Raw genomic sequence first — 140,231 nt, forward strand, 5'->3', positions numbered from 1 at the left:
CCACTGCCTCTATTTCAGAGTACTGTGATGTTGTATCGCAGGGATTACACCTCACAGTGCTGCCTCTCTAAGCCTCCGACAAAAACATTAGTCCAAACATGATCGAAGGAAAGCTCTCCTCATTTAAATATAGTTAATAGAATACCATTCTAACTTCCCTCATGCAAAACACTAGCATTTTTACATTGGATGCACTTGTGGCCTTCAGAAACAGGTACAGATCTTTCTGTTTTCACTCACGCTATGTCTCTGTCAATTCTAAGGCTGATAGAAGCAGAAATAAATGTTGTGGGGTGAAACAGATCCAGTTTCCACTGCTCACAGCATGATCAATGCTAATCACTAAGAACAGCAGCTACCGTCTGCTCTTGGAACAGTAGGAGACAATTATGAGGCAAAACTTCATAGATTAGCAGGAATATATAAGATACTGCAGGACAGAGAGAAAGACAGGTTATAAAACCTTAAAGACAATCGGGATCTCTGCATCAGTCTTTTGCTTACCAGCAAATGTATATGGAAGCTCTGATTTGGCTGCTTCCATTTTTGGATCCAGTTCCTCCACATTCTGTGATTCATTTTCATTTGCCTTGTGTTTCTTTTGTTCTTTATTCCCTGCAGCTTCTTCATCACTCTCAAGGTCAGACTCAAGGTCTGAGTGGTTATCTGATGCAACATCCTCCTCCTCTTCATTAGCAGATTCTTCCTCACCTTCTTCATTCTCGTTATCTTCCTTCTCACCTTCCTCTTCTTCCTGTTCTTCATCCTCCTCTTCCTGTTCCTCATCCTCCTCTTCCTTGTCCTCCTCCTCCACATCTTCAATGTTCATCTTTCCATCCTGCCAGTAAAGAAGGTAAGCCAGTTAAAACACTGATAAAGTAACAGCAATTACCCAGAATCACCATAGAAATGTATCATTACAGGCTATTGTGACCAAGCAGTAAATGACAGCGGTGTCAGCCACGAAGGAATTTTAAGAAGAGAGAATGTATACAGATATTTGATAATAAGTGTATTTGTAAGGAGCTGTAAGAGATGGGAAGAGCAGGATGCAGCATGTAAGGACTACATAATAACAGTGGGAAAGTAAGGACTATTTATGTAAAATTTCAACATCACTTATAGAAGCAATCTTGGTTAAGAAGATATTTTAACTGCTTCTAAGTATTTACATTGTCTTGATTTTCTTAATCAACAATTTAAATTCACATTCACAACTTGCATTCTCTGCTGAGAAGAGCACTCCCTTGCTACTTCCATATAAGAAGATGAGAGGATCAGTATGCACACACATGCACCACACAGTCAGGGTGGATCATTACATCAGCTTTAAGGTTTTACTCAGTCTGCCACCTTAATCAAAGCTTCTTCAACAAATGGAAGGACTACAAAGGGAAACAACTACTCTCCTCTCCTCAGCACTTTCAAAACCAGATAGAATATGGAAACTAAATACAAGAAATGTATCTACAAACAGCTGCAAGTTCAAGACAAAGTCACCAAGATCATTGGGAGTCACAGAACCTGTGCAGGGAGGAGAGGCTGTGAAACCCATGTTTTTTTCAGCCTGGAAGCAAACAACAGCCTTCCAGTGCCTATAAGGGAAGTCACTGAGAAGGCAGTGCAGAACTGTACCATAGTCCACGGTGGGAAAAAGAGAAGCAACAGATTTAAGTTTAAGTAAGAGAGGTTTGGGCTGATAAACTTTTTTACAGTAGGAAAATCAGTGGAATGGGATGCCCAGATAGACTGCATAGCCTCTATTGGAGACTCTTCAAGATTGGACAAAGTGCTGAACAACCTGCTGATTCCATGGCTGACCCTGCTTTGAGCACAGATTTGGACTAAAGGTCTCCAGATCACTTCCAAATGTTTCCTATTTCCACTTCAGAACCTTGAAAATGCAGAGATTTCCTATCTTACCTTGTAAGACAATAAACGTCTGTCATCTTTATCCAGGATAAAGCCATCAGCCAGATCATCAGCTGACACATGGCTGGGTTTCTTTTTATTCTCTTGTTCATCTATTCCACGCATTCGACGTAGTCGATCTGCCTGTGTTTTAAGAGAATTAACATACACAGATGAATCACGTATTTACACAAGAATGAAAGATCCCTCAAACACTGCACATAAGAAAAATCAAAAGGAAAAAGAAAGTTAACTGGAATTATTCAAGTAGTAGGTGAAAATTAAAAACTGTGACTTGACAAATGATGAGCAAAAACTAACAATACTTTGTTCTTGTTAAGCAGTATGATTTGGCAGCCTAATGCAACTGCATGTGTGCTAATTCATTTGGAAGGCTTAAAACTGAGCTTCCAAGTGCATTATGTTCTCTTATTTTATCTGTTTGGTTTACCAGAAAATGCAGCTTCTACTGGTGTTTTATGATTCTGCCGTGTTTATCTGTTTCTTGTAAATGTAATAAGTTTGCAGAAAACACAATCTTAAGATTTTAACATTACGCTGAATTTAAAAACAGACTCCATGGACAATATGTGAAACAATCATTTTCAGAACTGCTTTCACTTTTGCAGCCATCTAGATCATCCATCAAACAATAAGAATAGAAAATTAAAAACAATTCTTTCCCTTTCGCTGTAACGCAGAGATACCACCTCCTCTCCCTACCACCTTAAATGCGTCCCTAATGTCCCAAAAGGAAAAGGAAAGAAACATTTGCCAAGTAATTCATTCTTTCTACAGGACTCAGAGCTCCATATAGAAGAAACAACATGAAACATTTCCCAAGAGAACCCTATTCCTACATGAAGCAAAGCTACGTATGTGCTACTGCTAGATTTACAACACCAGAAAGAAGCATTACATGACTTGGCAGCATATTAGCTCAACTTCTTTGCAACAGAATATCCCCCCCTTACTGAATTGCATCTAAACATTGAATAATTTAAAACATTTAAAGGCAAATCAAAGTGATATTCTTTTTTTTTTTTTTATTGAAGAAATATTCACTCATTTCACAAACCTCACTAAGTCATGTACTAAGTCCATGTTTTCTTTATTATATTAGATTCCAAACAAAACACAAACAGATTTCCTGCATCTGCCCTCTGATGAACAGCAGTTTAGTACAGCCACTTTCAATCAAAGGTCAGGCAATGAGTATATGTGGTCACTCCCAAAAGGCAGATTAGAAAACAATCTAAAACCAAAGATGGTGTACCTCTAGCTTCTGGAGTCGCGCCTCCTCCTCTTTTGCCAGTTCTTCTTCTGTCTTCATCCTTTCTGAAGGTTTTGCTTTCATCTCGAATCCAAGTTCTCGAACAATCATATCATATTCATCAGGCTAAAGAAATATTTATACAGTTGTTTATTATCTTAGTTTTATTATTCAGCTTTGCATCCACCCTTCTACCAGACATAACAACTGGAAAATAAGACCTTTAAGAAATAAGGCAAAGACTGCCCAGAGAAAGCTGCTTTCAATTCAGTATTAACATAAGGAATGGATTGAATGATTGCATAGAAATTTTCCCTGAACTCCCTTCTATTTAAATTACTCACAGTTGAAGAACTTACAAATATTATCTTAAATGAAAACTGCTTTACTTATTAATTGAAAAACTTTAATGTAATATTTAGTACACAGTCTGATCCCTGCACCCCTGATAACTCTCAAGTGGAGATTTACATGAAGCAAGGGAAGCTAATTCTTCTTTTCAGCAAAGCATGGAGACAGAATTTTTGTCTAGGATATCACATTATTAATACAGTGGAATAGTCAGTGTATCACGAAGCATCTTAAAATAAGAAGCAATATGCCAAAATATGACTTTCTGATTCAGGATTTTCTGTTCTTTATTTGAGATCAGTTTTAACATGAGATCAGTTCATTATTTCAGCCTTTTGAAAACGGAATTCTACTGCCAAGTAATAAATACCAAATAATACAAAATATCTACAAGAAAAAAAATATAGCACAAGATATTGCAGTGCTTATTCTTAAATTAAGAAGCATGAAAAACAACAAAGGGGAAAAGCTTTGAGGCTGTAAAAATTTATTCATAAGCTTAGTATCTTAATTCCCTTTTTGTAGGGACAGTACTCAGGTTACAACAAGGAAAGATCTGTTGTCATATAGAAGTTGTTTCACCCAAAAAACATAGCAAAGGCATTCAAACTAAGACAACGTTATCAACTATTTTTATTCTTCAAGCAAAAACATATCTTAGAAATAACCACCAGTCAATAGTGTTGCTCAACACGCCACCTCTCTCGATTGCTTTGCAAAATAAAATCACTTTCCCTCATACTTCAGTCACTACAACAGTCAAAACCACAAATTATTAGAATAAAAGAAAGTAATGTAGCCAAAATTTACCTTGGATTTTTCTGCCTCTTTGTCCATTCTTTCCGACTTTGGGGGTTTGCGGGCCATAAGGGCTTGGATTTCTTTCCAATCACTGTCAAGCTTTTCAGTAAGTTCTAAGGCACTTTCTCTCCGACTTTGCCTTTCTTGCTAGAAAAACAAAACACAAATGCAGCAGTTACACCCAGCTGGATAAGACAAAGCACTTATAAAACACTTATAGCATGAAACAAAAATGATGTCTTCAGCAAATAACTTATTTCAAATACTTAACATCTTAAAGGTATAAACATTCACTGTGGTAGAAGCAATTCAGTTATACTGAATGCCACGTGGGCTGCATACAGAAAGCAAATTATATGAGTCAAGAAAATGAGAGATCTGAAGATATAAAAGAATGGTAGATGTTCGCTTTATTTCCTGAAGCATCTACAAGGGCAGATGGACATTCAAGGACTTTACGACTCTTCCTGGACAGTTATCTATATCATTTTCTGTGCTACTGCTACTTTACTCTGCAAAGGCAAATTGTGATGTCCTCTACATCATTAATTAATTTATTCTTTAGAGCTAAAAACTCACCTTTTCTTGTTTAGATTTGACTATCAATTCTTCTATGAGTTCCTTCCTGGATTTAGGTTTTTCCTCCTCTTTATCTTCCTGCTCACTTGATGCCTTTTTACGAAGAAGGCCTCCACCGCCTCCAAAGTGAGCAGCAGTTAACTCAGCTAGAAGCAAAAGTAAATTGTGAATTCTTTTCAAACTGATATGTAAGGGCTGAGGCTGCTAGGACAGTATCTCCCTAATATTTGAGAAAGGGAGCAGTTAAAACTATTTCATCAGCCATGCACTACTCCCATTCATACCTCAAAAGGATGCTGGACAACTTATACTGACAAATATATTGCGTGCAATAGGAATATTTTTTCTATATTCCAACTACTATTTAGGTGTAGAGGTACAAGAAAACCATTAAAACTTCCGATGCTGCCCAATGCACTTGAAATGTAGGTACACATTAATTCTGAAAAAACCCCAGATTGAAGAAACTTGCCAGTTGGGTACCTCTAACTTTGCTTCTACTAAATCCTGACAGATGTTCCACACATATTTAAGTAGTAATCTGGCTTCAACAGCCCACCCATTCACACATTCTTCTTCAGTGAAAGAAACAAATGATGCAAATGTACCAGCAACAAAACCAACATTGAAGAAAAACACAGAGCAGTGAGATATTAGCTGATATGTCCTACCTGACAGTGCTCCTCTTTCGTCTGTGTCACTATCACTATCAACAATATCATTCAGTTTTTCAATTTCTGCCAAAGATTGGCCAAAATGAGTTAATTCTTCATCTTCATTAAGATTATAGATATTTTTCTTTCCATAATTTTGCTAAAAAGAACAACAAAAATGCCCACAATTAAATAACAAAATTTTCTAGTTTCGAGGCAACAAATTAATAGAGCCAGCATTTTTAATGCTGGTTGAGAATATTCTCATTTCAGTTCTTTTCTGCTTTAAGAACATCACCAGGTTAATCTTTTTATTCAAAATACACAAAGCTTTACATGAAAAAGTATGATGCCTCTATTATTCTTATGGTAATGTAGAAATGAAGCAACTCAGAAAACTTAACAAAGCTTAAGTTTTATCTGTATATAATTAACAACAATTCTTCATTATTCCATTTCTGGCCTGAAGAAATTGACCTTAGCTTACATAAATTGACAACAGGCTCCAATATTACACTATTCAGCTCTAGAGATTGAGTATGATAAAAGTGAAAGAATGGTGCTACACAAAAAGTTCACATTACAGAGTGACAGCATGATACAGAGTTCCTCTAGTCAGCAAATGGAATGGCTGTTCTCCAACAGCTGTACTGGAATCTCAAATTGTACTTGCTGGTGATTGCCTTTTTCTAATCCAATTTCCAAATCACAACAAGTCTAGAACAGCCAAAGAAAAACAATAACTCTGCTTAGAACTGGCTTTCTTGCACATCAGAGCTCAAACGCGCTCAAAGAATTTTCTTCTTCAGAAAAACAGCTGCCTTGCAATACCAGGAAGTTTTCATGGAAAATTCTGGATTCTCATAAACAGATGTTTTGTTCATAGAAATTCAAAACATACAAACAAAACAAGCAAAAAACCTCTTACCCTCTATTAACCTCTATTAAGGGTAACCCTGCCAACCCTGTTTTTCTTTTTAATTCCCATTCATACACTTTACCTGTCTTTCCAAAGTGAATCGTTTTATCATCTTTTCCTCTGGACTTATTTTGGTGTTATATTCACCAAAACGTTTATCTTTAAACACATTTGTCTTTTCTTTTTCTTTATATTCTTTCAATAACGTTTGAGTTCGCTAGAAGAAAGAAAAGGAGATCAAGTTAAAAACATTAACAGAAGAAATGCTTTCAAAGCAAAGGCAAAAAAAGCTTCATGGTATCCTGACAATATAGAATCATCCAATCTATCATAACACAAAACTGAAAGGGTATGGAAAGCCTATGCAGTACACAGCACAGAGTAATTAACTACACTTATAAGCTGCCCAGAAGAAGACAAAATTCGATACACTGTATCTTGTCCTTGTTTTGTCATACATGAAAACTAACCAATGCTTCCAAAGAATTCTGATTTCAGTCTGAGGCTTAGTAGAGCAGAACACATTAAAGAAAACAAAGTATCAGCTGTATCTCTTTTGGTCTTGTTCTCCAAGGCATAAATAAACCCAAGTGGGTACATACAAGCAGTTTTCTGCTTTAGTACCGAGCACAGAGAGGTCACGATCAGAGCAGTAAGGCGCGTATGAGGCAGCATGTGCTGCACTTATGGCACATAGAAGAAGACAGGTTTATTTATAAGTGCTAATGACGTAATGCATGACGTTTTATTTACCTTGCTAGTTAAAAGAAGGCCTTAAAACATGAAACTGAATGATATCAGATTTTCTAAAATGCTTAAGTTTAATTGAATAGTTTCTTTAGGAAGAAGATGCCGGCCATGTTTGGATTTTAAAAATCTGCTCTAATGTAAAACATGTCAACTAAATCTCATGGACAGGTTTGTACTCCAACGCTGTTTGTACTGCAATGAACTCTCAAACTTGTGTGCTGAAGGAGAAGGCAGGTTTCCCACAACAGGCCTCTGCAGCCCCACTGAGCATCCACTACTTGCAGCCACCACCGCTACTGACTGCAAAAGCCTGGTTTCATCTACTATTCTCACTTCACTTTACTTCTTGAATAGGCTATGTAAGCAAACGTGCAGTTTAAATGCTGCATCAGAATGCTAACGTACCTTACGAACTTGGATATGGGAAAGCACTTCTGTTCATCAATTATTTCATGCCCTCTCTCATCGACTACTTCTATTCACAGAATTTTAACGTATAACCTTTCACAGGGTATTCAAAATGTCAAACTATCCATTTCCTTCCACTGCATTAGTTTTTAAAATGACTTACTTTTCAGTGAGTACTTTTGTAGCAGAAATTATAAGTCATGACCTGAACTACTGACTGAGAACCTGATGGGAATGCAGGGGCAATACAGGGGAGCTCAGCTGAATGCAGTGCACCTGAGTGACCAGAAGGGGTGGAGCCGTGATCCAGCCCATCCCAGACCTCATTTAAAGGATGGCAGTGGAAGTAAAGGCATCTCTCTGGAGATCCCTGCATACCTGAGGGTTCCCAAAGGTAAGCTTTCCTTTATCCCTGTGCCTATGGCTGCTGTGTTTAATCAATCAAATCCTTGCTTCAGCCTAGCATCTAGCTGCTCTGCTTTCTGTTGCATTACAACTATAAATTCTGTTTTACATGCACACATCCAGATTCAATGTACATGTAGCTATCCAGATTTGATCACAGAATCATTAAGGTTGGAAGAAACCTTTAAGATCATCTAGTCCAACTGTCAACCCATCCCCACCATGACCATCAAACATGACTCAGTGCCACATATCTCATGTCTGGAACATCTTTAGGGACAGTGATTCTACCACCTCCCTGGGCAGCGTATTCCAATGTCTCACCACTCTAAGAAGAAATTCTTCCTAGTGTCCAATTTAAACTTCTTCTGGCACAGCTTAAGGTCACTATATCTCATCTATCACTAGTAGGGGAATAGGCCTTTCCCACCTCACTACAACCTCTTTTCAGGTAGCTGTAGAGAAATCACATCCATCATTAGTGTCCACATCGCTGAGAACCTCAGTGCAAACTGTTACATTAAAAGTTTTTAGTTTTAACAGCACCTACAGAACTTTTTATTTCTTTCCTGTTTTCTTTACAGGGATAGGTCAGAAAAAGAAATCTAGTGCTTCACTCCAGGAAAGGATAAATGCTGGAATGTATGTGAAGTAACAGGTTCCCTTGTGCAGTATGGACTTTTAGTCAGGCAACTAGTGCTGTCAATAGAAGGAGGGGAAAAAAAGAGGGGGAGGGGAGACAGTTTTAAAAGGGTCAAGGGTGGGAGATTTAATTCTCTGAAGCTCTATGGACATTATTATCAATGAGGACATACCACTACTTTGCATCTTAACATTCTTTCACAATGTAACTATCTAACTATTGCATGAAAGGCAATCCAGTCTTCCAAGTTGGTGGTAGTTTTGTATCTACGCAGTTCCCACTGCAATGAGAACCTACTCCTCTTTCAGGCTTTCCCTGTTACAATGATGTTGTACCATTATCAAAAAGCTCAACATCCTGCAGGGTCTCAATCTAGATAATGAACACTTATAACCAACCAGCTGTGCTTCCTGCTGTACTCTGCTCCACAGTAACAACAGAATCATTCTCACAACATGATAAGACATTGAGACCAGCACTGTTTGACTGCCCAGGTGGGAGACATCTGGGTATACCCTTCATGAGGTAAACAGCTGCTTCTATCACGTGGGATGAGCCAGCCTCTTACCTCACCTGTGGAGGCTCCAGGCTCGTGGCCTCTCCACCACTTCTGCATCCACAGCTGCCCTCCTCCCTCCCCATTTCTGATGTCCTCTTACCTTCTTGATAGCCTTGGACCGTGACACACCAGGCAGCCCCACGTCATTCTTGGTCTTCCTCCCCAGGATGTTAAACTTCTGCCTGTTGACCTTCACCTCAAAGGGGTTGCTCTTCACCATGGCTATGGTTGGCTCTGCTGAGCGCTTGGCTTTTGAAGACGTGGAGGCCTTTTTCTTGCGCTTTGTTGCCTTTCCCATTGCTGGCTGCTTGTGTAGGCGAGGAGGGGCTCAACACGCACTCGGCACCCACTCGCTAGACCTAGAGAAGCCAACAGAGCGGCCAAAATGGCGTCCACGGCCAGACCGTCCCTCAGGCCTGACTGTGGTCTCCCAGGTCGCACGAGACTTGCCTCAGAAATCCCGCGAGATCGGGCGGGTCGATCGGCACGGTGTGAACGGCGCAGCGCGGGGCCGGCACTCCCGCCACCAGCGCGCACGAGCTCCGCCACGCACCGACAGTAGGACACTCTCGCGAGGCTTTCGCCCAAATATCGCGAGACTCGCCGCCTTTCTCCCCCGCCGCCTTGGGAACGGCCGGACGAGGCCGAACGAGGTCACTCACTACAAATCCCGGCGTGCAGAGCGCGGCGCGCGCCTGGGAGAGCGCGAGATCTGTCGCGCGATGTCTGCTGGGAGTTGTAGTTCCAAGGGAGCGGGGCGGGGACGGCGGCGGGGCGGAGCCGGTTGAGGCGGGCGCTCGAGCGATGGTCGGGGCGGGCGGGCGCTGCCTGCTCCTTGCCTCCGCCCTCGGGGAGGGGGGAGGCCGGTGCCGGAGCGAGCAGCGGGTGATGGGGAAGAGGCGAGCGCGGCGCTGAGGTCCCGCGGGGCCGGATGAGCGGCGGCTTGGCGTCGCGGCGGTGGCGGGGCTGGAGGAGGGGGCGAAGGAGGCAGCAGGGCCGGCCTCCGCTCCGGCTGCCCTGAGGGGAAGGAGCCCCCGATCATGGAAATCGAGAACATCGTGGCCAACACGGTGCTGCTGAAAGCCCGGGAGGGTGAGCGAGAGCGGAGGAGGGGGGAGGAGGAGGCGGAGGGCGAGGCGAGGGCTGCGGCGGGACGTCCGGGGAGAGGAAGAGGGGCTGAGGTGAGGGGAAGAGGGGCCGGCGGGGAGAGGAAGTGATGGAGGAGGAGAGAGAGGGTGGGGAAAGGGGGGATGGGGGGGAGGCTGCGGGCGGCGGAGACCCCCGTGGGGTGGGGCGGGAGTCGGCCTCGCGCCGCGCTGCCCTCGGGCACCTGCACCGGGCTGCCGGGGCCGAGCGGCGGCCCTGGAACGAACCCTTCCCTGAAACAAACCCTTCCCTGAAACAAACCCTTCCCTGAAACAAACCCTTCCCTGAAACAAGCCCTTCCCTCTTCCCTTCGGGCTCCGGCTTCGGAGGAAGGTTTCGCCGGATGTGTTCGGACCGTTCGTCTGTAGCTCTCGGTTTACTTATCGATGTGTATGTGCGTAAAAGTGGGCTGGGGCTTCCCTGGAAGAGCCTCGTACTTTACCTTGTGGAAGTTCTTCTCTGCGGTGAATGCTGCCTGTGTTTTGCATTAATGTAACGTTAGGTGTGTTGTTTTCCGTTGGATTAATGCTGACAGGCGCTTCCCCGCAGCACCCTGGCTTGAAGGCTTCTCTCTCTACTCATAAGCGCTTCTAGTCGATACAGGATTTCATTTAGCGCTTGGTTGTAGAAAAGAAAAAGCCCCCAAGCACGATCGTGCCTCAGCTTTTTCGCATAAATAACTGTCCATTAAATGGTCACTCAGAAGCCTTTCCAGATTACTTCTGTGCTCAGTGTGGAGTCTGTTTTCCAGCTATGAAATGTGCATATTCTTTTTGGATTGGATCCTACTTTGCTTAATTGCATTGCAAAGCCCCATTAGTTCAGTTGAGCTGTTTAAAAGTGAGTAAGAACAACAGTATCTTCCCCCCGTATGTTTTGCAAGCTCCTCCAACTCTAAATGGGTTTGGCACTTACGCCATGTGTGTATCCAGTTAAATTTGCCTTAAGCAGCAGGAGAGGAAAATCAACTCTTAGGCTTTGAAGTGTGGTTTAAAAACCAGAACAGCGATTGCAGTTTTTTGGGCTATTTCCCAACCTTTGCTGAAAAGACCACCTCAGACTCGAGGACATGTTTTGGCTGGTTCCACCGACAGTACATGTCTGTGGTGGTGCTGCCTGGCTTTGGAGTTTGCATTGAAAGGGATCTGAGAAATGAAGGGAAAGTGGAATCTGGCTCTAAGCTTTACTGTGCCCAAAGCCTCACCACAAAGAGCGGGGTGGTAATCTGGAACAGCTTTTAAGTGGCTGCTTAATGTCAGGTTGCCACTTTAGTTAAGGTTTCACTATGTTTAAAGTAAATTACAGTGGTAGAACTGACCAAACAAGATATTTCAATGAAGTAAATGAAACTCTGACAGCAGCTGATGTGAGGATCAGTTCTACCTGACGTGAAACTTATAAAAGTAATGGTAGCAAACTGTTACTCTTGTGTGCCTCCAATTGGCCTTTTGTGTAAGCGCTCACGAGAATGTTATTTCCGGCTTTGAAGCTCTAAAACTCCATTGACTGATTGGTTGAAGCTGTCTTACATTTCCAGGTCTGTGTCCATGTGTTTGGGGCACTTTGTATATCACATTTTTTTTTCCCCCTGAAATGAAAAAAGCAGACTTTGAATTGTCTTCCTTACAGTGAGATGTTATGGAGGTGGTGAAGTGTATGGAGAGGTGTGAGAGAGTAGGAAAGTACAGACTTACTGTTTCTCATTGAAGTAGCTAAAATAACAACTTTACTGATTTCCACGTATAGGCTTGAGGCACACCAGTAAATCCTCCTCCTGATTCTTCAGCCATGTGGAAGACCTGATAAGAGTATTTAGCTGTCTTTCAATTGTATAAGCAAAAGTAATAAGATAGAAAGCACTGTGCTCTTATTTTATAGTTGCTGGGGCATGCTGAAAGAATTAATGTATGCTTTATGGTCTAACTTAATATTCCTTCATAATGAAGTAAGTAGGGAAAACTCTACCCTTGAAAGCATCTTATTGAGTTTTTCAGCCCCATAGGTATGTTCTCTTCATTTTGCAAATAAGGAAACTGAATTAAATATGTTTAGCACTTATTATCTGTTGAGGGTATGGCAGAGGCTTAATGACAATTCAGAAGTGCTTGGTAAATAGTACCACATCTAAACCAAGCCCGTAAACCAGACCTGACGTTCCCTATTGTGGTCCCAAATCTGTTGTCTACTTTAGGCACTTCCCAATGTGAATGTTTGCTTGTTGGATTCTCTAAGAGAATTCAGATGCTTTTTTAAATCACTTGTTTTAATAGAAGCCTGTAATTTTCCAATAATGACTTACAATGTATCAGTAGCAATACAGTACTTCTTTATGTGAAGAAGGAAAGCTGTGAGGATTACTTACCTTAATGACTTGCTAAATAATCAAATGCTAGCTGTGCACACAGGTGTTCAAAGTGGCTCATAGTGACTTCTGTACATCTCTACTACTAGACTTGGTGATAACACCAAGAGCCCTGTGGTGCTTTATGGATGAAAGATTGAGGAGTCAGGAGCCATAGCGGGAGTTCTCTTTTCCCTCCTCCTTCCAGCTGACCTGCTTGTGCTGAGAGCTGGCCTGCCTGCAGCACTATTTGCCTCCAGGTTGGAAGCTGAGTGCGAGGTGTTCTGGGATTCCCTGTCCCACTTTCTTGGGATAAGAGACCTTCTGTGCTAATCCAGCTCCCGGTCCTCTTGTGCGTATCTTATTTTTTGTGGGAAGCCTATATGAGAAAAAGAAGAAGAGAGCAGTATGAGTTGTGAGATAATGAAACTGTAAAGGTGTTTCTCTGTCTCCTTTGTTGGTTTCTTTTTGGACACAGATTTTTGTGTCTTAACTAAATGATGCATAGCAATATACATTTTAATTCTGTGTTAGAGCAGAGGAACCCAAGCATTCCTTTTATCCTAGCAGAAATGGTTTTGAAATTCATTCATTTGAAAAGACACTAAAGAATTTATCCCAGAAATGTGGCCAAATAATAAATAGACACCAGGTTATTCTGAAAGAAACGTTCAGTGAAAACAAAAAAGCAAAAAAAACAAAAAAGCATTTTTCTTATTTTATATTCACTTTTCTCTTTTATATTGGTAGTTTTTATTTTCACAACCATTTCAGGCACTCCCAGTAAATCCTCTGAGTAGATCTTTAGCCGCACACCCACTTCAGCATCCCTCATGTAATGTTTGGAAAGAGATCCGTATTTTAAGCAGTTTAGGAGCCTTCCTTTTTCATTGCCTGAAGTGCTCATCTCCAAAAAGATACCCCCAGAGGGTAGATCCGTCCTTCCTTTGAAGTCAGTGGCAATTTACTCCAAGTGGGTATCCATGCCAGGAGTACATTTCAGAGGTACCTGATCTATTTGCATCCACTTGAAAATGCATTTCTAGCGGCCTGGTCAGGGCGGTATGTAAACGTGAGTTGAACCTGCTTTTGGGTATATAAGATGCTATATGTCGTGTTTAGTTAAAGTGGATTAAGATTGTACCTGTCAGAAGTGGCGTTGCCCCCAGGCTCTTGGTTGTATTGGTTCAAGCCTGTGATGGCAGAATGGGTCAAGAGGCTTGTAGATCAGCTGAAAGCTAATCTAGGGTGCAGAGATTCTTATGGTGGATTTGTTTTATTGTTTTCTTCTTCAAAAGGAGTTTTCCAAGCATTAGCTGCTCATTGATAATCATTGGGTGCAGCTCCAAGGTGGTGGTAGCAGGAGCTCACCTTGAACGATTCTCGTTTCAGAACTGAAGTGTATTGATTTAGCTCTGCAGAAAAAGTAAGCAGCCCACTCAAATTGTGTGTTTGATCTGTCTAGGTTTAAAACAAACAAACAAAATCCCTGAAATAATTTTGCAAGTAAAATAATTCTTACTTCTGGTTGCTGTAAAAGATATTAGTTCATATAGTATTGATGATACGCAGGCAGATGGTCCTGTACTGTAGATACTTGGAATAAAATTGTAAGATTACTTTGTTCACTGCAGCTTGTCTATCCAAAAGCTACGGTTATCCAAGGAGTATGGGCAAGTGGGGAACAAAGACACGCTCATACCCAGGATTTCACTCTTGGAAGTCCATTCACCAGTAGCAAATGCAGATCTTAATGTGAGTGCTGCAGGTTTTTGCAGTCGCTGTTATTCTTGTCTGTTCTTCCCTTATTTGCCTCTTACGTTCTATTGCACTCCCTTATTGCATTGTGTTTTAAATTGCTGTAAACTCATTGTGGCAGGAAACATGTCTTCCTGTGTTTGTACGGAATTATGCACAATGTCTGCCTTTTAGTCCTTTATTAAACGAACTGTGTGAAGAATGCATGTGGGCATATTGGAATCTAAATAATTACGCTTACTAAATAAACATAACATGAGAGGTCTCTTGATATACACTGCTGCTTGGGTTGTTTCACATGTGGCAATTGTAACTACAGGATTCACCATCTGCTAAAGGAGTTTTGATTCTTTTCCTTTTAATGCAGTCCTGAGATGAGTGAGTACCATTGTGTTAAAGAGCCCTTGTTCATCGAGAGTGCTCTGTAAAACTGGAGTTTTCTTACTGTCGTTATTGTTTGTTTTTTCCCTAGTAAACTGTTCGTTGAATTACCAGATGATCTTAAAGGCCCCTTCCAACCCAAACCATCCTGTGGTAATTGCAATAGATGTGTTATAATATTGTTTGAATGCAGGGTTAAATGAATAAATCCCAGCTCAGCTTAGTTGCATTTACTTGAGTTGGTACAAGACTTCAATAGATCCTTGCTGAAGAAAGGTAGAAGCAGTTCAACATGTATGCATTGGCATTCTGTAACATGCATGTGATTGCTGGAATTGTACATAGGGCTTATGAGAAGAACCAGTTCAAGTGGTTCCAGCATTGGGAGCACCAAATGATGTTACATACAAACAAGCTGCAAAAATATGCATCTAGATATGTGTGATTGTAGCTGCTTGCAGCGTTGCTGCTCTGGCAATCAGTTGTGCAAGAGGACAGGAAGCTTACCTCTCTTACCTCTCTGGAGTCTTACCCAAGGCATTTGAATACAGATGGGTGAAGAATAGTTTAAAAATGTAACAATCTGTAGGTATCTTTGAGGTGTTTATGTACCGATCTACTTTATGGGCTTTTTTTCCTCCTATTGGTGGTTAGAAGTGCCTTGGCCTTCATAATGCTAAAGAGCTAGGTGCCTCCCTGAAACCTGAGTTTTCAGCTGGGCAATTCAAGTACACTTGCTGAGATAAAAGCCAGCCAGGTACATGTATTGTATTTATGCAGAAAACCTTATTTATTTATTTATTCCTTTCTTAAGCTTAGTAGATGCTGCTCTGATAAACCTGGTTGTTAAGCGGTGGAATGACTTGTATTTGCTGAGATGTCAGTTCCTTAGCAAAGGTCCTACTCCAGTAGGAAGTACTGTGAAGTGATGCTGTGTGTGTACTTGCCTCCTAGCCTGAGTCAGCAGCAGTCTTTTATGCTTTTAGTGTTTACCATTCTGATCTGAGGACCTGAGGTGTTAGTTCTATGGTGTTCAGTGCCTTCAAGGTGAATTTTGCACAGCAAAGGCATGCCTTCCAGTGGATTAATTAGCATGCAGTGTCTACAAACAACTTGGTAGCAGAAGGCCCTCATTGAGCTTGAGTATTTTGATTCTTTAGTGAAAGGCTTCAATCTTTTGCATAAAGTGTTTGGAGGAAGATGCAGCTGTGAGTAGGAGGGGATCTGAGTTCACAGCAGTTTAAAGTCTTGTAGGAAACTTGCCTGCAACTTGCTGTGGGTCAGGCTTATTACAAGGACCGGTATGTACCTGTGTTATTCTCACGCATCTTGCTGTAGCTGATGTAGAGCTTCCACATCGTTTTTTTTTTGTTTGTTTTGTTTTTTTTTTGTCATTTTCTATTGAACTGCTTAAATGATTTATAGCGCTGAGGGCTCGCTGCAGTCCTTAGTGTAGTTATGTGCTCTCGGAGTTCATCTGGGTGTGACCCAGCAGGAATTTCTTAGCCAGTATCTGACAATCTGGTTTGTGGAATGAGTTTTGCAAGAATGGTGTTGTAGCAATCACACCCCTGGTGCCGCATAGCTGTGTGCTTCTCAACCACAGAGATGCTTTGCTTGTCCTTTGCAGGCTGGGAAGATGAAGCTGGGCGGCAGCTGAGCAGCTCAGTGGTAGAATATCAGTGGCAATGAGCTCGCCGCTGAATCTTACCACATACAGTCTGTGTACTTTGATTAGCCAAAGATAGGACAGTTCTTCTCGTAATCTTTGTTCTGTAGGACAGAATCCAAGTTTTCTATCTCTGTCTCAAGGAAGGCTGGCTGTTCAGTGAGCACTGTGCACAGTCAAATGGAAGCCTCAGTGCAAATCTTGTCTGTAAGGAAGATCACTGTGGCAAGTCTACCCAGTGACCTGAAGAATGTTCTTAATTGTCTAAATGTATTTCCACACCAGATTGCTTTGTTTTGCTGCAGCAGGTTCTTTTATTTTTTGCAGTCCTCTTTTGTTTATAAATAATAAGCCAACCACCTTGTGTGTTCTTCAACTGTTGCTTTGAAGATTAAAAAAAGTTAAAAAATGAAAGCAAATTAATTTTCATATAACTATCTGAATTTATAACGCATTTCTTTTTTTGAGAGGCAAAAACACGTGAAGAGGTAAATGCTGAAATTCTAGCCCTAACAAGTAAGTAGTGTAGGAGAAAACAAGTTACTACTTCTGTACATGAAAATGCAAATGTAATGTTTCCTCATTGTGCTGCTGTGTTGCTGCATCCACCCTTCTTTTTATAAAAGATGAGTCGCTATAATTGATGGCCAGAAGGATGTGCAACTTGCATCTGAAAGAGAAAGAGTGGTAATTCATCTGAAAGGCTGGGTCAGCCATAAAGCAGGCTGATCTAATGGCTTTCTTGCTGCTGTGCTGGGAAGCAAGCAGTTGGTCTTTCTTCGAGAATGAGGTCCCAAATAGAAGCTCTGAAATCAGTGTGAAGACACTCTTAAAAAACACAACTGTTATTGATTTGACACTTGTTTTAAACTGCCTCAGAAATGGGAAAATGGTTTTGCTTTTTTTTTTTTTCTTGCTTTATTTCTTTATTTTTGTTACTTACTCCATAGCATTTACCAGAAGTGGTTATCTTATCTGTAGGGGATGCAGTGCATGCATCTATGCATTTTTTTTTTAATGTTACTGAGTCATAAAGACTTTACCTTCTTTTCCCCTTTAGATCTTAAGAATAATCAGTTCAGAGCAAAGAGAAAGTATGTTTGTTTATTTGGTACTGATAAGCATTCGATTCTGATGTATCATTAATGAAATATTATACTGAATCACAGAATGGTTTGGGTTGGAAGAGACCTTTAAGATCATCTAGTTCCAACCCCCTGCTATGGGCAGGGACACCTCCCTCTAGAGCAGGTTGCTCATAGCCCCATCCAGCCTGGTCTTGAATTCTCCCAAGGAGGGGACATCCACAGCCCCTCTGGACCACCTGTCGCAGTGTCTCACCACCCTCACAGTAAATAATTTCATTCTTATATCTAGTCTAAATCTGTCCTCTTCCAATTTAAAGCCATTTCCCCTCACACTGTTCCTACATGCCCTTACAAAAAGTCCCTACCCATTGAATTCTAGAAGATGATAAAAACTGCATTAGAGTGTATGGTCTCTTGCAGAACAAGGTTTATAAAGGTCACATAGTGACCAGCTTGCCAAATATTTGTGGTGAAATGCAGCAATTCTTGTGTTGGATTTGAAGTGTAATGCACAAATTTGACTTTTAGAACTATTTTTCATTAGTTGTCCTTCAATAAATGACATACACGTATATCTCAGTTTGGTTTTGACTAAGCATGCATCACAGTTTGGTTTTACTTTTCTGAGTGGTATGAATTTAGGTCAGTTTATCTTTCTAGCTTCTATACTCATCATACTGTGTCATGCACAAATGAGACTTTCTTAGCACAGTTTGGGCATTAAAGTAATTCGGGCATGGTTAGTGGTGTAGTTAGAAGTTGGGTTGATGCTTTTGAGCAATGATTTTTCACGATCCTACATTGATCCATACCTTATCGTATCCTATTCAATGTATGTGTACAGGCTGTCAGTGTTTAGTGTTCTTTGATTTCTGCCTGTGTTCAGTTCCATTAGAAGTGCACTTTGTGCTTTGAGTTGTTTTTTCCCAAGCATATATTAAACTTTTTTTCTTGACCATAAAAAATACTTTGTTAAAATGATAGATGTTTGTTTTAATGATGCTGGTAATGTCACAACCTCATCTTTCGTTCTTGTACTGTATATTTATGCACATAAACATCTGTGTTCTAAAGTGTTTCAGGAGGTGAATGACTTGCAAAGCAACATTAGGAAATGACAGTGCGGAAATATTAGGAAATGAGAGGTTCTTAGGCACTAAGTATCAGTTCAAAGAATCTCTACAAACCAGCTTTTAAGCTTTTGTGTTTCTAATTTCTTTTGATTTTGGAATTGAGGGTGTTTTGTTGCAGCAGTAACAAAATGGTCAGTGGTCTCAACAAAGATCAGCTATGTTTGCTGTGAGCTGAGGGTACAGTAAACTGCAAACTTCTGAGCTGCTCTGACAGCACTGGTGGAACTCGGATGTAAATTAGAGGACTCTCTTATATCTGTTTAATTGTTCTGAAGGTATTAATTCCTTTCTCTCTAACGACTTAATTCTGAAGGGCTTACCGGTACTGTTTGCTGCTTGGTTTCTATTCAGGTTACATAGGGTAACTCCCTTCCTCTCTCTCCCATTGTGGTTAACAGTATGTATTGCTTTGGTGCAGTTAGAAAGTAAGTCTTGGTGCTTTTGCTGCTATTCTGTCATGTGGAAACGCATCTGGCCATATCGTTTAACAAAATCTCTTATAATATCCTGCAGTGCAAAAATTAGTCTTCCGTTGAAATGTTTTGCAATGAGAAATTTTTCTGTTCCTGTATGCGTGTTTGTCTCTGCTCTTTTGAGAAGCGTGCTCATCTTCTGCAAATGCATTTGGCCTTCTCAGGTCAAAGTGATGTGTAAGATTCCAATTTGAATGTAGAAAATGGTTCTCTAAAATACATTAGCTCCTTCATGTGAAAAATATGATGTGTGTGTGTGTGTGTATATGTATATAAAATTTTTAAGTTAGTTTAATACTGGTGCTGAAACCTGAAGCATTGAAAAGGCCTGGATACTACAACAGTGACGTTTTGTCTGCTGTCATGTCTTCAATCATTTGTCACTGATGATTTATTATTGTTACCATCGCTCTTGTTAGAAAATGTAGTGCAGCTTGTTTATCTAAAAATGTATTTTAAGGCATATTTATTTTATCCCATGCCTGTAAGGGTTTCTGTTCTTCACAAGGCTGAGACGTAACTCCCACTGTTTTTTCTTGCTTCTGACTTTACTGATGTTTGTAATTCTCAACATTTGTTGTTACTCCCTTTTGTTTGGGGAGTTTCTTTCTATGCACAGTTAGAATGCAAAATCTTTCTGTTGGAAAAAAAAAAAACACTGCATTTTTAGTGTTCAGATAAAAGTTTCTCTATGTCAAGTTTGTTACTGGTTTGGATATTCTTGTAGGTGAGTTTCTTTTTAGACATGAAATATGTCAGACAGACGGGAGCAGAAGTGACCTGATTTAATGCTATCTAGAATCAAAACATACTCCGGTGTTTTGTTTTACATTGCTTGTACATTTTTTTTCCTTCTAGGCAAACGGAGTGGACGTAGCAAAAAATGGAGGGAGATGCTGAAGTTGCCACCTGTTAGTCAGTGTGAAGGTATTAGATGCTCAATTGGTGAGTGTCCTGTGGAGCAGCATGAGAGAAAAGAAGAGTAGGAGTGCACTGCTGTTAAATGGAAGGCTTCTGTCTTGCTCTGAACGTAGATTAGAAAAGAAACAATGCCAAAACAAACAAAAAAAACCCACCACAGTTGTAAATAAGTATTTATGAGAAGATAAAAGCTGTATCATAGCTCTGCATTTCTTAAAGGAAATTCATCATGGAAGACAAATCCACAAAACTGTGAACTAAACAAGAAATTTGATTGTAATCTGTATGACATGGGAATAGATTTTTATTTTATCTTAGTCTTGTAGTAATGTTCTAATCTGTTCTGGTTTTATTCTATATTCCGTCTTTGCAATGGTCTTGTTTGCTTTGGCATTGCTGTTTCATAGCATTTTCTATTTCTAACCTTGTCCTGAATGAAACTTCAATGAAGCATTCAATTTTTGTTATTTATAAATCTGAATAGTCTGTAATAGACAAATGTGCCTGGAAGAATGTTTAAATATTTGGGGGATAATTGCAACTCTTTTGGTTGCTGTTATTGTTATGGGAGTCAGATCTTGCTGTGGGAAAAGATAAACATTTATTTCCCAACTCTTTCTTAGAAAAAGACTATAACCAGCTTTGTGACAAACAGCCGATAGGAAGACTTCTCTTCAGGCAGTTTTGCGATTCCAGACCAGACTTGAAACGATGCATTGAATTTCTGGATGCAGTGGTAAGCAGTGAGAAACTTAAACGTGTATATAAATAAAAAAAGTTTGGTTATTAGTTTTTTTGTTTTTTTTTTTGTATGTAAATCAATTCCAGCTCAGCCAAAATTCATACAAAAATTCAAACTTTATTTTTGTAGTAGCTTTACATCCTATGTTTTGGATTTGTGATCAAAACACTGTTTGAAAGGCACACATCAGTATTATCTATGTGATGCTTATGCAGCATCACAGTCTTCTTTTGTCAGTCTGCGCCGCCAGAAAGTAGTCTGGTGATGCTCAAGATGGGAGAGACAGCTGAGAAAAGCCACCCAGCAGAAAGGAAATTGTTTGCTCTAAAATCTCTGCAGTTTTGACATGGTAAGAAGTATAGGCATGATGGGACCATGCTGATGTCTACTTGAACCTAAAAGGATGTGTTTATAATAAGTGTAACTTACATTATGCAAACTCGAAAATGTTGCTACTGCCATGGAAGCCCAAGGCTGGTCAGACATTGCTGACTGTAGAAATATATGGAGGTGGGTATCTTGGGAACTGTGGAAGGAGGGAAATAAAATTCTAGAGAGCAAGGAAAAGGAAGTGTTTTGGCTTGATACGTCTGCGTCGTGGTGTCGAACTTTAAAGAATGAGGGGAAAGAGGAAGTGTGTCCACAACCATGTTTGGTTAAAAAACAAAAGAACAAACCTCAAACTACATCACATGGGGAAGGAGAAAGCAATGAGAAGAGTATGCAGGTATGCAACTGTCCTTAGGAGAAGAGCGTATAATCAGTGCTTTTAGTCTGTTCTCCTTCATAGTTTAATCCAAGGCCTGTGAAATACAATATGAAATTGAGTTTGTTGTCAAAATAACTTCTCATTCCCCTTTTTTCCAAATTTTTGTTCAGGGACCGATTATCTGAAGTAGATAGAAGTAGGGTAGCACTGCTGCTTACTTACATAACAATTCACACTCTTAAAATGTGAGATGATCCTGAAAGATGCAGGGTGTGAGGAAGCACATGAAATTATTGCTGTGCCTCCATATCTACCTTTCTGTTTGCACGGCAGTGTAAGCTGAGACACTTGTTCCGCATAAAGAACCTTTTGGTGTGAAATGAGAAGTAGAACTGCCCTCTATTTGTGGTCATTTGGTATCCATTTTCATTTTTGGTATCTCAAACAATACTTTTTACTTTATTGGATTAAATATCTTATTTTCATTCTGCATGATGTTTAACAGTAGCAACTGTTTTCCTCTGGTCAATGAATCTTTGTGCAATTAGGCTTACATTACGGGTACATTTCACCATAAGATTGTGACTCTCAGCAGCAGTTTCTAGCACCAAATTCCAGAGACCAATTTGTCAGTGGTGTACATAGGATGAATTAAATGGAAGTCCAGAACAGTGGAGCTAAATATTGTTAAATGTACATAAACAGGAGCCTTTGATGGGCAGCACACAGTAGGGAGAGCACTGACAAATGTGGATGTAGTATTATTGTTACAACACCTGTACATGCTTTTCATCCCTAGAAGTTGCTTATATAAGGCATAGTAGAATCTTAAGCAGTATTAAAAGGGAAGAAAACTGTGATGTCTGTAAGGCATGATTGTCTTCGCTTAGCATATGCCATTTTTTCCAGGTTAAATTGTTTCAAAGAAGTAACTGTGCTTTACACTAATTTAATACTCTGAGTAGTTTTAATGTGCCTGTGGATTGTAATGCTCTTGTGAATTTAACAAAGTCTGACATGGCTGAGATAATCTGATGTAAGGGACGACTTTGTGATTTGCTTTTCCTTTTTCAAACTTCCATTTGACAAATCATAGTGAAGAAAAAACACAACTTGGGAATCATTGAAAAGAGAAGTCTTGGAAGATCTAAGATAATGTCTAATCTGAGTCTCATGATCTGAAAACTAGCCTGCTCTCTTAGTCAAGAGAGTGAGATGTAGTGCCTGCTGTCTCTTCTGGATGATCCCTGAAATATTGATAAAATCCTTGATTTTATTTTCTGGACTTTTAACTTCCATTTGTTCGTTTGTTTTGTTTTTTCAAAGGGGAACATTGCAGCTGTGGAGATTTATCTCAGGTTGTGCCACTTGTTGTGGGGATTTTTTGTTTTTGCGAGTCATTTTTGTTATACTTTTTTGCTTTTTTAAAAATGTTAGACTTAATCTTTCTGAGAACAAAATTTCTGACTTAGAAGTGAATAGGCAGTTTTGAGTCTGGCACATTAATTGGAAGAATTTTCTAATTCTCTCGTATGAAGCCAAATGATTTCAGATGCATGTTTATGTTAGGAGGGCAAAATGACAGAATCAAAGTGGTACTTTGTCTACATGCTTTGGGTACTAAGATTGGCTAGCTTTGACTCTTAGGAAGGTGTGACCTTGAAGTCTGGAGTAAGCTTGTGGCTTCACAGAAAGAAGGGTTGTGAAATCGTTGAATAAAACTAACAAATTCAAAGGGAGAATGAGTTATCCAATCATCTAGTGACTCATTTCACTAGCTGGGGACAGGGTTACTCAAGTATGAATAAGAATGGAATAGCAACTCAGACTTCCCTCTCAAGCTGTGTGAGTAACAGAGGTTAGCTGACAAGTCTCTCAAACTTCCTTTTAAATCGCAATATATGGTTGAAACAGAATTTCAATGGTATTGTTGGCGTAACTGAAAATGTTAAAAGTGCTGTGGTTGAGTAGCAGGTCAGAAAAGTTAAGCTTGTTTGGTAGTTAAGGAAGAATTCCTTACTGTTAGACTGAATGTTGTGAAATTCAAGTAGCAAAACCATTGGCTTGCAGTTGTTTTGGATTCAAATGTTGTATTGAATTAGCTGGTACCATAGTGTCTCATCAGAAGGTGATGCTGATGGCTTTATAGTGATATAAACAACGTGGGTTAGCTGATTGATTGCAGAAAAGGAGTTGAAGGACACTCTTATTTCCAGTATGATTTTTTTTTTTCTTTTTTTGTTCTTGAACTGTCATCTTTACTTTATGGATGCTTTAAAAAGTATATAACTTCTTTCTCACTGATTAGCTCAATCACTTGAAACTCTGAGGCTTTTAATGATTGTTGATTTTTAATGAGTGTCCTAACAAGCTGTGGTTATGTGTGATGCAGTCCTCCATTCTGGATGCCTGCTGTATTTTATTTGCTCTTATGTGCATGCTTTCACATTTAGAGATCTGAAATAAGCTTTGAGTTGGCTCAGCCTACCAAGATAACGCAGGTTGCTGTTTGAGATTGTTATGTTCCAATTAATCTTTCCCAGCATTCTGTGTTATCTTTAAGTGTTGTAACTTCTGATGTCTGCATCTAGATTACTCCTTAAAATTATTAATAGTAGACAGTCCTTGTACATTTTCAGTACTCGTATTAGGATATTTTCTTTCCAAAATTAGTTATCTATGGAATAAATTGAATGGGATCCTTTATTTCCCATTATACTGGTAGCTTTTCTTATTCGTTATAAAATATACCTAGCATAATGTAAAAGGCACTGAACATAATGTTATTCTATTCCCATAGGCAGAATATGAGGTATCTTCAGATGAAAAGCGTATAGACTGCGGCCTGAAAGTCTTAGAGACCTACTTCACTAATGGGGTAAGTATATTGTGGAATACTGCATCAGATACATTGTGAATGTATCTGACAATGTGTTCTGACAGACAAGACACCCGAGTAATTGCTTTGTTTGCTTGTAAATTGACTTTTAATTTTCATTAATCCAATTTTTGGCTTTCTGAAATTGTGGAACTTTCCTGCTTGAGTTGAAACCTTGACCAGTCCCTGCTTTTACAATTATTGCCATTATGGATTACTCCCATATTTTCAAATTAAGATACTGCTGTTAAATAAGTATGTATTTTTTTAAACATACAACAACCTCATTCAACATCTGAAAAAGGCTTAACAACCCAGCTAGAGGTTTTCTTTAGTCTAGGCCCTGAGAGTTAGGAATTCTTGAAATTCAATATTTTTAGCATATATTAAATCAGATTTTTTTTTTTTTTTTTTTTTTTAATGGTCTGTTCTCTGATGTATGATGGAGGCTTTTCTGTTGATATGTAATTGTACATTTGCTTTCTCTGTTAGCTTCTTCTGCTTCTCTTACTTTGGCCCTCTTGAAAAGGCCTTGCCTGACACTGATACCTTTTTTGCTGCTTTAAAAGTAGACTCCAAGTTTACCACATCCCCTCAAAAAGTTTCTTTATGACTACCATAGTTCACATGCTGTTTTGGTGAAAAACATTTTGGGCTGGTTTGAAATCATATCCCAGATTAGGTGTTTCTCTCCTTTCCATCCTTCCAAAGCAAATAGATAACTAACTTTGGTGGTGGTAGACCTATCAAAAGAAAAAGAAAGTTGTTGCATTATAGTCAAACTTGTTTCTCAGGTTATTGAAACAGAAATGCATTGAATGTTATTGCAGTTCTTAAATGGCGAACAAAAAAAAAGTTGACTTTCTTAGTTTCCTTGTTAGCCAAAATAATCCTTTTCCCTTTACTCATTCCATTAGTTGCAATATTGCTTTTTTTGATGCTTTTTCTTGTTTATTGTTTTTTGTTTTTTTTTTAAATTATGTTAAGTCTGCAGCACACTTGCCAGAAATACCTCAAGAAACAGTAAATGAATGTAAAGCAAGACTGGAAGAGAACCCTTCTAAAGATCTTTTTGTGGATTGTACAAGGTAGGTTAAAAATGTATAGTACTGTGTTTTAGTATCACAAGGTAAATTTGTGTTCCTGAGACAGCTGAAAAGTGAAATTATAACTCCCTGAATTGTGTCTCTGACATGAGTGTAGGTGAGAAATTTGAAACAGATTCATTAAAAGGACTGAGTTTCCTCCGTAAATTATTCACTTTCTTTGAAGAGCTATTTTCTTAATGCTATTTTTATTTAAGTCTCATGAAGATCTAATGCTATTTTATCTGTTAACAAGTAAGTATTCTTTAAGTTAAAATGGTATTTCATCATTATATCTTTTACTTTTGAGTGTGCTCTCTCCCATGATGAAAACACTTTTAAAGAATAAAGTTGTAAGTTGGCACACGGAAGGTCTGTGAACAGCATTACACAGTTCATGGTTCTGGAAAACAGGTTAATTATTCTTCCATTAACATGGCTGATCAGGGGACTGAGTATGATAATTATCACACACAGGCTTTGTTCTGAAATCATGCATCAACATTTCACACAGCTGAAGTAGCGAAGGCTTTTCTTGGAGGAACGATACCTGTTTACCAGTGTTGCATGTCTTCTGAAAGCCTTCATGTTTCTAATATTACTGGTTTTTCAAGGCATGCTTGATCATGTCTGAAGGCTTACAACATGATTTGTCACTGCTTGGGTCATCACCGTGGCAACAAAAATAAGTGTACTTTATAACCACATGAGATTAGAAGATTGAAGGGGATGTGTCAGAACACCTACTAAAACATGTCTTTCCCTTTCTACTGTCCAGTAAATGTCTCCATATGGTTTGAATGACTTGTGTTCCTAATTACCGTGGTGTGCTTAGTTTAAGAGGGGGAGCAATAAAGATGCATAGCATTCAGTTTTGCATGTGTTGTTTAGTATTTCAGTTTCAAACCATAGAGTGAAACTTATCCAGTTCCAAAGGATGTATAAAATCTTGTAGATCCTTTCCTGTAAATACCTTTCAGAGGTCATATTTGTGGGGACATAATTGCATTGCATAGCTACTAGTTGGCTGATGTGTAGGCGGGCTTGAAGACAGTGAATGTGAATACAATGGTTAAACTTCCTGATTATTGTATATAACAGCTATTTTGGCATTTACTAGTGTTCTGGTAAGGAATAGTTTTCTGATTGCAGCTCACTTTGAGACATCTAGGTTAAAACCATTAGTAAGTGCAGTGACAGTCTTTTTGCCTACTGCTACACTGATCATCAGGTTTTCAGTTTGTCTGGCTTTATTTTCCTCTTGCTAGAATTGTCCATGAGTACCTAAGCAGGAGACCTTTTGAAGCTTACCAAGAAAGTGTATATTTTTCCCGGTTCTTACAGTGGAAATGGCTGGAGAAGTAAGTGTATTTTTAAATAGTTTTTACATTATAATTCTGTTTGGTTTTCCAAACTGTTCTGCTTGTTACACAATTTTTGTTAGAAAAATCATGATCTGAAGGACTTCAGGGGTGACTCTGAGGGGACAGTGGAAGAGTCAGTGCTCTAGCTGAAGTATCTGTTCAAGAGTCTTTATGCAGTTGTTTTGGAAAAAGTAAATGCAAATTTGTTGTCAAATGTGTAGTGGGATACCAATATTGGGAACTTCTGTGAGCAGTTAGCTCCATATTTGGTTTAATTAGTATTTACTTACAGAAGGGAATCCATGTTTCCAGTCAGAACACCCCTCTCACTTTGAATTTAATTTCATGCTATCTTCATGAAGTCAAGGCAACTGTTATTCAGCCAGATGTTAAAGAACAGGACAAACAAATTGAAGACAGATGTTGGGGTGGAAAGGGGTTTGCAAATTCTTAAAATTCTTGTTGCATTAATTGTTTCTTTCTTATCAGGCAGCCAGTAACCAAACACACGTTTAGGCATTACCGAGTACTTGGCAAAGGTGGATTTGGAGAGGTTAGTACAGAGGTATTTTTCTGTGAGGCCATCCTTAAACGTTAATACAGAGGAAAAGCAGGTTTCTTAACTCTTGTCTCTAACAATCTAAATTTTGACATCAATTGGTGAACTGTCATTGATCCAAAACACTTTGTTTTAATGTGCTAGTTTCAATATTGTAGGTCATGCACAATGCTGGAGGAAACTTCCCTGACTATTGCCAAAATGCCTTTTGTTAAAAATTCTTATTGGTGATGAGAGTTTTGTTCCTACTTAGTAATTATGAGTTATGTTCCTGAACTCAATGTGAAAATCTAGATTTATTTCATTCTGTTTATAGGGTACCATTTTTTTTTCCTAAATGCTACAAATGTATCTCTGTACAGGACGATTACTAAATTAACCTTTCTTATGCTTGAATATGATGTGGATTTTAATCCTCGGTCCTGCAGTTTCCACAGTCAAGAGTTTCATCAACACAAGTTCTGTGGTTTTACTGAACTGTTCAACCTCAGCAAAAAGTGTTGGCTCCTGCATAATCTTCTTTCTTTCCCAATTCTGTTATAGCCTTTATGACCTTCTTAAGTTATTTTGTGGGTGTAATTTACTTTATTGATACTTAAAGACCCTTTATTTTTCTGAGATCGTTTAAAAGCTTGGGGAAAACAAAGGCAGAATAAATTTTGGAGTGTATATATGCAAAGTTAATGTCTCTTATGTGCTTTCCCTCACCTTTCTAGGTGTGTGCTTGTCAAGTACGCGCAACAGGAAAAATGTATGCTTGTAAGAAGCTAGAAAAAAAGAGAATAAAGAAGAGGAAAGGAGAATCAATGGCTCTAAATGAAAAAAGAATTCTGGAAAAAGTGAATAGTAGGTTTGTAGTAAGTATCTACTTCTAATCTTGTTCTTGTACGTTTGTATTGCATTGTTTCCCAGTTTCAGTCTTTTCAGGGGCTTACGGACATGACATTTTGTAACTGATTTTGAGAATGTGTGACTGCAAAGGTCAATGAGTGGTGTAATAACCAGAATGTGTTGTGTGTGATGGTGAACAGTTCTGTGCAGAGTGTTTAATAGGTGGACTGCTCAAGGTGTGACCTTACTGGACAGCAACAGTTCTCTGCTGGTTTATTCCTATTTGTTTTTTTTAAATGACTTCATATTTTGCTTATATTGGAAAAAGGAACTGAGAATTATATCAGAATTAGGGTGAATAATGGTTGTAATCTCCTTCTGTGCTCTTTTTAGGTTAGTTTATCCTATACATACGAAACAAAAGATGCCCTGTGTTTAGTGTTAACCATAATGAATGGAGGGGATTTGAAGTTTCACATATATAACATGGGAAACCCTGGCTTTGATGAAGAAAGGGCTATTTTCTATGCTGCAGAACTGTGCTGTGGTCTGGAGGATTTGCAGAGGGAGAGAATTGTTTACAGGTCAGTACACTCTTCAAGAACTCATACCTTGGCATCACCACGTCTGTTAGCATTGAACGTATAAATTGTTTTGTGTTAAAATGAGCTCGTACTTCAGCTTCATAGTAAAAGAAGGAAGAAATTGTAATAGTGTTTTTGACATGTCCTTCAGAATTACTATTGCTATTTGTCATCTTACTGTTTATTCCAACCCTGATACTTGATATATCCTAATACATTAAAAACAATTGCAAAGTGATAGAAAATTATGATAGGTAAACCAAATTTATTATCGATACAAATAAATAAATACGTTTTCAGAACATACCATTGCATGTCTGCTCTAAAGTAGATGTTTGCAGGAGACTGAAGTCCTTTGCTGCCTTGTTTGTTAAGCATAAGGGTAAAAAAAGTTAGTTACAGTCTTGTGTATTGTTAATGTGCTGAGTCTTTTCTATCCCCAGTATGGAAAATGAACTTACCTACACAGCAGTCAGTCTTATGGAAAGTGGCAGAACCACAGAATAAATCAGGCTTATGCTGGTTATGTATTGTTCCCTAATGAGTTTGGCCAATCTTGTGTTGCTGCGCAGTGTGTTTGGGCAAGAAGGGAAGAGAGGATAAATTTAAGAGTCTCGGTTTTGCTCATTGTTCTCATGTGAATCAGCTACAAGTAGGTATTTCATGTTTCCTAAGTGAAAACAAGTAATTGTTTCAAATCAAAACCCAAACCCGCAACCCTTGTGTTCAACTTGTTAGCAATTTGCATACTAGATCATCAAACGTGCTGAATCCTAGCATCATCTGCAGCTGCTTACTTTGGAGTGGCCTCGGACTCAAGATGCGTCCGGTTTTTGTGCTGTTATGTAACTAATTCCCGATTATTAGAAATCTGTGTGGGCTGCTAAAAATCGAGGAAGCAGAAAAGTAGTTTTGCAAGCAAATCTTGAGTGAAATTGCATCTTAATCAGAAAAGAATTATTTTTTATACAAAACCATGACAAGTCCTTGTCTCGTAATGAAGGACATGCAGACAGGGCAGGTGTTACCAACTGAATAATCTGTGTTCTGAGGGGGAGAAGGGCTTAAATTTAATCATAATACGTGAAGGCATTATGTCATTATTTAAACAATTAGGTATAGAACATACTGAGGGGTTCCTGCCCAAAATGTAAACAGATGAAAGGTGACTCTGATTATACCGTGTCAGCTCAAATGCACTTGAGGACTGAACTTAGAAAATGTTTGGATAATTTTATGCTCTCTGCAGAACTATTTTCACCCTACTCTTACTAATAAAGAATGACCATCTTCATGCAAAGCAGTCTCATTTTTTCTTTATTGCTAAAAGTAGTTTTTTATCCTGATCTAGATGTTTTTTTTGCCTCTTTTTTTTTTTTTTTTTTTTTTTTCTACAATCTATTTGGGAACATTTTGTTAAGTTTTACATTTTCATAATCAAGAAACTGAAGGAGGATGATAGAAATACTCAAGATATCACTAATTGTAGTAATACGTTACATGATTGAAATTCTCTGTAGGCGTTTTAAAGGCAATGCGTTTAGGAATTGGTACTGATGGCATGTGTTGCCATCAGTAGCAAAATGCCTCAGTGTGCAAAAGCCAGACTTATCTTTCTTCTCTTTTAACACTTAGAGTATGGGCCACATGTCAGTACGTAAGCTACTAAATGTCAGCAGTACTATCAGAGCTGCCCTTAGTACCCTGGAGTTGGTTGTAGCATTCTGTGAGTGGAGTTCCCACCGGATTAAAAGAACAGGTGCAGATCTGGAAGGAGGAAGCAAGCACAGGAACAAGCAGTAGTGAAGGTGTTTATCTGTTACACACAATGTTTGGTAACAGGTGGATTGAAATCAGCATTTGCATGAGACAGGGTGGGGAGCAAATGCCTCTATTATAAAGGTATTTGTATGTTGGTGTAAGCTGTAGTAAAAATAGACCCGTGCATGTTTACTTCAATTTAAAAAGTGTATATTTTCCAATCTGTTTTCAAAAGGAACCTTTGTTTTGTGAACGTTGCAGTCATACAGCCTTTGTCTGCTTTATGGGAGGAAAGCTGATGCTTCTGTTCCTAGAATTGTTTCTGGATCTCATTTAGAGCTTATTTTTCAGTTGAAATAGTCTATTGTCCACTACAGGACCAAAATCTATGTATTTCAATAGGAACTTTGGCTTCTCTCATAGTGGAGGAACAGAAGAAGGAGAAAGATGATGCCCCAGAGCATCCCAAAGCTAGAATTGATAGCTAAATTCTTGACAGTTTCAGAGCCTTACTTCTTCCTAACAATTAGGCCTAGAAACTTATAGTGTTACACAACTAGAATTCTAGCTACAGTAAGTTCTAATATCGACTGTTGATGGATCAAAGAACAGAATTGGATTTGATTAAGATGTTTCGCTATGTGTTATGTTTTGGGTTAGGCTTTAATCAGCTTTCTAGGAACTGGATGAAAGTTATTAAAGCTGTTTACTTGAATTCATCTAAATGTGCATTACGTGTTTTGGAGTAGACTTGTTTCTGCCTAAAATTTGAGATGAGTTTGGTGTTTTTTTTTTTCTCTTAACCTCAGTATCTCCTGATTTCCCAGATATTATAAACTTGTGTCTGATGTGAAATGAAGGTCCCATTGTAGGGACTGCTCAGAGTTTTATACCTTTTTTTTACAAAGACTCCTTTGTAAGTTCATTTTATGAAGTAATGAAACTATCACAAATTCATGTACCTCTGAGTGTGAGTTTAGTAATAGCAGGGGAGAAAAAGTAATACAAATTCAAACAAACGTTTGTATGTTTTTCTCATTTTGAACGTAAATGCTCGGATGATTCTTACTAAAACTATTTCTTTTAAGTTATTCACTGTTTCCAGCTTTTTATATTAGTACCTTATCTTGGTGTAGTTGTACATGCTAGGTGTATATGAAGAGCTTCTGTTTCAGCTTCTGTGAAGGTGCAGTTGTAACACTGAGGTAACAAAATAATACCTCTTTAACTCTTTCCTAATTTCTGCTACCATTTAATAGCTGAAGAATGTTTCTAATGAAGCTGCATGTCCAACAGAAGCAAACTGTTTGAGCAGAGCATCAAACTGCAGCAAGTACTAGCTTGTTATAACTTGTGAAGTTGCATGGTGGATATGCTCAGGTCTCTAAATTGTGAGCACAAACTGGGTGTAAGTTGCTTCTTAGCGTAAGGGTTTTAATGTTATCTAGAAAGAGTCTCTTGTCTGTGAAATTGCTGTTTTAGCCTAAATAGGATAAAGATTTAGGGAACTCAAGAGTTCTGTGGTTATACTGTTTGTTTTATAGGTCCTCAGCTTTGCAGCTTTTTTTTCAATGTAGGTGTGAATTGGTAAAATCTCTTTAATCAGAATCATTATCAGAAGTCCTATATTGCCCCAGTTATATTTCATGATAAGTTCTAATCTTGCCCTCTGTGTAATTAACACTTTTATTTGTTTTAATTTATAGAGACCTGAAGCCTGAAAATATTCTCCTTGATGACTGTGGTGAGTAAATAGTTGAAATTAATTATGAAATTACAAAACATACTATTCAATCTCTTTAGTTTCTTGCACAGAGTATTTTCATAATAAGAGGGACTTGAGTGACAAATATTAAGTCTAGTGTATTTTGATTAGTAAATTAAAACTGTCCCTTATTTCTTAGAAAGTGTGGAAAAAATACTGGGGTAAGGAGAGTGAGAAATTACATGTAATGTCAAAGTGGTCCATTTCTGCTCTCAGAATTACCTTTTTTCTTTGGCTGCTCCTTCTCCCTTTTTGTTTGACTTAATATGACTAAAGCTTAGCTAATTTGTTTTTATTTGCCTTTGTTTATCTTTAACTACATAATTTATTAGCTTTGAGGTCAGAGTTACACTTAAAGAGTGAAATATGATGTTAAGCAATAAAGAGGAATGAGATCTGAAGTGTGTTTGTTTCAATACTTTAACAAAAACAGATGTTTTGATGGTTGCAAGCATAGAAGAGGCTTGAGAAAGTCAAGGAAGTCAAATCAATATGAAAAAATTTTTCTTTTTTTTTTTTTTTTCCCCAGAAGCCAAATTAATGCTCTTTAATAACTTCGTATTAACTTATCAAAATCTTTTGAACTCACTGTAGAACATGTGCAGCAATTACCTTCTTCTAAGCTGTGGCTGAATATTACCAGTTTGTTCTTGTAATTGCTGAGTATTTCAGTTACAGAAAAAACTGCTTTTGGAGTCATTAACACAGGATTTATTTCTAGTCTTTAAAGTCAGAGTGTTCTGACTGATCAACTTCTGAAAAAGAAGATGTCTGGGAGAAGTGGCTTTGCAGGAGCTAAAGCTTTAGTACACATCAAATGCATTCTTTACTTCTCTCCAGCAACATCTAGCAAAAGCGGCAGGTTTCTCTGAGGAAAAACGTAGCCGTACAGGACTGCACTAGGATGCTTTTTTCTGGCAGGGATATTTTGATCTTGTTCCAGAGAGCAGAGGAGGCTAATTAGAAAATCGCTTCAGGAGCTCAGATCCTGCACTTGACAAAGGGGTTCATCAGATGTTAGGGAACAGAAGAGCATCTGGATATTTAAAATAGCATTTACTGCTCAAGAGCATTTGATTATTTCTAACCAGCATAAAAAGTGGCACTTAGGATTTTTCTGCTCTCTTTCCCCACCATGATTACCTAGCGTATGTAAAGAAGACATTAATGAGCTAATAACTAACAGTGATGCTGCAGTGCTTTTTGAATGACAAAGAAACTGTGCAAATGAATGTCAGGCATTTCAACAGGCTGCCTAGAGGGGTGTTGCAGTTCTAGGAAGCTTTCTAGACCTGAAATAAAACCAAACGAAAACACAAAATAAACAAACAACAAATCCTTGAACAGAGTGGACCAGCTCTGGCATGTTATAATACCAACAGCTCTGAGTAGGTTCTGGTTAGGAATTTCTGTCCCTACTCCTGTGCAGAAAGAAAACTAGCCTATTTCTTGCACTTAGCATTACTAGGGTACTTCATTAGAGGAAAAGCTAATGCTTTCGTACAGGCTACAGTTTTCTTATTAGAAACAAATAGATTAAAATCTGATGTTTTCTTAGGAAAGATAGGTTTTTTTTTAGAGGGGAATACAGAATGGAAAAATCTGTAGTGTGTACATACAGAAATCCATATAAGCAGACATAAATTTCTTTTTATACTGGCCTTGCAGCCAATGCCAAAGATAGAAATAGAGTACTTAACATTTTTGGTGTGTGTGACCTTTGGGAAATGAATTAGATCTGTACTTCTGTTATGAGTTTAAAAAAAAAAAGGGGTGGGGGGGGGAAAGAGAGGATTTCTTTCTAGTTAAAGAAGCTTAGTTCTATGAGATATATGAATATTTTGATGATTTAGGTGTTTTTTGATGAGGTGTACAAGAGAAATTTCTGGTTATAAAAGTGATGTTTTATTATTTACTGCCTGTCTTTTATCTTAATATGAACAGGACATATTAGAATTTCAGATCTTGGATTAGCTGTGCAGATACCAGAAGGAGAAACAGTCAGAGGACGGGTTGGCACTGTTGGTTACATGGGTAAGTGAAATATCCTTTGCTAGTTAGGTTTTACCAGCAAGTTTTGTTAAACAAATACGTGAATGACTTGTCCAAAGAGCTACACTGGTTCTGTGAAGAAAGGTTGTAGTATGTGGTGGAAGATGTTGGTAGTCAGTTACACGCCTTAATAAATGGGAAAAGTTGACTTTGGGATCTCTAATGTTAGGTAAAACTTGTAAGAGAATGCAATTTCTTCTGGTCATAAGTATTAAAAAACTTATGTGCTTCTGTTGGATACATACAGTCTTCAGTGTCGAAATTAATGTTTCTTCAGCGAATAAAGGGGTTGCTTAAATACGAAAGAGTATTAATTGAATTCTTGTTTTTTTTTTTAATTTGTTTTTGTAGCTCCAGAAGTGCTCAAAAATGAAAAATACACATTCAGCCCAGATTGGTGGGGTCTTGGTTGCTTAATTTATGAAATGATTGAAGGACAGTCGCCATTTAGGAAGCATAAGGAAAGGGTCAAACGGGATGAGATCGACCGGAGAGTAAAGGAGGACCAAGAAACGTATTCGGACAAGTTCTCTGAGGAGGCAAAATCCATTTGCAGGATGGTGGGTGAAGAGACGTAGAGGTTTGAAAATTAAATTTCTGATCTGTTTTTAGAGATGAACTGCTTTATTTCAGTCTTCTGCTGAATTTTTTTCGAAGCTGGAATGAGGTGTGGTGAGAGTACCAGCATCTTTCTTTGGTTCAAGTGGATGTTTCTGAAGATCCATGACTTGATTTGTCAAATTTTGATCATTCAGAACTTTTTTAAACTTAAGGGAGGCAGCATAAATTGGTTTCTCTCTCACGTGATTGAAAAATGCAGCATTTCTTAGACCAAGTTTGATCACAGTGTATAGCTTTGATTCTGTATGTAGAGAAATGGCAGAGTTGTACACAAGCTTCACAGAATCATAGAGTGACCCGGGTTGGAAGGGACCTCAAGGATCAGGAAGCTCCAACCCCCTGCCTGGCAGGGCCACCAAACTTCCATGTTTACTAGATCAGGTTGCCCAGGGCCCCATCCAACCTGGCCTTGAGCACCTCCAGGGACGGGGCATCCACAACGTCCCTGGGCAGCCTGTTCCAGGACCTCACCACTCTCCTAGTAAAGAACTTGGAGAGTGGTGGGAGCTTCCTTCTCTAAAAGAGCCTGTTTAAGACAGCAGGTATTTTTAATCTTCTGTGCTCTTAAACTTATTAAGCAATGCAACTGTACAGCAAGCTTCAAAAATTTCCTTACTAGTTTTTGCAGTATAAATAAATTACTTACATAGATTTACATTTTTTTTTCCTATGGTTTTCCCTGAAAGTACAGTAAAAACTATTAAATGTGGCATTAATTAAAATAATTTCATACGACTTCTGGTTTAGTCTTTACTGCCAGAGAAAGTAACCATCTTTTTTCAGCAATTCTTTTGTCTGCGATGTTGTATTTGAGTTTCCAGTTCATTTTGATACCACAAGTTCATATTCTAAAAGGCCAAGCAAGAAAGATGTAGGGCTGATTTCTCTTCTTAATTGAGAGATCATACCACTAAGACAGCCTTTTTATTCATATCTTTGCAGTTACTTGCAAAAAATCCAGGGGAGCGACTGGGTTGTACGGAAAATGGAGCTGCTATGGTGAAGCAACATCCTATTTTCAAGAATATTAACTTCAAGAGGCTGGAAGCTAACATGTTGGAGCCTCCATTTTTGCCAGATGTAAGTAGGTGAGACAGATTTGATTAGTATCTAAAAAGGCATGAACTGCATAATTTGTGTCAGTTATCATGTGAACTGCAGATAAACCTTTTACAGTTACTCACACTGGCTGAGATTACCATTGTTGATATAAGCTAGTTGTTTTGTGGTGCTTCATCTGAGAATACTGCTTCTGTAAGTAGTTTAATATGTCACTATAGGTCTTTCTAACTGATTTCTGCTAGCCCTGAAAACTCAGCTTTCCTAGATCAGCTGCTAAACATATTAAGTTCAGCTTTGAGGAGTTCAACTCTGGAGCTGAACAGAAGCTGCAGGAGGACAAGTAAACTGTGAGAACCAGTACAAAAATCACAGATGCTGCATGCTCTTCCTGGTTTTGGTGCTCTTGTTCTGTTACCTGCAGGATGGATGGAACTCCCCAAGTGCATTATGACAAGAGTCTGTTAAGTTTTTGCATTTCTTTTGTGTAATATAGCATAATTTAGTCATCAGTAATGTTAAATATGAAATTGCAGATATTTCATACCCCCCTCTGCTCATCAAAAAAAAACCTTAATGAAGTAATCATTATTAAATTATTATATAATTAATATAATAATTATAATATATAATAATTAATTATTATATAATCAAATATTGTACTGCAGCCACGTGCCGTGTATTGTAAAGATGTCTTGGACATAGAGCAGTTCTCTACAGTAAAAGGAGTGAACCTGGATACTACGGATGATGACTTCTATTCCAAATTTGTTACGGGTTGTGTCTCAATCCCTTGGCAAAATGAGGTATATATTTCAGAAATATTTCCTTGAGTGCACTGGTGAGAAGACTTAGTGTGGGATAAATTTACAATACTTTTTTCCCCAAAAAACATTAATGAGTAAAAATTGAAGGACTGCAATGAATGTGTAAAATGAAAGCTGACATCTTATTACAATCAATGAGACTTTATTCATCAGCAACTTCACCACATTTTCCTTGTTTTTCTGCCGTATGTACGAAGTGTCACTCTTCATAGGAAGAAGATAAGTTTTGTTCTATTAAAAAGCTAATAGGCTGCTGTTTTACTGTATTGTGCCCAAGTATCAACAGAGTATCCAAGTGACTTATTAATATGGAACCACAGCTTATGTTTTCTACAGTTTCAAAGCAAACTGTAGTCAAACTTCCTTTTAAGGCTCCTGAATGAGCAGTCTGGGATTCTGCATGGATGATTTCTCATCCAAAGTTTAGTCCATATTTGATATTATATCAAATATCTTAATATTATATTAAGATACTATATTTGTTAGGCTACAGTGTTCTGAAGTGAGCTGAACAGACAAAGAGAAAATAAAGTATTTAATGATACACAAAGCAAATCTGCTTCTGGTTCTAAAAATGTATGCTTATTGCATTATAGGCAGGAGAAATTACAAAAGTGAAGGAGTATCTTAGTGCTTGTCTGTGTGATAGTGCTTTCTTAATGCTCAAGAGAAGTTGCTGTAGACTTTATGCTTTCCTTCAAGCAGGTCTGCAAATGATGTAGTTTCAGTAGCATGAAATGGATATATTTTTGTTAGGGGTAACTAGTCAGAGTAAATGGGTGATGAATGGAGTGTGTTGGAGAGGCTTGTATGGATGCTTAATTTATATTTTATATGTTTCACAGATGATTGAAACAGGATGCTTTGAAGATATTAATGCATGTGAAACTGATGGTACTGTGTCACCAGACAGAGAGAGGTCTCCTAAACCAAAGAGAGGCTTCTTTCACAGACTTTTTAGTGGAGAGGTAAAGGTGTTTCATTTCTTTGATGAGAAAATTAGCAGTAAGACCATAAATCTGTTCAATTTGAGCATTTTTAGAAGTTGATTTGTGATAGAAAGAGCTTTTTTTCCTTGAATGTGACAATCCATATAAAATCCAGTTTTTCCTCTTTCAGCATTCTGCTTTTCTCTAGCTTGCTAGCTGTTGCCTGTGGGGGAGGGAGGGTGGGGAAGTACTGGATGTTGCTAATACTGCATTGTACATCTTTCTTTTCTGGTGACAGTAACTTCAGTTGTGCTCCTTTCCCAGTTTTTGTAGAACTTAGGAGATGATTTGAGAGATAATTGAGGACTCCTTTTGCATAAACTTTATACAGAACTGAATCAAAGTTAGTGTGATTGGGCACTGCAATATAGTACTTCTTCCTTTAGAAAGATGGACTCCAAACAAGTCATTGTGGTGTATTAAACTGTGCAAAGATAACTTGTAAATGAATGAGTGTGAAGAAGTGTTATGGAATAAATGTTAAAGTACTTCAGCAAGAAGCTTTAATTCTTTAACCTAAACAACATATGCTTACATAACTCTTAATAATGCACAGCCTCTCTTTCAGACAAAACTTTATTAAAAAGTAAAAGTAAAAGCATATGAACCGAATACCAAAATACTGTCTGAAAGACATGACAGTATTCTCGCTGTTGAGAAGTAAACTATTTGTAAAGTCTTTCAGTTGAAGATACTGTACATAATTCTGCTTGCTCAGTATGCCTGCACTTTGGAGTGGAATTACCTTGAGAAGCTTAGTACATTGCAGTAGGAGACGCTTCTCTAGGAGCTGCTTTGGCTCCTCGAGCAGAAATAGAATTTTAAATTTGCTAAGTAGCCACAACAGAGCCACATTAAAATTGCATGATGATGATTTTTGTCATCAGCTGGTAATTCACCTCTGTCAAATGGTACAATGCTAATGGAACATGTAAGAGTACTGCTATTTTTAGGTCACCTGAATTCACTTTTTCCACATTTATATTGGAGGAATGGTTAAGTATAGTGATAATCTCACATAACTGAACTTAAAGCTTGTGTCTTCGCATAGTTTTACCAATCTGAATCAAGTTATACTAAGATCTTTCTACTGAGAAGGTTCCTACAAATACTAGCATGGGTTGCAAGCATTCAGCTGGTTTTAAAGTTAAAAAAAAACAAACAAACCTACAGTTATTTGTCATGTGAACTTAATCTTAGGTTCTTTACTTCTCTTAAATGAAACTTTAAAGACTTGAGCTTTTGAGGTTGAGCTGTAGTTTTCTTCTGTACTCCCAGAGTATTAGGGAGGATGGAGTAAAATGTTCTGGAAGAAGTCCCACACCCCTCCTCTCTGCACTACCTTGGTGCCCTGAAAAGTATCCAAACCAACAGTAGTATTATCTTTGCAACTAAATTGTTTTTGTCTTCTCTTGCAGGTCTGCTTTAAATCTGATTGCAGTGATGAGGAGCAGGAGTCCTCTAGACTTTAAATCACTTTACTGTCAGCAGGATTAGCAAACTTTAAATGTTTTATATCTCTGTAGCAAAGTGTATTATATATATTTTTATGAGTTCAAGAATTTTTGTACATTTGTACTTCATTTGTTTTAAGATGTATATTTTTCACTAAAGCTTAATTGTACAAAAAACGAGTGCCATTTGAGTGAGTGTGTTTCTGTATGTATTTGATTTACCTTCTTCTCCCCACCCCTGCAATGGAATGAATCTAGGGATACTAATAGGATTCTAAAGCAGAGAAATAATATCTATGGCATAAACTTAATTTGACTTTTTTTTTCGCTCCTGGTAAAAATCTTGTTCATTAGACCTTTATTAGCTGTTTTCTTAAGAGTAAAATTGCTGTACTGATGAAGTTCATAATTCTCATATTATATGGCTGCATGGCAGTGCTATCATATAATGCATCTCAAGAAAACTGCTAAGGAAATAAAGGAAGGTGCACTGTGGCTAGCTATTATGAAATGCTGTTTGCTGTATAGATCTGAAAATAGTCTTGATCTTTTTTTTATTTTTGGTCTAGAATTCTGCACATTTAGCTTAATCTTGTGACCAACTGTATTACCTCCTACTCCTTTCTTTCTTACTTAGAATTTCTCCATACAGTTCTTCAACGTGGACCATGCAAGTAGCCCTATGCCAAAATTTTATAGCTATGCTTTTATGTACTTTGTTGCCCCTTACTGAAAGGACTTTTTTTTTTTACCTGTGGGAACTAATTTTTATTTTTATTTTTTCATTCATTTTATTATTTTTGTAAATGAAATTGTTTACAGTTCCATGTAGGATGTTAGGGTTTTATAATGGGTAAGAAAACAAATCACAGGCTCGTAATACTATCTACTCTGCTTATCATGTTGTGTTTGCAACACTGTAGGGTTAACAGTGATCACTGCCACTGAGGGAAGGACAAGCTAGTGTTCGTATTAAATTTAACAGTGTAAATAATCTCTCCTTATAACTTTCAAAAGCATAAACATTAAAACCTCCTTGGTTTTAGCAATTATAAGATTGCTTAATGCAGTTATGGAGCTACTGTTGAAGTTTTAGTTATGATTACCTTATGTTCATGAGTAAAAACTGATTCCAGTTTGATGGAAGCTTGTAAAATGTCTGTTCTTCTGGGCTCGGAGTATGCCAGGCTTCATTTTGAAAAGCTCTGTGTAAATTGGCTTATCTGTTTCAGAGAAGAAACTTAAGGAACACATTTCATGAGCCTTTTGTTTTCAGACTTTGTGCTGTCTGTTATGTTCTGTATTCTGCAGATTGTCTCCACAGAACATGCTTTTTTTTCCCCCCCCCCAGCTTCTAATCTCTAGGAACCAAGCAGACTGCATATGTTCTATATGTACCAACTGAATATCTACCTCATTAGGTTTCTGCTTGTGAATCACAGACCCCCTGGGAGAAACTCAGCATGCTCCAAAGATACATCTGATAGCCCTACTGCAGGTGGAAGTTCACAGTATTTTGTTTCGGTGGAGAAATGTTGTAATGGATTAGAATTTGAAATAAGTTGGAAAACTGAAGTTTTACAAGATTCTGCTGGGGTGCGTATTTGAAATTGTTCCTCTTGAATACTATGCCACAGAAATGAGGAATTAGACTCTTTCTGTGTTTTCAGTGTGTGCTCCCTGATGTCAAAAGCGATACAGAGGAGAGCAAAATGTCTAACAAGGAAGAGAGAAATTGGCAGTGGGAGAAATTCCTGCGTGACAATCTGATGCAATAGTGAAGGAAGGGAAGACTTGACAGAAAGAGAAATAGGTCAAGTTAGGGTGTTGGTTAGAACCATTATATGTGAGGCAGTGAGCTGGCACAGTCTTTATTATCTTTTGTCCTCTTTATTATGTACAACAATAAGAGAAGGACTCTATTTCTCCATTCCCACCTTCCTAGAGAGGTAATGAAAGTGCTTTAGAAATGCCTACCTGATTGGGATGTCCATTATTTTTCTCTTACTGAGGGTTTAGTTTTTAATTATCTTAGGTTTACCCTTCTGAGTCAAATAAAGGTGACACTATTAACATTAGATGCGTGGAATGACAGTCTGAATTTAACGCCTGCTTAGGGGAACTTGAGATTTGGGCAAGAATACCATGGACACAAGCTGGGTAACTTTTATGAAGAAGATATAGGAATTGAATTAAAGAAAATGTGAAAGTATATTCATTCCATATTTCATATTTCTCCATTTTAGAGACAGAGAGAGAAGAGTTATAACATAAAATAAATAAAAAATTAACCCCTGTTTTGGAGTGCAGAGGTTTATCGCTTGTCTCCAGGGTTCTGCCAAGAAAAGAAACTAGATAAGCAGGCAAACTGTTCCTAATAACTGTTTCTTTCAATTATTTATACTTCTGCTTCTCAGGACAAGGAACTTTTGACCCTGTGTGGCTTTTTTGCATTTTTTTTTTTCATTTCACAAGTTTTTTCCTTGAGTTATGAATAATACCTCGAAGTATTTTTAGGGGTAACTACATCTTAACAGGGTTAAGACCTAAATTCTGTGTTTTTTTGCCACAAAGGTCAAGACAGCATTTTTCAACTATAAATTTGTTCCTTTTCTCTCCATTCAATGAGTATGACCTTATTCTTTGCACCATTTGCTAACTTCATTATTTATATGAAAAATAAATACATTAAAGCTGTCAAAATCTGCACAAGTATCAAAGTTTTAAATGTAAGCAATTAGAAATGTAAGCGCCTAATAACTAGATATTGTTTAATGTAAATAATCAATTAGGACAAAAAACTGCAGGAATGGATGTAATTCTCTCTATACGGTACATGGAGATGAGGAAGTTGTGCTATGTAATGTCTAAAATGACTAATATTACTGGCTTGGAGGTTCACTTGGAGAAGTGTGCAAAGAGTAAGGAGGTGAAAGCAAAGCACTGTGGTTATGAAATGTAATAGGAATTTTGTTCTTGATCTTTCATAGGATGCTGATGAGAGATGGCAGCAGGTTGTATTTACATGTAGACTTTTATTTCGATGAAGCTATAATTAGAAAAAGAGTTTCCTGTTCCGAATGCCTTCATTTCACCTCTGTGAATTCAGATCTGTTACATGATTTTAATAGCGGTGAGACAATCCAGCAGCCCAACTGCTTTGTTCTGTTGGTGTGAGATGCAGAAAGATCTATCAGTTCTGTGGAGCTGTTTCAATGAGATCAATCCTTCTTCTCTGTGGCTTTTGTGTCCAAACATTTGTTTATGTAAGTCTTAATGTCTGCTTGTGTGTACCTCATGAATCCACGTACAGAGCTCCAAATTCGAACTGTGAATCAATGTATCAGTGTCTTATTGGTTTACTTAATACTTCCCATTAGTGTGATCAGCAGAACAGAATCTCGGTGCCTCAGGGTTGATGTCTTTCTTTAAAAGAAACTGTCAGCTTTTTTCCCTTAGAGCTGTAATGATCATAATAAAGATGTTATTATCTAGAAACAATACCAACCAAGCAGCCTCAGCTGGGGGAGAAATGTCCATGTGTTTTATCATAAGGCCTGCATACGGCACATAGGTAACTTTCCTCTCGTGTTCCACGTACGTCCAAACCACCAGAGTTCCTTCCAGTTCTAGCAATGTTGACTGTTCAATGTGTTAGCTCCAGAATTTCCAAACCACTCCAGTAACTGTTGTATGAGCTGTTTTCCTGGATGTTCTAGCATTGTTATTCTTGAAATAAAAGCAGAACACTGCCACATCTCTCAAACACACGGATTATTGTCTTATGTGGTTTGTTTACCAGGTCTTTCACGGTAACACGTGTAGTAATTTTATGACCGGAGTTGAACTGATACCTAGAACTGCTTCCATCTAGGGGTCTGTAACAATAATATAACTGTTATTGCCATTGTGTGTGTGTGGAACTAGTGGATCAGTAAAGTCTGTTGGATTACTGAGTGGAATCGAGGACTTGCTGAATTGTTTCTGGCAATGCTGGCTTAAGATTGCCTTCAGGAGGGAATATTTATTCTTGGCGTGCTCATTTAACCTGCATTGAGACGTTAAATGAAGAGTTAAATTGTTAAAGCCGTTGGAAACATCTACAGCATTAATGCCTTTTTTTCAAACCAGGTATTTTTCTTTTTGCTTCTGGAAGCAGAGATGAATTTGTCATCTCCTGAATTATAGATGACTTCTTAGTAGTGGCTGTTACTCCATTGAGACTGTGGCTGTTCTGTTCCTTTGTGTTAGCATTGGCTTTACAGACATTCCTGTTCTTCAGCCTTTCCTGCTGTTGCTTGTCCTTCGCCTGTTTGCCACCATTTCATTTTTGGTCAGTACAGCCGTTTGTGGGGGGTGATCTTTGAGAAGCATCAACGACACGATCTGTGTTTTTGTAAGCATCAATGAATTTAAACTGGGAGAGCCTCCTGGTAAAGACAAAGACAGACCTCCAGCCCAAGGTACCTGAAGTGTCTCTCCCCCTGAACCCAGCGTATGGATAATGAGCAGAAGGGCAGGCACTGCCAGCTCAGTCTGGGAAAGGGAGAGCAAGGAGTGCTGGCATGCATTACGTTTCATTTCTACCGGTGAGTCAGCAACCCTGAGGGGGGAATGGTGCACATTTGGATCTAAAGCTTCAAAACAGTTCTGCCAACACCGACTTGGTGGCCTGTTTAATCTTTGATAGAAGCCCATGCTCTCTTTAATGTGCTTAATGTGTTTTGAAGCGTGGTGTGGCGTGTGTGCAGTTCTCACATGGTGCGTGCAGCACTCTGGCTACACGCTCATGTTTTTTTCTTGTGCCATTTGCTAAATAAAACATTCATAATGATCCCTATGTTCTAGAGAAAGCTCTACAAGCCTTATTCTAAAACCAGGACTAATGCAGGACAAATGCTTTACTCTTTACACCTCACCCATGTTTTATTGCACATTTACCACCATTGCTTAGATGTCGTACAGAGGGTTTGGTGGGTAACACTGGTGATGGATGGATGGTTGGGCTGGATGATCTTAAAGGTCTTTCCTAACCTTGCTATGATTCTGTTGTCTCAGCAGCTATAGGTACATCAAAGCAGTGGTTGTACTTGAATTCATTATAGTGTTTTTAGTTTAAAAACAGATCTTAATACTTGAATCCCGCTCTCTCCGAGAGAAGCAGTCTTTAAATAGGTCTGTTTAGTACGTGCTTTAAGAGAGCAAAAACTGTCCTGACCGAGCAGGTCCAGCATCACGAGGCTGATGCTGAGCCGCCAGCGGGGCGCCTGCCAAGCGCTAAGTGCCTGGTTCCTCTAAGTGCTTCCCCTTCTTCCGCAGAGCCTCAAATAACGACGGAGTGCCGGTAGCGCTGGGCAAGCAGCTCAGCACGATACGGGCCCGCTGGCCCTGGGAGCGGCTGTGAGGGTTAAAGGCTGAGGCACCGTTACGGCCGGCACGGTCCCCCCTTCTTCCCATCACGGGCCGCCAGCGGGCGCGCTGCTACCAGCTGTGACAGGCGGAAAGGGGCGGAGCTCTCCTCCCGATTGGTCAGCGTGCCTGTCGCTCTGCCAGTTTCCCCGCCCCTTCTAGGCCCGCGTGCCTGTGTGTACGGCCGTAACGGTCGGCGTGATTCCGGGCGCTGCGCGCATGCGCCCAGCGTTGCCCCGCGCTGAAGACTCGCTCCGTGCTGGGCGGAGCAACCCGGGCAGGGGGCGGAGCCGGAGCGCGGGGGCTGCTGGGCCGACCCCAAGATGGCGGTGGGGCAGCGGGCCGGAGATCGCGGCCCCGTTCGGCGGCTCCCCGGCTCGGCGCGGCTCTGAGGCGCGAAGCGGCCTGCGCGGGCGGCGGCGCCTTGGCGGGCGTGTGAGGGGCGCTGTGCGAGCCGGGCGGGGAGAGGAGGGAGAGGCGGAGAGTCGGGAGCGTGAGGAAGGAGGCGGGCGCTCGCCTGTGAGAGGGCGGGCCGGAGCGGCGGGCCGGTGCCGCCGGCGCGGGCGGAGCGGCGATGGCCACCATGGAGAAGCTGATGAAGGCCTTCGAGTCGCTGCGCTCGTTCCAGCAGCAGCAGGTGCCGTCCTTCATCCCCGAGGAGTCGACGCAGAGACCGTGAGTGAGCGGCGCGGGCCGTGGGGGGCTGCTCAGTGCTTCGGCGTTCCCTTCCCCGGAGGCGCCGAGTCGCAGCCGGAGCCGGGCGGGCCCCGCGCGGGGCTCTGTCAGCAGGCGGCTGCCGGGGACGAGTGTGGAGGTGCTGTCTGTGCTCTGTGGCAGCTCAGGTGGCTGCAGGTTAACGGGCGAAGGTTTGTCAATGTGGCCGCCTAGATAACGGGAGGTACGGGAACGCTGTGTGGGTTTCGTTGAGTGGTTTTGGTTTTGGCTGGATACGCTGCTGAGGATAAAGAGGCAAAAGATCTTAAGTTTAGCTTAAAGTCTAGGGCTTGTCTGTCTTTAAGGAATGGATGTAGATGACTGCTTATGGCAGAGTTCGCTTGAAGTCTTGCGCTGTCACATGTGTTGAGCTCCAAGAGGAAATAGCACAAATGCTTCTGGTATCTCTTTGTGTCCTTCCACCTTAGGGGTGGAGGCACTGTAAAGGTGTTTGTTTCTATCTGTGCGATGCTCTGCTCAGGGAACCTGTAGCTTTGCTGGAGGCCAAGGAGCTGTTCAGTGCCCCAGTGCTGCCTGTCGGTTTTGCTTTCTCTAAAAATAACTTTTACTGAGCAGGTGAAAAGGCAACAAGGATTTTAGTGCACTTGGTAAGTGAGTCACACTGTTGCTGTTTCTCCAGACACCAGGGAGAGAGGAGAAACAGAAGGGCTGAGGAGCAGGTAGCTTCAAAATTGACAGTTTCAGGTGCTTTTGGCAGAGCTGATCCACAATGGAAGCTGGGCTGTTGGCCACCTGCTCCCACGGTATGGTTTGAGACAGATGCCAGCTGGATTTGCCATGGTTCATACTGCTTGGAGACTCTCACCTCAAACACTTCCATTGTGTCATTGACGCTCTGGGGACACAACAGATGAAAAACCTTGTTTTCTTCATAAGCAAATTGTTTTTATATACCTCAGTGTTTACAAGGACTAATTGCTGCTTTATGTTTTGTACTGTGATTTTGCGTGGACGTCGTTTTCCAGTCCTTACTGTGCCTAGCGGGAGAAAATCTAATCAGATATTGCTAGGATAGATCATCTTATTTCAAAAGAAAGGCTTGAAAATAATTTGTGATGCTTGCAGAGGGATGTTATGGTTGATGTGGGGGTTTGCATTTAGGCACACCCGAATCAAAGCACTAAGAAATCAAGCTTGTAATTGTCCTAGTTGACTTTGTTTTTTTTCTGTTTAAAAATAGACTGGATGTTTTCAGAAAGCTGATAGTATTGCATGCCCCCAGGAGCTTTACCAATTCAGAAAGGGCACTGAGCTTCATAAAAGCCTATGAAAGCATATTATGCCAATCTTTGTGGAAGTTTCCAAAGTTGTTAGTGAAATACCAGGTGACGTCTTGAGCTGAACTCCTGGTGTTGTTTGTGCTTTCCATCCAATGGGTTGGAAAAGAGAATTGCCTTCCTGTGTTCTTTGCACTCAGGGATCGATGCTCATCTTAATTGTGATCCTGCACAAATAACCCTTAAATATTTTGCAGTGCTTTATGCTAACTTCCTATCTTTGTATCTGTTTGCAGCTGTGAAAACAGTGTTGTGTTACTTGTCAGTACCGAGAGAATAAAGAAATTGGTGAATTTCATAGCATAGATGCTGCTGGTTTGCTCTTTAATTGTTTAATTAAATATGTTTGGCATTATCCAAACAGATCAAGTTGTCTTGTTGCTTAAATTAGATGACTGAGACACTGTTATTTCTTGAGTTGGAGAGTAATCACACTATTACAGGTGTTGATAGGCTTTTTTCCTGTTGTTGGATGTTATTCTGTAAAGTAAAATCTACCTCTTTCTGATCTTTCTCTCTAGTTTTTAAATAGATGCCTCAAATTGTCACAACACAACATTCAATGTTATGTCTGCGTGAGTGGGGAAAAAAAAAGCAGCCCACAAAAAGCATTCCTATTGGAGTGAATGAAAATGGCCTTAAAATCTTGTTGCAATTCAAAAGCAACAACAAACAACTCTCTCCTGATGTGTAGTATTATAAGATCACAGAGGCTGGAGCTTAGAGATGGTAATTGTTTACACAAATGTATTGAAGGTCATTGTGACAATGAATTTTGAGATCTTGATGAAAATAATATCCTGGTTTTACGTTTATTATTAAAGTATTGATTGAATTCAAACAGTTATTGGTAACGTGAGAGTTCTTTTCTTTCTTCAAGGAAGAATCATCAGCAATCACTTATTGTGGTTTTAGTGTGTGTTACAGACATGTCAGGTTGTGGCCTCCTCTCTCTTTTTGTGGTTGGTTTAGTCTTCTATGAATGCTTCGATTGAGCTCTCTGTCATCATATTGCATCTACAAGCTCCTGCTGAGGCACCTTATTGTTTTCCATCTCTGTCTTTTTGCTTTTTCGGACTCCTGAATTTTGGTTGGAGTTGGGTTTGTTTTGTTTTGGATTACGAAACTCCCACAGAGTTGAAAATTTGGTCAGTATGATGTAAAAATTGACTTTAATGAAACGAAATAACGGGTGGACTGTCATACAGCATCCTGTATCTTATTCATCTTACCTCTTGTCACAGAGCTGACCAGAACGGTGTGCTAATTGCACGTTACTGCTGGAGAAGTAACTAGTTTTGATTTGACCATTCTAAAGGCTGTCTTCTTGTTATTGTTTTTCCCACCATTGGAACTGTTAACTTGTTCTGATAGTTAATTATTATAGTCATTTTAAATTGTGACCTATTTCCAGTTTTAATCATTCATTTATATTTATGTTTGGTTCTAACCCTTACATTTGAAGCCAAGGAACTTTCCAGTAATGGGCATTTTTCATTAGTCACCTTTTTTTTTCCCTAGCTTTTTGTGTGAGTGAATGTGTGATTGTAGATGGGTTTTATCAGCACTGCCTGTTTTATTACACAGTACATTTTCTGTGCTTACCGAAGGCTGTAAGAGCTGCTGACCTGCTTGTTGGTGGTGATTCCAGGATGAGTTTTTGGAGTTACCGTTTCAAGGGCACATACGCCTTTTCTAGTCTCTTGGTCTATCCACTGCTGTCTGTATTACTGTATTGTTCAAATCATTTACTGTACTTCAGCTTTATTAGCTTTATTTTTAACAGGCTGATATTTTTTATTTGTTAGTAGAATCTTGAGTTTTCCCGTTAGTTTTCCCAAGGTTAATGTTGAGCTGTTTGGCCTGATGTTTTTAAATGCTAGATCAGCACTAGTGCTTTAGTCCTTTCACACATCCTTAATTCCAAGGCTTAATAAAAGCAAGGTGGATCTTTTTGTAGCCAGCTCATCTAGGGCTTGGAGTGCAAAATCGTCAGGACTTGCTGATTTTTCTTACATTGTTTGTTAATCTTCTTGGCTTGAGGTGGTCTGTAGAAGCATGCAGAAGGTTCAAATCCCATGCCTGTGGGATGAGGCTTTCCCGTTGATACCTGCTGCTTCAGTATCTCCAGCCTTCTGTTCTTGAAACCTTCTGACTGTACACTGCAGGCTCACTGCCTCAGCTCTCCCCTAAGACACGTGTGATGCTGTTGTGTCCCTGGGTACGCTCACTGTAGTTTACCAGAATTCTTCATGCTACTTCTGAATAAACCTTTCTGTAAAAAATCCCTTGTGTTCTATCTCCAGAGACAAAAAATATCATCGTGTTGTCTTTCTCCGTCTGTAAACATATTAAATCTGTGAGCACGTGATATACATTAAAAGTTTTCTTTCTCTCCTTCAGAAGCTGTTTTTAGGAAGGCAAATACCAAACGGCAAGTGAAGGATTCAGTGAGGCAAAGGCAGTTTGATGCTTTTCCTTCCTTCCCTTTGGATAGTGACTCAATTTCTCTTCTTTTAGTTTAAATGGAACGTGTGTAGTGCAGAAGTTACCATCTCTGTTTTCACTTCAGTTTTTCTCTTTTCAGGCCATTTTTTTTTAAATGTTTTTCAACTACCCATTTCAGAAGCAATAGACTCATGTTAGGGGAGCTCTTTGCTTACGGAAATCTGCCAGAGATCGATGTGTGCTCATCTGTTATTATTGAACATTGCTCCCTGCCTTGCCCTGGGCTATATTAGCTGAAGATGAGATCCTCTCTGAGGAATACTGAAGCTTACATTTGACAATATTTTGTTTAGATCTAATGGAAAAAATGATGTTATTTTGTTTTGCTTTTTCCTCATTATTGTTCTTTAAATTTTTTTGCAAGGGAGAAATAAGCAGATGTTTGGGACAAAAACTGAAAGGTTGGGATGAAGTAAACCCCCATTTCCAATATGACAGAAGGAAAAGGACAGGGGTACTTATTCAAAAAAAATGTGGTAATATTTGAGCTGAAGGTATTACAGTTTAATTCTCCAAAGTCTTTTGTCTTAACAGTGTATTTTCAGTTACTATAATGTGTTCATTGGCTGGTTGCTGTTGGCCTTACAGCTGTGTTGACTGTGATACTGTAGTTCAGGGCTGTTGTGATCATTTTCTGACTTCTACTCTAGAAACGCTTGTTTGCTCTTAGATGGTTTTGCTGTTTTTTCTTGAGACAGAAAACTAAGTGTTAAAAACACAGATCACTGATTTTCACTTGGAAAGCAAAAGTGAAGTCCAGCTCTGTGCATCTGTGCGTTCACTCATCTGCAAGTCAATGAGCAGGTGCTTTTTGCAAGTACACACAGAGGTACCTTGGGCTGCGTTTTTCAGCTCCTGGGTTTCGACTAGTGAATTATTTATAAGTAATTTCCCTTTTCCTAGGGGTGGTTCTCTGTTATTTAAGTTAAAAGTAGGAGACTTTGCATATAGTGAAATGAAATTTCACAGTGGCAGTTGTGAGTCTGTCTCATTCTAGTGTTTTATTCTGTGGTTTCGTTTCCCCTAGTTCATATATTAAAAAGATTGAGGATGGAGTAGGGAAGAAGCTTCTGTTATTTATGAGCTTATAGTATGTCAGAGAGAATACTGAAGTTTTCTAAATGAGAGGCTTTACACACTGGGCTTTGCACCTTTTGTAGATATGCCTTCTGTGACTTCTGTTGCTTATTCCATGCTTGCTGCTAGTTAGCTTGGCCTTAGTGTTACTATAAGGACATGATTGTAGACAGGTATGGACCATGCCTAGAGTTTTGCTATTTGGACAATTTCAGAATCATCTGGGGGATTGTGATGTATGGCAGGATTGCATTTATATCGTTACTGCTCACTTTTAGTCTTAGATTTATTTTAATTGTTTCGTTTTAGAAAGAAGGAACTTCTAACTACTAAGAAAGATCGAGTGAATCATTGCCTGACAATATGTGAAAACATTGTTGCTCAGTCTTTAAGGTAAGACAAAGTCTGTCTTAAACTTGTTGCTTTAGCATAATTTGCTACTTTAATATGAATAGCTCCTTCTGGTTACTAGACACATGTAGGCTTCCTCGTAGTTGCTGATTTTAAGTGCTCAACTTCTGTTTAAACTGAAATGGTATGATGCTTGTTATTGCTTGTTGTTGTTGTTTGTGTTTTGTTTTTTTAACTAAGCCAAAATGTAATAGTTTTCTTTAAACATTGGTAGAGTGGATACTTTCCTATTTCAGACAGAAAAGTCAAGGCAAAGAAATCAAATACTGTACCTGATTATGTAGGGAAAGAGCAGGGAAATGATCTCCTGACTTATTAAACTTCTGCTGGATCATTTCTCCCCTTGTTAAACTGTGTATATTGTGTATGCAGTAGAGTTCTGAAACCCCTTAATGACTGGCATTGATGTTTGCTTTTTGCAATGCACATTGTGATTTTTCTGATATTCCTTTATTTAGAAATTCTTCAGAATTTCAGAAGCTGCTGGGGATTGCTATGGAACTTTTTCTCCTCTGCAGCGAGGATGCAGAATCTGATGTCCGGATGGTTGCTGATGAATGCCTTAATAAAGTTATTAAAGTAAGAACTTTTAGGTATTGTGTTAACATATTCGTCTTCTTCTTGATGCTGTGTTATACATGAAATCACACTTACTTACATTCTTTTAATTACTTATTCTTGATAATCTCTTGTAATGCAAGAATAAGCTTTAGGAAATTCTATATGTCTTCTAAGGAGAGCTTTTTATGCATGGAGTTACATAAATTTTATATTTTTATATCAGATGAAGGCATTTGAACACGTCTGTGGTAATTCATTGCTCAGATATTTTTTGCTCAGTGATTCATTAACTCTGTTCTCTTTAAGTTTGTTAAAGATCATTTTGGGATGGGAGGAATACTCCTTTGTTTTGTAAGCATGAAGTTACGCAGCATGTAGGAAAGCTAAAAATATTACTGGAAAGCAGACTGTAAGATGTTATGACGCTTTCCAGACTAATGGCATACTGTAATTCTGGTAGTACTTTACTGAGACTTGGCAGAGGAGCTTTTAGGCATAATTAGGATGAAAGCAGTGTTCTGGAGTCTGTTTATTACCATGCTGCAATCCAGAAACAAGGACTCAGTGCAGACAGCAGATGGATATTGATAGAAGGTCAGTCAAGGTCAAATTATGGATTCAACATACAAAATGAGCCTTATGTGGAACTGATGTGAGCTGCTGCTTCCAGAACAGATTTGCCTTCACCTGTCCATTCTTCTTTATTTTTTCTTCTTGTGTAATGTGCCTGCATCATTAATCTAGTTGATACAAAATGAGGTGCTTTATGAATTTGAAAGTAAGAGTTTTCTTTAGCTTGAAGGGGATATGGAGAAGCAAACAGAAGAGAAAAAAATCTGTATTTCTGTAGAAATTTAAGTTCTTTCTGTTTACTTGGTATATCCCATAATGGTAGGGAATGAGGTGACACAAATGTTTTTTACTCTTTTCATTTTGTCCTGTTCATGTTTTTCTGCTGCCAGGAGTTTAGTACTGCATGAAATGCATATACCACTGAGTAGCATAACTTACTTAAGCAGATGCTCTGAAACAGTGCTAAAGAATGCAAACTTCTTCCTTCTTTCACGAAATGTTCCAGATCATTTTATGCTAGTTTTTCTTCTAAAGATAAATTTTACATGATGGAATTTTCTGTCAGTCATTAAGCTTGCAGTTTGACCACAGCTTTGAAATGACAGTAGTTGTGTGATATTACAACTGTGTAAAGGTATTGGACCTGTCAATTCTGGACACAGTTTATATTTCAGTGCTTATGCTCTGTGGAAGCAATTCAGTCTCTAGGCAGACCTGTCTGGTATATAAATGTAGAGGGGGAAAAATCTGCAGTTTTCTTTCTTTTGTGCAAGTATCAGTAATGCTTGTGATTAATGAAATGGTCTCCAGTTGAATGCATTGGACAGCTAACCCTTTTGAAGCCAGAGTAGAATATAGACACTAGCAAAGTGTTACTGCTCTCCAAATTTCTAAGATACTTCTTCCCTCACTGACTTCCCTAATTCCTGTCTCATTCTCTGTGGATTGCCAGAAGCTTCTGTGCTTCTTTTGTGTTGATTGATAACAATGCAGAGGCAGTGAACTTCAAGAAAACTTAATTTTTAGGGGATGTAAGTGAGATTTGTCTCTAGGTAGAGTAGTCTGGGCACCCGTAGTTAATAGTGAGAGTGCTTCTAGCAGTATAAAGATACAAGCAAGGTAATATTTTATTACAATGTCTAGTGTAGTGTGGGAGTCATGAAGATGTTGGGGATATGATTTTAGGATAGGGAAGTAGGGAGGAACAATGTGACCTTCACTGACCATGCTTTAGCAGTTATGGCCTCCACATTAGCACTTGCCATGTAAGATTTTATAGTCATGAGTAATCCTCTGAGCGCTTCTTCTCAGTGCTTCTTTTCTTTTCACATACTCTAATCCTTAACTGAACTACAAGTTTAGAGCAGAGTAAAACATCTTCTCTCTCACAATGTGCTTGATCAGATCCTGAAACACGATAGAGCTGTTGCCCAGAAAACAGGCTAATGCATAAAAGAGGGGGTTCTCAAGGGCTATTAAAGGTTGTGGTACAAATGCAGCCTCAGTTTGGGATACACCTACCTGACAGTAGGCTGTTTGAAGATGGGGGTGTATAGCAGGGAAGAACTCCCACTGCTTCCAAACACTATTCTTGTATTTCAATGGTCTGTTCATGAGTATCTATTACTGGCTGTTGCCAGAAGGCATGGTAAGTTGGCTGTACCTGTGGTCTGATGCCATATGGCCTCTTTTGGGCAGATTGAGGTCAAGTAGCTAATACCAACTAATTTAAATACCTATATTATAGTTTAACTTGTGGGATTGTCTATGTTTCTGTTTGTTCTTTGTGTAAAAGGTGAAGGAATGTCTTTTGTGAAACCAGAATGTGTTAAATACAGGATAACAGAGAGAGAATGGCTGATTTGTATTTTTAAAGCTGTTCTATTGCAAGTGCAACTTTGTTCCTTTAAAGTGCCTCCACTCTGATACAGTGTATTGATAATGTATTTCATTGCAGGCTTTGATGGATTCCAATCTACCAAGGTTACAATTAGAACTGTACAAGGAGATCAAAAAGGTGAGGTTTGCCGCCTTTCAGGTCCTTCTGCAGTTTACTGTTTAGTGTTTTAGTATATGAGATTGTAGCATTAGTGTAAATAGCATTTTTGTTTGTTTGTTTTTTAAGGTCAAGGTCAAAACCTCACTTTTGAAAGATCTCTGACCGCTTAAAATTATTCTACTCAGTTCTTCCCTGTTGGCCCTATTTATTTAGATTTTTCCACCTCAAAAGCTTATCTGGCAGAAAATGTGTGAGCATTTGGTGTGAACAGCCTCAGTGACTCTACAGTCAAATGAATAAGCATATTAATGATGTTTGCTTCACTGAGTGAGCTGGAATGCATAACTTCAAGGAAAATAGTTGGTGAAAAGCGGGTGGAGGACACTGAAGTTCTTTATCTGCAAAAGCTTCATACAGGGATGATGTGACCTAGACCTGAAGTGGTCTGATATAAGCTTTAATTAAGTTGCTTTGTGAATATGTTAAATATACTTACCGCTTATGTAAGAAACACAAGTAAAAATACTGAAGCCCCTCTTTGTACCAGAGTGCACAATGTAATACCAATTGTTATGTCAGTTGAAGGTTTTTTGTTTTATTAGTGTATGGATATTAAATCACTAATGCTGTTTTCACTGAACATTTTGTTTCCCTTCTATAAACACATAGCAGCTGGTATAAAAGAGAAAATACAAGTGGTGTTTGTCAGACATTAATGGTATTGATTATTACTATATTTCCCTACAATTGATAAACTTCAGAAAACATAATAAATAGGAAAAAAAAAATTTGAATAGCTTTTCTGTAGATGTAGTGGGGTTTTTTCTTCTGCTTATGCTGGCAATGTTTCCATGAAGCTTTGATACACTAGCAAAAGAAAATAAAAAAAATTCTAAACACCTCAGTTCAGTTTTCAAGAGGTTTTGATTTGAGAAGTATTTGGGTAAAGGGAAATAAAGTATGCACTTTCTCCAAGTAGGGAGGTTATGAATGTGGCAGCTCTCAACTTCCATAGTTCTCCACATTGCCGACAATATTAAAGAGCTCCAGTATATCCTCAGGCTCAGAATGTAATTGTGTTCTGGTGCAAGTCAGTTGCATTATTGAGGTTGATTATATAGATAAATGGATACTAAAATCGGAATCCAAACCATTATGAAATGATATATGGAATTTTTGAGGTTCTCAAGAGCTGAAGGTTATGTACATACATAGCTCCACTGCTGTCAATTTTGTGCTGTATTTGTATCTCTGCAAGTGTTCCAGTGATTTTTAGATTCTCATATCATCAGTTTCTTTGTTGGTTGATGACTGTGTCTGTGATATTTTAAGCTGATTTCAGCAGAATGGAAATCTCAGACATTTCCTTCTCTTTTTTTGGTTTTTATTATTCATTTTGGGTCACTTGGAAAATGAATAATACCAACTGTAAAAATAAAGACATTTGCTTCCTTTTGGCGAGAAGAATTTTAGCACTTGTAGACATCTTTTGTTCTCATCTAGGTGAAATTATGTAAGATTTAAGTAATTATAGATACTTTTAGTAAGGATTGGTCTTGCTTGATGAAATATTACAGTTGTACATTCTCTTTAGAATGGTGCTTCCCGAAGTCTGCGTGCTGCACTGTGGAGATTTGCTGAGCTTGCTCATCTAGTTCGGCCTCAGAAATGCAGGTAAACTCATCCTAGCAAAGAATTTTCCAAAGTTTAACAAAATATAGACATTAGCAAAGTGTTACTGCTCTAAAATACTTCTTCCCTCACTGCCTTCCCTAATTCCTGTCTCATTCTCTGTGGATTAGCTTTATTGGATTAGGTGATATTCTTCTAGCAGAACTTCAGTTCTGTGCTGTTTGTGATTCAGTGGGATAGGAAAGGAAACTTATAAAAACAATGAGTTGTACTTCTTAATGTCCTTTTTGCTTAATATTGTCTACAAATCATTATCATAGCTAATAGATTCATTTTGTATGATTTAGAAATATTAATTGAGGGGTATGGAGACTATGAATTAAAAACGTTTAGGTCGTTACAATTGTTCTTACCTTCAATTTGTTTTTCTCCTTTGTCATTCTTAGACCATACGTAGTGAACCTTTTGCCCTGTTTAACACGAATAAGTAAAAGGCCTGAAGAATCCGTACAAGAAACACTAGCTGCAGCAATACCAAAAATCATGGCAGCATTTGGCAATTTTGCAAACGACAATGAGATTAAGGTACCTTCACCATACTAGTGCTTCCTGATATCTCAAAGCACAGTTAAGCTACTGCTGTTACCAATCAGGTGTTACACTGGATTGTATAATAGCTGCGTGCGTAAGTTAAGGCAAATGTTGTCTTTGCATGATGTGGTCCTTTGGGTGGTTTAAAAAAAAGAAAAAAGATATTTGCTGACTTCTTAACTCCTCTCCTTTTTTCTTTATCATTAAAAGTAAAGTAATGTATCTTGTTTTTAGGTCTTATTGAAGGCTTTTATAGCTAATCTGAAGTCCAGTTCCCCTACTATCCGTCGAACAGCTGCGGGATCAGCAGTAAGCATCTGTCAACATTCACGAAGAACGCAGTATTTTTATGCCTGGTTATTGAATGTACTTTTAGGTAAGATTTGGGAGGGGGGAAATTACATTTGCTTCAGGTATAAGTACATGAAATTGTTTTCTCATGTATGATGCTAAACATGACAGTGGTTTTCAGGCAAAGAAGGGATACTTAGGCTATCAGTTACACTGCTAATGCTTTCTCTATATTGTATTGTTGGGCCTATGCTTTCTCCCTTGCCTACATCATTGTGAGAAGTGTTAAATAATGCATAGTTTCAAGTGTTTCTACATTTAAAAAATATATATTTAGTTGTTGGATGGTGGTGTGGTCTTTTTGTTTTAAAGAAACTATTAAAAAGATCATGTATTGAAATTAACCATTGTCAGTAAGTTTATTCTCTTCTTACCCCCAGGCTTGTTGGTTCCTGTAGAAGATGATCATCCTACGCTTTTAATTCTGGGTGTTTTACTTACGCTAAGGTATCTCATACCTTTATTGCAACAACAAGTAAAGGATACCAGCCTGAAAGGAAGTTTTGGTGTAACAAGGAAAGAAGCAGAGATTTCACCTTCACCAGAACAGCTTGTACAGGTAAAACTTATGAGGAATAAATAACCTGGAAAGTATTCGGAGTGGAGTGGGAGGAAAATGTTTAATGTAGTACGATGAAATGCTAGCTTGGCATTGAACATTTCAGGCTCTTCATGTTGGTAACTGTCTGCTGTTTGGAATTCGTGGTAAATTATTTTGATAACAAGAAATCTGAGAAGAATGCTTGTTATGTGCTCCTGAAGAAGACAGTGAGCTTCATTAACATTAAAACATTACTTGGTGTGGTTCTTCCTTCTCTAACAATAATAAGCAAATATCTTAATGGAGGTTTCTATTGAGGAGGTTAACTGGCTAGATTTAAATAATCTTTTCCCTGAGAAAAGTGTGATGAAGATTAGATACACCCTATCTGTCATTTTTAATGCATTTTAATGCATTTTTAATGAGATTTTAAGTGATATGTGAGAGCAAATATAGTATGTTTTGTCTTTACTGAAACTTAACCCAGTACTTTGTTGTTTTTCAGGTTTACGAGTTGACTCTGCATTACACTCAGCATCAGGACCATAATGTTGTGACTGGAGCTTTAGAATTACTGCAGCAGCTCTTTAGAACACCACCACCTGAACTTCTCCATGCCTTGACTGCTTTAGGTGGCATTGCACAGGTCAGTGTATCCAAAGATGAATCTGCCATCAGGAACCGCAGTGGGAGCATAGTGGAGCTCATAGGTAAGCTGTATTTTCAGTCATTTGAGTTAATCTTGAGATGATGACAGGCTCTTTTCTTCATGTAATCTGAAAGTATGAAGTATAAAATAGAAAGTGTAAAAGCATCCATAGCATTTTTCCAGGTACAGGATAAGATCCCCTGCCATCCTCCCCTTTAAGTGGGTGTCCATCTGTTGAGTAATGAGAAACTCCAAAGTCAATATTTTTGTTGCTGTTTTCTTATTTACACAGAGCCAGTTAACAGCGGTGACGATTTTTTTTCCCCATAACGTTTATGTTTTTTTCACTAAGCACCTGACAATTGTGATTCATAGAAAGCTTATCTGACCAGAATTTATGTATTAACTCTATATACTAACTAAGAGTTTTGTGCTGAATAAGAAAACCAGCATGAAACTAAAGCATGACCTTAGTTTATCCATAACTTTTAAAGTCAATTATTAATGTTCTAGTCTGTGAAGTGCATGTTCTTAAGACTGTCTTTTAACTGCTACTTACCCGTTTCAAAAGAATCAGTCTCTGACTGGATTTCTATAAGAACTTCTTTGGACTATCAGATCATTCTAGTATTGCTGCTCTTAGAAGGTAATTCATTAGCCAGGAACAATCATAGCAGTGAAATTAAGAACGCTTTTTTTTTTAAAAAAGCAAACTTTGCTCAATTTGGATAGAAAATTATAAAGTCAATTGTTGGTGCATAATGCAAAGAAAAACCCCCAAAAAAACAAACAAAAAAAACCCCATACAACAAACTTTATAAGCATCAAGTTTGCTTTTTTTTTCTTGGCTTTGTATTTTTTTTTAACTTCCCATCTGTGGCTGTTAGAATTCCTTCATGATTGCAGCAACTCTCTCTTTGCCCTGATATGTTACTTTCTGTGATTTGCAGCTGGAGGGGGGTCTTCATGCAGCCCTGTTCTTGCAAGAAAGCATAAAGGTGATTATTTCCAAAATCAAATTTTTAATTACATTCTTCTCTGATTTTTATTTCCTCTCCCATTTCATTGTCTTGCTGAGCTCTGGTATTCATTCACAAATGCCTTCCTGTTATCAGCTGACCTCAATCACCATAAATCTTAAAATAATTCTGACGTGATTTCTGATGGTTACAACCAAGACGTTCTAAAATTATTCGAAGCTCATTCTTGTTTTTGCTGTAGTGCACTAGCGAAATTATGATGATACATACTGATGAAATTTTAATTGTTTAAGAGCATGTTTAGGAGTATTCAATGTGGGCATTCTTCCTTTTGTCAGTAATACTTAACCCTTAATGTAACTGACAGAACTGTTAACCTTCCTGTTTTTGGTAGGCATATTTTCTTGTTTCACTAATGCATGTGTATGTTTGCATGCTTTGATATGATACTTTTTGATTAATTTTTTTGACCTGTCATCGAGAACTAGGAGTACTCATTCTGTGTTTTATTGTGTATATTTTCATTTCTTTAGCAAGCAACACATTTAGCAGGACTTGAAAAAATAAATCTTACTCTGAAATATTATTTACTTGGTTTGTGCATAAGCGTACTTCACCTCTGGTTATTAAAAGCTTTGATTAGTAATTCATATCCATAATGGAATCACTCTAGATACAGCTCACAATAGATTTTTCATCTGATCAAGGTATTGCTGTCACTACAGTGAAACTGTGTGAGAGTCAGTACAAGCACAGTATGCAGATAGGTGCTGAATACTATGAAAAGGTGGACTTCAGGGAAAGGTAGTTTGAAACTAAATCGGATTAAACAGTCTCAAAGGACTGTTCTAGTACCTAGCTTACTTTTATTTCTTCAAATATATCCTTCCATCTTTGTGTGTGAGGAATCTCTCTGCGCTTTATTGCTCAAACAGTATACCTGAGTATGAAATACAGGGTGGAGCTGAATGAAGTGGAATATTTATCACTGCATCAATGAGTTGTCCTTTGGAAACAGCAGAGTGAATGAAATGTTGCTTTGAATATAGGTATTGCTGCAGCATTCCAAGGTGAGACAGAATGCAACGAGTCAGAGTAACAATGCATATAACTTTTAAAAAATGGTAGAATCGTAGAATCACTCAGTTTGGAAAAGACCTTAAAGATCATCGAGTCCAGCCATGACCTAACCATCCTACCCTAACTAACAACCCCTCTGCTAAATCATGTCGCTGAGCACCACATCCAAATGATTTTTAAACACATCCAGGGATGATGACTCAACCACCTCCCTGGGGAGTCTATTCATGTGCTTAACAACCTCATCTGTAAAGAAGTGCTTCCTAATATCCAACCTAAACCTACCCTGGTGCAACCTGAGGCTATTTCCCCTTGTACTGTCACCAGTGAGAAGAGACCAGCCCTGCTCTCTCTGTACCTTTCAGATACTGGAAGAGAGCCACAAGGTCTCTCCTCAGACCCCTCTTCCTTAGACTAAACAGCTCCAGTTCCCTCAGTCTCTCCTCAGAGGGTATATTTTCCAAGCCTTTCGCAAGCCCTGTTGCCCTTCTCTCGATCTGCTCCAGCATCTCAATGTCCTTTCTGAACTGAAGTGCACAAAACTGAACACAGTACTCATGGTGAGGCCTCGCCAGTGCTGAGTACAGGGGCAGGATGACTTCCCTTGTCCTGCTCACCACACGATTCCTGATACAAGCCAGGATGCCATTGGCCTTCTCGGCCACCTGGGCACACTGCTGGCTCACATTCAGCCAATTGTCCATCAGCACACCATGGTCCCTTTCCATCAGGCAGCTTTCCAGCCACTCCTCCCAAAGTGTGTGGAGTTGCCTGGGGTTGCTGTGACCAAACTGCAGGACCTGACACTTGGCCCTATTGAAACTTGTACAGTTTGCCTTGGCCCATCCATCCAGTCTATCCAGGTCCCTCTGTAGTGCCTTTCTCCCCTCAGGCAGATCAACGCTCTCTCCCAACTTGATGTTATCTGCAGACTTAGTGAGGGTGCACTCAATCCCCTCATCAAAATCATTAATAAAAATATTAAATATTAAAAATATTAAGTAGCCCCAGTACCAAGCCCTGGGGGACACCGCTTGTGACAGGCCACCATTGACCACAACTCTTTGGGCCTGGCCATCCAGCCAGTGTTTCACCCAGCAGAGCGTACAGCCGTCCAAACTGTGGGCAGCCAGCTTCTTCACGAGGATGTTGTAGGGGAAGAATTGTGACTGATACTTTGAACTGGTAGTCTTCACTGGAGATTTAATAATAATAATAGGGTGAATTCAATTAACTTGTTAAAACAGTAATCTTTCACTCTGCCAGAAAACACTTATGAGCCATTATTTTATCCTCTTAATATCAAGATGCAAATATCGTTTTGTGGTGTAAAAAATGGTGTAAGTGAATTTGAAGTAATCTGTTCAGGATTTTGCATTTTTTACAGGCTTAATCTCAAATTCTGATCTGCTCATTTCCTATTGCTGTTCATTATAGAAAGAAGTGAGCTTATCCTCTTTCATGAAGTAGTTTTGCATTTTAATGATGTATACAGTAGTAAAGTTGAGCTGCTAGCCATGGGTGAAACATCTCTAGCTATAATAATCTTTCATACGTTTAAAGTGAAGCTGAAATCTGTGATGCTCATGTTGGAACTCATCTTTTCCATATATTTTCAGTTATACCACTTCAGAACATCTTTATTTTTGAGCTGCTGGCCTATGCTGGTTTGTTTGTTTCAGCTTCATAAAATTATTTCCAAAGAAGGCTGAAAACTCATTTTTCAATGAAAGAATATGTTCTGTATCTTAACTGGTTCTTATTTATTTGTTTCAGAGGAACATTATCCTGTGGCTTGTTCTATAAACTGATGTAAACATACAAAAATGTAATATGCCCAATTGGTGTTTTTCAATGTCCTTCTTTCACACACTTTTAAAGGTGAACAGCTGTGGAAAACAGAAGAAAACTGGTTTGTTTCAGTGGAATGGATATGAACGTGGGAAAGAATAGAGAATAATGTGTTATCTTTCATGCTTTGGGTTGGGAATTCTTAGCAGAGTTTTACCCGTTCTTGTGGAATTGAGCAGTTCTCAATAATTGCTGTGTTGTTTTGCACAGAACATACACAGAAATTTCATGTTACCTTTCTGCCTTACCTACAGGTTTGAATAGCATAAAATATACTTTTGTAGAGGAAGATAAAAGTTGTGCAGTTGTGACAGAGAAATTAATACAGAAGTCTGTTAATGCATTTTTCCACTGATTACTTGTATGAAATATACAACAGTCCACCTACAATTGTCAGAACATTGATATCTTGGACTGCTGGTGAAGTTTACTCTAAAATGCAAAACAGGCTTATGTCTAACTATTTATCAGGACCTCTGAGCAAGTGGGTTGCACAATGCAGAAGGATGGCCTCAATTGTTCCCTCTTTTCAGTAGAGTTGTATCTCTGTTTTGCTCAGGCGGTGAGCATCTGCAGGTATCTTTCTCTCTCTAGTGCCTCTATTTTAAATATACATTAAACTGTGAGTAAAAGAACTCTTAAGATGATTGTATTAGGCTCTAAGTGGTTCTCATTCTTCCTACGGCAAAAGCCTCTCAAGATTTTTGCCTTAGTAGCTCCTGGATCTTAGTGGATTTTGTCTATGGTTCATCACTCTTTCCTGCTTATGTTGTCTCCTGCTTCTTCTCCTGAGCATTTTCAATTCTTTTATCATTGGAATTTCAGGCTCCAGCCTGAGAGTAGCCTTTGACTGATGATTTTAGTAGCCTTAAAGAAAGAGGCTATTTTGTCTGTGGTGCTTATTGAGGGCAGACACCCAGATGCCTTTGTAATGTGACATACTTGGAGAAATTAGTGGGATTTTAAGCAGTCCACAAAAATAAACAGGAGTAAATAAAGATGTAAGTGGTTTCCTGAGTGGTTAGACCATTCAGTAGAATTACTTAGCTGTGTTTCTTCATTGCTGTTTCTTTCCTGACTAGATAATGAGGGTCTGGATCTTTGCTTTCTTTATTCCTTTCTCATTTCAGTTTGTTGCCTCTCATAGCTTTGAAAAAATATTTAAAAGTTATATAAATATCTTCAACTGTTAATCATTTCATAACTATTTCAGGTTGACTGTAACTCTGAAAAGCTGTAGACCTCTTTCTTCTTTCACTTCTCAGGTAAAATACTTCTTGGTGAAGAAGAAGGTTTGGAAGATGATCCTGAAACTCGATCAGATGTCAGTGCTGCATCATTTGCAGGTAGTTAACATTCCTTCTAGTGTTGCATCAATCCGTGTTACTTTGTTATAAAACATTTCTTTTAGTGTAGGTACATAAAATATAGAAGTGTGTTATGATAACTACGAAGTGGATTGGCACTCAGAGGATGTGATAACCTGAAATGCTCTTATATATATATCTTTAATATATACTTACATAATGAAGTTGACTGCCTATTTTTTTTTAAGTATCATTATGCTACTGGTATAGATGTAGTGGAGTAAAAATGAGGAAGGAGATGCCTTAAAGGTGATTGCTTCTCTACTGTAGTTACAAATTTTCCTTAGCCTAGTTTAGTATAGGACATCATATTTGAGTGTCCACATAAAGTGTAAAACCATTGATTGACTCAGAAATATCTGTTTTGCAGCTTCTGTGAAAGGCGAGATAACCAGTGAACTGGCTTCTTCATCGGGTGTATCAACAGCTGGGTCAGTAGGGAGTTCAGCTGCTGATCCTACCGGACACGATATCATTACTGAACAGCCACGTTCTCAACATACGTTGCAGTCAGACTCTGTAGACCTGTCAAGCTGTGATTTGACAAGTACAGCTACTGAAGGGGAAGATGATGATGTGCTTAGTCGAAGCTCTAGCCAGATCAGTGCTGTCCAATCAGATCCCACTATGGACTTGAATGATGGTACACAGGCTTCCTCACCAATTAGTGATAGCTCTCAGACTACTACTGAAGGTCCAGACTCTGCTGTAACCCCTTCGGACAGTTCTGAAATTGTAAGTGTGCAACGGGCAGAGGGGGGATCCCCTTCTACTGAGGGTCCTGACATATCTCAGAGCTCTTCCCTGGAGGGCCCAGACTTGGATTCCTCTACTTATTCGTCTTCTACTTTTCCATCTTCAACTAATAACAGTGGAAAGGTCAGCAGCTCACACCCCTTTTGGAGAGCTTGACCTCCTTTTAACACTTTCAATTCAGCAATAATTAAAAGTTAAAATATCAGCCATCTGTTCAGTGTGTAGGTCATATGAAGGCAAGCATCAACGGTTTTCCACTCATTGGAAGAATGTGAATATTAAAGGCCTGATATAAATATGTTCTCTTAACCTTCAATTTTTATAGATGCATTAATAATTGTTTTGGTGCAGAAGGACTAACGGAAGTGTTAAAGGGTGAACAGAATTTGGAATGCTAGAGGACCATTTTTGGAACCTAATGCTTCACAGTTTCTTCTGCTTCTGCTTTTTCACTTGACAACATGACGCATTTTTGTTCTTTTTATCCTATCTTAAGAATTTCTCCTATACTAGATGTATGTTGCATGATTTACTAATGCAGCAGTTAAGAACCTAATAAACAGCTGAAGTATGCATAAAATACAGCTATGGTATGAAATTAATCTCTCTGTTAGGCAAGTGCATTATGAGGCTGTAAATAAAAAAACCAAAAATATAACCATTTGGAGCTAGAGAAGAAAATGCATTAGGGGGGTAACTTGAAATTTCTTCCAGGTTGTGAGTTCCCCCCCTCAAGTTTCCAAACCTTTGTCTTAGGTTTACCAGCAGCATCTCTGAAAGTGTAGTGGTCTAATACCTAAAAAAATAGTAAGTTTACAGTTTAGACAAGCAAATATTCCTGCAAATGTGAATGTACAAGACCTAAAAGAGTGATGATAATCGCACTCAGAATGAAATTTAGGCAGTACAGATGTCAAAGTGAGCAGACATCTATTGGCAAGTTAGATTTGTTGATTAGTTGACGACTTGTGCATCTTGCAAATTCTTTCCACTGCTTTGTATGTCACTTTGTGTATGGTTTAATAACCGTAATGACAAATACACACACACACACACGTGTATATATATATATATATATATATTTTTTTTTTTTACCTGACTGACAGACTTAAGTGGCATCCGTTTTACCTACATGTGGGCCTTTTAATTAATGATTTCCTGGTGCTTGTAAGATCAGGAAGTAACTGAAGAAGTATATTGTTTTTTTTCATTTTAACTTCTTTTTACTGTCTTTTGTTATGTTTTTAAATTTTTTGGCTCTTGTGATTACTTTCCCCAAATACCTACTGTCTATAAACTGCACTGGTATAAAGGATTAAAATCCCTTTCAAATGTGTCAGTTTTAGCACTCTGATTTAGAATGAGGGAATAGAAATATATTCAGACTCGCTTGCCTTCCTTTTGTTTAGTTTTCTCTACACGTTGTATCCTCAGTTTGATTTTTGCGTATTCAAGACAAGTGAGGTAATGGAGAGTTTGGCAGCATGGTACAAGGTCAGATGTGACAGTGAAGCTGTTAGTTGTGGTTTATAACTAGTAAATTAGAAGGACAACTGTGTTTAACATAAGGAGGCAGAGAGGGCTGTGGATAAAGTAATTTGCTTACATGTTCAGCCTTCTCAGTGCTAACATCCAAGTTCTTGACTTGACTGGAAGACTATCAAATGTAATGATTCTATTGTAGCTCCCCTCCTCCAACATTTGAGCTGCTCTGGGGCCTGCACGCCAGCTGTACACTAATGTATGAGGCTCACATTTGCTTTCAGATTATTTCTAGATTACTAACACTGCATGTTTAAACATTGTTACTTTGTGTTAAGCTATTATAAGTCCTGTCTTTATATTCTGTAGGTTTTGGATGGTGCTGAAGGACAGTATTCTGGAATGCAAATTGGACAGCTGCAGGATGAGGAAGATGAAGCTGCAAATATTCTCCAGGATGATTCATCAGAGTCTTTCAGAAGTTCTTCTATTGGTATGTTGATAAATAAAGGGGAAAAAAAGAAAAGATAGAGACATCTTTGGAGTAGATGGTACAGGTGAATCTGCTGTTTTTGCATTTACTGAAATGAATGTGAAAAATGAACAACTAGATCTAAATGAACTTCATATACTTCTAACGAATAACTTGTTTTGATCATTGCTAATTTATTTTTCATGTTCTATAATTAAGTTCAATCCATGTGCTTTTAATTTGCATCTAAAATAGTATTTAATGAATTGCCTTTTTTTCTAAAGCTCTTCAGCAGTCTCACCTGTTGAAAACCATGAGCCATAGTAGGCAGCCTTCTGATAGCAGTGTTGACAGATTTCCATCAAAAGAAGATGCAGTGGAACCTATTGATCATGAAAATAAGGTGAGAAAGTGATCTTGTTTAAAATATAAAGCAACTAAGTTTAAAAAAAAAAGTTTGTGATTGTGTAAATCAGCAATGAGCATGGGTAGCTTGTACATGTAGGATGCTTCATTATAAGTCAAAGCAAAAAACATTAAATAATCAATCTGAGTTGTAGTACTTAAGGTAAGGTGAACACACAAGTGTTAATCTTGAATGCAATTGTGAGTAAAACCATAACGGAACTCATGCTTAAGCTGCTGAGAACAGAAACCTCTTTTGTCTGTACATTAACAGTGTACTCCAATTACCTGAAGTCTTTTTATTGTTAGCTGCACACATAACTGATCTCAGAAGTTACTTATACCTTACTGTAGCCTCTCTTTCAGCAGTGATGCTCTTGCAGTTCTAACTGGTGGTTATTTCCTCTTTTGTTTTTTGACGTTAGTGCTGGGACAAAAGGAGCTGGGTTTGTGGCAGGCAGAGCTTAGATTAACTTAGGCTGCTGTCTTAGGGTAAAACTGCAGAATGTTGTCTGTGTTCTTTGAAAACAACTCAAGGATGAATTGCTTCTCATACAAAGTTTCATTCTCATACAAAGATTATTGTATGGTGTCAAAAAGTAGTTTTATCAAACTCCTCCAGATATAAACAACAAGTCTTGAGTAATTTCTATAATTTATAATTTCTATAATTAAAATTAAACTATATTAAACTGTGATTCTTGAGACAAGCTTCTTGAAAGCATTACATTTAAAGAGCTTATTTTGGAATATGTAGTAAATGTATTTCATGTTTTAACCTCTGAAATTTTGTGAGTGTGCAGTACTTCTAAATCATATTGTGCTTAATGTCTTATTTAAATCAAAAAATTGATTTCTATCTCCATAAATCTTGTGATTTGTTTTTGTTAGCCCTCCAGGGTAAAAGGAGACATAGGTCACTACACTGATGGAAATTCTGCGCCCTTAGTACACTGTGTTAGACTTCTGTCAGCCTCTTTTCTGCTTACTGGGGAGAAAGGAGGTAAGTTTCTCTTCAGTCTCATAATGGATTTAGATGTCCATGCTAGAGAGCAGAGAAACCTGGAAACACTTAAACATATGCCACTTTTATAGCATTTCCCATTTTGAATCATTTGACTTACAAAGTGTTGCTGTAATTTGCTTGTCTAATACTTAATTATATCTACCGTTTGTAAACTCTTGAGAGATAAACCTAAGGGGCTATTGCATCTATGAACCTTTCTGTGGGGCCATCAGTTTATAGGTTGTGTGGACCTGGAAAACCAGTCTAATAATCAATATGGGCTTTCAGTTGTTTGTTAGGTGCTCAGTTTTTTGTTTCAAAAAATATTAATACCTAAAATCTAAACAGTCAAAGTTCATTCTACAGAAACTCCTAAGAACAAGTTTAGAAGACCACAGTTCTAATATTTTTACAGTAGTTTGGTTATATTGCCTAATTTGTGATACATAAATCAAGACAAGTAGTATCTTTATTTAGCTTTACCTGTTAGCTGTGTTTTTATTCCAAGTTAGTAATATCATTGTCCCTACCCATGCTTGGGAAATGTACCTCCAGGAATTAAATGATTTCGGTATAAGAAAGCAGATAATTGAGCTAAGGTTTTCAAAGATCTACTGGAACTCTATTTTCAACTTTTTTCTCACTTCTAACATTTTGATGTCTCTGTGTAAGCTAGTGTGGCCTTTTATTTTTTTAATGTATGTGACAATGAAAGGTAAAACCTTTTTTGATAGTAAGCAATTGTTAGAAGCGGCTTGTGTGGGTCAAGAGAGGAATTGTTTACCTTTCTTGAAAATGTTCATGTCCATACAGGCTTTTTTTGGGAAGCCTGTATGATACATGCACTTGTGTTAGTTTTTTCACTGGGAAGTCTGTCTCAGGTACATGTGTTTATGTCATTATGGCTAAAGTGAGCATTTCAGGTCTCCTTGTTCTATTTCTAACCTATTACTTGTTAATTGCTCTGCTAATGTACTATTCCTGGAAAGGCAGCATAGCAGCTGCATTTTCAGCATTGAAGGAAGTGAACTGGAAGTGGGATATTACTGTCATTATTTATTATACTGTCTTCTTCCCCCCACCAAAATAAATAAATAAATAAATGTCTGCTACCACTGATAAGCTGGAAGTACTTGCTCTGGCCTCAATATCTTTTTCTGTTTTATATAGACTATAAGCTATTTGTATTACAGAGAGTTACTAATTAATTTAAAAAACAATTTAGGAAGCTTTTCAATATTTTATTTTCCTTTTATTAGCTTTAGTTCCAGATAGAGATGTGAGAGTCAGTGTAAAAGCCTTGGCAGTAAGTTGTGTTGGAGCAGCTGTTGCCCTTCATCCTGAGTCTTTCTTCAGCAAACTGTATAAAATACCCCTTGAAGCAATGGGAGAAGACTATGGTATGTTGTGGTTCAGATCTTTTTAAATAGTATGTTATAATATACATGGGTTTTCAAAGAAGCAAAGCAGCATCAATACTGAAAACTCTTTAAATCCAGATGTTGCATCAGTTTGTACTAATTCACTGTGCTAGCGGTGTCTGTTGCAGAGTCACTGGAAATAATGTTATTGAAAATAACACACAGTTACCACGTCAGTGCCTAATGTGAGATTATTATTTGTTCTTTTCATGGGAGTGGAAGAACTTCGCTGTTTCAGACTAGTAAAAGTTATTTTAACATAATTGCTACATAAAAGTTGTTTATTTTTTACATGGCTGCTTATAATTTATTTCATTTTTAATTTATAGATGATTTCTATGTCATTAGATTAGTTTTTATGAATTAAAATACAATCTTAAAAATGATACAGTGCGGTCAGTACAGAATTGGAGAATTCAGCTGTTTTGATGCTGATAGTGGTAAAACTGGGATGCAAAACTGACCAAAGCATTTTCTTAGTTTTCCCGGAGCATTTTGGTTTTGATTGCAATACAACATCAGATTTAGATTAGCTATTAGGAGGAATTTTTTACTCACCGGGTGGTAAAGCACTGGCATGGGCTGCACAGAGAAGTTGTGGAAGCCCCATCCTTGGAGGTGTTCAAGACCGGGTTGGACAGGTGGGCCCTGGGTGGCCTGATCAAGTGGGTGGTAACCCTGTCTGGGGCAGTTGGAACTGGATGGGCCTTAAGATTCCACCCAAGCCCATCTATGATTTTCTGATATGATTAATCATTGATTTTTAGATATAGTAGTTGATATGAGTGGTGTGATTAATATGTTTAATATGTTGAAGAGATCTGTGTAAGTTAGACCAAAGAAAGGCTCACTGAGGAAACTTGCTGGTGTTGATGTATGTGGTCAGTACCTCCACTGAAACATTTTTAGGGATCAGTTGAGTCTAAGAGAAGTGTCTTTAAAATAAAGTAGTTGTAACTTGTTTTCATAGAGGAGCAGTATGTATCAGATATTCTGAACTACATTGACCATGGAGATCCCCAGATTAGAGGAGCTACTGCTATTCTCTGTGGAACAATCATCAATTCTATTCTACTCAAATCACGCTTTGATGTGGAGAAATGGCTGGTAAATGTCAGAAGTTCAACAGGTAACAATTTTTTTTTAAAGTGTATCTCTTCTTTTCTGTAGCCAAAACATCCTTTTGTTTCATTATTCTGAATTCTTTTTTGTTAGGAAATCTCTTTTCCTTGGTAGACTGCATACCTCTATTACAGAAAACACTGAAAGATGAGTCCTCTGTTACATGCAAGATGGCTTGTACAGCTGTGAGGGTAAGCAGAAGTAAAGTATCTATTTGCACTACAATGCAGATCACAGGGACATTATTCACTGTCTAGGATCCACTATTCTCAGGTGTTTGCAGGAACAGATAGAAAATAATAACGTTGGTAGATCGTGTAGCAGTATAATCCGAAGACAATATCTTGAGTAATGAAAAATGTACAGGTATGAGTTGTAATGTTAAGTTAATCAACAGCAAGATGAGCGTGTTAAGTATGAAGATTATCTAGGCTTGGCAGGGAAGTATGAATGTCTATCAACTGGATTATTCTCTATTTGGAAATCAAAGAAGAAATGAGAGTAGTGACAAGTGAAATAATGATTGCTTTCTGATATAATTAAAAAATAAAAACTAAAATGAAACAGATCTTAGAAAAATAATTGCTGTAAAATGGGTGAAAGATTCAGGCAATTGTTAAAATGAAAATGATAGCTGAATTTATGAGTTCAAGTTACAGCATGAGAATTTTATTTCTGTAATAAAATCGGTGCAAATTTTCCTGTTAAAAAGCAGAGTCATATTTCCTTGAGGAGTTTTCCAAAAATACTCCAAAAGATAGGAGAGTGAGGACAAAATAAAGACCAAGGGAAATTAATACACCAGTGAAAGGCACAGTGTGTCTGTATTCCAGCTTAGGGGTCAGTGAGACAAAGTGTGGCTTTTAGTGCAGTGTGGTTGTTTGGTGGATGAAATGATTTCACGAGATAAGGGGGTTCTGTGGCGCATCTGAGGGATTTTCCAGCTATGGAATAGTGCTATCCCTTTAACTAACTGCTTCATGAGCTCATTATTTATGTGTAGTGATTTGATTTGTGATTTAGTTTGATTTTAGAAGACCAGTAGGTATTGCTTAGTTCAGACAACTGGTACTAGCAGTCAGTTACGACTTTTTACTCTCAGTACATAGTGTAGTCTGACTACATATCTTTCAGCAGAAATATTGAGAAGCATTTTGAGTGGCTAATCCTCAAGGGAGAAAGTATGCTGTAGTAAAATGAGACTTTTAAAGTTCTGTAACTTTGGGGGAAAAGTCACACGTTGTTCATATTGCTGAGCAGTCATTAAAATAAAGTGTGACTTCTTCAAAATCTAGAAATCAGAACCAGGTGTATAAATATATCCTGGGGAAACTATCTGAGGTTGTTTTTGAACCGATAGTAATATAGTGCACATGTTCATAAGCTCACTTGTTATTTGGATGGTTGTCCTCTGAGGCTTGGATTCTTCTCTGGAGTTTAAATTCAGCAGCAGGTTTTAGAAGTTTTCATAGGCTTAGCCTTCCAAAGTAGCTACCGCTGGTGCTTTTTCTGCTAGCTCTTAAGTGATAACTTTTCAACATATTTTAAATAAAACAGATGTTGGTAGTCAAGCATACTTGGATTTAGAATAACTTTTCTGTAGTATAACTGAAAATTGTTTTTTCTTTTTAGCATTGCATCATGAGCTTGTGTAGTAGCAGTTACAGTGAACTAGGTTTGCAATTAATTGTTGACCTCCTTACTCTGAAGAATAGCTCATACTGGCTAGTGAGGACAGAACTTCTGGAAACACTTGCGGAGGTGGATTTTCGGTAAGTGTTTATATTTTCCATGAGCACTGTAACAGCAAAGATTCTGCACATAGGATACTGGAACTGTAATGGAGAGCTTTTCCTTCTGAAAAACTAGCTCAGACTGATCATTTGTGTAACAAATACCTGTCAAGTTCCTGGGACCAGTAATACTGTATAGGAGATTTTAGTTTAATCTGTTTAACTAAAGTTATCTTTTAACAGTTATTTTTGGAATGTGTTACCATCTTTGTGAAACTTTCTGGTACAATTGTGTGGGGTAAATAAAGGTTTTTAATAAGGAAATGTAATTCTTCTGTTACACTAACCAGACAATAGTTCAGCAAGTAACCTGCCTTTTCTAAAGCCAACCGTGTGTTTACTTTTTGGGTTTTCTCTGCAGCTGTTTTTTCAATATAAACAAAATACATATAAATAAAATGCCGTAGCACTTAAGATAGGTTAATAACCTGTAATGTAAGCTAATACATCTTAAAATGTTTTTATCTTAGGCTAGTCAGCTTTTTGGAAGGTAAAACTGACAGCTTGCACAGAGGTGTTCATCATTATACTGGTGTAAGTAAATTATCCCATCAGTGTATATTTGTTTCTCAATTAAAATAACAGTGCAGTTTTAGTACTTCTTGTTTAAATTTGGTCAGCACTGATAGGTAAATGTTTTGTACGCGTTAGACTTGTGTTCTGACACTGCAATCGAAAACATACTTTACTACTTAGATACAAATATCTTCGTGTTCTCAGATCTGTTTGTGGTTTTGCTTGTTTTTAAAGTAAAAAACCTTTCTGCATTTCTGTATTGTTTTTGCAATTTAGTGTAAAAGTTATTGTACAGATTTGTATGACAAATCTTGCTGTTACTCTTTTAACATTCTGGTGAAATGCTGGAAGTGCTCAATTTACTTCACTGCTGTTTTATAGCTACTAAAACTTCAGGAGAGAGTGCTCAATGATGTTGTAATCTGTTTGCTTGGAGATGAAGATCCAAGAGTACGACATGTTGCTGCAGCTTCATTAATGAGGTATGTATTTATCTCAAAAAACAGTTTCTGCACTTTTTTGTTGTGGACATCAGTAAAATAGCCTCATAATGTTACGTTTTTATTTAAGGATGGCATAAGAGACAAATGCAGCTTTGTTGTATTTGGAGCATGCATCATTCTAAATTAGCAGTTGAGTTTGTTTTGCTTTTATTGGCATTACAGTTATGTTTAGAGGTCATTTTCTAATTTTCTGCTTATAACTTTGGTGGAGTGATTTGTTTATTATCCTCACGGTAGCTGGTGGACTCTTGGGTCAACTTCCAAGCATTGTTTCTATGTAGCATATTTAAAAATTGTCATGCTCTTTGATAGTAAAGTAGCCAAACTTGTTAAAGGTGGCTGCTGTCTGCAGCTGCAATTACTGTGCAGAGGCACCAAACAGTAGCAATTAGTTGGTAGTTGATTTATTCAGTTCAAGAATGCTGACAGAGAAATAGTTTAGAGAAGTGGCTGTTATAATGTGTATATGTAAAGATCCTATCTAAGACATACATATTTTTGAGCTACCATATGTAGAGTGCTCATTTTCTTTCTTTAATCACAGTAGAGACCAGTTGTGTAAAGATGAATTCAGTGTAACAGTCCACTGTGAGTTTTACTAACAATTTTAATTTAGTTTGATTAGTATCAAACTTTATTAGTATTATTAGTATCAATATTTTAATGTAGTTTGAATTGTGTATTACATAATTCCTAAATACTTTTCTTCTGGGCGATCCTGTCAAGGCTTGTTCCAAAGCTGTTTTATAACTGTGATCAAGGACAAGCAGATCCAGTTGTGGCAGTAGCAAGGGACCAAAGCAGCGTCTACCTGAAACTGCTAATGCATGAAACACAGCCTCCATCTCACTTTGCAGTGAGCACTATCACTAGGTATGTTGCATGGCTTGTCTTGCTTTAAAATCTAGATATGTTTCAATTCATAATGCCTAAAATCGTATTTAAATCCTGCTCATGTATTCTTGACCCAATTTGTAGGAGTACCTGTGGTAGTTTTAGGTCACTACTTGTCCATTAAGTTGCATGAATAAGTGCAGTGTTACCAGCTAATTGTGTTCTTCAGGTATGTTAATCAGAGCTTATAGCTCTAAACATGAAGTGACTTCTATCAGTTGTAGAAGTTTTTAACTATGTACCTCTTCAATATACAATCTTGATCATGTAACTCAGAGTTTATATGTTGTGTTTTGAAGCAGCAGAGCTTTGTGAGATGTACATTCTCTACAGTGGTGTGTGAGCATGCAGAAATGTTGATGAGTGTGAAGAAAAGCAGAGATTTATGCTGAACTGATGGGGATTTCTGGAAAACCTAGTTAAATGCTGAGTTGGTGTAGTGTTTCTGTTTGCTAACAAAGAAATTTGGTTAATAAACTAAATACGAAAATTGAATAAGCTGGTATTTAGAATGTTCTCATACTTTGTATTTCTTAATACATTTAAACAAGCTGTCCATAAAATCTGTAGTAGTAACTTGGGCCATGAGAATTTCCCATTGAAGTACTTTTGAGCTTTAAGTACATGTTTTAGTACTATAAATATTTTTATTTCAGAACATACAGAGGTTACAATATGCTGCAAAATCCAACAGATGTCACTATGGAAAACAATCTTTCAAGGGTTGTTGCTGCAGTTTCCCATGCATTGACAATATCCACTACAAGATCACTTACGGTGAGTTTTCTTAGTTGCTACAGCAGTTGACTTGTTTCTTATTTTGTATTTTCTTTTTAATTCCTGTGTATATGTATCTGCAGCTTTGCTATGGTGACAATTACAATATATTTAATTCTCACTTCTGAGGTATTTTGTTGTTGCTGACACTCCCAGTGATTAAACTGATTCATGCTTGGTTTTGACTTTTCAGTTTGGCTGCTGTGAAGCTTTGTGTCTTCTTTCCACAACCTTTCCAGTCTGCACATGGACTGTGGGATGGCACTGTGGGTATGTTCTTCATCTAGTATCCATTCTTCTAAAATTAACGTGTATGAAAACATAGTACTCTCACTTGGGTATCAAATGTTCCAGTTTAGATACTTACTGTTTAGCTCATCTTAGGAGCTGCTCTTCTGTATGAAGTTGTTCACCATTACCTCTGTTAATGAGCTATGCCACATGAGTTATAAAACTAACTGCTGAAGGTGTATACATGTGTACTTTCTTCATCACTGTTGATGATTTTGTTAAAATGTTGGAGAACTGTTACTAAGTGTTAGCAGTCCTGCTGCCTCCAATCAACCTACTGTCCACGCTTGCCTGATTTATGGAGTTATGCTTTTAATTGTCTCCTCTTATAAGAATGGTCAGGTCATGTCCTATCACAGCTGAGACCCGGACAAGTATATATACAAGTATTTCTTCGGTAGCTTATAGTATCTTTCTATTTAGGTTAGTATGCATACTTGCCAAAAAGATGTTTTGCATTTTTTTGTATGACTCTCCAAAGGCATTTCTACTCTTATTTAAATCTTAGTATCCTGAAGCTTTATTATAAAATGTATTTTTTTTCTTTTTCAATAATACTCTTTGTTTGTCATCAAGTCTTTTCTTCCCATTCCCATTCTGGGTATAAGTGTGGCATGTTTGGCATGTGCTCTACAAGATGTCTTTTGTCTCAGGTGACTAAGCTGTGGGTCTAGTTTTATGAAGTGTTATAACAAGTGAAATAAATTAGTAAGTGATTAGTACTTAACTCAGAAATAAAATTAATGCACAGTGCTTTTAGGAGCAGGTTATTTAATAGTGTATGTCTGCGTGGTTATTGTTGATGTTTCTCATCCAAGCTGCTTAGAGCCAATTTTTTAGCATTCTATCCTTTATCCTTTCAACTTCTAACCTAGTTTACTGTGTTTTGAATATCCCTGCCTTATTCTTTCAGAGTTGCAACGACATTTTTAGTTCTACATAGCTTAAAAAAAAAGTTATATATAAGATGCACCAAGGATTCACAGGTGATGCAGTGACAGAACCTTTGCCCTTTGCTCTGATCCTTTCTTTACAAATTTTGAACTCATGTTCATATTAATTTGGATTTTATTTTTGTTGCGTGATGGAACACGCAAGTTTTCCAGTTTTCATACTGGAAAAGAAGAGGTTCAAATTTTCAGTCTTATTTGAGACATGAGAATTTTACCAAAATTCTTTTCTGTCTTGAAATGTTGACATCCCTGTGGTTTAACAGCCATTGGAACTGCTGCATTTCTATATAAAGTACAGTGTTGTATAATGTATGGTTTCTAACTGTATGTAAACACTTGCATATTAAAATATATATATTATATATATTAAAATACATTTTTAAAATGAAATACACTGTAATTCCTAGCATAGCTTTGTTTAAAAAAAAAAAAAAAAAGAAAAGCTTAGTGTAGATTTTATTTTCTGAAATTGTTCTAATTGTGTTAAACCTGAAACACTAGATTGAAAGACTTTTGGATTTAAAAAGAAATAATCTTAAACCTTTATTTAGAGATGACGTAAGGTCTTTTCCTGAAATAAAGTTAGTAGTGTTGTACGGGTCTAAATGTTTGATTGGCTGGATCCTGCACTGTGGTCATAAATCCATGCAGAGCTACAGGCTTGGGCCAAAGTGGCTGGAAAGCTGCACAGCAGAAAAGGATCTGGGAATACTTGTTGACAGCTGGTTGAACATGAGCCTGCAGTGTTCCCAGGTGGTTAAGAAGGCTAACAGCAATGCAGCCAGCAGGACAGGGAGAGTGATCGTCCCTCTGTACTCTGCATGGGGAAGGCCACACCTTGAGTACTGTGTTCAGTTTTGGGCCCCTCACTGCACAAAGATAGACATTGAGGCCCTGGAGTGTGTCCAAAGAAGATCAGTGAAGGTAGTAAAGGGTTTGAAGCATGTCTTATGAGAAGCAGCTAAGGGAACTGGGATTGTTTTGTTTGGAGAAAAGGAGGCTCAGGGATGGTGTTACCACACTCCGTTAGTACCTGAAAAGGAGGTTGTAATGAGGTGGGAGTCAGTCTTTTCTTATGGGTAAAAGTGGTAGGATAAGAGGAAATGATTTTAAGTTGCTCCAGGGGAGGTTCAGTTTGGATATCAGGGAAAATTACTTCTTGGGAAGAATAATGAGGCATTGGAACAGGCTGCCCAGTGAGGTGGTGGAGTCACCAGCTGTGGAGGTGCTAAAGAAATATGTTCATGTGGCACTGAGTGACATGGTTTAATGGGCACAGTGGAGATGGGTTGATGGCTGGATGATTCTGTTATTACAATCACCTAAATTCTTCCTACTTTGCTATGTAGCAAAAATATTTTTATGCAATAGCTTACATCTGTTCCTACTTTGCATATTTTCATTCTTTTTAACTGGAGATAGTTCTAAACTGTAGCAGTTAGCAAGGAAATACTGAATTCATCTGTTGTTCAGTAGATGTCACTAGCACCTTTGGAACTTGCTATTTTTTCATAAATAAAAAAATAAAACACTCTTCAAGAATAAAAAAATATTTTCAGGTCTCTGCTGTAGATGTTTTTTCAAACTCATAATCAGGTGTTAAATATGTTGTTCTTTAGTAATGATTTTCTATTTTTTATTTTTAGATTAGTGTTTTAATTTAACTGTTAGTGTTCCTGAGACTTCTCAGAAAAGAAATCATGACATTCCAAAATTGTACCTCTAGTGTTTCCCAGCCAAGTCCTTCAGATGACGCTCAGAAGGGCTGCACTATTGGAATGGCCGGCATGGTTCTCTCTCTTCTTTCATCAACATGGTTCCCTTTGGACCTTTCTGCTCATCAGGATGCTTTGATTTTGACTGGAAACTTGCTTGCAGGTAAGGCAGAGCAGAAAAATAGCAGTATCCCATTATTTGTTACCATTAGCATCGGAACACCTTTATCTTACCCTCTTGGGCAAAATACTTGGAAGACGGGGCAGAAAAAATAGGGACAGAACTTCATACTCATGAGGTCTGAAACACTTCTGGACAGTAGGCTTTTTTCTTCAGAACAGCTAAATTTCATCCTCATTTGCTAGCTAGAAGCCTGGATTGATTTCTGCATCCATAAAAACCAAAATGGTAACTGGTATCTAGTCATCATCTCTTCCCAGTCCTCTGTTTGTTCTAGAAGGTGAAATTTCTACTTGTGTTTTAAAGTCCTCTTTTGCGTTGCAAGAGCTTTATGCACTTTTAGGTTTAGAGTAATTTTCTAAAAATATTGAAGGATTTCACAGGGTTTTCTTGGCTGGTTTGCTGTTGCTTATTGCTTCATTAATAGCAATCAGATAGCATGCACTTAAAAAATTTGCAGGCAATACCAGCCTTCAGTTGTTGCCAATGCTTTAAATTACAGACTTTGGACTTCAGAATATCTTAAGAAATTGGAAATGTCTTCTAAGAACAAAGGTATAATTCCCTAATAAGGACACTCAAAAATATATCAAATATCCTGTGGAGTAATTGCCAGTTGAAAGAGCAGGGAGTGGGGAATAGTTGGCTAAAGGTAGGACTATAGAGAATTACAGATTGTATTGCTAAATGACTATGTATGCATTCACATGTATTTATGAAAGCAGCAGCATAGCAAAGACAAAGGAAACATTTTTGCTCCATTAGTCACATAAGGGCAAGTACTTCAACTGCTTGCTAAACATTTTCAGGTGTTCTTGTAAGAACATTGAAGTTCTGCAAGAGTTTCTGTAGGTGAAACAGTCTTTGAAAATAAATTCGAAGCACGTTAAGATTCATATATGTGTTAGTGACTCTGCTTGTAAGTTGTGGGTTTTATAAATTTTATAAAGAGGAATTCTGTTTGCTTGGATATCACTACTCTCAGCAAAGGCAAGCTATTTAGATACTACCTCAAAGTTGTAAATTTGCACTAATTGCAGAGGGAAAAATTCAGTATATTTATTGCAAGCTGGTTATAAAGAGCTATCTGTTTTTTATTCTGTTTAAAACTGTGCTCATACTGTTATGCTAACTTCAGCTCTTTTTCTATTTGAATATCCATTCTTAAAGATGATAAGCATTCTTAATTCTCAGATTTATTTTTTTTTAATTGATCTGATTCCTTTTACAGCAAGTGCTCCCAAGTGTTTAAAGAACCCTTGGAGTGCTGAAGAGGATTCAAACCAAGGAGCTGCAAAGCAGGAAGAACCATGGCCAGCTCTGGCAGATCGAACTCTTGTTTCTTTGGTAGAACAGCTCTTTTCTCATCTGCTGAGGGTCATTAATATTTGTGCACACGTAATGGATGATGTTGCTCCTGGCCCAGCAGTAAAAGTATGTATTACAAACAAATAAAATTGCATGACTTAAATATTGTTGAGTTCAGTACTGTTTGAGGATAGGCATTTTAGACCTGTCAGAGGCAGCTATCTGATCGCCTTCTTTGCACGGTCATTTCACACCAGTATGCTGCTGAACTTCACCATGCTGCTCTCACTCCCCCTTTTCAAAAATACAGGGGTTGAAGAAAGACTTATTTGTCAATGATCTCCTTTTCATTATCTCAAGCATTAATTCTTGTCTTCTGGGTGTCCTGCAGAAAATGTTTTGATTTCTGAAATGAGTCATGAGATTTTTTGATGTTTGTTATTTTGAGGTATCTATGTTTTGAGACTGACTTAGTGACTGTGAGGTAATGTTATTAGGATTAGTGATTTCTGAATGTTTTAAAAATGTGTAAGTTTTATGGTTTTTTACATTCTTTTATCTGGGATCATAAGAACCTTTGACTATTGAGTTCTGTTTCTGATTGGCTTGTGTTAAAGTTGAGAAGTAGGGAATATGTTAAAGTTCTTCCTTTTCACACAGGAAATCCATGTCATAAACCTAAAAGTTGAGACATTTTGATTAAACTGACAGTCAAATAAAAGGAAGCTTACAGTGTGAATATGCTTATATTTGTATAGAAGAACAAAAACTACTTTTGCATACATAATTAATAAAGCTTTTATTATTATTATTATTCTAGGCAGCATTACCTTCTCTCGCAAACCCGCCTTCTCTTAGTCCAATTCGGAGGAAGGGGAAAGAGAGGGAGCCTGTAGAGCAGGCTTCTGTGCCAATGAGCCCTAAAAAAGGTGGTGAAACTAGTCCAGGTAAGTATACATACTTAAATGGATACATTAAGTGGTAGGCTTAATAGGAGTATGAGTGAGGGATAGAGAGTAGAAATAATTGAGTAGCTTAGATTGTAGATGGAAAGATTGTCTCGTTTACTCTCAGAAGTTCAAATTCTTTTCAGTGTTTCATTGCAGGAAAAGCAACTGGTGTATGGGAGCACTTCTTTCTTTTCTATGAAAAGTGACATTACTGTTTAGTTACAAGCAACTTCTGAATCCTTTTTCTCATTGTTTTTTTGTTTTAGTTTTGGATTGCCAACTTTCTGGTTGTACAGTTTGGTTTCTGCAGCTTTCAAATATGCAAGCTGACCAAAAATTCATGCTGTTAACTTGGACATATTGTTTAAAAATCAGATATGTTAAATTATTTTAAGTTGTGTGTAATGAGCACTCTGGATAAAGTATATTATGCTAATAAATAATATATTTTTAAGCTACTAGGCAAACTGATGCTAGTGGTCCTGTTTCAACAAGTAAATCATCTTCAGTAGGAAGCTTTTATCATCTTCCATCCTATCTGAAGTTATATGATGTCTTGAAAGCAACCCATGCTAACTATAAGGTACTGTACGATATTTGATTGAATTAGAATATGTTGAGCAGTTACTCTGTTTTCCTTTAACACGGTTCTGGCTCTGTTGAGGCAGTAAACCCCAGTGTTCTGTTACTAAGTTTATGAAGCCATATAAAACTGATTCAACTAACTTAAGCTGGGGAGCAGGATTAATTGAGAAGCTCAAACTGTCCACATCTTATGTAGTATTGAGGGTCTGATTTGCTTGAGTTTGCAAGCAGTAAATCCACCTTTTAAAACAAAACAAACCCCAAAACCTGATGAGCATTGTCGTCATTGCTATTAGTTATACTAAGTGATCCTTCACTGTTTTGCAATGCCATATGGATTACAATGTCTCTCAACAGTTTATTCCAGGATGGGTAAATTGTTTTCTTCGTTAGTGTAGATAATAAATGATGAATTCCCTGGAGGTGTAGTATTTTGATTTCAGAGGGGTGTATACTTAAACACCTACTATGTTTCTGAGAAATACCTTATTACCCCTCCATTATTTATCAACATTGTAGGCCTTCCCAGATACTGCAACTACTGCAAGATAAACCTGTTCTTATTTTAGTCAAAATTTTATCTTCAACAATTCACAAGGGAGTTTAAGCTTATGGTGGTGTTGATTGAATGGCAGTGAAATTTTAGGAGACTGTTTTGTGTCAATACCTGTTTCTTTCTGCAATTTCTGTCTCCTTGTCCAATAACTATTAAGAAAAAGATGTTATTTTTGTGAACAGGTTACTTTGGATCTCCAGAACAGTAATGAAAAGTTTGGATGCTTCTTACGGTCTGCCTTAGATGTTCTGTCGCAAATCTTGGAACTTGCCACTCTTCAAGACATTGGAAAGGTACAAGATGTGTTTAGTTTCTGTTTGTGTTTATTTGCAGTTAAATTGTCCCGTTTGTTGTTCTTACCAGGAAGAAGCACATATTATGGATTTTAAAATTGTTGTAAAAGACAGTATTCCAAGGTGTTGTACTCTGGGTAAAATACTAAAGCAAATCTACTGCATTAAGTTGGTGCTCCTGAAAACTGTAGTAAATTTATACTTTGTTTCACATAGAGAATTGTTCTCTCTTTCTCTGTCTTCAACAAAATAGTCTCCCTTAAGTCATTCTTAGTGCAGCAATACTGTGTACTTAAATACACTCACATTAAAAATGAGGACAGCCATTCTCCTTTCTTTTCTTGTGTCTTGAACTTTTCATTAACTATGGTGTTGGGCATTGTGGTATTTCAAGAATAGCAAAGCTTTGTCCAATTTTCATATAAATGCTTTTATATAATAAAACAAAATACAATTATCTTGTTTTTCTGTTTGTTTTTTTTAGTGTGTGGAAGAAATCCTGGGATATCTAAAATCATGTTTCAACAGAGAACCAACAATGGCAACAGTTTGCGTACAGCAGGTAAGGAGGTAACTTTTGGGTTACTGTAAGGCTTAACCTGATGTCCTGTGCTTATCAGCTGGATTCTGATTGTGGCCCTTCATACTTTCTGGGGAGACAACGTGAAGAAATTTTCATCATCTGTTCTGAAACTTGATGCCATCTGGATAGCTTAGTTTCCTCTTGAACTGTTTCCAATTTAAATATCTTATTAAATGCTAAGAAAATAAGTTTTGTTTCCTACCTTCCCAAATGTGTTCTATAGCTTTTTGACTATATCAGAAGAGCTGGAAAGCAAGGAACTGTCTTAATGACAGATTTCTGGAAGTTTCCAGGTGAGCATCTGGGCTTGAATCACCACAGTTCAATTTTGGTGGGAAGAGAGCTTCAGTAGCCTGTTTTAAATTTACACATGATTGTTTTTGCAAGTGAAATGTTTCCTTATCTTTTTTGGGCTGAGATGTAGATTGTTTCATTAATTCTCCTAGCTTTTTTTCTGTTATCTCGTATTTGACTACATGATCTACAGTTTTCACTTTCAGTTTGTGATGATCTTCTCTCTGTAGTTCTTGGGGGGGGCGAGGAGTCAAGTTTTGTGTGGTCCTAAAACAGTAATATTTTTCTTCCCCATTTTTTTTTTTTTTTCCCTGTAGTTACTGAAAACATTATTTGGGACAAATCTGGCTTCTCAGTACGATGGCTTGGCTTCAAACACCAGCAAAGCTCAAGGCAAAGCTCAGCGCTTAGGTTCTTCCAATTTAAGACCTGGTCTCTATCATTATTGCTTCATGGCACCATACACACATTTTACACAGGCACTTGCTGATGCAAGTCTAAGGAATATGGTTCAAGCTGAGCAAGAACACGATGCTTCAGGGTAATTTTTTTTCTCTTTCAATATAATGTTGACTTGTACTAGAATATTTTTTTAGTGTTTTACATAAATGTAAATATCATATGGGAGTATTGCAAGTAATATGAATTTACAGTATTGTGTGCTATTTCTTGTAGATTTGAGCGTAGTATTTTTTCATGGCCGTCCTGGATGGAATGTTATTGATTATCACTAGTGTGTTTCCTTAATCAAAGTCATTAAAATGGGTATTGCTTACATTTTTTTCAAGTATGATAGTTTAAAGTAGATTTGAATACAACTATTTAATTGATTTTTTTAGTTATAGTGAACAGTCAATAGTCGTAAAGGAAAGGCAGGAGAATGACTAAAAGACACCAGAAATTCCTTCTCTGCTAGAAGTTTGTCTTCATATCTGCTTGATTCTGATCATAGCAGAGTGTAGGTTGTTTCTGTTGATCTTTCCTTTTACTAAGATTCTTGAAGCAGTCAAGCAGATTAAAGGCAACATCAGGTAAAATTGCTTCTAAGGGCCACTTGTTTATACCCTTGGTTTTTTTAGTCAGTGTTTTTTTTTATGTTTTCTCACAGATGGTTTGATGTGCTGCAGAAAGTTTCTACACAGCTGAAAACTAATATTACCAGTGCAGCAAAGCACCGTGCTGACAAGGTACTTGTGTCTATGTACTTCCTTCTGAATGTGCTGTACAGTACTTTAAAACACTTTCCCCCCTTTACTTTTTACTTTTTAAAAGTAATTTGGTTTTGAATGAGGCCTTTTTAGATTTTAGATTACTTCAAAATTTCTCTTTTACAGAATGCTATTCACAATCACATTCGTTTATTTGAACCCCTTGTCATAAAAGCGTTGAAACAATACACAACAACAACATCAGTACAGCTGCAGAGACAGGTTTTGGACTTGCTTGCTCAACTGGTTCAACTACGAGTTAACTACTGCCTTTTGGATTCGGATCAGGTTGGTACCTCGTCATTTCTGAAAATTTATAAAACAAGATTATCACCAGCAGGGCAATTTTTCACAGTAAAAATAATATTTGCCATAGTCCATTCATTGTAGTGTTGGTTAAAACAAAGACATGAAGCAAGATGAAACTGCCCCACCAACTACAAAGAACCTCAGATTCCTGGTTTTATATCGATACAAATGACTCTATATGCTCTGCAACAAGTATGTAAGAACTGTTCATCAGTTTGACTATAGAAGTAAGATGATGTGGATGGTACAACTAGTATTGTTTTACTTAATAATATTTAATAAAAGTTTATTTACAAATAGTGAAATGGAAGTATCCTACATTAAGAGCATGGACTGGTAATGAACATGTGGTTGATACACGTTATTGGATTTTGATGGTGAGGGAGAATGTAGTGGTAAATACCAAAGTACTTGTGGTTGTCCTTAAAAACATTAAATTTGTAACAAAGAAGTTTAATTTTTATTCACAATAGTATTTGCACTATTTTTATAAAGTAGTATGAGCTGCAATTGTAACTTCCTTGTAAATTATTGAACATTTTTGCAATACGTAAATGCTGGATATGAGGCTTTTTGATTGATTCCTGATTTTTTTGGCATTAATACCTCAAAAATCATGTTACGAGAACAAGAGATAAAGTTATATTATTAAATATACAACATTTACAGCTAAAATCTAGCCTAAATTCATGTAAACTGTAATGAGCGCAACAGTAGTCAGTATCATCGATGAGATTCTCAAGATCTTTTATGATTCTAGAGGCAGCATTTCTTAAAATATCAGTGAACTGTAAGTATAAATGATTTTCAGTGCCTGCCTCTTCTTTTTCTCCTGCCAAAGCTCACACTTCTGGAACTCTGTCAAAACAATTTCAAATGTGAATTCATGTTTCTGTTGTGTAATGTTTTAACTTTTGTTCTCTCTTCAGGTGTTTATTGGATTTGTGCTAAAGCAGTTTGAGTACATTGAAGTAGGACAGTTCAGGTATGAAATTAGAAAAGATTCTTTGAAAACTGGGAGTTTACAGTTCCTATTCTGACGCATGTAGTGATTAGATTAGCTAGCTATTTCTGCTTTATGAGAAAAGGTAGTTAGACTTCAGGCAATGAACCTGTCTATTTTCTGCCTCCAGTTGTAGACCTTTCAGAAGACTTAGATTTCCTGTGGCTGAAGAAGCTACGTTGTGCTGTTTCTCAATTTTGTGTTTTAAAATTATTTATTTGGGAAATCCCCCACGGTTTTGCTTTTTGAAATCAGCTCTTGATAGGATTCAGCTGCTGAAGGGGGAGCTGTTGTGGACTCAGGATGAAACCATTTTGTATTCTGAACATCTGCTACTCTTTGTTTTGTTGTACCTATCATCATAAGCAGTGCAATGAAATTTTTGTCAGCCATTTCTCTTATTGTGTGCATTAATTAGTATGCTATAATTTAGTAACTGTCTAAATCTGAAATATATTTTTTCCTTTGGAAAAAATAGTAGTAAAGAATGAGGCACAAAACACTGAAATACCATGTAGAAGCAGAAAAAGCACTTGTTTAAAAGATTCTTAGTGGAAACAGATTCACTTCTACCAAACAGTTGTGCAATTCAAACTTGGCGTTTTTGTTTTTTATTTTCAGAGAGTCTGAAGCAATTATTCCAAATATCTTCTTTTTTCTGGTGTTGCTGTCTTACGAGCGGTATCATTCCAAACAGATAATTGGAATTCCTAAGATCATTCAGCTGTGTGATGGCATCATGGCCAGCGGAAGGAAAGCTGTTACGCATGGTAATTTAAAAAACAAGACCAAACAAAATAAAGAACTCTGCAAAAATTAGTGATAGTTTAGCAATAAGTTAAAACCGCTACTGAGCACTAAGCTGTAGAAAATGGAGATCATACTGATTGCTTCAGAAAATGCTAGCTTTTAAATTTTAATATATGAAATAAGTTTCACTTGAATTCTTCAGAAAGTTTATTATACCCTAATAATGTTAGTCCACAACAGTATTTCAGAGCTATATTTTGAAGACCTTGATTTTGATTCTTAGCTCCCTCTCCTTCACTTTCATCTTTTAAATAGGCATCTGTGTTATACTTACCAGGGATTCTGCTGGAAAACCTTTTTGAAAACTCTCTTTATATCTCTGAGAATGGGCGGATGTGTGTGTAATATAATCTTTGTTATACTAGAAGTAAAAAGACATCTCTGTGTGGGAAGTTTTTTTTGTAGAGAAGGGGAAAAAAAAACAAAGCAGAGTTTACTTTCAGTAGTTAAGTTGTTAGATGCTGCTGGAGAATGGCTTTTCTCATGCTGAAGCAACAACAAAAAAATCTCTTTTTAGCAATACCAGCTCTGCAGCCCATTGTTCATGATCTGTTTGTGTTAAGAGGAACAAATAAAGCTGATGCTGGAAAAGAGTTGGAAACCCAGAAGGAGGTGGTGGTGTCAATGCTGCTGAGACTTATTCAGTACCATCAGGTAAAAGAGGACAGCAATATCTCTGTGTTCTGTGCAAATATAATGTAGTTTTGATTGTTAAAAAGCTATCAGGCTATGCTGGTAAACTTTTTAAGCAGATCCTGAATAGCTAGACTCTATGTGTGATCATTATGTGGAGAGTATGCAAAGATTTTTGGAGCTGTTAGAGGCTTCTGCACTATGAATCATTGTTGCAAGTCAAATAAATGTGCGTTAGATCTCAGGCAGGCCTAGGTAACAAAGCCCTGAGCAGCTCTAGTGAAGTGCTGCAACTCTGATTCAAGACATTCAAAAGAATGGGTGGAAAGTTGAAGAGAAGTAGGATTAGAAATAGGAAATAAGCTGCTTAGAGATTATTCAGGTGTTCCTGTGGTGTTCCTGTAATGTCTTCGTGTTAAAATTCTCAAGTACTATTTTAATAGGATAATGCGACTGGTAGCAGCACAGTTATTACTTACCTCCTTGCCCCAAATGTCATGGATCTGGAAAATTTTTTGGTATGAGGGAGTGCTAGAATTATATTCTTCAATACACTCCCTTTAAAAGAAAACCAAAATAGTAATTTTAAGAGAAGTGACTTAATTCCCATGAGAACTTATCGCTATTTCAGCTGATGATAAAACTGAACATAATTTGCTGTTTCACACAATGAAGGGAAATTCTGGTGTATGCGATGTATTTTCTGAGGATAGATGGAGAAAGGCAGTACGGTTTGTCAAAATAATTTGTTGGAACTGTATGTTCTTGGAATAATTTTGTGTATCCACATTCTCTTTTGAATTTGTAGTTTAATAATCATAAAATGACTAATATAACTATATGGAATGACACTCTAGACACATGATGTGAAACAGTGAATAGCTTTTGTGTTACATAAGGTACTGTACTTGCTTGCAAATCCTCTCCTGACACACTCAACCTGTTAAAGATCACCTGTGCATTGCTCTTCATCTCTCACCATTCTATCTGTAGTTATTACTCTCTCCTGTTCTGTTTGTACAGTGTGTATAAGCTGACCCCTGGACAGGTCTTTGGCTGCGCTAGGGATGTTCTCCACTATAGAACACTTCCTTATCCTTTTGGTTCTTTTAGAACTGTATAGCTAGCATCCATGGGGCTGGAGATAGTTAAAGTAATTCAGCCCAGGATTGCTTCTATCACCTTTTTCACGAGAAAGCTCTTGGAAAGAAAATCACCTCATGTTTTTGTTTTTTTTTTTCTTGGCTGGCTAAGTTTCTGATGCTGAACCACTTGATTATGCTTTGTAATTGCTCTGCCTAACTAATTTTCTGAACCAGATTCTTGTGTGCCACTTCCCAGTCATTAAATTAACATTCCTGCCTGCTGTGCTTTTGGCCCATCTCCCTTTGCTCCCTCTGTGAAAACACTGTTTCCCTAACCCTCAAGCCAGAAACACATTCAAATAGAGAATGTGATCCTTGCCGTTAGTGTGCTCCATTATAGACTTTCTTTTAAAGTTTTATTTGAAAGTGATTTATCCCAGATAAATAAGTTCTATAAGGAAGACTGTAAGTGTGGGAAGAGCTTTCTTCCCTCCCTTCCCCTTTTGCCGAGTATGTGATGCAGCATGCAGCTTTACTGTCCCTTTTTCTGTTGGCAGTATTTTGACAAAGGCAGTTTAAGAAGGACAAGAAAAGCATTTTATTTCAAATTTGTAGAAAAAAAAAATGGGAAATTCTTTTTAAAATAATTTAAAAGTTAAAAAATCATGTTGCAACTAAGAACAAATTTTTAATCTGAAAATTAGATTTTAAAATATTGTCTGGTTTCTCATGCAGATTTTCTTTTCTTTGTTATCTTCTTGATAAAGGAGCAGATATTTTGCCTGTTACTGTATTACTTGAATGTTTCCGGATAAGGGTGGGTATTTACTTGCATTCTTTTGGATTTTTCCTCAGGTGCTGGAAATGTTCATCTTAGTGCTGCAACAGTGTCATAAAGAAAATGAAGACAAATGGAAAAGATTATCTCGGCAAATAGCTGACATTATTCTCCCAATGCTTGCAAAACAACAGGTTATGTGTTTTTTGTGTTTTTGGTTTTTTTAAAACTATGAACATCCCAACTAATCATTACAGTAATTGCTGTAATAATAGCTTTGAGTATCGTCATTTCTGTATTTTCTTTAAAGTGTGGCCACCTTACCTGGTAGATAATTACTGTAGATTAAGTTGTTGAAGTATGTGCAGCACCTTTTAGACTGTTCTAGATAAAGCTCTTACTCCTTTACCTACACAATTGTATGTTACTCAAAGTACTTAATAATGGTGTGAGGATTCTCCCATTGTTAAAGAATGTAAAAATTAATTTTTTCTTAACTGCGGTGGGTCTAATGGCATTTCTTTTAGTGAAGAGAGTGAAATTCCATCACCTAAAACTGCATTTATTAATCTATGAATTACAAAGTATTTGAAGCTGGAGCATACTTCTAGAGATTTGTTGTCTTCTCCAAGCACTGTTTACTGGAGTAGGCTGCTTAGGACCATGTGCAGGCAGATTTTGTCACCATTACTTCCAACCTCTTCCAGTGTTAGAATGTCCTCATAGGGAGCTTTTTTCTAAAAAAAAAAAAAAAAAAAAAAAAAAAGAGGGAGAAATTATATTGAAATGGGTCTTTCTTTATTTCAACTTCTCTGTGTTGCTTCTCATCCTATCAGTGGGTACTACTGAGCAGATTTTAGCTACGTGTGTCTTTGCTACTTTTGTCTTGTCTGTGGTCAGATAATTGTGCACAGTTAAGATCCCGCAGAGCCTTCTCCAAGCCCTTAATAATCTGCATGCATATGTCTGTCTTAACAGAGAGCCCAGAACTGGACTGCAAGTTGGGGTTAGAGTAGACCCTTTGTATCTGGGGAGAAAGCACTATTTCTTTGAGGGGAAAATTAAGATGTCCGTTACTCTTTGATAGCAGATTCTCCTTCCTATGAGACGATTATATGGTGGAGAAGAGTGGGCAGTAATTAGGCTTAGATAGTTTTTGAGAGGAGATAAATGCTGACGAATTAAGTTGCTTTTGCTGTGTTTTGTATGAATCTGTGCATGTGCTTCAACTATCAAATTAAATTGGCAAGGAGTCACCCAGGTTTTGAGTTCAGACCTTTGCTTTTTGTGATCAGCCGTTTTGTAACTGAACCATTGAGGTGCCTACTTCAGTTTCCACTATGTAATTTGTGTAACTCCATTATAGCTGTTCACCTCACCGAGGGTTAGGATTTTTTTTTCCTCCTAGTTATCTCCTTAAGCTTAGTCATGACCAAAGCATTCTGTTATTCTTGTCCCAGCACTTCTGCCTATAAATATGCCTGGTAGGATGTGCAGGGAAGAGATAAGTTTCTAAATTTTGTGACAGTCAGACTTTTGCTAGCGTTTACTGCTTATGGCATATTTCTCCTAAAATAAATTAATAAGTAGGATATATGTTGAATTTCTTGTGATAGATTTTTATCCATATTGTATACCTTCCTATGTAGGAAGGCTTGCAATGAAACATTTTTATACTTTTCATAGATTTTACCAATGTAAATTTTATGAAGGACAGCCTTATTATGTTCAAGTTGTAATAGAAACGTTTAAAACTTGAGATGATAATTTTGTAGTGCATGTAGAGGTAGTGATAGTTATAGATTAGTTTTGTGGTTTACTTTTTCAGATGCACATAGATTCTCATGATGCTCTGGGAGTACTGAACACTTTGTTTGAAATTCTGGCTCCTTCTTCCCTTCGCCCCGTTGACATGCTCTTAAGAAGTATGTTTGTTACTCCTAAAACAATGGTAAGCAAGTAGGAACTTGATAATGCACGTAAGATGTTTCTAGATAAATAGTAAAAGTGGATGTTAAAAGAGAAGAGAGATTCTTGTGTCCTTAATGCAAAACAAAGCAGTATGTATTTCTGTCTTTCTATTTTGCAGTGTGATGTTGAAGTGCCTGAAGCTTTTAGGAAGGAATTAATCACAATTAATATTATTTACCATCTGGGTGCATTTTATACAGAAATCTTCTGCTTATAGATTACTTACTTTCATTTTGTATTTTCAGGATCAGGAATGTAGAGAAACATATAGTTACAGTAAATTTGAGAATGCAGTGTATAATAGGTAAATCACATTTTTCTTATGCCAGTGCTGGTACTAGTTTGACAATTGAGATTGACAATCTCTTTGAAGACTTACTAAAGTAGGTTTGAATATATTCTGATGCTGTGTTGAATACTTGTGAAGTTGTATAAAATCAGATATAGGTCTGATTACAAACCTTTTATGTTTCTGTATTCAAAACATTGTTTTCCTGGTAGTGGTCAAACCTATCCAGTCTAACAATCTGTATTTTCTTTTTTGTTTGTTAGGTGTCAGTGAGCACTGTCCAGCTGTGGATTTCTGGAATTTTAGCTATCCTTAGAGTTCTCATCTCACAATCCACAGAAGACATAGTTCTATCTCGTGTTCAGGAGCTTTCTTTCTCACCGTATTTGATTTCATGTCAAGCAATTAACAGACTGAGACATGGTGAAAATAGCGTAACTGCACAGGAGGATCACACTGAGGTTAAACAGACTAAATATCTGCCTGAAGAGACATTTTCTAGGTATGATGCCTTGACTCACTTAAGGGAATGATAAAGGTTTCTGAGAAATCAAAAATATATTATCAAATATATATGCATACATATGTAACTGTTAATAAGTTAACTTTTCAATAGAGACTTCGCAGTATTCTGATGCCTCTTCTTAAGCCAAGTGGAAGACCTGCTGGAACTGTCAAGATGGGTGAATTCTGCCCTTATTAAAATCAGGTCCAAAGCTTTAACTCATTCCATCCTCTGTGGGGCGTAAAAGGTGAATTAACCCCACAGTAGAAGCCTGCGTTCCATACTGAAATTTTGGGTGCCAATAGGATTCAAAGTGGTTAAGTTAGTTCTGCTTTTTATTTCCTACTTCTTGAGGGCTAGCTTTGTCTAGTTAACTTCCCATGCTGAAGCTGTCTAAGAAAGACACTTGAGCAAAAGAAGCTTAGGGATAGTGCTTTTATTATGTTTACATAAAGCTTATCATTAAGATATGCCATCTTGATGTGGTGGGAAGCATTTGAAATAGCTGTTCATTTGAGAAACTAAAAAGTTTTGACTTGAGGGTGGAACTCCAGGAAAAAGAAAATGCATCTGTTTATCTTTCATCTTACAATGAAGAGTGATGGGTAGAAGGAAATGGGACATCTGGACTTCCTTGAAATGATCTTATGTCCAACAGGTGTGAGCTGGAGAATGATCATGGCTGGGAGCAAGGATTGCTCATTGCAGACACCCTTTTGGTGTTTTCTTTTGATATTTTACCTTGCTGAAGGTTTGATGCAGTTGTAGAGTGAGTGAGAACAAATGAGACTGCAAAGAGCTGAGTTACTGTAACTTACTGAGTTCCTCCTTCCTCAGCTGAGCTGTAGTAACTGTCAGTTTGTTTAACTCATTGCAAATCACTGTAAAGACACTACATCAATTTGGATGTTTGCTGTGTAAGTGTGGTGGGCTGGTATATCCATGCTATCACTTAATACTTCAGCCAGTGAATTGATAACACAGCTTCATTGAGTAATTGTTGAATACTTGCGATCATCTGCCCATAGCAATAACATCAGGTTTTAGGTCAGCCTTTAATATCATTCACCATTTTATTTAGGATGAATGCACAATCGTTTTTTATCTTGATTATGAGCTTACTGAGTTTTATAGGCAGACATCATGTTGTTTTGAAACAGGTTGCAGTGATGATTTTCCTATTGACTGTATTCTTGTGTTTTCAAGGTTCTTGTTACAGCTGGTTGGTATTCTACTTGAGGATATTGTTACCAAACAAGTGAAGGTGGACATGAATGAGCAGCAACACACTTTCTATTGCCAGGAGCTGGGCACTTTGCTTATGTGCTTAATACATATCTTCAAATCAGGTAATACTTGAAGCAGTGCTTCATGCTGTTTGCAGTGGCAAGGATTTTTGAGTTCTGAAACAACTTTTGAATGAACTAATGAGAAGCAGTGTGTAGGTGTGTAAGACTTTCTATCCTACATACTGTAAAGAGCCTTTGAAATTTTATCCTCATGAATACAGGGCCCACTTTTCATATTTCTTATGTAAAAAATGTAGTGACTTTTCATTATTCCTTTTAACTGTCTAATACTTTAAAGTTTACAAATGCAAACCATTTAGAATCTGTGGCTGCATTTTCTGTAGTTCATCTTAATTTGAAGGGTTGGTAGCTCAAAGCCAAAGTATTCAAAGTAGTGAGTTACTGAACCCTGGGGGCAGTTTCATGACAAGGTACCTTTCTGTTCTTTATCATAACTAAAAAAAAAAACCACAAAACAAAGCACCAAAGAACCAAAAAAGTCAAATTAGTATTGTTTCTGCTAACTGCTCTGTTCTTAAGGTTTATGGGGTTTATGAACTTATACTCAGTTCATTCTCTGGTTGGTAGTCTTAGTGTTCTACCTAGTCATCTGAGGGAGCAACCTGGAGTAATGTTCTTCCCCAATAAGTTAAGCAGATCTTTTTGTGTCACTGTCCCAGCCATCTTCTCCTTCTCAGAAAGTTCTTTCCTTTTCTGTATGTTAGATGTCAGACACGTAATTCTTCATTCTACATCCCTGCCTATAAAACGGAAGTTACACAGCACTTCCTTACTTAGTAGATGTGAATAACAAAAAAAGTGAATATCAAACACTGCTTCTAAACATTAAGCATGATTCTATTTTGCATCCAACACCCTTTAATCTTTTTAAGCTCTTCCTGCAGGTGTCAGTTATGAAGTCCTTTCTTCACAAAAATCTTCATTCTGCTGCTGTCATTGCTAGCAGCTGCTTCTTGCAGCTCTGGATATAGTTAGTGATCATTCTGTATTTCCATGCACCCACTACTATTGTAGTTACTATTGTGACAGCCTCGTATACATGCTGTTAATTGCTGTTATTGAGCAAAAATTTGCAATGCAGATTATGAAAAATAACCTATGCCAAAATGATTTGGAGTAAGTGATTAAATGGAATTGAGCCAAGACCAATGAAATTAGTTAATTAAGCTGGTGACTGAAATCGGGGAAGTAGGTACCTTCAGCAGCTGGAGCTGGTGATAGAGGAAAGGGAAGGTTCCAGCTAGTTCTTCTGCAGCAACTGGCTTCCAAGATGCATTTGTCTTGCCAAATACAATGTAGAAACTGTCATCATGAATAAAAATTAAATATTAAAATGTTCATGCAAAGCATTGGGATACGTGCACTGCATGATCTCTAAAAATCACTACAAATCCCCTCTAAGGACTAGTAGTAATGTGGTTACCACATATGGTGTTACAGAGCAGAAGCAGAGTTCTTCAAATGCATGAGTTGTATTTTCACGTTTTTGCATTTCCTTTCAGGTTTAGGCTTAGATTTAATTAAGTATCTGGTTTTATGCTACTTGTTCAGTTTTCACTGAATTTATAATTCTTAATAATTTTCTTTATAATTATAGTATTATAATTAGAGAAGTAAAATTATAAAGACTTTTAAAGTTGTATCATCCTAACTTACAACTACACCTTAATTCTGAATTGTATTTGGGAGCACAGGCTGTGATCTCTCATTTTTAATCACTATTCAACACAGATGTCTTGTCTTCTCACCCGTTATAGATTTAGTCAGAATGCAAACATTGCTAACTCCTGTATGTTCAACTGTGGAAAACTACCAGATTAGAAATGAAGATTTACACTGTGCTGCTTTGAAGTAGAATAGAAATAAAAGGCATGGATAAACTAAAAAGTCAGTCCTGTAAATTTAGACAACTTTAATTTTCTCCATTCTCCTTGTTTTCCTTCCCTTCTTTTTGTGACATGAATGCGTAAGTAGCAAGTCAGAAAGAGAAATTAAGCTTTTGTGCTGGGTGTTCATTGTGCTGGGCAGTGATTTTTTGTCACTTAAAATAATGCCCTTTTTGCACATACTTCAGAAGTTGGATGGAATAGTATCAGTTTATTTTCAACTAAATATATTTGGTACCTGAGGTAGGAGACTTGTGAGTAATCTTCATGTATAGAATAGCAGTTACAGCATGATTTTTATTTAGAACTTCTGTGATATAGTTCAAAAAAGAAAAATATCCTCATATGTAATTAATGATTCTAAAATTGATGAAGGTTTTCATGTGCTAGGGAACTATTTAATGGATGACAGAGGAAAAGGTAGGTGTTGTTACAGTTGTAATCTTGATCTACATTGTGCATCGAGCTGAGAGCTTCTTACTACTGGTTTACATGCTTTGTCAAAATGCATGACTTGCCTTACATTTAAAATAAAAAGAATTTGCCTTTCTTTCAGGAATTGTACTGACTTATGAGAACTTTTGTATTCTGTGGGTACCCAGGATTATTTTGAAACTTCAGAATTCCATCAAGGGCATAGTTACTGTAATATGCTTTCATATTTTTCAGGCATGTTTAGAAGAATCACAGCTGCAGCCACCAGGCTTTTTACAGGAGATGGATCTGATGGTAGTTTCTATACCCTTGAAAGTCTGAGTGACCTTGTTCAGTCCATGGTTCCCACACATCCTTCATTAGTTCTCCTCTGGTGTCAGATCCTGCTTCTTGTTAATTACACAAACTACAACTGGTGGTCAGAAGTGCATCAAACTCCAAAGTAAGGTTTGTTTTTGATCCCTAGTAGTAGTACCATAACTCTCAGTTGTATTTGATACAGCTATATGAAAAAAAACCAAACATCTTTTAATCTTCAAAGCCTGTCAGCTGTTGAATAATACTGCTTAGGTTCTGAAATAGATAGTTCTGCATTTATTTTTTGTGCGTGTGTGTGTGTGTGTATATCCTGTGTATATGTCCTGATGTTAGTATGCATTTCAAACTAAGGAAGCACATCCAGTGCTCGGTTGTTCCTCAAAAGCTGGGCTTGTTCAGCCTGGAGAAAATAAGGCTGCAGGGTGACCTCATCCCAGCCTTCAGTACCTGAAGGGAACCTATAATCAGGAGGGGAGTAAACTCTTTGAAAGGGCCGATAATAAGCAGGACAAGGAGAAATGGTTTTAAGTTGAAAGAGGGTAGATTTAGGTTGGGTGTTAGGGGGAAGTTCTTTACTAGGGGAGTGGTGAGGTCCTGGAACAGGCTGCCCAGGGAGGTTGTGGATGCCCCGTCCCTGGAGATGTTCAAGGCCAGGTTGGATGGGGCCCTGTGCAACCTGATCTAGTAAATGTGGAAGTTCGGTGGACCTGCCAGGCAGGGGTTGGAGCTTCCTGATCATTGAGGTCCCTTCCAACCCAGGTCATTCTGTGATTCTGTGAAAAGAACTGTCAGGTAAACTTCTATACTTTGAAGACAATGAATTCCTACTGTGTCCTTTTTGAAATGAAAAATTATAGAAAAAGCTATAGCTATTCATATGGGGATTTTTATTTCACCTTCTAGCAGATAAGCAGCTAGTACAGGTGATATACACTTAATGTTCACAGAAATATGGTCTGATCAGTAAGATGAAGGTCCATCTTTGATCTCTTGTCAGTGGGTCTCCTACTAAATGCTGTCAGAGCATAGTATCAGCACTGTGCTGGTTCATTAACAGTAGTCAAAGTAGATATTAGTAATGTCAATGTTAGCTCTCTGAAATTCAGAAATTGTTTCTAAACTGAGCTAACTCCTGATCTGTGGATGGGTCAACCCACCTGTCAGACACACACCTGCCTGAGGGTGTTGAAGACACTCCACTGTGTGGGGTGGGTTACTGTTAACTGTAGAGGAAGAGTAACCGCTGACTTAAGAGAAATTTCTGATACTTGTGCAGTGAAGGTTATCCCTAAGTGTGCTCTAAAATGTGTGGATCAATACTTTGAGAGAAGCGTGCTCAGATGTGAGACTTGCCTCAGTCTCATGATGTGATAAACACAGTATGGGGTTCTGTTACCTTACTTAAGACACAATAGCCCAAGATTTTTCTTGTAAATAACTTGCTTATTTCCTTAGCATGAAGAAGAAATAAATACCAAACAAAAGGTAATAGCTGTTCAAAAGCAAGTCTGTTTCAAAGCAGTATAATATTTAAATGAAGTTTCTAACATAAAGACTTACAGTGAGTAGACTGTTCCAAGCAATTTGATTTTTCATGTATCTACATGGTGATAATGTAATATATAATGTACTTCTTGCAGGAGACACAGTCTTTCTACAACCAAATTGCTTAGCCCTCAGATATCTGGAGACAGTGATGAATCCGATTCAGAATCTAAACGTGGCATGTGCAATCGAGAGATAGTGAGAAGAGGAGCGCTCATTCTTTTTTGTGACTATGTGGTAAGTTTTGAATTAGGAATTTTATAGCTGTGGTTCTGAGTTATTTTTCTAGGTTGCGAGTTCAAAAGTGGGAATTGAGGACTATGGTGAAACTAATCATTTTCTTTCCAGAGCACTCCTGTGTAAATTTACGTACAACTTCATTTGGCATTTTTTCCATTCTGCACTAGTTTTCATGTCATGTCTTAGGGTACCTGGTAGGTAATAGAATGATCTGCTAGGTATTATATCCTTTACTAATGTGTTGCTATCAGTGTTCCAAGTGCTGGATTTTCCAACATTAGTAGCAGCACAGTTTCTGGGAGACAACAAATACCTGACTCTTTATACCATAAAATAAAAAAATGTCTTACATTAACATTTCACTTCCATTTTTGGTTCTCTAACAATAACAATTTCTGTGGCTTCAGCCTCTTTGTGCCTCAGTATTAGCATTTTAAGTTCACTGGAATCATACCTTTGAAGTAAACCTTCCGGTAATACTTAGTATCGTACTTGAGTTTGCATTGCAAAGTGCTTTTGGGGAAGCAGTCTTCATTCCTCTCAGATTCAACTAGGCCAAAAGCTATGCTTAAAAATCACTTCAACCCCCAAAGGGCTTTCAGTCAACTGTGGTCAGATTTGAGGCAGTCCAAGTTAAAACTCTTCAAAACCTCTTTACTGAGAAGTGTTGGGTTTTTGGCATCGCATAGTTAATTCTACAGGTCATTTTCTGTTGTGATGCACTCCTTGCTGTTGTATGGTTAGCCTCTGTAGGCTTAAAATTAATTACTGAAAGACCTCTTTGGATGTGTTTTCCAGAAGTTACTCATCTAGTGTTCAGAGCAAATAGTAATATGAAATCTTTTAAAGGAAGCCTAAATGAAAATCTCCCTCTACAAGAAGGCTGTGTATGTGTGCTTCTTTCAAACAGTATTTTGTTAAAAGCAGCATCTCTGAAATGTCCTTCTCAATTTACTTGTGTCTAGTTGGAAGGGACACACACTGATCATTGAGTCCAACTGCTGGCTCCCCATAGGACCACCCAAAAAACAGAAGCCATGTCTGAGTGTGTTGTCCAAATGCTCCTGGAACTCTGGCAGGTTCAGTGCTCTGACCACTGCTCTGGGAAGCCTGTTCCAGTGCTTAACTCCCCTCGCACCTTTTCCTATCATTCACTGTGACTCTTCCATGATGTAGCTTCAATCTATTCCCTTTTCATGTCATGGTTTCCCATTTAGTGGTGTAATGATATTGAAAAAAAGGTAGTTACAATTTCATTATAACTCTTTTAATTTGAACAAGCTCAAAAGCATATGAAAAAACTAATCTAAAAGTGATAGTGGCAGTACTAAAATATGGACACTTTGGACCATTATTTTAAAATAGTCACTGGAATTACGTATAAAAATCTTTAGGCGTAAGATAGTTTTTAGTAATTAGATACTTACTATGCATGTTACTTTTTTCCCTTTCAGTGTCAAAACCTACATGATTCAGAACACTTGACTTGGCTTATTGTGAATCATGTTCAAGACTTGATTAATCTGTCCCATGAGCCACCAGTACAAGATTTCATTAGTGCTGTTCACAGAAATTCAGCAGCCAGTGGTCTCTTCATCCAGGCCATTCAATCACGGTGTGAGAATCTAGCAGCTGTAAGTGTAACTTAACTTTCTTAGAAAGAAATAACTTGATTCTAGTATAATTATAACTGGTAAGTATGCAAATTATAGTATTTGTATTTGTGTAATTCATTTAATGTAATGGTATTTTTGAAGTCACCTGTTAAAAAGAAAAAGCAAGCAGAAAATGAACCTTGTAATATATTAGCAGCTTCAGTATCAGGTGTGTTCCATTTCATCAAATCTGTAAATTCAATTAGAGCTGATTAATCTGCAGTTCTTCCTTTTTCATTATTCTACAAAATAAACAAGAGTTAAAGTAGAGCTTTAACATTCATCTCCAGTTTCAGTACCTTGGTGACTACTGCTAACCACAAAGGACGGAGCAGGAGCTTGTCCATCTTCATAGGCTGTAACAGCATGAAAATTATTTGCAAGCTCAGTCTGCCCCTCATTAATCTGCTGCAGAAGTTACGGGTCTCGACTCTGGACTCTTCATGAACTTGAGAAATTCAACTTATGATTTCTGTTGGTTATTGTAATTTCAGATTAAAATGAGTGGGTGATTAATTGTAGGGATGTCGGATTGTACTTATCCCTCTTAAGCTTGGGAACTAGCTCAGTGCAGAAGTTGTTTCCTGGGTTTCTTTTAGAGGTAGAGGTGAGAGATGCTCCCGTGCCCTGAGCAACCTGGTAAAAAATTTCCTCTCTCTTATTGTTTATGGACAAGTCTACTGAAACTGCTTTAGTGACCTAAGCGTCTGAATAAAATGATTTTAAGCTGAGATAAATCTGAGCTATAGTATGATTGTCTGAGAATAAGTAAAATTAACTATGCGTGTTTGAATGAAAGCTGTAGTTCTGTGAAATACTGGTGATTTATCAGTCAAATTAGTACAATTAAAACACCTAATGTTCACAATCTGCTCTTAAAAAAAAAAAAAGACACATTCCATAAGTCATTGTTTTCTTTTTTCACTTTAGAATACATCTTAAAAATATATAAGCATGTATATACAAATTTCCTTGTGCTCCTTTATAATCATGCTTATCCATCACTGTTTTATGATTACATGCTCAAAATATTTGTTATGCTTTTCTTGACCCTTATGCTCGTGTCTCGACTGCTCATATTCTTACCCCCTTCCAGTAGGCATTCAGGTTTATCAGTTTTCAAATCTTTCTAAGATTTTGCTTAAGACTTCTGGTTTTTTTTCCTCAATTTGCTTTCTTCACGTGTTTTTGTACTTGCTGTTCTTACTGTTAATCACTGAACAAACCAATGCTCATACAAATTAACCCAGTAACTCAGACTTATTAGACAGATGATTATATTGGACAGTTTGTCTGCTGTAGTGTTTTTATAAGTACCTGTACCTTTAAGTTCTTCGTATTCCAATTGATTGAATTCTTTTGTTTCAACACCCTCTTTTTAACCCTTCTGCCATCAGTGTTAGATACTTAATGTTCCCTTTTTGTGTTCCTTCAATGTTTAGCCTACAACTCTGAAGAAGACTTTACAGTGCTTAGAGGGGATACATCTCAGCCAGTCTGGAGCAGTCTTGACATTGTATGTTGATAAGCTTCTTTGTACTCCATTCCGTGTGCTTGCTCGCATGGTTGACACACTGGCTTGCCGTCGGGTAGAAATGCTTTTGGCTGCAACTTTACAGGTAAAGATAAATACATTTATCTGCAAATCAGTTTGGGTAGTGCTAGCAATAACAGTCAAATGTAAGTGTTTAATTTAAAGTTATTTCTGTGGAAAAATAAGGCTTTATATTACGTATAGATATGAGTGATTGCATTTCACTTTATCTGCATATGAATCTCATAATCTGTTCGAAGTACATACGTGTATTTTACTTGTTTTCTTGTGACTCCTATAGAACAGCATTACTCAGTTACCAGTTGAAGAACTGGACAGAATTCAGGAGTACCTTCAAAACAGTGGATTAGCAACGAGGTAATACCGGTACCTGTTCAAATATCAAGTTAAGGTATTTTGTAGAAGCAATTATGATAGCTTTGAATTTTTTTTAAGCTAAGATAGCAAATCCTATTAAGAGGTGAAATGAGTAAAGCATCATGTAAGGTGCTTGCATGTTTTAACTCAACAACAGTTGTGTTGAATGAGTTTAATTCTTAAATGCATTTTACAACTTCAAGAAAGCTAGAGGCTCAGAGATGTCAGACTCTTTCTACTCCAACCCTTTAAAGCATTTAACTTTTAAAAGTTACCTCAAATTACAAACTAAATTGCTGTGAAAACAGCTTTATTTTCCTCAGATTTTGTCAGCTCCAGCTGCCGTTTCTTTCTTTCACTGGTTTAATCTCCCTGTTGTTTATAAGTAAACTACTATTATAAAAAAGAACAAAGCGTTCAGTCCTTTCAAAAGCCTTATTCAATGACGGAAAGAGTAATTTAATTCTCCTGATGTCATTGCTATCTGAGATTCCTATCTATTGACTAACATAGCAAATAGAAGCGAGGTAAAGAACATGAAGCCTAAGACAAGAGGTAGATTGATAGCAATGCGCTTTCACTTATGAGATTTAACTTAAAAATATTGTGGTAGTCAGAATCTGCAAATGACTTTTACAGTACCACTTTTGATAGCAGTACTGGAATCAGAAAAAGGAAAAACAGAAAACACTGATTGCAGTGGCTTTTAAATCCACAAACAGAAATTCTTAAATATCAGTTTACTTCCACTCCATTTTCTTGTTTGGTATCTGTTAGAACATATTCATATGCAGTCAAGTCTGTATATTAAAATTGATTCTTATTCACTAAAAAGGTATACTACTTAAAGAAATTGAGCAGCTTGCATTTTATGCATAAGCATGTACAAGCTTAAAGTCTGAATCAAATCTTCATTATTGATAGTACAGGATTGATTGGTTGTTTTTTTTTTTTGGTCTGCTGGTAGCTGATGAATTTTGCAGTTTTACATCGTGTAGATGATCCAGCAAAAATTTTCTGATCCTAGTGCTATTCTGTCCCAGTTATGAACATTAGCTCACTGGATGAGTTTGTTTTTTTAAATGCTTTATGAAATTAAATTAGCCCTTTGCTGACACTTGTTTTTATTTTCAGACACCAAAGACTTTACTCACTCTTGGATAGATTTCGTCTTATGGTGGCACCAGACACAACTAGTCCTTCTCCTCTGGTTACCTCTCACCCACTAGATGGAGAAGACCAACCAGGTTTAGAGAATGTAATTCTAGATAAAGTAAGATGCTATTTAGAATTGCCTTGCCTCAAAAAGTATTCTTCTCATTACAGAATATTTGATAACAGCTTATTTCTACTATGTTCTTAAAGTTGTCAATGAATCTCAAATAGTGATCAGTGAATGATTTCATGTGTTAGCTGTTAGGCTAAAGATTAATAATTAGAATGTGCATGCATTTCTTATAGATATGGTGCCATGAAAAACTATCAACTTTTTTTTTTTTTCCTCTCTATAAAATTAGAGAAAAGATTTACAAGAAGGTTCAGTACAGATAGACTTACGCTGTCTCTGTTTTCTTGATCTGTTTCCAGCAGTGATCATTCGTATTAATTTGTTAATTGAAAATAGCTGGTTGTCTCTTTTTGGAGTTCTGTCTTACATGTAATTAGATACATTTATCTCAGAGAAGGGTGGAAGGCTAAGAGGATTTTGAGATCTTTGTCTTCCTTTCTTTCCAGTTCGGCCCATAACAGTTCATTTCTCCTTTTCATTACTTCATGTTCTACAGTGATGCATGTTTGACAGATTAGCAGATAGTTTAGAGTTGTCCAAGTTAGCTGAGGAACACACTGACTTAATAAGAAAGACAGAGAACAATTTACTAGGAGAAAAACTGTGCCCAGAAACCATTTGCCTGTGGTTTTCTGTCTTCTTCCTCTGTGTAACTTTAAATCTTGCACAAAGGAGGTTTTCCTACACTTCCTCCAAAGTTGGATTCTAATTAGTATCAGCTGATTGAGGATGTCCATTCATTGATAAAGAAAACACACAAAAAAACCCCTCTTAATATTCTTCAATTAATTTCGTTTAAAATATAACTTATTTCTCTAGGCTCTGCACTATAGATGTAAGGAGAAAGTCTTAATTTGTTTAGGTGCATCTTTCAGTGTAGATATATCAGATGAAGATATGTTAGGCCACTGATTCTGAAGACTTTTCCTTCTTTTTTACAGTAATTTTTTTCATTTTATTATACTTGACTACCAAATATTCTGGGTCGTTTTCTAAATGCTGTCATCAGCTTTACAATCTTAATATACCTATGCTATATGCTAAGCTCTTTTGGCTTTGTTTCCTGTTCAGACTCCAAGGAAATAGACAAGTTGTCTATTTATCTTATTTTAAGATGGTCCATTCATCAGTCAGCTATTCTGCATTGTCTCTTGGGTATTTTTTTTTGCAGTTTCTTTTTTGTTCTTGTTGTTGACATTAACGTGGCCTAGAGATCTCTTGAAAGGACCACAATTGAGTGCCATTAAGTAGTTCTCCCTCCACCCCAATATTGTTTAATTTTGTGAAAATATGTACTGAATTTATTTTCTTCAATTATTAAAGGACTGGTATATTTCACTAGTGAGGTCTCAGTGTTGCATCAAGTCTGACTCAGCACTACTAGAAGGTGCAGAACTGTTAAACAGAATTCCTCAGCCTGACCTGAACTCCTTCATGAACAGCAAGGTAACTTTTCTGACTGATGGAAGAGCATCAGCTGAAGATGTTGTATTAAATTGTTTCTGGAATTCTACTTGGTAGTATTAATAGATTAGATTCTTAAATACAAACATTTCAGATTTATGTAATACTAGTACTTCACCTATTGGATTTCATTAAGTTTGGGAAAATAAAATACTGAATGTTTTTTGGTTCTGTCTAGCGATGTTGCTGATAGTTTTCTAATCATACAGATTGTGTATATGGAGTTGAAGTGAAGTGGAAGTTCATGTATCCACTTTTGATCATGTATACTACGTTACTTTTCACATAGCTCTCGTGACACAGATGATGAATCTGCAATGAATCTACAATTGGATTTATTAAGAGCATAATTTGCTCAAATTCTCTACCTTGTTTACCCCACTGAGAAATTTGGACTTAATTATGACGAAATCTTTAACAGAATCAGTTTATCAACAAATGAATCTTACTTGTTTGGCATAATTTCTTGGAGATTCTTTGTATGCGGTTCGGCAGCTTTATTCATATTCTGTTCTGAAAACTTGCACTGGGCATGTTGATTTTTCCTTCCAGACCAGGATATTGGTGTTTAGAATTTAAACTGAAGACAAATGTGATCTCAGTTATGGTGCTGTTACACCATAACAGAGTGGAGGTCTTGTAAATTAATGGACTATTAATTTACTACTATATTAATTTGTGAGAACAGTTCTGTCAAATGCTTGCTTTTCTTCAAAAGCTGTTTATTTACTTTTTATTTACTGTTTAATTTCAGGAATTCAACCTGAGCTTATTAGCGCCTTGCTTAAGCCTTGGCATGAATGAAATCTCACGAGATCAGAAGAGTAGCCTTTTTGAAGCAGCTCGGAGGGTAACGCTGGATCACGTGTCTGCTTCTGTACTAAACCTTCCTGCCAACCACCAGGTTTTCCAACCACTTTTGCCAACTGAGCCATCAGCCTACTGGAAAAAACTAAACGATATCTTTGGTAATAGAAATAATGGTCTTTTTAAGTTTATTCTCTCCTCTACAAAGGTAGCTTGCAGATGTCTTGTCAATACATGAACTTACTATTTAAAAAAAAAAAAAAGTCAAGATGCTTGGCATAAAAGGGCCTTTGAAATAATTCCAGAAAACATTTATTGACAGAAAAAACTCAAAACTGCTAGATTACACCCAGTCTTGTCTTATAGGCGATGAGGTGATGTATCAGTCTGTGATGACGCTTTGTCGTGCACTCGCTCAGTATTTGTTGTTACTCTCAAAACTACCAACCAGTCTCCGTGTTCCACCTGACAAAGAGGATGATATCCTGAAATTCGTAGTGATGTCAATAGAGGTAAGAAACTAAAGCATAAACAGCATAAAGCATTTCGTTTTTATGACGAAACACTGGGAGGGAACCAACTTTGACTTAAATTGATCACCATGGAGTGAATTTGGATCCCGGCAGCTTGTCTTAGTGCAGAAGTTTATTCAGTGGTTCTTTTACTTGATTTGTGCCAGAAAATCAGATGGGCTTATTGGGTAAGGGCAGCTTATTACAAGAAGGGATTGGCTGAATGATACAACGATCTTGACAGTTTGGAAAAATGTCCTGCGCTTTTTCTGGGACATTGGATAGACAAGGGGTTTTTTAGTTTTTATTTTGTTTTCTTCTTTACCCTGTATAATGCTCTTAATTTTCTTGTACTTTTCTGTTTTCTCAAGAAACAAAATCATTCATTCTGTGTGACCAACTGATTAAAAATATATATATATCATATTGCTGTAAACAAACAAAACCACCAAAAACCAACAAAATCCCTCAACTACAAATTCTTGTGTTTTGATAATTTTGTTCTAATGGCAATTATTCGTTTTTTTTCCATAGGCGTTATCATGGCGTTTAATACATGACCGACTTCCAATAAGTATAGATCTGCAAGCTGCTTTGGATTGCTGCTGTCTGACTTTACAGCAGCCTAGCCTCTGGAATTTGCTGGCTTCTGCAGTGAATGTGACCTATGCTTGCTCCTTAATTAATTGCATTAAGTTTATCATAGAAGCAGGTGAGTCCAATTTGAACAGCTATGGAAAAAGTCATTCTTAATAGTTCCACTGATCCAATGCTAGGTGTCTGCTGTACGTACCGTGAGTCCTTTTTAGTCATTTCTGTGACACTTTATTTTTAGTATTTTGATTTAACACTTAAAATTGTGTGTTTATTTTTTATCTCAGTAAGTGCCTTGGAAATGCAGGTTTTAAACTGCTGTGTGGTTTTGAAGTTAAAAAAAATAATAAAAACTGGAATGTGTGATATTTAAAAAGATACTACTGTTATATATTTTTGTCTAAATTCAGTTGCAGTTGAACCTGGAAATCAACTTCTTAGTCCTGAAAGAAAGAAGAACACTTCAAAAGGCTTAAATGAGGATGAAGTTGATTCAAACGTGCACAGTAAGTAAACGTTAAATTCCACGTTTGTCTTAGATTTTCACATGAGAAAAATTTGTAGGTCTCCTTTCAATTACTGCCTTTTTTTTTTTAGCAAGAGTTCATCTGAAAGTTTACTTCTGTTTGATAAATGCTTCCCAAGTGTAGATTGACAGTTTTCATATGTATATTTTTGCCTTGAAAGCTTGCAGTGTTAATGGAGATTTTTCTTTGGGCAGTTTTGTCAGCTGTGCAGCGTGCTGCAGACTGAGCTTTTTAGAATGCTGTAGGATTTTTAAGTTTCAGATGAGAGTGGAATCTAACTATTAATATTTCTTCTAAAACAAATGGCAGATTCATTTTTTGTCTTGTCTAATAGTAGTACAGTACTGGGTAAAAGTTAAGTGTAATCCTCTAGAGTGCACAGCATTGTCTTCGATATTCAGCTGTACTTGTTTAGAGTAAGATTTCATTTCCATGTGGAGAATTGATGTGTTTATCAGATCTAGCTCAGAGTCAGCTACGAAAGTACTTTCTTATGAGATAAGTGAGTTTTGTCACTTTAAATTGTAAGAAAAGCTCTGTTCAGTGTGGCTTGCTCTTGCTGGGGTTAGGAAACTTGCATGTTTTCTGCTTTGCTGGCAGATCTCATCTGTTGATATTCTAGCACCAAGACTGGCAAGCAATTCAAACAATTGCAGGGAAGGTGGTGGTAGTATTTTTTTTTTAACTAGCTATCTGCTGTAGAATGTTTCTTTGCGTATATCCTTAGTGTGGTTTTGTATTTCTTAAACAGCGTGTATTTTAATTAAGCATTTATGCTTCTTTTTATATGATTTTAACCGGTGTGTTTTGAATAGATTCATAAAAACAGATTTCTTTTTCTCCTCCAAAAGAAATGAAACACATCACTGCAGCTTGTGAAATGATAGCTGAGATGGTGGAATGTTTGCAGACTGTCCTGGCTTTGGGTCATCATAGAAACAGCAGTATCCCAGCATTTCTTACTCCTGTCCTCAAGAATATCATCATCAGTTTAGCAAGGCTGCCTCTAGTGAACAGTTACACAAGAGTGCCTCCCTTGGTACGTTCAGTATGTTTAATTTACAGGTTGTAAAAGCTTCTGAAGAACTTTTTGGATAAACAAACTAGACTGTATCTTAACTTGTATACTGTTAGGACTCGATCGGTATCTACTTTGATCACCCAGTTTAGCTTTCGAAACTAAATAGTAGGACATTGTAACGATATGAAATGAAGTTAATTTGCAGTAAGAATGCTAACTAGGATGGGGTGTAATTTGATCCGTACGTTCTTGTGAATGAATATCCAGGTAGTAGATGAAAGAAAATTAGGCAAGGATTTGGGATTCTTGATAGGATTTAATATCCTTCAGTTCCGTAAAATTGTTTAACCCTGGAAAGAGTGCAAAATATTCATGGATGTTTTTGACATCTGGATTCACAAGTTCATTTGATGCCATGCTAAGTGCCACAATAATGCAAGGATGCTGAGGTGGTCCCAGTGTCTAAACTAACTCAAGTGTTTAGTAGTGGTACCATGGCATACCATGCAGGTACTTTCAGATGCTGCATCACTCTTTTTTCCTGTGTCATTGTGGATCCTTCAGACACAGTATTTCAGTCTCTCCTTTCTGACAGACACAATGTGGATATAATACACTTTATGATTAATTCCAGTTCATTGTTAATGTTGTGAAATGATTTCAAGTTGATAAATGAAAAAACAATCATCAGAATTGTATCCAAGTTCTTATGAGGTAAAGCAGAAGTGGATTTCCTGATCCCTATATACAGTTTCTCAGCACTGTGTTTGTAAGGGGATGGCAAAAGATAATTTCATAAATCAGAACTTCTTTGACCACTCTGAGATGCATCTTTATGCTTCTTTAGCCATCTATGATTTGTTATCCCCGTATTACCTTTCAATACCATTTCTGGGCTCAATCCAGGTGTTACTTGGCCCTTTGCATATTTCAGTTTAGAACTTAAGTTATACTACAGCAACATTTTTTTAATGCTTTAACTTGGAAGGTAAAACTATAAAGAAATTCATAGTGACAAATAAGCGAAGAAAAAGTTAGTGTAAAATGTGCTACCTGCAAATAGCTATATAATCTTTCTGTATGGTTTTTTTATTTGGATAATTGTTTTACTGCTTCATGTCTTGTTGCATTTGACTGATGCTATATGCAAGTATTATTGTCATGTTATTGCTATTACTGTTTTGGAGCAGTAATAATCTATCTTCCTTCATATTTCACCAGGTCTGGAAATTAGGCTGGTCACCAAAGCCTGCAGGTGACTTTGGCACAGTTTTTCCTGAGATCCCAGTGGAATTTCTTCAAGAAAAAGAAATTTTTAAAGAGTTCATCTATCGCATTAACACACTTGGTATGTACAAAATTAAGACTGAATGCAGTTGGCTCTTATTGAGCATTTTGCCTGTGCTGTGAAGTTAGCAGATAATTGAGTTTGGTACTACGTCAGTCCTCTAAGAAAGTCCAGCTTTTGGATGCTTCTCTATTTTGAAAACCTGATAGATGTCATACTTTTTAACACTGGACAGTCAAAATATCTAAATGTACAGTGAAAATAGGAAAAAGAAAAAGAACCTGAAGATGATATTGTTCAGAGCCCTCCCAGTTTTTTATTTTTTGAAATAGAAAGGTTTATGATTCAGTTGTAGTGATTACAAAAATACTCTGTTGAAGAGGAAGCAGTATGAAATAGCACATAGTTTCTATAAATTGAATGTTGTTTCATGTTTAGTTTTGTTTTAAGACACAAATTGCTATCACCGTGTTTTCTTAGGGTGGATCAGCCGTACCCAGTTTGAAGAGACTTGGGCTACTTTACTTGGTGTTCTTGTAACTCAGCCTATTGTAATGGACCAAGAAGAGAACCAACAAGAGGTAATGCTGCTCAGTGAATGTTTTTTAAATTAAATTTCAAATGGAACTAAGAAAAGCTGTTTCTGTTAATAAGTCTGTCAAACAGGAAAGTAGTGACCAAAACAGAGAGGTTATTTCTGGTTCCTTGTCTGCTTGTCCCCATGAGTTTAGACCTATCTATCAATGGTGCTAAATACTGAGTCTGTAGCATCATGGTTTGAAAGCACCATATGAGTAATGACTCTGTCTACTTAAAGATACCCAGAAAAATGCTGCTGAAAAATCAATGATGAGTTTGAGTTCTTTCCCTAAAAGCATTGTGAATAAAATTAGCTAACATTCAGACTTTTCAGAGAATGATCCAACTCAGATTTCGTCTCATTTGATGCTTTATTTCAACAGGTAACTTAATGGATTGGTTCAAACAAGGAAAATATATGTTTTGAACACTCTGAAATGGACACCTTGAGGTTTTAATGCTGTTAAGAAAACAGCGTTCATGTATAATTTCAGTGATAGAGGGATGCCTTTCTGCTAGTGGCAGTGCTTTGTGTGCATTACATCTGTCAGTGTCAGATAGATAATGGGCTAGGAAGAAGTCTAGTTGCCAGGCTTGTTAATGGTAATTTAGTGGAAGGTAACAAACCATTATTCAGGGTTTTCAGGATTCTTTTTTTTTTTCCAATTCAAATTACAGTAAGTTCATTTTACAGGAAGATACAGAGAGGACCCAAATTAATGTTCTTGCAGTACAAGCCATAACTTCCTTGGTGCTGAGTGCAATGACAATACCTGTTGCAGGCAATCCAGCAGTCAGCTGTTTGGAACAGCAACCTCGCAACAAAGCTTTAAAAGCTCTTGACACAAGGTATTTGTTTCCACTTACTTTGAAATGTGTAAATTTATAGTTGTGATTAATATGTAATTGCATTTAGCTTAACCTAGCAATAGCAAAAATGCACAGACTGTTTTTTTAAATGAGTGTATAAAGGTGAATCATTTTTGCATAGAAGTCACATGGACTTAGCATCATGAACTTGCTGAGTTACAGCACAGTAGCTGGAAGAAGACAATGAATGTAAAATCTAGTTAACAGTGTGCAGAATGTTATCTCTAAACATGTCTCAGTTTTAGCATCCCTTAAAATGCAAGTAAGTGTAGACATGCAACATTGTAAGAGTAAGCTAGTCAGACTTGCATAAAATTGTTAAAGGGAAGATCTGCTTTAATCAGTTTCTGTTGGGTTTTCAGGTTTGGGAGGAAACTAAGTGTTATCAGGGGAATTGTTGAACAAGAAATACAAGCAATGGTATCTAAGAGAGATAATATTGCTACTCATCACTTATATCAAGCTTGGGACCCCGTTCCATCACTTTCTCCTGTTAGTACAGGTAGGTGCCTTCATGGGAGTGAGTGAATTTCTCTTAGATTTAAAAAGTAGAAATGATACTGTTAGGAGTTTGACACCCAGTTTGCAGGAAAATAAGCCATTTTAAGATGTACATATTTTTTAAAATTGCCTTCTGTTTTTGTTATAGGTGCTCTTATCAGCCATGAAAAACTCTTGTTGCAAATCAATACAGAGCGAGAAATAGGAGATATGGATTATAAACTGGGGCAGGTTTGTTAAAACTTAACTTTGAACTTGGCTTTTATTACGTTTTCTTCTAACTCTTGAAAATCCAGTTCAGAAATGTTGTTTAACATCAAATTTAAACGAAGGCCTCCGTTTTTAGGAAAAGAGAAATTAACTGGACATAAAATATGCAATGTTATTTTAACTTTAAATACATCCAGTGCAGGGATTTTCTTAAATTTCATGAAGAGGCTTTTTTTTATAGATAGCTTGAGTGAAAGTAATTAACATTGCATTCTTTTCTTGTTTCAGAAGAAAGGTTAAATTGCAATTAATTTGAATTGCAGTCATTACTGTTCTTAATTACTTTCTTGCTCAATATGAATTGTAAATACATTCACTTTGCTTCAGATTTAAGATCTAGTATGTTAACTTTGATTGATATATGCAGATTGTACCAAGTTCAACTAAAACATTGAAAAAGGTTTGAAATAAAATTGTGGTGTGCCGTTCACGTAGATGCTGAGTCTATGATCATTGCCTGTAATTTAAATGAAAAATATACTGGACTTCTGGAATTTTACTAATCTGATTGAGGACGTTGAATGGTGAATTCCCTTTCTCTTTTTTCTTGTTAAGGTCTCTATACATTCCATATGGTTAGGAAATAATATCACTCCATTGAGAGAAGAAGAGTGGGGTGAGGATGAGGAAGATGAGAATGACGTACCTGTTCCTTCCTCACCACCAACCTCTCCTATTAACACCAGGTATGTTATCTCTCCTTTAACTTATCAATAACCTAAAGGACTAATAATCAAAATTCACAGTTGAGTATAAAAGCCTATTTAATCAGGTTCGTTATGCAAATAAGACAAAAATATAAGTACTAAAACACTTAGAACTAAGCATTTTGACAGAGCTTAAGAATAGCCATTTTAACCCTTGCTTATTGTGCTTTGCAGGAAGCATCGGGCTGGTGTAGATATACATTCTTGTTCTCAGTTCTTACTTGAACTATACAGTCAGTGGATACTGCCATCAAACCCTAACAAGAGAACGCCAGTCATACTGATCAGTGAAGTGGTGCGATCAGTAAGTCTAAAACATTGTTCTGAGTGGTTGAGTATGTGTTAACAAATCTTTAGAGTTAAATATCATTTGTAAAGGATCTTTTAGCATGTAAGAAGTGCTGACTTTTTTTTAAAGACTTGCTTTTTCTTGGCAGTGATATTATATGGGTAGTGCAGAAATATAACTTGTGCAGCTGTGTCATTACAACATTTGAAATAACCTGGATTTCAGTATTTTGCTACCACATGACAGATATCTGAATCTCGTGTGACGTGTGACAGTCCTTTTAAACTGGATTGTTAACAAAAAAAAGATTTCAGGGTTTTGCTGATTCTTTCTTCCTATAAAAGAAAAAGGTCAAAAAACGGTGTATGTATTGAAGGACTAAAGTGGCTAAGTACACAGACAAAACTACAGAATGTGTCTTGATAGGCATTACGTGCTGATAAGAAGTCCTAGATAAACTGTCTTTGCAGGAGATTATGTATAGTGTAGTTTGGGGAGTTCTAACACATTGTAAATGGCAGCGTTCATTCATTTTACAGAATGACCTACTGTAGTCGATTTGATTTTGTAAACTTTGCGGGGGGGGGGAAATGACCATTTTTAGGTAATTTTTTACTGGGATGGATGTTAAAATTCCGCAAAAGTTAACAATTCTTTTTCCAAACATCTTGGTCAATTGAAGGATATTTGCTAACAATTAAAGGAGTGGATTCTTTTAAGGGACTACTAATGGGTTTTTTATGTGTTCAATTTTAATTCATGCGTAGCTCCTGGCAGTATCAGACTTATTTACAGAAAGAAATCAGTTTGAGATGATGTATACGACATTGACAGAATTGCGAAAGGTGCATCCATCAGAAGATGAGATTCTTATACAGTATTTGATACCAGCCACTTGTAAGGCCGCAGCTGTTCTTGGGATGGTAAGAAATTCTCATGGAATCTTATTTCAAACTGATTTGTGTGTAGGTGTACTAGTCCTTATCTTCCACTGCAGAATCTGACAGTTGTTGTTGATCTTTCTTGTTTTAAGAAACTAAGACACTTAACTTGATAGTCATGCATCTCTTTTCTTTCCCTTGCTTTTTTTTTCTAAAACTTCTTTTGTGTCATTTCAGGAATGTACATTTTTTAATGCAAATTAATGTTACTCTCTTTAACTATGTATGCCAGAGAAGAATAGTATCTTTCAATGGACATTTCAGAGGTGACCACTTCTGAAAACAATGAGATTCTTTTTGAGCTGACATTTCTATAAACTCCATATGGAACTAACATAAAAGTGTACTGATAATTAGTGATAAGAAAGGTTTTGAAACATTTTGGGACAGTACTTTGAGTAGCAGCAGCACCTGCACAAGGGAATGCTGTGGAAGTGATGCCAGACATGCTACAGGAGTTGTAGAGATCATCTTGTGCTGACTGCGCTGCAATTACCCACTCAGTGAGTTAATAGCACTTTCTCACAAGTGAACAGCTGTGTATCTCTGTAAGTGGGAGAAAATAAAAGGTTAATTCCAGTTAAGAGCTGCATGTTGTCCCATGCTCTGTCAAGTTCAAAAGTTCCTTAAAAAGAGCACGTTCTAAAACTGGTCTGTATCTTAGATGCTTCCCAAATGCCAAAATAAAGCAAAAATAAATATTTCCTACTGAACACTTAAAATACATTGCAAGTAAAATAAGACTTCACTGTTCAAATCTAACAGTACAGGATGATTTTGGGTGTTCGAGTAGGTTTTTGTACTTTGGTGAAGTATACAGTACTAGTTCAACATGGGCAAGGTGGATGGAAAGATGTGCAGAACTAAGTGCCATTGGTCTGGAAGAAAAAATAAGTGGAGTATTAGTTGAGTAGATGGCAGAGTATTCATTTCTATACAGGCTGTTAGCATTTACCAGCTTTTAAAACAGTTTAGGAACTTGATGATCCTTGAAGTCCCTTCCAATGTAAGCCATTCTATGATTCTGAAAGTTTCCAGCTCAAGTCTTATAAGTAATGCATCCCTAACAGTATGTATAACTATGCACTCTTTGTTGGTTATAAATTGCGGGATAGTGTATATTATTTGTAAAAAGTTACTTTGATAGCAATAGTTCAGTCTTTTAATCTGCAAGTTGTCTCTTATCTGTTGTATTATCCTGTGACATTGATTCAGAGTACTATTTTAAGCCAGTCTCAGTTTTGCTAATCTTTAATTTTTCCAGGTATTTCCACATGACAAGATTCACTTGTTGTTTATTTGTAATGAGTGCTTATTTTGAATGTTTTAGGATAAAGCTGTGGCTGAACCAGTAAGTCGACTGCTGGAATCTACTTTAAGAAGCACCCATATGCCAAGTCGAATCGGGGCTCTGCATGGAATTCTTTATATCCTTGAGTGTGACCTGCTTGATGAGACAGCAAAGCAACTCATTCCAATCATCAGCGAGTATTTACTCTCCAATTTGAGAGCAGTAGCGCAGTAAGACTTTTCTCCCCTCCCACCATCTCCTTTGCTTAATATAAACAGGAGGTTTTGTTCGTTTTAAGTGAAAGAATAGACATCTAAGTAAACTAGCTTACTTTAGTCTGACTTGTAAAAACTGACTAAAGAAAAAAAGAAAGTTTGTTAAGATTTCTAGGCTTGCCTTATTGGAAGTAGGAAAAGCTGTGAGTTTCCATGAAAACTAGTGCTCTCTTACAGCATCTGGCAAGTTTGTGCAAATCAGTTGGAGATTTGCTGTGCAGTTTGCAGTTTAAAAACTGCATAAATTTGAGGTGGAAAAAATGCCTGCTATTTCTAGGGCTTGTTTTTATTGTCTCAATTCCTGACCTACATAACTTGTGTAAATAACTACTAGTGTTTTTTTCTTATTTACAGTTGTGTGGCTGTCCACAACCAACAGCATATCTTAGTAATGTGTGCAGCTGCGTTCTATTTGATAGAGAACTATCCATCGGATGTAGGACCTGAATTCTCTGCAGGAATTATACAGGTATGTTGTAATGCCCACAGTCACAGGAAATGATGTAACTTGGGATCACCACATACTATCTTTAACTCTTGACGTAATTTTTGTGATGTAAGTTTTACTTTGATCAGGCTTCCTTTAAACAGCAGTCCTACAATTCAGTTCCTCATGCATGAGCTGTAACAGCATGCTGCTAGAAGGTGACCTAAGCACACCTCAGAAACAACTAGATGGCTTTTTCATAGAATCATAGAATCACCAAGGTTGGAAAAGACCTAAAAGATCATCCAGTCCTAAAAGATCATCCAGTCCAACCGTTCACCCATTACCAATAGCTCCCAACTTTTTCTTTATTTCAGATGTGTGGAGTCATGGTGTCTGGAAGCGATGAATCAACACCATCCATTATTTACCACTGTGTCCTGAGGGGATTAGAACGACTCCTCCTTTCGGAGCAGCTTTCCAGGCTGGACAGTGAATCTCTGGTTAAACTGAGTGTTGACAGAGTAAATGTGCAGAGCCCCCACAGAGCAATGGCAGCTCTTGGGCTAATGCTGACTTGCATGTACACAGGTATTTGTTTTTTAAATACCTTTTGATGTGCTGGAAGACTAGCTTACTAACAGTGCTAATTTTAATTTATTTTTTTTTCAATTGTTCTTACTAAGCAAGGATAAAAAGGTCTTATTTCTGGTATTTGCAGTAAATTTGTAACAAATTATTTTGGTTTAGGAAAGGAAAAAGTCAGCCCGAGTCGTTCCACAGATGCAAATCCTGCAGCCCCCGACAGTGAATCTGTGATCGTGGCTATGGAACGAGTATCTGTTCTTTTTGATAGGTGAGAGGATAAAACGTGATAAAATGTGTCGTGGGGCACCGATGGGGAAATGATTCTTGGGCCTCCTCACTTCTCTGTTTGACAGTTCTAATATTTAATTAATGTTATTTCTTTGCTTACCACTGTTTAAAATTGATACTTGTAGTATATACAGGAACACTGATGGAATTGTTGAACACAGCTCAAAGGTACAGGAATGTAAATGGAAAACAGACATGTCCTAACTGATACTCAGTGTTGCACAAACCATAATACTTTATAAATGTACTTCCAGCTCCCTTCAGGTCAAACTCTTAAGTGCTTTTCAGGATGTCTTCTGTGTAATCAAGGATATAAATCCCAGTTTATGGGAAATAATCTTTGAAACCATCCTTAAGAGTTTAAAACCTCTTTTTCCTCTTCCCCCACCCACATGTTGCTCTTTCCAAGGCTGTTAAGTAACTGCAGTGGAAGGCTACAGAAAAATTTCTGTATTCATGTGGAACTCATTTAATGGAAATATTTCATAACCCCTGTTCTGATCTGACAATCTCAAGCTGTGTTAAGTGAGCATAGCATGTTAAATTTTGCATAGTGGCTTGTGGCATAATGACTGGCATTGTGTGTGTGTGTGTGTGTGTGTGTGTGTGTGTGTGTGTGTGTGTGTGTGTTCAGTGTTTTTTCCATAAAACTGAATGAGGATTTCAGTTCTGCATTCAGTGAGAGCAGAGCTGGAGCTTTGCTTGAAAAAATCACTCCTAAGAGTTAGTAAAACAAACAGGAATACTAGAAGCAGAAAATGTCTTGTGATTATTCCCTACAACAGTTAATAGCTTGATCTTAGCATGCTGAGAGATGCGGTGTTTATTAGGAAGATTTTTCCAATCAGTGTTCATTAAATAAGATAGTCTTTAAATTGAAGATTTCCCCCTTTTACAGTGCTTTTCTCTGTTATACATTAGTCATTCTGGTGTTGAGTTAAAAATATGCTGAGATGTTACGAATGAAAATCAAGGTTCTGCTTATCACAGACCGGACCTTAAAGCTCATCTCTAACCAGTTCCAACTGCCTATTGTGGGCAGGGCTGCCCACCACTACATCAGAGTGTCCAGGGCCCCATTCAACCTGGCCCTGAACACCTCCTGGGATGGGGCACCCACAGCTTCTGTGGGCAGCCTGTTCCAGCACCTCACCACCTTCTGAGTAAAGAATTTCTTCCTATTATCTAAATCTCCCATCGTTTAGTTTAAAATCATTCCCCTTGTCCTGTTACTATCAGTATAAAGTGAGTCTCTCTCCTCTTTATAAGCACACTTTTAAGTACTGAAAAGCTGCAGTGAGGTCCCAGAGCCTCCTCTTCTCTGAAGTCTTGAATTCTTGTTTAAGACTTGCCTATCTAAAGATGAAAATAGAGTATTCTTCCTATTGCAATTAATTTGAAAAATAACAAGATGTTCACTGGAATTAAATCATAAAATATTATTTTTCTATTATTTTTAGGATCAGGAAGGGGTTTCCTTTTGAAGCCAGAGTCGTGGCCCGAATCCTTCCACAGTTCCTTGATGACTTTTTTCCTCCACAAGATGTAATGAATAAAGTTATTGGAGAATTTCTATCCAATCAGCAGCCTTATCCACAATTTATGGCAACAGTAGTTTATAAGGTAATGTATGTCTGTCTTTTTCCTTACGTGTTTCAGAGAACTGTTAAGTGAGCAACAGCATTTCAGTCTTCAGTACTTGAATACAAGGGGCAGATATAATTTTCACTAGATCTAATAAGCTATTCAGCAGTGTTTGAGGTGTACTGCTGTGAACTTTGTGTTCTGCGGGAAGTGGAGGATCTAGAATCACCTTGATAAAGGAAAAATAATGGGAAAATTAATAGCAGGGATTTTTCTGCTCAGATTCTTCTGGTCTTGAGGAGCCATTCTGGCTCATCTGGTCTTATGAAACCAGCCAGTCTTCTGGCAGACGTAGTTGGGCTTCTTGGTATTCTGCATTCCATCACCTACTTATTGTACTCATGCATGTATGCACCACCTTTTATGTATTAAAAACAGAGGCACAATGCAGGTCTTGCTTTTTGTGTGCTTGCTTCAGTTTGCCACAGGTGTCACAAGTCCACTCTGCAGAATCACTTTGTCAGAGTTGTCTCCAACAACTCTGTGAACCTCAGAGCTTTGTAGATATGGTAAACCGTCAAAAAGAAACTCAGCTCTTTCCCGTGTCTGTATGTCTTGTTTTTATTCCTATGTAAAATATTTTTGCAGGTGTTCCAGACGCTACACACCACTGGGCAGTCCTCAATGGTCCGTGACTGGGTGATGCTGTCTCTCTCTAATTTCACACAAAGAACACCCGTGGCAATGGCAATGTGGAGTCTTTCCTGTTTTTTTGTCAGTGCTTCCACCAGTCAATGGATTTCAGCAATGTATCCTAAACAGACCGAATGTGTGTCACTTCTGGGTAAATGTGATTCTGTAAAGGATATTGATAGCTTAGGAGGGCAGAAGTAATAACTGCTGTAGGCAGTTCAGACTAATTGCACCATTTCCTCCATTAGATAAAGACTGCTGCTAGGTTAAAAGTAAGTTTCTGGAAATAAAATATTGTGTTAAGCTGCTGAAGAAATAGGATTTATGCAGTAGCTGTTCAGTGAACACATGAAAGTGTTTTTCACATTGCTATTGAACTCAAATATACACCGCTTCCTTGGAGAGCTGTGTTTAAAGTAGTAAATCAAACATGATCAAATTGTCGTTTATGACCTTAACTTACATCTCAGTCTTCCACATATTATCAGCAGAATGGGAAAACTGGAGCAAGTAGATGTTAATATCTTCTGTTTGGTGGCCATGGACTTCTACCGACATCAGATTGATGAAGAATTAGATCGGAGGGCTTTTCAGTCGGTGTTTGAGGTGGTGGCATCTCCAGGAACCCCATATCATCGCCTCCTAACTTGTTTGCAAAATGTCCACAAGGTCACAGCATGTTGAATGTCCCAGTGCATAACGAAATTGCATGACCAGTGTTGGAATCTGAGACGAACTATAGAAAATGCGAGATTGAGGAAGTATCTCTGGTTGCACTTGTGATAAACATGGACCTGCTGCTTATTTTTCTTCCAGAATGCATGGAGAAGTGCTCCGTAGCACTGGAAATCACCTGAAAAATCTAGTGTAGCTTTTATTGCTCTTGACACGAGACACGTGTGGGTGGAGTTGCCCATGTTCTACAAGTGATGTTTGGGACTAACCTGAGGCAGATTTACTAGCTGTAAACTGTGGTCAAGTGCTATATGCGAGGTAACTGGTATTGTTCTTCCTAATGTTCAGCTGAAGCCACTGTGTTGCAGCTGGTAAGAAACTGACAGAAACACTCCATTATTGCAAGCTGCAGTCATTAGAAAACTCCATAGTTTTATGTACATGTATATACAGTTGTGTAGTACAAAATAGAGTATTGAATTGAATTGTCTTTCCCAAACAAGGACAAGAAATAATGCTTTCTTGAGTTACACTTCCAGCATGTAATTCCTCTCTAGACTTTCTTATACCCTGTGGTGCACGTGTTGGTGGTATCAGAGATGTGGTGCACATACGTAACCACACTTTTTTCTTTTTTTTTCCTCTCAGGATTTGAAATTTGAGTACAGTATATCAGTAAAAGAAATTTTAACTTAAATATTTCTATTTCTATATCATGTACAGTATGTAAAATTGTAAGATGTGTGATGCATGAGCTGTGCTGTAATTTGAGATGAACAGAAGCCACGCTACTGAATGTCTTGACATCTGTATTGTCCTCATTTTTCCTTGTGCTCAGATTTATGTTCCTTTCGAAAATCCATCTTAATGTACAGATTACATCTTGTTTTGCATCTCACTTTTTCTTAAAGTGCTTTAAAACTGGAATATGTTGATTTAATGTGTCTTGAGTGACTGTATTAAGGAGGCATTCTTGTGGTCCACTTGTAGCTTTTGAATTCCTTTATTTTGAGATGTTATGGTAAAAGAGAGGACTAGTTATTTTGGATCAGCCTTTTGTATACTCAAGAAATGGCTCTTACCTGTTGCACAGCATTTAAGAGACAATAGTGCAAACTCCCCAGTAGTCAATGACCATTTGACCTTTCCTAACTGAGACCATGGAGTCAACTGGATTCAAACCGCTCTCACTTTGAACAAATCTGTATTAGCAGTTGAGAATCAGGAGGCTGCTGTGGTCTACTTTGGGACTAAAATCTAAGGTGTGAGATTACACAACTGCTTTTATTACCTGTCATACACATAATGCTTTAGACACACAGTACAAATATCAAGGATTTTATAGCACTGCACAGGGCCAGATTTAGCTTTTACCCAGGAAACTCGATTGATTTGTGAGCGTTACATGGGGAAAGCACAGCATTTGTCTTCAGTTGCATTTATTATAATTCTTTAATTATAGAAAAAAACGATAGCTGGGTTTTTGGTCATGTCCTATATTTAACCTTTCTTCTATTTCTTATCTCACCTTTTGGTGACACTTGGAAAAACGAGATAGTGTTGTCAGGAGGAGCATGTACTTGTATGTATTTCTGTATATAATGTATATGTGGAAATTATACACGTGACAACATTTAATGTATACAGATGTGTATATTTGTATTTATTAAACCCGTGTATTTAAACTAATTCCAATCTAGACCAAAAATTGTTACTCCTGCCCATACATTGACTTAAAAGGAATTGTCCGCTGGTGTCACTTCCTCTTAAAAAGGCAAAACTGATAATATGGGCAGTAGAAACAACTGTAGACATTGCTGTATTTAGCTCTCTACAGATCTTATTATCTAGAGCAGTTATTTCTGCCCTTAGTTGGGTTACTCTTATTTTTTGGGCCACAGCACTGTGGTGGTTTTTAAAAGAAGCTGAATAGGAGTTCAGAAAAAGATTTAATAGATACTGTTTGAAAGTTTTGAGTTGCATTGGAAATTATCTTAATTCTCACAAGAGACTAATTCAAGGCAGTGAGATATAATGCCCTGCGCATTCGTTAAGGGTAATATAGATCACTGTTCCCTTTTGTAACCACCAGTAATCGTTTTGTACTGTAAACCCACACACCAGTCAGTTTTTGTATGATATATAGTTTAAGTGAAGATATTTTTGTAAGCTATTTTCCAAAATTTAAAATAGATTTTAATATATTTTTTAAGCATCAGGTTAGTCATATTCTCACCAACAGTATGTGTTGTGTTACAAACTGTTAAATTCTTCATAATTTTAAGCTCCTCATGATTAACACGGACTAGTTGGTTATTTCACCTTGGGATAATGGGAGCTAGTCCCTTTATGAAACTTTCCAAACCAACTGATTTGGAACTTGCCATAGAATCTTTCCAACCACTGAAAGGATGTATTGAACCAAGCCGTCAGCATGGCTGGATGAGAAGCATCTGATGTGACAAAGCCCCTTTTCTTCAAATGGCCTTTAAGCAAATAGTTGCATTACCCAGTTCTAGGCAAGCTTTAGAGCTGATGCAGTCAGTTTTACACTCATGGATTCACTGCTAGTAATTACTCCATATGTTGAACTTCTCTTGGAGATTTCTCACAGTACATGTGTATATATCTATTGTATACATATACCTATATATATGTATATCTCCTGAAACATGTTTCTGGAACTTCTAAAGCACAGCATCTCTTTTTGGAAGTTCTCAGTGACCTGTAGGGAATAAGGGCCCTCCTAGTGTGGAAACAGGCACACGAGTAGTGCTTCAAATCTAACACGTCACCTGCAGCACACTTTGCTACCCTCTTCCTGTTCTTGCTTTCCCCACTCTCTTTTTCTAGAGTGAAATTGTACTTGAGATCACTCCTTGCTGCCTGTAGTGACAAAAGAGTCGAGAGGTCTGTGATGGGGACTGCAACAACAGAACAAAACAGAACAGCGGTCACCAAGAAATCCTGATGTTGGATTTAAAGGAAAAAGAAAAAAGCAAAACATTTAAAATAATTTATTACTGAAAGCATTCAGAGAATTTTCTACTTATGTTTTTTGCCAGTTGAAATTGAATGTATTTAAATCTTCTCTTGAGCGTCAAACGACTCAGATGTTGTTTCTTCCCTAAAGTGATTGCGCAGTACTCCTGCTGTGGTAGAAATGCCTTCTCAATACCAAGAAGTTTTGTTCCTTAAAACATAGAGCATTCCTTAGGCATGAAGTAATGATTGAGCAGATTAAATAAACGAAGTGGGGAATGAGCGGAAGCTTTTGGATTAAAAGAAATTTGTTCATACTTAATAGATTTACCTTCTGTCTTACCATCCTCCTTTGTAAACGGCTGCTAACTTCATAAAGCAGGTAGGGAGGTTGTGTCAGAAGCACTGCAAAGGCAGTTCTCCAAGAGCAGCAGGCATCTTTTGTCTTACACATTTGTGGAGCTGTCACACCTAAGCATTTATGCTTCCTAAATAAAAGAAATTCTTGGAGTATAACAAGCAATAAATACAGCAATAAGCAGCCTGATTAAATTTGGTCATTCAGAATCTTACCCAGCAGTTGAAAGGGATGAGGTGGGAGTAAAAGGTGTTGGTTCAAGTACATTCACTGCATAAAACAGACTTTTTCATGTATAATCCCGAGCAAAATTTGCACTAATGGTAGAAATAACGATGTGACAATGGTAAGTGCTTTGCTCTTTTATTTTCAAAACAATTCTGGTTACAGATGCAGATGATGAACGTTATAAAGGAGCAAGGTACTTTGGTACTATAATTTAGATAGTTTTTCCTTATTTTCAAGTTAAAAAGAAAAAGAGCAAGCTGCTGTAAGAACTAGAGTAAGCAATGTAGCAAAATTACTGGGAAGTTCAATATGCTACTCCTATACCGAGATTTCAGGTGAACTCTTTGTGCATGTTACTTTGAAGCATTCACTGAAAACTCTTGAGAATCCCACAGTCATACCCAGGAGAGCTTCTGTAGTCTGTCAGGTTTTAGTTGTATTCATGTCGACAGGGTATGAATGCTGCAGAGCATTTGTGAAGCATGCGCTGCTTTCTTTCATGTGCATTTGTGTGAGCTGATCATTGCCATCGGTCTGTGTACGCATACCATCAAGCTGGGTCAGCCTGACGAAGGACAAGGCAAAGGCATGTGATGTACAGCACCCCGTGCTGTTGTCTTATAGAGCTTGAGGGCAGTGATGAGCGAAAGCTTGGAGCCCCAACCCAAAGAACAATTGTACTCAAAATAAAAGGAAAGCATATAATTTTAGATGTATGTTTAAGTTTAAAGAAATGCTGAAAATACTGCAATTTGAAACTAAAAGAGAAAATAAAATACAACTGTTGCTGTAAGACATTTTTCTCTGTTTATTTAAAAGAAGTCTTGTTGCATTCTCACTGTGTTTTTCCCTGGTGTCTCCTATTCAGCGGCTATCAAATATGGAGTGTTTTAACAGCATGCAAGAATACTTGAACTATCTGCAGTTGTGGGCATGCTTCAGAATCTCAGTGCTGTTTGCAATAAAAAAACTATCACAACCAAGCTTTTAATTATATCTGATAGTCACGGTTGCCAAAACTCTGAGATCAGAAAAGGTGAAATTTAAGCGTACAGCTGTATTTTTGGATGAGGATGTTTTTATCTGCAGCAGTCCTATGGGGAGATTATCTTACGCTGGAGAAGGAATGGTTTAACTTGCCTAAGCTTGATTCCCCAGCTGTGAGGCTTTCCATTGGGCCTGCATCTTAAAAGACGTTTCTGGGTGGTCCTGCTGCCGAGCACTGGAGGATCTCTTGCAGAACTCGACTGTTAGAGACATCTTGTTTTGATTAACTGTGCGGCTCTTGGCTGTTCTTTGGAAGTTCTGGAATAAGCTTTAAAGCAGTAGCTTAATGTACCAAGCACGTGCTGGTTTCATTCTTGGTCAAAATAACTTTTTCACACGTTTTTCCTTGTCAGCGTTGCTAACTGGTAGTAACAGCTGCTCCTGTCACTATTTGTTTGAGTTGAATGATAGTCTTCAGCTTTTGTTCTTCACTTGGAGAAGAGCAGCAGCTTAAGTTTTGCAGAGTGAAGATGGTTCACTATACGCAGGACGATGAAGCGCTGCACTTCTAAGAGTAGAATTCTTCAGTTTTCTCTAACAACTTTCTCCACTGCCTCTCCCGTCCCATGTAAGTACTGCTTTGTCCCTTTATAGTCACTGCAGCTATCGGACTATTGCAGCCATCATTTTGGAACTGGCTTGGCTCTGCCCCAGTGACGAGATGAAAAGCTTTGATTGCATTTGGGATTATACCATAATTACACCGTAACTTTTGCATAACTGTTTGAGGAGATGAAAAGATCTGTGACTTCTAGGATTTTTGAAAGTAAAGCATAAAAAGGTTTATGCAGTATATAGAGTATCTTCTAAGCCAAACCTCCTGTTCTTCCACTGTAGCCATAATTCTACATGAATTTTGTTTCTGTTCTTTCCCATGGCATATACATCCAAGTTATAACATCATAATCCTCACCCCAGGTGCTGTTTTCATATCCTCCCAATTGCAAATGCCATGGGTAGATTTTGATCGAGTGCAACCTGACTGTTTTCCCTCCTTATTTACATTCTGGAGTTCTTTCAGCCAGGCTGCAGTGTTTGGGCTCCAAGCAAAACGCGTCCCTGAGGGCTGGGTTTGACTCTGCCACAGAAGCTTGTGTGCAGATTTGAGCCAGGTGAAGTTAAACCATTTAAATAGTACATTTCTGCTAATCTAGCTCATCTTGAATTGCATGTCCTGGAAAACTTCTAATTCATCTCAGCGTTTCACTAACTTGAAGTAATTCCCCAGGTGGAGTTCTGTTATACCTCTTAGTTCCCCTTAAGGAATAGGGACTAAGTGGGCTTTCATCACGATCTTTCAGTTGGGTGACTCTAATATTGGAGCAATTGCCTGGTCATCCAATGGAAGTGCAAGTGTAAAGTTTGCTAACAGTTTTCTTGATATGTCCTGTTAATGCTGACGTCTCGTGTACCATCTTCAGTGTTCATGTTAGCATCTGCAAGAACAACACAACGTGTCTTCTAACATTTTGTTTCAGGCAGGTTAGGACAGATATCCCTTCAGTTGTTCTTTGTTGAAGGTTCCTCTTTGCCTTCATAACTGCTTCAAACCAGCAGTTTAGGGTTTCAACTGAAGGTTAATCCTTGAGAAGCGGGAGGCATTTTCTTTTTAAACGTTTCAAGGCATCCGATCCTTACATCTGAGGTTCATTCCTTCTCTTCCCCTGTTCTTTCCTCTGCCTTGACCCCTAAAGTAAATATCGCACCAGGCTGATGCTTTATAATAAAAGCTTTATGTTATGCCTGAGTAATGAAGGTAAGATGGAGTGATCTGAAGTACCTGGAGTTTATGAATGAGTTTTGGATCCTGAAGAAGCTAATCTCTAGAAGGGAGGTGGATAAACCTGTAATTTATAGATACTGACCATAGTGATCTAAAAAGATTTCGATGTTTCTTAATCAGTACCCAAGTCAAATGCTTTTAAAAGCGTTACTTTTTTACTTCACTCCTTTTTAGTTCCACCTGTTCTCACCAAAGAAACGTGTTTATATGCTGCAGAGCTACTTTAATGTGAGGCTGTGGATAACACGTGTTTCCATTGCAGTGTGAACTGAAAACATAAGAAATGTGAGGAACATGACCTGACAGCTGGGAAACCTGCAGGCTGCACGAACATTGCAAGTGAAGGGAACCTGCTACTTCGGACAGCCTTGTGTGGCACCAGGTTGCAATAGCAATGGCACGGCAGAAGCTTGTATTCTGCTGACAGGTTATTTTTCCATTTCTACCATCGGCCTATGGAGTTTGAGAGTATCCATCTGTGGGAGAAATTACAGCAAGCCTACATTGGTTTGAGTTGATCGATCTCAGCTAACTGGTTTAAGCAAACCTAAGTTTCTTAAGCCATAAAAATCCAAGCTGTGGTATTATACCTTAGAAATTAATTGTGGTGATGGTGGAATGCTGCAAGAAGTCATGCTGAGCTGTCATGTTGCGCTATAAAAGATTGCTGGGCTATATCTACCATTGAAAATAAAAACTCAGTTTGTTGCAGTGAGATTTATAGTGTTTAAGGTTTTGGGTTTGGGCTTTGGGTTTTTTTTTGTTGTTTTTTTTTTGCATTTTTGCTGATGGGGTAAATACCATCAAAGTGCTTATTAATTATTAACTTCTTAGTGAAGTCTGGCTCCCCTTTGTATACACTGCTTTTATTCTCAGTTTGACTACATTAACTCGAGATGAAACGTAAATGCCAATCCTGAATTAATGATATTTAACCGTGTTGTACTCTGGAGCTTTATTACCTGAACAAAAATCTCAGAATCGGGGAGCAAATTTGATTTCACTCGTGCTTTACTGACTACAGGATCTCATGGATACAGAATAACTCTGGATGTTGAGTGCCATAAACATGAATTTACCCCTAATTGAGATAGATTGAAGTGCATTTCAAGGCCTGTTTCAAAAGCTGGGCTTTGTTCAAATGACGGTGATCAGGAGCTGAATGAAAGTCCTTCTTGTCTGCTGATGACCAGCTACAGGTACTTAAAATATCAATGTATTTTTAAGAAGAAAATAACCTAAAAGCAATCCCTATCCCTAAACAATTCAATGGTTCATTGACACCAACGGGAAATCATTACTTTCCCTGTGTGCAGCTTTCAGGTGGGGGTATAAATGATTGGGGCAATTTGTGGACTTCAAATATGAGCAGTCCCTGAGACCAAGGTGCTGCGGTGCACCCAGTATGGGGTCACTGATGGCACTTTTGGGGATGTGGGGCAGCCAGGCTGACAGTGCCCCAGCTACTGAAAAAGTGCCTGAAACCCTCAGCTGACGGGAAGGCAGGACATGGCTTTATGTCATCTGGCTGCAAGCTACAGACCAGGAGGGAAGGGACGGTAGGAAGAGGTGAGTCAGAGCACGTGAGCATCTTTAGTACTGGGCAATGGTTAGACCCAGTTTGTTGTACTTAGCATCATCACCTTCTTCAATAGCTCTCTATTATGTGTCCTGAGTATTTTCCCCTTTGCTTCCTGTCCTGTATATTTAGTTCTTAGGCTGCATGGGTACCTACTGAGCAGCAAGGAAAGGAAAAGCATTTTTAAATTGCACAGCTGCGATGGCAAGGTAAGGAAGGCTGCAGAACCTGAAGCTGCTTCTGATTAGTGTTACCCTTATAATTAGACTTTGAGTGTTTCTTTGTATTGGATTATAAAAGGAATACATACTTCATTTGTGGAGTTTTCCCTGTGAATTACTACTCCAGAGTCAGCCAGAACAATCTCTGTACTGGTGCCTTTCATCCAACTATGTCAAGCAAGTTGGTTTTTGGGGTTTTTTTTGTGTGTTTTTTTCCTCTCTTGACAATCATAAAAGTAAAATAAGCAAATAAATCTTCCTTATCTAGTTTTAGTTGCTTCCATTCACGTTACTGCATTTTCTCTGGGGACAATCTGATGTTTTGGATTTTCAAACGTAATATTTTTGCATTGTTTTGTTTCTCAATTGCATTCCAGTTACATCGCTTCTCTGAAAAGATGTTATTTCTAATTTGTAACATTCTGATGTACCAGCATCCATCATATGCAATATTCTTTTATCAGAGACTGGTTATTTCTGGTTTTGCACTCCGACGTATTGATATAATGATTTATAGGTATGTTTGATCAGAGATCTGTTGTAAGCACTGGCATAGCCAAAATACATGTGTAGGGTTGTGCTTAGCACTGCTTTTCTGAGAAGAAATTCTTAATATTCAGCATGAGAATCTCCTGGCACAACTTGAGGCCATTCCCTTTTGTCCTGTTTCTGTTCTTTGGGAAAAGAGGCTGAACCCTATTCCGCCACAACCTCCTGTCAGGGAGTTGTAGAGAGGTGATAGAATCATAGAATAGCCTGGGTTGAAAAGGACCACAATGATCATAGAAGATCAGGTCAAGCAGGACCTGCCTTTCGTGAACCAATGCTGGCTAGGCCTGATCTCCTGGTTGTCCAGTACATACTGTATGCTCTCACTCAAGATGATCTGTTCAATAACCTTCCCTGGCACTGAGGTCAGGCTGACAGGCCTGTAGCTCCTCAGATCCTCCTTACAACCCTACTTGTAGATGGGAGTCACATTGTCAAGCATACAATACTCTGGGACCTATCCAGCTGACTAGGAGTACTGGGAGATAGTGGGAAGAGGCTGGACAGTCACATCCAGCAGCCCCCTCAGCACACTCAGTTGGATCCCATCTGGCCCTGTGGACATGTGACAGTCCAGATGGAGTGTCAGATCTCTGTTTTCCTCCACATCTTGTCCTTAAGTTGTTTGAAAAAGGCTTCCATGATCGATTATCATATTCCCAGGGATCAAGGTGAGGCTGAGCCTGTAGTTCTCCAGATACTTCTTGCTGATAAGAGGTCTAGGTTCAACTCCAGGTGGAGGCTAGCTTTCCTAAGTTGATCTCCCTACATGCTTGGACAGGTTGGCTGAAACAGAGCATCTAAATCCACATTTGTGTACCTGTGGAAGCGTCACATTAATTTTATTGAAAACAAGCAAAAGGAAATGTTGTTTTCACTCTGCAAGTAGTTAAGCTGCAGAGCTCTTTGCCAAAAGTGCGGCTGTTGGAATACTAAGGGTTCAGATAGCTTCAAAAGGAGACTTGACAAGATCAAAGAGCACACTATTGCACATCACTAAATACACAGGAAGCACATCTGTCTTTGGAAGTCCCTGGCGATGAACGGCTGAAGGCAGAGAGATTACTTTGGGAAATTTTCTGATATGCTTCTTCTGTTCTTATATGCATCTCCAGGTGAGTGCCTTCAGCATTTGTTAGAGACAGGAACGTGACTTTTTCTGACACACTAACATCTGGCTCCTTTGTGCTTAATGGAGGGTATAAGTTTGGATATCCAGGGAGCTCCTTATAATTCTTTGTTCCTTTTAGTTTTAAAATTGAAATAATCTCATATCTTCACTTGGAGTTTGACTCGTGTACTTTCACCTCCATAGCAAGCACATCTTGGCCAGAGACAGAGGCAGTGCTACTGTGGTCTCAAGAAGTCTCAGGCTCCTTCTCATATAAGCATTGCTTCTGCACGTGACTTACATGAACTTAAATTTGGCCATTTTCACCCTTGTCAGCTGGTAGAGAGGAAGGGGAAATCACATTCAACCAGCATACATCTGTGCCTGCTAGAAGGCTTTATTTGCAGATGCAAAACTTTGTATTTACTCACTTATTTTTGCTGACCTAACGTTTCTTTGTGAAACATCCATGCTGAACTGCTGTGAGGGGATGCTTCTAAGGGGGAACAGGTGCTGGTGTATCCAAATCGGTGAGCTTTTATTACAAGAAACAACACAAGACTACAACATTAGTGGAGAACTTAGTGATTTTTCCAGACAGTGTTCTGGGGTAAGACATGGAGCTTTCAGACATAAAGGTAATGTGTATATGTATATATATATGTATATATATATATGTATATATATATATATATATATATATATGCATATATATTGTTACAACAACATCTAGATTCATGCTTAAATTGAAAATGAAGCTGTTTCTTCAAAGGAGAGAAGTTTCCATGCCATTTTAAGCATTCACTTGTACGTTGGCCTAATGCTTCTGGATGACACGATGAAGCATATCCATATGCATCCTTTTTCTCTTCCCATCCTGTAAGAACTTTGGGTTTCTAGAAAAATTCTGGAGATCAACTGCAATGCAAATCAAGGTATGTCAGAACAGATGTATGTGTCTCCACATATAGGGAGGTATAATAAGGGTCATGAGTCTTCAAGTGTTTTAGCATCAACTCTGAACAAAATGATGTTAGAATAACTTTGCAGTCATCCAAATGTGGCCCTGATTTCCACCAAATGTGGTGCTGGTTTGGACCTCAGCTTCAGTTGTCATTTTCTGTTCTGAAACGCGAGTTAATTGAGTTGTAGTGCAGTGAGGATGCTGAATCCAGGCTCTTTGAATGGTAACATGAGGTGAACCCTTTCCCCATCCCCACGGGCAGTAGGAGCAGAATGACCTGCTGCCATCTGACCGGCTCTTAGGTGTGAGGTCGGCTCCGTGCTGCGCTTGTTAGTGCCTGTACCACTTTTTAGATGTGAGGGGGGAAATGTGGTTGGGGGACCCTTCATAGCAGATAAAGCCTCAGTTCACAGCCAGGTTCTGAACTGATCTCTTCCCTCGTAAAGGCTTTTGTAGCTCTTTCACTTGACTTTGAGCACTCCTGCCTTTCCTCTCTCAGTGTTTAGCTTTGACTTTCTTCTCCTTTCTGTCGCTGGAGAGTAATTGTCCCTTTCATAAGGACCTTGCTTTGACCTTGAGCCGCAGTTCCCGTGGCACCTGATGTGTATTATGTACTGTGTGTACTGATGAAAGAGCGAGGTACAGTCCTAATGTCTTCCTTGATGTGTTTGGGTTATTTTTTCATCTCTTTCAAGGAATAGACATCAAAGCTTTCCCGATTATTAGAAAATTCCTTCCGATTTGTTTTTTTTTAACCCGAAATTCAGGCTTATGTTTAGAGTAGCAGAGGAAAAAAGCAATCACCATCTTAACAGGCTGGAGCAGCAATATCCGAGCTGTTATCACCTCTTGTTTTCTGTCCTTTGGTCTGGATTTGAATGTGAAATGGGTAATCTGCTCTTAAGTGTACGCGGAGCCTTTAGTGCTTACGGGTGCCCTGTGTAGGTTCTGCAATGTGTGTTGGAAATCCTCAGAGATGAACTCAGTAACGTAGAGAAACGGAGCAAAAAGAAGTGGAGTGAAGATGCTGAGGGATACTTGAATGTGGCGTTGGCTCACCAACCTCTGTCCTCTGACAAAGTGCTACAAGAAGATTCATGTTATAAATAAGTGTAGTACTAGAATCATAGCAAAGTAAGCAGGCAAGGAATGTGTATAGAGGTGTTCAGCGCTGCACTGAGACAGTGCCCAAGTGGGTCTATGGAGGCATTTTCACTGTGATACAAGAGAATAAGCTCCCTGCGAGTGATGCCAAATGGAAGGTGTGACTGTCATATGGCAAGGACAAAGCAAATGGTAGACAGGAGTCCTGGAAAAGCAAGCATGCTTGTATTACAGAGCACACATTGAACACAGAACTACTTAGTGTATGTGCAAGCTGAGATGTCCCAATAAAATGTACAGATTGCTCAGGTAGCAGATGTACAAACAAAACAAACCCAAATAATCCATAGAATAGGGAAAACAGCATCATAGGCACAGTAGTTCCTTCAGACTAAAAGTTCCTTTACTCAGCATCCATGGGATGCAATACTTGGTTACTGAGAAATTAAACGTGGAAGGAAGAAGCACAGAAAATGAGCTCTGGTCACAGTGCCTTTGGAGGGCAGAGTAAAGGTGGCAGCAGAGAGTGAGGATGGAGGTAAGTCCTCCAGGGAACTGTGGGACTGCCCATGAAAGCCTCCTTGAGCCAAGGCCAAAGGTTTCAGCAAGGGAGACACTTCCGCTCCAGTTACTGTTTCCTTCTTTTTGCTTTTTCCTTCTGGAAGAAGAGAGGCTGGTGCGTGATCTCAGATGAAAGCGTTGCAGTCTGGGGGCACTATGTCAGTTGTGAGAGATCAGCCTCCAAATTAGAAGAAAAGTGAGCTCAGAGGCATTACTAGAAAAGCCATTAATAGGAAACCCAGATATAATCCTTGATAAAACCACGAGCATTTGCCAAGCAAAGGAAATTCCCAGTGTGTATGATAACGTAGAGACAGCAGGCAGTGCTCTGAGCATGATAAAAAATTAAACCCATTACAAGGCAGAGACCTGGAGCAGTGTGTCCTGCAGAGCTAAACAACCATCCCCAGGAAGATCAATTGGCAATGAAAACGAAGCAGCAGCCTTGTTCCGGGGGGGATGTAGGTAAAATGCATAACAGATGATGCCATTTTGCAGGCAGGTGTGCAGTGTGGGCCAGGAAAGGAAGGACGCACACAGGAATCCTATTCCAACGGAGCTGATACCGCTGCAGCAGGGAATCGTCAGCCTGAAAGGGGAACTGAGCTCCTGTTGAGTTGGATGCTGTGTGTGTAAGGCAGCGAGAAGATGGAAATGCTGAAAGAGAAATACAGCCAGAAGAAGATAAACAGATGAAATTCAGCATTGGAGCTGTACGTTTATCCCTGCGGCGGGAAGATGTGAACTATGTATGTGTAGCAAGCTGGGAATAGCATATGGTTGTTAAGGCATTAAAAGGCTAAATGTTGCCCTCCTGAACTGATGGGGGAAGTGAAGTGACTGCTGCATTAGGAGAAAAAGGTGATCACTCAGTAATGCATCCAGAGAACCCAACTTTGCTGTATTTTCCCCAGAGGCTGAAAGACACAGTGAGTAGACTTGCTGCTTAGAGCTGAGCATGTGGGGGAAGATATAGTTTGGCTTCAGCCACGTGAATGGGGGATCAGGGAAAGGCTCTGCACCAGTGGGCAGTGGGTATGGAACAGGCTGCCCAGGGCAGTGGACACAGCTCTGAGATGTGAGACAGCTCAAGGAGCATTTGGACAGTGCTTGCAGACACAGGGTTTGGTTTGGGTTGGTCCTGCATGGAGCTGGGAGTTGGACTCAATGATCCTTGTGGGTCGCATCCAATTGAGCTGCTGTGCAAACTGCAGAGTCTCTTCTGGCTTTTGAGTTTGGTGATGAAAATACGGATACGTGCTTTGTTATCTCATGGCAGTGGAATTACCACACAGCTCTCCTTGGAAATGCCATTCCATGCAAACACACTGACACCAGTGCCCTGCACACACGCAGCCACTGCAGGCTCTGGGGCAGTCGCAGAGAAGTGTGACCAAACCCCAGCTCAGGCCCATGGCCTCCTCTGCTCGCTGTCAGCAAAGCCAGCCCTGTCTGCTTGTTTCCAGCTGGGGCTGCAGCTCTGGGAAGGCTGCTGTTGTAAGATACTTGGATACGAATACTCTTTGATATGGGGAAAACCTACCAGGAGTACTGAGTGGTGGGAGAGAGGTGGTGGAGGGAATAGGCCCTGAGAATGAGATGAAGGCAGCTCCCTTTGATCTCTGTGCTGGCTGGCTTCTTTCTAGAACCTGAGCCAGTTTACAAGGGTTGTCTGCCAGGTATTGCTATCTATACTCTTAGTTCTCCACAAGCGAATCTTCCCCACAGGATTAATTCAAGGTTCTCTCATTTGCATTTCTTTTTCCTTTTGTTTAGCCTGGTTTGAGTTGCCAAGCGGCTTTCGATGCTCTGTGCTCGGAGCAGCTGACCTTCCTGCTGAGCAAGGAGACCCCCAGATGGTGACCCAGGGACCGGGGCACGAATCACAGGTGGGGCTGGGTTTGCAAAAGGGCTGTGTTTGCATTAGTCCAACCTCCCTTGGGTCCTGAGTCACTGGTGGGCTGCTGCCTGCTGAGCTGAGGCGTTCAGTCCTCATGTGAGCTGCGCAGTCGGACCCAGAGCAACATCGCTTTGGAGTTTGGGGAGTTTTGCTTCTGGCTCCAGTCAGTGTTCACAAGTCCTGTTAGACCTGAATAACTGCAATCCCTGACTCCGCTTTGTAAGCATCAGGAGAAAAGAAAGGTTCCAAAGCCGATATGTGATAGATTGGTCTCTTCAGAATACTGCTTACGTAGAGTTTTGGCTTTAGAAGAGGATGGATTTGTGGGCTGTAGTTCTTAGTGTCTGCTCTTACTGCTCTGTACTCACACCCTTCTGCCGCAATGGGAACCTCACGTGAGGCTGCCTTACAAATACTGAGGACTTTGACACGTGCAGTTCCCCGTCCTCTCTCACCATCAGCTGCTGACTGCTGGGTCACACCTGCATTTAAAGTTGCATTTCTTTGACTGAAGTTATACTTTGACATCTGCTTAATTACACTGCTTTAAAATCATTGTTGGAGGCTCTTCTTCGTGTTTTAACCGAGATCCTAATTACGCTGCTATTCTCTTGCAAAGCTGAGTGTTTAAGAGTATCCACACGGGTTTGACACTGGTTACAATAAATCGAATCAAAACCAGATTTTGCTGAACTTACAGCAAGTTTTAATGCAAACAGGGCCTGGGTAAGCCTGCAAATTCCCTCCGTTCCGCTGCATTTCCCTCCTGTGTGACACTTGAACCTTTTCCTGTATTCCACCTCGCCCTGAAGCAGTCTGCAGGTTCTCCAGTATCCACTCTTTTCCTGAAACAATCAACCTCCTCTGAGTTTAGCAGCCTCTCCCCCGGCCCTGACTGGCTCCTGCGCTTCCAATCAGGCACAGAGGAAACATTTAAACCCGCAGCCCTTCTGCCTTGCTTTGCTCAGAGCAGGACTCAGCCATGCAGCTCAGCCCAGGTAAGGCCCCGCTTCATGATCTGCATTGCTGCCATGTTGCCGTGTCTAAAAGATTATTCCCTTGAAGCCCCTTGATCTATGATTTTTATATACATATGTGTGCATATATATATATTTTGCCTCCTAGCTGCACAAAGTGGGGCAGAGCCCAACATTCCGGTGCCTGGGGGCAGCTGTGCAGGGCAGTGTCAGTGCTCATGGCAACACATCCCGCAGCACCGGGCAGCAAAGCCATGGGGACACGCACCTCCCACCAAAGCCTTTCCCTTCCCGTATGCTGCTGACTTACCCTGAGGGCTGAGCGTTGTTCTCCATGCCCACGAGTCACCCGTGCAGGATCCTCAGCTGCAGGACAGTTTTTCCAAGTTGTTTGTTTTGAAAGCTCTTAAGAGCAGCATACTATCAGCTGAGGTTTCTAATTAGCTCTGAATTGTTAGGCTGCTGCCACTCAAGTATAATTCTCATTAGCATCTCAGCTAACAAGCTTCAGTATTTGCCCTCCTAATTAGCTTCTAGTTATGCGTCTTTCCCTATCCCGGGATGTGCTGTTGTTAATTGTAGTTCCAACTGCTTTTACAGCAGAATCCCAAGAGGCAGCTCGCAGTGCTGTTTTATAAGGCCTGATAGAGATCAGTACCCAGGGTGTTTGCAGCTGTGGGCCTGTTATTCTCCTGTAAGTGTGTGTCTGCATGGTACGATCACACAAACAGGAGAGGGCAGAGCTTTTAGAATGCAATAGGAAATGTCTCCTCGTAGGCAGGTGGTGCGATCTCAAATGAATCTTCATAAAGCCAAGTGCAACTTCCACAGCTAACACTGTGGGAATCGCTTTTCTGGTGCAGCTGTCCACACAAGTGCTGGATTTCTATGCCTGTGGGTTTCCAGGCATTTATTTGCCAGTGCCCTGCAAAGTGCCCCATTGATGCTGAGCTTAGAAAGCAAACGTATCTGTGTGTTGCCCCGACAGAGCATATGAAAGGTTCGCTATTCCTCCTGGCTGCTGGATGGTACTTCTGTGAAATGCTCTTAGCGTGGTTTAATATATGCTGCGAGTTGCATTAACCCCTTAGTGCCTGCAGCTGGGGAGTACTGGGAGCACACTGGGTGGAAGCAGCGTGCTGTGGCTCTGCAGCAGGATGATGTGCTCAGCAGGGTGCAGTTGTTCAGGTTCCCACTGGAGCAGGATGAAGCATGCAGACCAGGAGAGCTAATTCCTACAAGTTTCACCAAACACCTGAAGTTATCCAGTGCCTGTCCCATGAAACACGTCTGCTTTCTGCAGGCTTCCAAATCACACTTTATCTTCATGAGTAGGGGAGAAAGTATTGCTCAGTTTGTGATAAAACACGAGGTAATGGCCTTAAGTTGTGCCAGGGGACACTGAGATTGGGTAACAGGAACAGTTTCTTCTCAAAGTGGTGAAGTATTGGCACAGGGGCTGCCCAGGGAGATGGTGGGGTCACCATCCCTGGAGGTACCTGAGAAATGTGGAGATGTGGCCCTAAAGGACGTGGTCTAGAGTGGCCACAGGCACGGGCTGCCAATTGAACTGGATGACCTTGTTGGTCTTTCCAGCCTTCATGTTTCTATGAGTCTGATCTCTTGTATCTTCCTGCTCCAGGTAGGACAGCAGGGCAGCACTGAAATAAATCTCAGTTGTAGCATAGGCTGTGTGGCTCCATCTGTCTTGGTAACTGTTTTCTGCCTTTTGTTTTCTAAACTGAGAGATAAGTTCTCTGTGTTCTTAAGAGAACTCCCGTAACCCTGTGATGTTTCACCAAGCTCTGCGGGAACGTCCTTGCAGCCCAACAGAGTCCTTTTAAAGCAGTGTACAGACATAAGAGCTGCTCAGGGTTTTAGGGAGAAATTTTGCTAATTACAGTGCTTTGCTTTATATCCCATTGAAATGCAGCTTGCTGACATTAATAGCGATAGATTTAATTAGACCTAGGTCTTTCAAATCTAATCGCTTTAGAAGAAAGTGCAAGCACTTTGATGGGCCTAAGGTAACTAAGCAAGTCAAAGGGATGGGAATATGTTTACATAATCACAGTTGCATGTTCATCTGCTTTTGTTCATTTAAGATTCAATCTTTCGGCCACAAATTGCTCATTAGATTTTTTTTAGCTGTAAAAAATGGACCAGAATTTAGAACAAAACCCTTTGTGAAGAGCTGATCTTTGATCTGACTGCTTACATCCAGCCAACATGTTGGGAAATAGAAGACATGACGGTGAGCAAATCTCAGTGTTTGCATTAATTTTGGTTACGTACTAAAGAAGCGTACTTAAATGAACCATCTAACCCCTTTTATCTGCCAGACTGAGTTCCTAATCACAAGTGTGCCATCCGCTGTGCAGTACTTTCACATTGCTATTGCAGATGGCAGCCTCAAGTGAAGCGCTCTCCCTTGACTGAGCTTGTTTTAGAAGCTTTAAAGCAGATCTTGAGTATTGGAGAAAAAAAAAAGCTATTTCAAGTGAGGAATCTGTAGTTTATGTATTAAATACAGATTAAGGCAGGGAATTAATCAAAGGCAGCAGAAAGAAATCAGAGCAATGTGTTTTAATGGTAAAGCAGAGAAAGATGCAAAGGATTTAAGATAAAGCCATGAGGATAGAATGGCACATATTGACATTCATCGACCCTTGATGAATATTTACGGACATGAAACAGTGGATGTGAACACAGTGAGGTAGTGGGTGGTGTGTTTCAGCAGTGGCAACAGTGACTTGAAAGACAAGCCATTTTCCAGACTGCCCTGCACAGCTGTCACACCCCAAAATGAAGCACTGATGATCGACTTCAACATGTTGAAATGTTATAAAGTTTGTGCCAGGTGGGTCCCGTGAGTGCTCAAACAGTGTGGGGCACACTGCCCATCTTGGCTGGACTGCCCTACAACAACCAGCTGATAGTCTGGACTTGGTGCCTTTTGACTTCTATCAGTTCAAACCAATGAAGGGAGTGTGTGGCCATCAATTTCCCAGCAATGGCACTGACACAGCAGGTGTGAAACTGTGCTCTGCTGGTGCAAATTTTTTACAAGCATGCCATGCAGACTCTATTTCAGTGCTGTTGAAAACGTGCAGCTAATGGTGGTGACTATGCTAAAAAATAGTTCTGTAGCTGAGAATTTGCTCTATCAAATAGTGTTATTGTACTCTTTATCCCTGTAGTTTCCATGGAAACAAATAGGAGGCATTACTTTCAGAGTGACCAATCTTTGCTTTATAGGAGGCTCTCAGATTGTGAAGGTTGTGAGGGATCCTTCTTGTCCCACATAAAGCCTCCTCAGAAGTCTTGAGATTGGGCTGCAGCTGCTCTGCTGTCCTCAAACATGTTTTAATTGATAAAACTGAGCTCGTAGGAGTTCCCAGTCAGTTTATCTGTTATTTGCCTATTGCCAAAATTGGCAAGTATTTTTCTTTTGTGATTGTAAGCTTAATTGGTGTCATGAACTTTTTGTTAAGGCAAGCAACAAATTATATTAGGGCCTGGACCATCTCCCCTACGAGGAGAGACTTAGGGAACTGGGTCTGTTTAGCCTTGAGAAAAGAAGGCTGAGAGGGGACTTGATCCAGGTTTATAAATACCTGAGGTGTGGGAGCCATAGTGGCGAGGCTGGTCTCTTTTCAGTAGTGCGTGGGGACAGGACTAGGGGCAATGGGCTGAAACTCCAGCATAGGAAGTTCCGCACGAATGTGCGCAAGAACTTCTTTACAGTGAGGGTGACGGAGCACTGGAACAGGCTGCCCAGGGAGGTGGTGGAGTCTCCTTCTCTGGAGATATTCAAGACTCGCCTGGACGCCTACCTGTGCGACGTGGTGTAGGGAGCCTGCTTTGGCAGGGGGGTTGGACTCGATGATCTCTAGAGGTCCCTTCCAACCCCTATAATTCTGTGATTCTGTGATTCTGTGATATTCTGGGAAACAAAAATGGTGATAAAGCACCATCTACGCTGACAGAGTAGAAGGAATAACGTTGATGTAACTCATAAACAAACTGGTTGAGTAGGTTCCCCTATGGATCAGATAGAGCCCTGACTCCCCCCAGTTAAGTAAAAATGTTCATGAGATTTTTGAATCTGAAAATTGAGAGGATTTCAAAACTAATTCCTTCTTCTAACGAGTCTGTGATCCAGGCCATTTCTTACAGCAGAACTGCCTTTCTGCATAGATCGTTAGAGAGGGCATCCCCTTAATTATTTATACTATACATACCAGGTGTGCTGATTACGAAATTTCCCTTGAGGCTCCAGAAGGAAATGAATTCCTAATAAATGCATGAGATAGTGGAACAATGTTAGAATCTCCTGGATGAAAATCAGTCATCTGTGTCACTGCTTCTTCTTACGGTGGTTTTATAAACGTGACAGAAGATAAGCCTCTCACACTTGTCATCCAGAGTGTATCGGAGGTGTCGGGAAATTGTCCTTCCATGGGACTCCTGTTTGGGGAACAAAGAAAGAATACGGTTAAGAGAATCCATTTCTTATCTCTGAGAGATGAGGAGGTGGGTGTGTTGATATTGGTGGTGAATGAGCTCATAATTAGTATTATTGCAGAGTGATGACTGAAACGTAGTCTAAAGCCATCTGGAAAATGTTCTGTATCAAAACAGAGGGCTCTGTTTTGGAAATATGGACTCTTCTTGGCAAGTGCAACAGTTTTATCTGGAGGAGAGGATTGTATTCGTCTGAGACATTTTGTTATCAGGAGTTTATTCAGTGAAGTCCAAGGGAAGAAAGGACCTTTGCCTGCATAAGAAAGGCAGAAATGGCAATGACAATAACAGCACGGCCAGAAGAGGAGGGGACTGAATTTGATGTAAGGGACAGCAGAGAAAGTGATGGATGAGTGTGAAACAGATTGTTCAGCAGGAAAAAGACAACACCCATTTTAACCAAGAGCCGTGTGTAGTGATGGGGACAAACACAGCTTTCTCATGCTAAGGAAAAAAATCAGCTCCATGAAATGACCGTAGAATGCACAGAAATGTTTCTTACGGATTTGTGGTTAAAAGGAACAGCTAAAAGAGTGAGGTTTGCAGAGAACATGAAGAAGTTATTATAGGAGCTGAAAGAATTATTTTGCCTCTGTTAAAAGGCTTGAGCTGGTATTGTTAAATGGAAGAGCAGAGAGGTGTTAGGAGTAAAAAGACATTTTCAGAAAGTGAGATCAAGTCTGAACAGAGGAAACAGAAAAGAGCACACATTCTGGCAAGTTAAATAAGGCAAGTTAAACAAGGCAGGGAAAATTGATCTTGAGGGAAGACTCGCCATACTCAGAAACAATAAGAAAACTCCTTCAAACACACAAGGAGTAGAAACATCTCAATCTGTTGGCTTGGTAAATGATTGCAGTGTAATAAGAACACTCAAAGTACATAGGGCTGTTACAGAAAGGCTAAATAAATCTTTGCTTTACTGATCATTACAAAGGAACTCACAGAGCCTTCTCTTCTGGAGTGTTCTTGTATCTGGAAATGTCTAAAGAACTGTTTTAAATGGAAGTGGCAGCGGGATGGGTTTAGAGCAAACTGCAAAATGCTTTATAGTGCTACTGATAAAAATAGGTGGTATCCATGGTTGCCACCCAAAGCTCCCAAATGAAGAGTTGTCAAACAGTTGGGTTTTTTAAAATACGAATTAAATAACTCTTGTGGCAAGTGCTGGTGGCAAATGTGATGCTTAAGGAGCTCTGTATACTGGTCAATCTAACCTTCCTTGGGCAAACTTATGGAACCTTAAAGGACTTAAATGAATTTGCAGAGTAACTATGATATACTGGGTAAATGTCAGAATAGGTTTTGCAGAAGGAAGCTGCCACAGATCTGTGTATTTTGAAGCCCAGAAGCACGTGGGTAGAGGCAATTTGGTTGGTAAGGTATAGTTGCACTTGCTTGTTCCTTACCAATGACCATCAAACCTGTTAAGTTCTCAGAAAGTAAAAGGGAAAGCACTCGTGCAGTTTTGAACTGGTTATGGTTCTAATTAGCTAGAAGTGAAATAAACAAACCCAGAGGGCAGGAAATGAATCATCAGTTTTCCAAACACAGGGAAGTCTCTAGCTGCAAAAGTCCTTGTTGGTACCTTTACTGTTACATTATCTACCAATGCTTTAGAAAAGAAAGGAGAGAGAAAAACGTTACCTGCAAGAATTATTTCAGGTAGTTAAAAGTAAAAAATGTCTGTAAAAATGACTGAATATTCTCCATTTTCTCACCCAAGCTAGAAAACTGTGAAGTAGCACACAAGTGGAAAACTGAACCTATGCATCCATGGAGATGAAGACACTCAGGAAAAATACATTGGAGCATTGCATTTATTTACTTAAGTAAATAATGTGCGTGGTGCAAGCAGGATTGGTCAGCTCTGTCCTCTAAATGGCAAAAGCAATGCTAAACTTTGTAAGGCTCCCAAACCACTGCAGATGTGGAAAAAATGGCCGTAGCAAGCCAGTGGAGATACAGTCCATATGGAACAGGTGCTTGGCTGAAAGGACCATATGCTGTTTGGGTTCTTCTGCTCAGTGTTATCAAAATAGAGGATACGTTCTTCTGTTTTCCTAGAACAAAAGAGGAGTCCAAGGACTTTAATTTCTGTTCAGCTGTGTGCTTCTTCCTAACACATGTTTCCCAGCCATTTTCTGATGCTCTCTGGATGACAGAATATTAAACTCCACCAGCAGTCTTCAGAGCTGTGGGAGTCCAGCGAGGAGGTTGTGTTCATTGACAGAGATTTCTAAATTATCACTTTGTTGAGTGGAAACTGTCTAAAAGTCATCGGTGTGGAACGGTGCTGAATGTTAGCTGTGGCTTTCTTCTTTTGTGGGAGGAGGTTTAGTGGAACTTGCTGCTCCCTTTTGATGCTGTTGGATAAACTAATAACTGTGTCGCTGAGATTTAAATCAAAATCTTGTGTTGGACTTTTGTTTCAGGCCCATTCAGAGAAAATTCTGCAGCTCTTATGCACACCTAACTATGAGATTATCTCGACAAGTGTCTAAAATGAATTGCAAATGTTTCCATTTTCCCAGCCTGCTCATCTGTCCTGTTTTAGAGCCAGATACCCTCCTATTTCATCAGAAGTGTCACTTCTCTACCACATAGCTTCTATTTACAAGGTTAGCGTATTTCGATAAGTTTAAAACATGCACATTTTCTCCAGTGGCTAATCTGCAGCTTCCAAATAAATGCTTCGTTCTTCTGCTTTTATGTTTAAAGAACTGGAAGAAACAACAAAACTGAAGAAAATCAGGCTCGGAGTATTTAAAAACACGTGTGTCTACATGCTCTTTAATAATAAAAGTGCTCTTTTATTCTAATTAATCTTAGAAGGAGCTGTTACTTAAACTGGGTTGGTTTGTGATAAAAACACATTGGCCAACAGCTACTTTAAAAATTCCTGTAAGAAACTTCTTAGTTATGTTTTTGCAGCTAAATGTTTTTTGTTTGAGGATGAAGAGGGTGCAGGAAGCTAAACTAAGGACGGGATGGTTTGTAAAACTGCAGAAAGTTTCAACAGCCTGTTGGATTACGGTGTTTTAATCTGCTTAACAGTTGAGGAGTCCAGCTTGTTTTC

At 38.3% G+C, this 140,231-nt stretch overlaps 3 protein-coding genes across 7 annotated transcripts in view; 2 read left to right on the forward strand and 1 right to left on the reverse strand.

The window, feature by feature from the left end:
• The window catches only part of NOP14 (NOP14 nucleolar protein), a 21,034-nt gene extending 11,200 nt beyond the window's left edge, over positions 1-9,834 (reverse strand). Inside the window, exons 1-9 of one of the 2 annotated variants that reach the window (XM_072333994.1) lie at positions 9,703-9,824; positions 9,353-9,611; positions 6,570-6,704; positions 5,587-5,728; positions 4,916-5,061; positions 4,346-4,483; positions 3,188-3,310; positions 1,924-2,055; positions 505-838 (exon numbers count right to left, since the gene is read on the reverse strand). In XM_072333994.1, coding sequence (XP_072190095.1) covers positions 505-838; positions 1,924-2,055; positions 3,188-3,310; positions 4,346-4,483; positions 4,916-5,061; positions 5,587-5,728; positions 6,570-6,704; positions 9,353-9,550 — 1,348 coding nt within the window. In that variant the 5' untranslated portion in view covers positions 9,551-9,611; positions 9,703-9,824. Of the gene's footprint in view, positions 1-504; positions 839-1,923; positions 2,056-3,187; positions 3,311-4,345; positions 4,484-4,915; positions 5,062-5,586; positions 5,729-6,569; positions 6,705-9,352 lie in introns of both variants that reach the window. The other variant, XM_072333992.1, reaches the window with a different exon arrangement.
• Positions 9,835-10,072: 238 nt separating this feature from the next.
• GRK4 (G protein-coupled receptor kinase 4) lies at positions 10,073-40,665 on the forward strand. Its single transcript, XM_072334918.1, has 16 exons — positions 10,073-10,344; positions 20,100-20,186; positions 20,786-20,898; positions 24,414-24,491; positions 25,479-25,579; positions 26,845-26,937; positions 27,430-27,493; positions 28,216-28,356; positions 28,724-28,914; positions 32,382-32,419; positions 34,385-34,474; positions 34,844-35,052; positions 36,056-36,193; positions 36,841-36,978; positions 37,845-37,967; positions 39,407-40,665. Exons 1-16 carry the CDS (start codon positions 10,293-10,295, stop codon positions 39,458-39,460), a joined length of 1,710 nt encoding a protein of 569 aa, XP_072191019.1. The 5' UTR covers positions 10,073-10,292; the 3' UTR covers positions 39,461-40,665.
• A 4,481-nt stretch (positions 40,666-45,146) lies between these two features.
• Positions 45,147-121,688, forward strand: HTT (huntingtin). Of its 4 annotated transcripts, none has more exons than XM_072334394.1 (67): positions 45,147-45,526; positions 50,758-50,841; positions 51,318-51,438; positions 53,951-54,010; positions 55,587-55,666; positions 56,071-56,209; positions 56,450-56,591; positions 56,947-57,125; positions 57,613-57,817; positions 58,707-58,754; positions 62,933-63,013; positions 63,405-63,913; positions 65,642-65,765; positions 66,029-66,147; positions 67,041-67,152; positions 68,415-68,555; positions 69,547-69,705; positions 69,792-69,889; positions 71,331-71,470; positions 71,962-72,025; positions 72,389-72,489; positions 73,237-73,383; positions 74,061-74,181; positions 74,375-74,451; positions 77,152-77,303; positions 78,553-78,755; positions 79,450-79,576; positions 80,035-80,162; positions 80,903-81,013; positions 81,498-81,575; positions 82,208-82,431; positions 82,999-83,077; positions 83,225-83,386; positions 84,337-84,392; positions 85,032-85,180; positions 85,738-85,874; positions 87,794-87,910; positions 89,545-89,667; positions 90,240-90,478; positions 91,688-91,830; positions 94,347-94,554; positions 96,071-96,212; positions 97,670-97,849; positions 99,313-99,489; positions 99,706-99,782; positions 100,917-101,055; positions 102,394-102,516; positions 103,289-103,502; positions 103,708-103,853; positions 104,388-104,565; positions 104,858-104,953; positions 105,826-106,013; positions 107,217-107,343; positions 107,764-107,864; positions 108,557-108,711; positions 109,095-109,234; positions 109,382-109,464; positions 110,059-110,189; positions 110,385-110,514; positions 111,267-111,422; positions 112,771-112,961; positions 113,361-113,475; positions 113,811-114,024; positions 114,184-114,289; positions 115,770-115,932; positions 116,542-116,702; positions 117,057-121,688. In XM_072334394.1, the coding sequence occupies exons 1-67, from the start codon at positions 45,426-45,428 to the stop codon at positions 117,268-117,270; spliced, it is 9,435 nt and encodes a 3,144-aa protein (XP_072190495.1). In that variant the 5' UTR covers positions 45,147-45,425; the 3' UTR covers positions 117,271-121,688. The 4 variants fall into 4 exon arrangements, with proteins under 4 accessions (XP_072190495.1, XP_072190496.1, XP_072190497.1 ...); XM_072334395.1 differs by having other exon boundaries at positions 63,405-63,769; positions 117,057-121,687; XM_072334396.1 differs by lacking the exon at positions 58,707-58,754 and having other exon boundaries at positions 63,405-63,769; positions 117,057-121,687.
• Positions 121,689-140,231: the final 18,543 nt, after the last annotated feature.

The sequence above is a fragment of the Excalfactoria chinensis genome, chromosome 4 (genome assembly GCF_039878825.1).
Source record: "Excalfactoria chinensis isolate bCotChi1 chromosome 4, bCotChi1.hap2, whole genome shotgun sequence".
Lineage (NCBI taxonomy): Eukaryota > Metazoa > Chordata > Aves > Galliformes > Phasianidae > Excalfactoria > Excalfactoria chinensis.

Excerpts from the sequence above, each read along its gene's own strand:
- GRK4 (XM_072334918.1), top strand. The coding sequence starts at position 10,293 with ATGGAAATCGAGAACATCGTGGCCAACACGGTGCTGCTGAAAGCCCGG. Across the intron at positions 24,492-25,478 it reads AGACCTACTTCACTAATGGG|TCTGCAGCACACTTGCCAGA; the intron begins GTAAGTATATTG and ends AATTATGTTAAG. Across the intron at positions 27,494-28,215 it reads GCAAAGGTGGATTTGGAGAG|GTGTGTGCTTGTCAAGTACG; the intron begins GTTAGTACAGAG and ends TCACCTTTCTAG.
- HTT (XM_072334394.1), top strand. The coding sequence starts at position 45,426 with ATGGCCACCATGGAGAAGCTGATGAAGGCCTTCGAGTCGCTGCGCTCG. Across the intron at positions 66,148-67,040 it reads CTATTGATCATGAAAATAAG|CCCTCCAGGGTAAAAGGAGA; the intron begins GTGAGAAAGTGA and ends TGTTTTTGTTAG. Across the intron at positions 74,182-74,374 it reads CCACTACAAGATCACTTACG|TTTGGCTGCTGTGAAGCTTT; the intron begins GTGAGTTTTCTT and ends TTGACTTTTCAG.